The sequence below is a fragment of the Paramacrobiotus metropolitanus genome, unplaced genomic scaffold, assembly GCF_019649055.1.
Source record: "Paramacrobiotus metropolitanus isolate TYO unplaced genomic scaffold, Prichtersi_v1.0 Parri_scaffold0000073, whole genome shotgun sequence".
Classification (NCBI taxonomy): Eukaryota; Metazoa; Tardigrada; class Eutardigrada; order Parachela; family Macrobiotidae; genus Paramacrobiotus; species Paramacrobiotus metropolitanus.
Window position 1 is genome coordinate 533,577 of NW_026570293.1, and position 139,717 is coordinate 673,293.

The 139,717-nt window shown below is 44.9% G+C and overlaps 14 protein-coding genes and 1 long non-coding RNA gene across 17 annotated transcripts in view; 9 read left to right on the top strand and 6 right to left on the bottom strand.

The window, feature by feature from the left end:
• Positions 1-8,662: 8,662 nt before the first annotated feature.
• On the bottom strand, positions 8,663-11,748 carry LOC129595049 (uncharacterized). The gene is made up of 6 exons (XM_055491958.1): positions 11,468-11,748; positions 11,198-11,329; positions 10,694-10,969; positions 9,565-9,888; positions 9,152-9,474; positions 8,663-9,071 (listed from the first exon to the last, which is right to left on the bottom strand). Exons 1-6 carry the CDS (start codon positions 11,712-11,714, stop codon positions 8,973-8,975), a joined length of 1,401 nt encoding a protein of 466 aa, XP_055347933.1. The 5' UTR covers positions 11,715-11,748; the 3' UTR covers positions 8,663-8,972.
• Positions 11,749-12,100: 352 nt separating this feature from the next.
• On the bottom strand, positions 12,101-13,189 carry LOC129595055 (uncharacterized). The gene is made up of 3 exons (XR_008691258.1): positions 13,051-13,189; positions 12,756-12,935; positions 12,101-12,439 (listed from the first exon to the last, which is right to left on the bottom strand). It is a non-coding gene; the product is annotated as an uncharacterized LOC129595055 (long non-coding RNA).
• Positions 13,190-17,905: 4,716 nt separating this feature from the next.
• On the bottom strand, positions 17,906-19,264 carry LOC129595034 (uncharacterized). The gene is made up of 3 exons (XM_055491939.1): positions 19,031-19,264; positions 18,687-18,926; positions 17,906-18,576 (listed from the first exon to the last, which is right to left on the bottom strand). Exons 1-3 carry the CDS (start codon positions 19,251-19,253, stop codon positions 18,482-18,484), a joined length of 558 nt encoding a protein of 185 aa, XP_055347914.1. The 5' UTR covers positions 19,254-19,264; the 3' UTR covers positions 17,906-18,481.
• Positions 19,265-30,863: 11,599 nt separating this feature from the next.
• Positions 30,864-32,058, bottom strand: LOC129595038 (uncharacterized). The gene is made up of 3 exons (XM_055491944.1): positions 31,734-32,058; positions 31,315-31,596; positions 30,864-31,156 (listed from the first exon to the last, which is right to left on the bottom strand). The coding sequence occupies exons 1-3, from the start codon at positions 31,934-31,936 to the stop codon at positions 31,024-31,026; spliced, it is 618 nt and encodes a 205-aa protein (XP_055347919.1). The 5' UTR covers positions 31,937-32,058; the 3' UTR covers positions 30,864-31,023.
• A 4,876-nt stretch (positions 32,059-36,934) lies between these two features.
• On the top strand, positions 36,935-39,438 carry LOC129595037 (uncharacterized). Its single transcript, XM_055491943.1, has 3 exons — positions 36,935-37,052; positions 37,616-38,154; positions 39,337-39,438. The coding sequence occupies exons 2-3, from the start codon at positions 37,785-37,787 to the stop codon at positions 39,396-39,398; spliced, it is 432 nt and encodes a 143-aa protein (XP_055347918.1). The 5' UTR covers positions 36,935-37,052; positions 37,616-37,784; the 3' UTR covers positions 39,399-39,438.
• A 29-nt stretch (positions 39,439-39,467) lies between these two features.
• On the top strand, positions 39,468-45,310 carry LOC129595028 (atrial natriuretic peptide receptor 1-like). The gene is made up of 16 exons (XM_055491932.1): positions 39,468-39,852; positions 39,930-39,973; positions 40,119-40,157; positions 40,237-40,311; positions 40,650-40,787; positions 41,023-41,308; positions 41,356-41,496; positions 41,567-41,663; positions 41,774-41,972; positions 42,772-42,927; positions 42,997-43,565; positions 43,632-43,851; positions 43,927-44,131; positions 44,214-44,262; positions 44,566-44,719; positions 44,835-45,310. Exons 1-16 carry the CDS (start codon positions 39,552-39,554, stop codon positions 44,871-44,873), a joined length of 2,712 nt encoding a protein of 903 aa, XP_055347907.1. The 5' UTR covers positions 39,468-39,551; the 3' UTR covers positions 44,874-45,310.
• Positions 45,311-48,099: 2,789 nt separating this feature from the next.
• On the top strand, positions 48,100-53,998 carry LOC129595029 (atrial natriuretic peptide receptor 1-like). Its single transcript, XM_055491933.1, has 18 exons — positions 48,100-48,487; positions 48,932-48,970; positions 49,033-49,057; positions 49,118-49,431; positions 49,560-49,603; positions 49,920-49,994; positions 50,186-50,323; positions 50,388-50,645; positions 50,987-51,116; positions 51,536-51,614; positions 51,713-51,911; positions 52,005-52,160; positions 52,221-52,792; positions 52,995-53,214; positions 53,280-53,460; positions 53,534-53,582; positions 53,692-53,842; positions 53,900-53,998. Exons 1-18 carry the CDS (start codon positions 48,100-48,102, stop codon positions 53,936-53,938), a joined length of 3,057 nt encoding a protein of 1,018 aa, XP_055347908.1. The 3' UTR covers positions 53,939-53,998.
• Positions 53,999-54,490: 492 nt separating this feature from the next.
• Positions 54,491-56,991, top strand: LOC129595039 (BTB/POZ domain-containing protein 6-B-like). 3 transcript variants are annotated; one of them, XM_055491946.1, is made up of 7 exons: positions 54,491-54,623; positions 54,739-54,917; positions 54,988-55,110; positions 55,224-55,386; positions 55,471-55,658; positions 55,760-55,895; positions 56,384-56,991. In XM_055491946.1, exons 2-7 carry the CDS (start codon positions 54,751-54,753, stop codon positions 56,834-56,836), a joined length of 1,230 nt encoding a protein of 409 aa, XP_055347921.1. In that variant the 5' UTR covers positions 54,491-54,623; positions 54,739-54,750; the 3' UTR covers positions 56,837-56,991. The 3 variants fall into 3 exon arrangements, with proteins under 3 accessions (XP_055347921.1, XP_055347922.1, XP_055347920.1); XM_055491947.1 differs by having other exon boundaries at positions 54,515-54,917; positions 56,384-56,465; positions 56,525-56,651; XM_055491945.1 differs by having other exon boundaries at positions 54,515-54,917.
• Positions 56,992-63,443: 6,452 nt separating this feature from the next.
• LOC129595052 (BTB/POZ domain-containing protein 6-B-like) lies at positions 63,444-66,029 on the top strand. Its single transcript, XM_055491959.1, has 6 exons — positions 63,444-63,786; positions 63,845-63,967; positions 64,133-64,295; positions 64,374-64,561; positions 64,669-64,804; positions 65,454-66,029. Exons 1-6 carry the CDS (start codon positions 63,626-63,628, stop codon positions 65,904-65,906), a joined length of 1,224 nt encoding a protein of 407 aa, XP_055347934.1. The 5' UTR covers positions 63,444-63,625; the 3' UTR covers positions 65,907-66,029.
• A 674-nt stretch (positions 66,030-66,703) lies between these two features.
• LOC129595044 (BTB/POZ domain-containing protein 6-B-like) lies at positions 66,704-69,288 on the top strand. The gene is made up of 8 exons (XM_055491953.1): positions 66,704-67,078; positions 67,150-67,272; positions 67,380-67,542; positions 67,820-68,007; positions 68,077-68,212; positions 68,301-68,678; positions 68,848-68,886; positions 69,029-69,288. The coding sequence occupies exons 1-8, from the start codon at positions 66,918-66,920 to the stop codon at positions 69,107-69,109; spliced, it is 1,269 nt and encodes a 422-aa protein (XP_055347928.1). The 5' UTR covers positions 66,704-66,917; the 3' UTR covers positions 69,110-69,288.
• A 1,539-nt stretch (positions 69,289-70,827) lies between these two features.
• LOC129595041 (BTB/POZ domain-containing protein 2-like) lies at positions 70,828-72,974 on the bottom strand. The gene is made up of 6 exons (XM_055491950.1): positions 72,531-72,974; positions 72,351-72,473; positions 72,113-72,275; positions 71,862-72,049; positions 71,667-71,802; positions 70,828-71,518 (listed from the first exon to the last, which is right to left on the bottom strand). The coding sequence occupies exons 1-6, from the start codon at positions 72,686-72,688 to the stop codon at positions 71,036-71,038; spliced, it is 1,251 nt and encodes a 416-aa protein (XP_055347925.1). The 5' UTR covers positions 72,689-72,974; the 3' UTR covers positions 70,828-71,035.
• A 1,335-nt stretch (positions 72,975-74,309) lies between these two features.
• On the top strand, positions 74,310-75,984 carry LOC129595030 (BTB/POZ domain-containing protein 2-like). Its single transcript, XM_055491935.1, has 6 exons — positions 74,310-74,359; positions 74,415-74,577; positions 74,645-74,848; positions 74,905-75,039; positions 75,107-75,238; positions 75,889-75,984. Exons 1-6 carry the CDS (start codon positions 74,310-74,312, stop codon positions 75,982-75,984), a joined length of 780 nt encoding a protein of 259 aa, XP_055347910.1.
• Positions 75,985-78,760: 2,776 nt separating this feature from the next.
• On the bottom strand, positions 78,761-100,417 carry LOC129595031 (RNA-binding protein 25-like). The gene is made up of 2 exons (XM_055491936.1): positions 99,834-100,417; positions 78,761-80,976 (listed from the first exon to the last, which is right to left on the bottom strand). Exon 2 carries the CDS (start codon positions 80,960-80,962, stop codon positions 78,761-78,763), a length of 2,202 nt encoding a protein of 733 aa, XP_055347911.1. The 5' UTR covers positions 80,963-80,976; positions 99,834-100,417.
• A 1,677-nt stretch (positions 100,418-102,094) lies between these two features.
• Positions 102,095-105,203, top strand: LOC129595032 (uncharacterized). The gene is made up of 3 exons (XM_055491937.1): positions 102,095-102,405; positions 103,964-104,217; positions 104,304-105,203. The coding sequence occupies exons 1-3, from the start codon at positions 102,153-102,155 to the stop codon at positions 105,201-105,203; spliced, it is 1,407 nt and encodes a 468-aa protein (XP_055347912.1). The 5' UTR covers positions 102,095-102,152.
• Positions 105,204-136,569: 31,366 nt separating this feature from the next.
• Positions 136,570-139,717, top strand: part of LOC129594961 (sodium- and chloride-dependent taurine transporter-like) — a 9,695-nt gene continuing 6,547 nt past the window's right edge. Inside the window, exons 1-5 of the mRNA XM_055491828.1 lie at positions 136,570-137,154; positions 137,395-137,445; positions 138,353-138,484; positions 138,965-139,118; positions 139,185-139,337. Coding sequence (XP_055347803.1) covers positions 136,806-137,154; positions 137,395-137,445; positions 138,353-138,484; positions 138,965-139,118; positions 139,185-139,337 — 839 coding nt within the window. The 5' untranslated portion in view covers positions 136,570-136,805. The remainder of the gene's footprint in view (positions 137,155-137,394; positions 137,446-138,352; positions 138,485-138,964; positions 139,119-139,184; positions 139,338-139,717) is intronic.

Here is a 139,717-nt window from a genome sequence, read left to right on the forward strand (position 1 = left end):
GAGGCGGAAACAGGATGCTACAATTGAGAGATACTCGTACTTCCTGAACGGCGCTGCACCCATCGTCTGGTTTGTGCATTTGTGATAATTTTGCAAACACGGACCTGGACGCCCTCTAGCGCCAATCAAGGTCCACATTCAGTCGATACCCTTTGAGCCAGCAAATTAAAGCACCAACAGGTCTACAGTTCCAAGAAGAATATTGTTTTGTAAACTATATCCTGTTTAGATACCGTACATATCACAAGCCAGACATACGGTACGTCTGTGCAGCCGCTGTACTGTACAATTGTAGGTTCCCGGCTGCTTGTGTATTCCCATAGCTGGCATCTGGATGTGCACATGTTACATAAACCATTTTGCCTAAAAAATGTTACAGTTTCTTTATATATGGAACGTTTCGTACCAAAGAAAAAAACTGGACCGTTTTTTTCCTTCTTGTAGTCACTGTAGTCATCTGTAGACAACCTGTAGCCACCCTGTAGAGTGTAGACAACCTGTATACATCCTAAGAAAACCTATAGAAACCAGGTTATCACAGTATGTCTACAGTGGTGTCTACGGGCTGTCTACAGGTGACTACCGGTGTATACAGGCAGAGTATCGAGCTGAACCTAAGAAGGGCTGCCTGTATACAGCGGTAGACATCCATAGACAACCTGTAGACACCGTTGTAGACAAGCTGTATACATCCTAAGAACCAGGTGACTACCGATGGTCCGATAAGTCTACAGGGTGTCTACAGCATGTATACAGATGTCTACTGTGACTACAAGAAGCGAAAAAACGATTCCCTTTTTTTCTTTGGTACGAAACGTGCCACAGGTGGTTTCTTGCACTGCTCGCAGCTAAGCAGATCCATATCATACGGTTCATACCGCTCTGATTTTTATCCACTCGCTACCAACTACCAAGTAGACTTCGTTGTGAAGAATAAATAACAGTTCACCGACAATTTCCATACTCATTGCAATTAGCAGCTGGAGCAGAAAAACGCTGTTCACGCTTCTAAACGCTTCGCTTCTAATTCCTGTAGTTCTTCAGTTATATTCCGGGAACGGTGCTGTCTATATTTCCATTGCTGACATGACCAATGTTGCGCTGTTGCTGTGCTTGGCTGTCCTCTGCTATGCCTGCAGTGTGAAGTGTGAAGAACAGACTACTCAAATTCCTCTGATACAAATACCCTGTTGTAAGTGATGATTGCAATGACATGGCCTACTTCCGGTTGACGATGGTGTTAGAAGATAGATAGGCACTTTAATAGATAGCCAAATGACCACTTCAGTTTTATCGGCACATGCCGTTAATAGAGGTGTTTAATTGTGGATTGTGTAGTGGACTGCGGATATAGAAGATGTGCGGACGGCCGATTCATGGTCTGCGGGGAGGCGGGCCGCTGCGTCTGCCCAAAACCCAAATCGCCGAGCAAAGGCCATGCACGCGAAAAACGAGCGCAGTGAGTACACCCTTTTACAATAGAAGGCAGAAGCTTTAGCACATATTGCGCAACCAGGCATTTCTCTGTGTGAACCGAGTACTGGCTATTTATGCGCAATTAATGCACTCCTGTTGCATGCTGTTCGTTGATGTGATTAATAAATAAACCACGAGCCGTCTGGCATGTTTACAGCACTTTTTATCGCACATAATGAATGAAGTTTATCTCTGCAGCTGGAGAATCTTTATGCAGGCTGACTCTGAAACCCGTGAGTTCAGTTTTCAATATATTTAGTTTTCGATATATAAAGTGTTTTATGTACTAAAGGTTTCCATATTGTCGTGTATAAGCGTTCACACCGATTAGGGTTCCATGAACAATCTTTACTCTTCCACGCCTGTAATGCTCAATCGGTAGGTACTCGTACTCTCAAACTGTAACAGATAAACTATGGTGGAAACGACGAACGAGTCAGGAACACGAATCGGGAATCCCTAACGAAGAGTCCAACTACAATCTCCGGTCGCAGTTTCTACGAGGATCAACAAGAGCTAGGACGATTGTGTCACGAGCAAACCTGTATACTAAGCGATAATCCGGGAACGACTATGCACTTCCGTAGGAACAAGTATTGCTGTCTCTTTATTAATACACTTCGTAGTCCACAACACAAGGAAACCGTAATTAGGAAGTAGTCTCAGAAGTAAATCTCAGACTACTGATGCCCATATTAGAAGTGACAAGAACTTATATAGACTCTGCGTTATGACATCACATACACCGCTAGTAAAAGAGAACAGCAAATCACAGCATTGATTGACTAGATTATCCGTATGTTGCAGGTGGAAGGCGGACAGTCAGCATTCGTACGTACATCCCGGCGTGTGATCCTACTCCCACACGTCACATATATTTCTATATATTTATTCGTTATATATTATAGTGGCTTAGTCATTTGTTATCGCTGATCTTTACAGTGGCCTGTAGGCACAACTTGCGATTGCTATCACAACGTGTGCGATAACGGTACCAGTTGCTGCTACCGACAAAAGAACGACCGCGTCTGTCGACAAAGCGGGAAGTATTTGTGAAAAAATAATGGACGCCGCTTTTCGGAGATCGCCGGCATTTTTTTCAACGTGACTGCTTTTATTTGGTGACGGTCTTAACATAGTTTCACTGGCTGCTGTACCAGTACACTTTGCATTAGCGTTGAAGATGGTCATTGCTTTTGTCGCCGGTTGCTTATATGTAGTGGAACGGTTAAACAAAATATGAAATCGTTACGACTCAAACAAGGCGTGGAATTTTAAGCGTATCCGTATGTTCGGGGCACAATGATTTCGTGACTGGGTTTCCAGAAAACTTCACCATTACCATAAATATTAAAACCTTACCAGACTGCGGCAGTGCCAAGTCTGGTGCATCAAGCAATAAGACGCCGAATTTGAAGAGTCATTGGTCAAAGGTCATTTTCTGTTCTTCACACGATCACGATACCCAGAATTGTCGTCGGAATGCCGATTCCAGACACATATTTCATCTGATTTCGAAGCGCAATAAAAAATGTTGTCCGAAAAAGTGACCTTTTGCTGCATTCGTTGTATAGCTAGCCAGGGGCCCGCGCTGAAGCGCTGAGTCTGAGTCTGACCCCTAAAAGGCTGAGTCTGACTACTGAAAGGATGAGTCTGAGTACTAAAAGGCTGAGTCTGAGTATTAAAGAGCTGAGCTTTCCTAAGACTGCTAATTTAATATCTCAATGAGTTTAAATCTTGACCGGAAATATGCGATATACGTATGGTCCAGCGAATCCCCGTATTACATCCAACGCTAAAACCAAGTAATATAAGGGGATAAACAAGTTTATTCGGCCCGTTTCCCTGTACTGCTGCCGTCACCCATCTGAAGCGTGACATTACGGCAATACATACGGTTGAACCATGCGCGGTACATAAGCACCATGTATAGCCACAACGTAAAACACCAGCCGGCTGAAATCAGAAGTACAAGGGACTGGTTCGGCTAGACTCATTTTCCCCCCTATATAAAAGTGCAAGTTTTTATTTCGTAACAATCCATGCGGTAATCGAATACGGGACGTGCACCGTACATATTTACGAGTATAACTGCAGCAACACGAATGTTGAACAGAAAGAAAGAATTAACCGTAATTCTAGCCGCTATTCAAAATTTCCGGCCAAACTAAAACTAAATTTATTTTGATTACAACTGTTATTACCATGTATAATAAATAAGTAATCCGCGCACGTAATCAGACCTATGCATAATAATACGGTAATATGCATTGACTACACCAGTAAACCTATGCAACAAAGTTCAGTAAGTTGAATAACGCACATGCATTGCAACAGTAGAGTAGCAAAGAATAGAGCATGTTAGCGCTAACTCGAAGTAAAAAGCACCAGTCGCCTTCTCCCTACAATGATAAGTTGAGTTTTAGGTGTTGATGCGCATATCATGCAGGCCCAAAGAATTTACGAGTTGCTAAATACAGCGAAAATTATAGCTTATGAAATAAAGCATAAAACCATACAAAACTAATTGAAGCTGCATTATCAGCCACGAATAATTTTTATAGTAGCATATTCTGCCAAAGTAGTATTAGAATTTTTATAATGCACGATATTAGCATAGCACACCACCGATTCGCTTTCGTAGTTGATCAGCAGGAAGTTAACCGGAAAATTTAAGCGAAGAGCGCAATGAACAGTCTAGGGAAGTCGGCAGTAAATTTCAGAAGTGGCCACAAAATCGTAATGAAGTTATCGTAACGCAGAAATTACCCAGATGCAGTTTAATATGACCATCGGCATTCCAGAATATAAAGTATTCGTATACAAGTCTTATACTATATTATATCTAACATATATATAAGTACAAGAAGCAGCATCGGCTTCGCCTCCGCGTTTCTTGCGATTCACGGCCACTTTATTTGATTTCGATTGAATATTTACTTATTAGTATAGTATCACATCTATATTTCGTGGCACTATAATCGGTACATCGCAATAGCGCAAAAACACGGGTTTTATGTAATAATTACAGATTCTCTCAGATCAGTATTAAATCTCTCCATTGGATCCATGCTTCTCTGAACTCCAACCTGATGCTTCTCAGTAATGTCACCCGCTTACCTTGCGGGCTCCGTACGCGGGACATTACCGGTATCTCGGTCACCCGGTCACCTAATGAGCTCTGTCCACTAGAAAGGAGTGATAGCTCGGTAACTAGATCACCTAGTGGGTTCTGTGCACAGAACAGTCGTGGTAGTTCGGTCACTCGTTCACCTGGCGGACTGTCTGCACTGGACTGTTGTGGTAGCTCGGCAAATCCTTACACTGGACAGTACTGGTAGCTCGGTCACTTGTTCACCTAACGGGTTCCGTACACTGGAAAGCAGCGTTAGCTTGGTCTTAGAAGCTAGCTAGCGTTATATAGCGTTAGCTTAGAAGAAGCAGGTGCGGCTTTGCCTCCGCGTTTCTTGTAATCCAGGGCCCGCTCGGTTACACATTCACGTAGCGTTTTGAGCACTAGATAGTGGTGGTAGCTCGGTCACTCACTATGTCAATTAGCGATTTTGCTCACTGGACAGCAGTGGTAGCTTGGTGCTTCACTCACTCGATTAGCGATTTTGCTCACTAGACGGCAGTAGTAGCTCGGTAACACACGCACTCAATTAGCGATTTCGCTCGCTGGTCAGTGAAGGTATCTCGGCCACTCACTTACCTTAAAACAATAAATGCGGCTCTTTGCTTTTAGCAATTGTTGAGAAGAGTGGTCCTGTCAAAATCAAACAGCCCGATGTTCGTGTGGTTAAGACCAACCATTATATTACAAATGTGCCGACAACGAAACTCGATAGGCTAACTTGTGATTAAGTACTTAATTTTGTGGTAGGTGTTGTACGAAAATAAGCTCAATTTATTCCGTTTAATTTGCGTAATTAATAATTTATGTTGCGTATTGTATCCAGGCAAGATTTTTCAAAGTTTCAAGGTCACCAGAATCGTGCCGGCACGATGCCGCAAACGATCCACCCCAGTTTCAAGGTCACCTTGAACGATCCACCCCAGTTTCAAGGTTACCTTGAAACTGGGGTGGATCGTTTGCGGCATCGTGCCGGCACGATTCTGATCGGACGTATTCAAAAACAAAAGTCATGTGACGCAGTTCTGGACCACGGCCGATTTAACTGTGGTATCAGATTTTTTTAAAAGTTTTTGGTTAGAGAGATCTCCAGACTGTGGGGAGGCCGCGCGTAATATTGATCATTTTCTTAATATATCTAAGTATATACAATGAGAAGAAGCCTGCGCAAATTTAAACTAATTAAAATGATTGAATTTTAAACATTGAAAAAACATCCAAAATCGTTAGTATCATTACGAGCGCGCAGCGTGCCCAAAACGGCCGCTGCGTTTCCTCTGACTACTGCCAGGCTCAAACGTTGTCTCAAAAAGGCCGTAGATCGAGGTTCCCCGGTTACTTCGCGGATCTTCCGGCCGACGAATCGAATCAGCTCCGAATCGAATTGTATTACAAACTGAGTATTCAGTTAATTTAATCTAAGTATATATAAGGGGAATTTACCTGCTGAGGCCAGCACTCCCTGTACTTGCTGCCGTCAGCCGGCTGGAGTTTTACGTTGTGGCTAAACATGGTGCTTATGTACCGCGCCTGATTTAACCGTATGTATTGCCGTAACGTCACACTCCAGGCGGGTGACGGCAGCAAGTACAGGGAGTGCTGGCCTCAGCAGGTAAATTCCCCTTATATATCTAAGTAGTAAATCTACTATCTACTAAATCTACTACGCCTTTCCAAAACCGTTGTTTTGGTGGATTACTGAAGTCAAAACATGTAAATGGCGCCTAAAATTCTTGAGCAGTAACAAATCACATTTAACGATACTCAAGGCAGTTGAGAAATACTTGTATAAATGAGAATTGCGAAAAATCATTGCAGGATAATTGGCAACCACAACACAGCGTTTACCCACCCACAAAGCTGTCTGATATTATATGTAATTTTACAAACGATGTCCGTCAAGCTGGGATTGCCAGTCATGGACTGTTTGCATCAAGTTCTACGTTACTAGCACTGACCTTTTAGTTTCAGAGATGATGTTGTAAACAAATTTTAGTCTAATTTTTGGAACAATTATTCTATCGATTTGGTGAGGCCTACACAACTTGCTGAAATTATTTTCTGCTACCAGGTAATTGTTTCTATGCAGGACGACGACGATTTAACTGGCGGTAGTTACGTAAACACCGATTTATGTATGTATGGTCCACGACGCCCGAACACAATCGTCATCAAGCCTAAACAGTATTCTGTGGGCTGGGTTTTTTTATTGGAAAGTCGAAAAGCTACTGCACGATATTACACGTTATTGCAGTAAGGACATCATTAATTTTAGTTTTCAAGGTACAAAGTCACAACGTACGGTATATACCGCACGTACGCACAAACTGCACTCGCAATTGCATGGCTTTACATGCATATCAGCAGCATATGCACTAATTAATTTGTAGACGACTTTTCTAATAATATTATTAAGAAAAAGACCTTATTTAACCAATCCTTTTAGTAAAGTATTAAGTTAATCGGTGTAATGATTATTAATAACTGTCGCAACGCTCCAGCAGTAATACTGCAACGTACTGATTTGTGTTCAATCTTTAACAATTCGTCCTCTAATAAACAATTCAGCGCCATGTAGTCTAATAAGTGCAGACTGCAGAGGGTCGATTTTCATGTTGCCAAATAAAATCTTGCACTTTTATTTCAATTAGCAATGCCGGCCGACTTCCTTGATGAACTGGCGGGTACTTTCGCCACAACTTCCCATAGTTTCGAGCCACTGGCTGGAAAAAATGCCGATCAGTAAGCTCGGAACAGAGGTTTCGCTTCCGCATTTCCGCGTCTTCAGCAGCCGATCCCGCTGCTTCTGAACAGCCAGCTATATACGAAGTAGCGAATGTGTCACAAACTGTCACATCCCATATCAGAGGGGAGGCCATTTCTCCATGGGAAGAGTGATAAGCCGTCTGGACGCTTCCCGTTCAATGTGCTCAGTCCCGGAGGCTCCAAGATTGTCGGCACCTTTGCTGATCCGAGGCTACGCTGAATCACGCTATTTAAACTTGCATGCCTCCTGAACCTTCCCTGACTTTTTGAGCACGATAAACCATGCAAACCGAAGGTATCGACCATTTCACCGAACCGACATTTGTGCTCTTTACAATTAGTAGCCCCCATCCGCGAAGCAACAGCGTTTCGCAGACCGGCATCGTCAATCAGTGTACCAAGGCTGGCAACCGGCAACGCAAACAGCCAGGCACTGGCATCCTTAGCAGAGACGGCCAACAGACGATCAGAGGTAATAACGTCGGCACTCTCTTTTAAGGCTTCCAGTTTCCCGACAGTCAGCATATCCGACCACAAGCGTTGGTTACTCCGGTCTTCCATCGCAGGTGTAGTCTTTCCTGTACGTTCTTCCCAGCACAACTCAACGTCAGACCGATCGTCGGGGCAATCTTCGGGCACAATAGTGCGTACTAGCCCGTCGGTAGAATAGAGCGAAGAGAGATAGGCCGACGTAGCGATTTCTTCGGCTTTAGGCAAACCCAAGCCACCTGATTTGACCGGCAGGGACGCTTGTACGTACGTGCTATAGAATGCCCCAAAATTTGGCTATAGAATGCCTCAAACAATACAAAAAGTGTTCGCACATGTACCCGACTTTGATAAACCGGCATATTTCTCTTGGCGTGGTTGTACATAACTCTTTACACGATCGTTGGAGTGTTGTCTGTTTGTGGTGTACGAGTACTATTATTCTGAACAAACCGGCCATACCAAGCCCTGTTTCGGAAACGGTTCGTGTTGTGGAATTTGTCGCGAAGTGGCCGGCTACAAGTGTCCCGAAATGTAACTGTTATGAGAGACATCCGTATTTGCAAGACTTTTTGGAGGACTTACGGAAATAAGAAATGTACAATAATGAAGTCGGACAGGACCGGCTTTTTATCGAGGCATTTCCATTTCGGTCTTTCCTGAACTACTTTGTTATCTGACTTGTCAAATTTCTTGGTTTTCTTTATAAGTACATATGGCAGTATACCGTATACTGTAATATTATCTGGTTTTCCATTCGATTGTGGACGATTTTCATAATTAACAGTTCTTGCCATGCTTATTAAAGCGTTTAAAGCGTTTTAAATGTAATGCGTTTTGTAACCTGAATTTATCATGGAATTGCTCTCCGCTTCGGCCGCACAGTCAAAAAGCGAGTGCACTTCCTTGAAATGTATTTCGGTACGTCTGCAGTCTGCACATCCATCATCTTGTTCGTGCACATGTACAACATTATGCAAGCTACTGCGTTGCCGTTTAGCGCGGACCAAGGTCCGCATTCCGTAGGCAACCCTGGGCGCCAGCAAACATTACCGCCTCGATGTTTTCCGGAAAACTGTTGTTATGTAAACCTTATTCCCTGCACAAGTTACTGTGTATCCAAAAGCCAGACATATGGTATGTCTGCGCAGCCGCTGTAGATTGAACCAGATTTCCGGCTGGCTTGTGCATTTTCCTTTGCTGGCATCTGCATTCGCGTATACTAGCCAGTTAGATGAAAAAATGCTCTAGTTTTGCATTGCTCGCTGCTATGCAGATTCATATCACCTGATCTTTATCCCTGATTTCGCTGATATGCAGTGAGATTGCTACTTCAAATCCCTGGCCATTTTCTTCCGGTCTTACTTTCTGTCGGCTAAACTTGTAAGCCGAACTTGGGATCCGTCGAATGCAGTACTCCGCAGTGCTGTCTTCGCACAGCTTTAACGTGGAGATCGGACTATCCAACAGTGTTATCTTCTTGTTTGTCGTCTCATTAATCTTCAAGAATCGAATCCTATCAGTGCTGTAGCCCTCTATGATGCATTTCAAAACAAACGGCTGTCCATTTATGACACTCTCCGAGCCTTCGAACCTGACATCCGGTGTCGCTGTGAAAGAAAGAGCTACGTGTAATTAAAAGCATTTCGAAGACGAACGACAGTAGAGCGCATCTTAAATAAATTGTTCGGTTGAAATACCTTCATATAACACAACTTTATAGATGCTCTTCAGTTGAGAGACCGTATATGCAGGAAGGCTAGAGCCGGTGGTATTTACGCGGCAAGAATATCCACCCAAAACTGCGCCGCTCCTGTTGGCGGCTAGAAGATGTAGCGCGGAGCCGTTTTCTAACGCAGTGACGCTAACGCGGTTGTCTCCTTTCCTGTAGTTTTCTGGTATAATATCAGTAAGATTCGGAAACGCCCAGATTAACGGGAATGGAGGACTGAAGCGCTGTCGGCAGCGCAGTGTGACATCGCCTGTTCCGTTTCCTACCACTGAATCATCGTATAATGATTCCACTAAAAGCAAAAAAATAATTCAATACTGTACCACAGGAAGCTCATACCCATAGAAGTGCGAGAACATTTAAGTGGATAATCCAGACACTTACTACTACTGTTCGGTGTCGCGACCGATCATTTTGGCCACGTTACATTTCGACCGAGACTCACTTCGGCCTACACTCAACTGGGCCAACGCTTATTTCGACAACTAATATTTCGGCCATCTTAAATTATTCTTTTTATTTTTTTAGGTTTCTTAGGTTTTATTTAGTTTCCTTAGGTTTCTTAGGCTTTTGGGTTTTTTTTTCACGTTTATCAGGCTTCCATAGGTTCTCTTTTATATTTTTGTGATTCTTATTGTTTCTTAGGTTTTTTGGTTCTTATTTTTTTGCATTTTCTTATCCCTCACGTGTGACATCCTGGAATGGACCATATTAGGAACTACAGCGCGTTCATCACAGCGAATGTGGAACAGAGAGACGGTAGTGAAACTGTAACGTATGTCAAACGTGCTCAGAAACAGCGCGTGCAGAAGAGAAGAAACAAAGAACAAGAATTCAGGTGCAACGAGAACTGAAACTGATAATTTCATTACTTTTTAACGCATGAGCGAGGTGCGGAACAACCGTCTACGTAACCGTATTTCTGTCGACATATACTGTAGCCAAAGTGACTGGTGACCAAATTGAATGACGGCCGAAATGGAAACGGCCGAAGTGATCTGTAGCCGTTTGGTGAACAGTGTTCTCTGTCCACTGTATACTTTATAATTGGTTCGCCATGTTCTGACCAGCGAGAGCACGTTTTACCAGGCACTTACTGCTAATGACATTCATGTAAATCGTGTCCTTGTTGTTGACCTCATCGACACAACTGTACCCGCCAGCATTATCTCCGATCGGGCGCATGACGAGTTCAAGCCCCTGTGTCTCATTTTGAGTAGAAACAAACTCTAGCCTGGAAAATCGGGGTAGTGGCCCACTCTCGTACTTCCACGTAAGATGTCCAGTACCGCCCATGCATTTCAGTCTAATATTATCCGTAGGCAAAACGAAATTCTGTGGGCCTAGTTCACTCTCTGTTGTGATCTTTGGACCTGAAAAACAGTAAATAACGCAAACTTACCACAACGCTATTGAAGCAGGATTCAGACCGATCAAATTAGAACAACAGATACCGATGCAAATCGTTGCAACAAGTTCGACCTGGAAAGGCTCCAAAAGATGTCAGAAAAATAGTTTTCAACAGAAACACTTTTCCGAGCGCATTCTCAAATCAGCAATAAAGCTCTCGAAAACATGCCTTTACAACGAATCAGGCTAACCTTGTGTTGTTGCCCGTTTTTTGCGCCAGCCATCCTCGGCCGGGGAACGGATGGGCGGGCAGACGCAGCGCTTCAGCATCATGTCGCAGATCTGGATCTGACCATCGGCACATATCCCGTACGAGCAGTACACTGCAATTCGTACACAAATTTAACAATTACCGGTTTTTGCTATACTACCTAGGTAAAGCTGGCCATCCGGCAGTGTCCCTGCTGACTCCACCCCGACCGTAAGCGGATCGCGATCGTGACATCACCATAATGACTTACAGCAACTCGTCTTGAGGTTTTCCTCGCGAAAACACTGAACACTGCCGGCATAACAGAGGATCGCCAAGCGCAACAACAGTGCAATGTTGGCCATGGTAGGAATAGAAAAAGTCCCAAGAATTATACCTACGAGAATATGAGAATTACCGTTATATTGTCTCAGCAGTGGAACTCGTTTTCGCTTTCTACCTATTTCTGTACTTGTAGTTGTAAGTGCATTAAGAACTACAACGGTAGCGCCGAGCATCTAGCTAATCGCATATAAAATATCTCTTATCGCATCACTGTATCAAGGCTACCATAATATTATAAATGTTACACGTACTGTACAATGCGTACAAATGTACCCGTATAGATGATAATAGATCTACCATTTAATAATATGATTTTATAATTCTGATGGTGTTTTATTTCGGCAATTTCGACACAAAGCCTAGCTAATGTGTCCGCTTGTGGAAAGTAATTACAAGGTTACAAAACTTAACCAGTAGAAAATAATCCTGAGCGTTATTAAATTGTTATTGCTTTGGGTAATGTATCCCAAGCATTATTTTTGTAGCGTGCACCATTCAGTTGTACTCTGTAATTGCATGTAGACGTTAAACAAGGCGAAAACAATCTATAATTGATTATAATGGTATCAGTGAAAATTGCGCCCGCGATTTATACGACCAATCGCGAGCGATAACAAAGACAGAAAATAGCCACCGGCATCAAACCAAACACCGTATAACCATCATGAATAATTTTTCAAAAATATTGTCGCTTGCAAGTGCAGCTATATAATTTGCCGCGGAAGAAGATTATTGACGTTGTCAGCGAAAATACGAAGGGTGGCCACGCGCAGTCCACGGGACACTTTAACGAGCCAAGCCAGTTACATGGGATATCCGCCAGGAGGGCAGACACATTCATCGCGCGCATGGTCGCAGCGCATGCGGCCGTTGTTGCACATGACATAGCCACAGTCATCTGAAAAATCAAAAATCCAAAACTAGCGTATTACAGTACGGGTATCATTGCCTTTCGGTGAAGTGACGACCATATTAATTTTATTATTCTGTACATTTTTTTCGAAATTTATAACCGTTGTCATCATAAGGTAAAATAAACAATATTCTGGATAATCCCGTTTTTCTCGAAAGACTATAATAATTCGTTAGTGAGGGCTTTAGAAGAACGTACAGCTAGAACGATTAAAATATGACAAAATTGTCGAAGTATAATATGCGGCGTTGTAAGTTCGGCAGTGAAACGCATAATTCGTTTTAAACTGATTTGCACTTACAGCAACCGCTGCCCCGGGGTTTTCCGGTCACTTCTTCCCCTGACGCTGTTCCCCGATGCGCTCGCTTATCACGTCGACCGCCCTCGGCCGGGGACCGGGCGGGCGGGCAAACACAACGCTCCAGTGTCGTGTCGCATATCTGGTGTTGTCCGTCGCTACATATTCCGAAAGCGCAGTCCACTGCACGTAGACAAAACAGCACCATTAACCCTACTATTTTTGCGCTGACTGCACGCATCACTGCAAAAGCTACCGACGCAGACCAGAAGTTAATAATGTATTAAAATATACTTACAGCACCCCGTCTTGAGCGGTTTTTTTGGGAGCACACTGGACTATGCATGCGGCCAGAAGAATGGAGAAACATATCAGCAGTACAGCCTTAGCCATGGTGGCATTGGATTTTTTCTTAGAAACAGCAATAGAGTTTACAGTGCAGCACGACGCTAAACATTAATACTGATGCACCAATAACGCTTCGCAGTGTTGCAGTCGCTAGAAAAAGTAGGAAATTGTCTAGGACCAAGTTACATAAGCATCCATGGCCAGGCCTGTTTGCTGGCGACTGGATAAGGATCATCAAAATGATCTGGATCTGCGGAGCCATACACAAAACACCCGTACATTTTTGCCAAACCATTATCGGCTACTGCTACTCTGCTAACACGATATGTTTGTTACTTGCTTAACGGAATGCGAATAGTGAACAAATTAAATCCATTTTTAAAATTAAATCCATTTCCGTCGGACCACCAGACCAATAAACCAGGCTGGCTAAACTTTTGATGTTAAATTAAGGTGGACTTTTACTTTGGTGCAGCATAAAGGCGATTTACACTGTATATGCTGTACGTATATGATTTACACTGTATATGCTGTATGTACACGCGCAATACTGCGTAATGCAGCACTTCATTTGTTGGGCTGCAGATTCCTTTGGATGTATTATAAAGCTCTAATCCTTGCTGGGAAGGGAATATGGAATAGTTATAGTGCAGAACGAAAAAAGTGCCAAGCGACCAGTCGGCCGCACCTAAAAATATTTAATATTAAACTCGAAAACCATTGTTGGCGGCTTGGCATTGCTGAACAGCGCCACGGATACGCTGATTCACCTTACCGGCATGACTGGGGCCCTGGCAAGTGGCGATATCATGCATTTGAGTGAAAACGAAAAAGAAACGAATGAATGAAAATTTCAATGAATGAATGAAATGAATGGATGAATGAAAATTCCCATTTTTATGATTTCTTATCCGCTTTAATTTATAATATTGGCATCTTCCGTAACATTAAAACCTACTGCGCTCTTTTTGTTGAAAAATTTTCGGAAGTGTTAGCGAAAATTTTCGGAAGTTCTACATAATTCAGCGGTCCGTGATTAACACGTGGAAATCGGTGGAACATATCGGATGCGGAATAGAACGGATATGGACGAGGGAGACGTTTCTTAATGCCCCACAACAAAGAAGGAACAGAACACAAGTGCATACCACATTCTTAATAGAATTGCACGAATTTAGATATATATCCTGTAAATGAATTTTATGACTGTATTACAATGGATGGGTGTGTACGGAAAAAATATTAAATGTCAATACAGTTGCTGTATTAACATACAATAATCTGTATTAAGTATTGCTACATTAACGAGTTACAGTACAGTACAGTCAATATATTAAAAGTTTTAATTCTGCAATGTGCAACCAATCCACTGCAAAGAAATAAATTATGTATAAGTAAAAATTTATTAGTAAGTACAGAATTGTTGGCATTAGGTGCTTACTTCAACAAGGATCGGTACATATTAAATCAATCATACTGACATTTGACATTAGTACGTAAACAATATGGGAATGAATTACTTAGTTCTGTATTAGGATCTTCAAAACTGTTTTCGTATTATACTACTCGTATATAAAATACTAATCTTATCGTTATTCTGAACCTGGCAAAGGAATAAAACGATAATATTAAACCGAATCATGGATAGGTACTGTGGGACGTAGAAGGTAAGTACTAGTAGAGTACATATATAGTACGAGTAGTATCCCACTGAGTTTTTGCCTTCGGGTTCTTTTCCTGTAATAACTCTGATATTCGACCGAATCCAGTAATATCCTGCACTAATCCTCCACTCTGTACTACGCCTACCTCCGCCATATGTCCCAGCACTTATCCGTGCTTTTCGTTTTTCTGGCTGCCCTGATCCCCCGCTCCCCGCCTACTCCACTGGCCCCGCCCCACCAACTTCCCGTCTTCCCCTGCTCCTGGCCGCCCCCATCCCCCCCACATTGCCGTCTGTCCCTCGCAGTCTCCGCCCGCTCAAACGTCCCCCACCGGTTGTCCGTGGCCCAGACATCCGCTGATCCGCTGTAGTGCCACGGACTGGGTGTGCTGCCCGGATCCGCAGTACGGACAGTATGCCAGCGCCGCCCGCGCCCGCGATGAGCAGTATGCCTGCGCGGTCTCCAGTGGTATGCAGTGGCATAAGAGCCCCGAGGCGGACGAAGCGGCCGGGGATGTGGCGAGGCCGAGAGATGTACCGGCCCTGGCAGTCGCGATGGATGGTCTCGATGAACCGTTGGCGGATCCGGTGGATGCGCCGTTAGTCGCGGAGTCTGTTGTGGCAACGTAAAAGTACTTACGTTAATACAACTGTACAATCTGACAACCCAGTGCCTATGATTTTCAAGTTGAATGTGCTAAGTGCTAACCCATAAAAAATCACGATGAGAAATAAATGAAAATACAGCAAAAGTATAATTTATACAGTACGTACATTAACAGTTAATTATTACCTACATCCGTAACAACCGTGACGGCATAGGCTAATGTTCTAATGTTTGACCCAACGGTAAGGCCGATTTTGACGCGGTCAAGTGCGTCAGAATCGTCGCAACCACGCGGGTAATCTTGCACTATTGCCAACTCGGTGCGTCTCAAGGGAGCCTCAAAAAACAAATTGTTGCCATGGGCCTGCACGTCTCGGCTTCGGACCTAGCTCCAAACACAGCACTATTTAGTAGAGTAGTTAATGCAGTGAAGTAAAGCACGCTAGCCGCCTCGGCACGGACAGAAGCGAACATGAATCGCCGAAATACGAAACCGATTAGCAAACCTCACGCCGCCGAATTAATTACGGATGTAGTCCTCCGTAAACTGGCTACAGTACTTTCATCCGTAACTCCTATACACGATTGACGACGGGCGCAATGATCGGGCGAACCGCTGGGCCGATTTCAACGCGGCCAAGTGCGTTAGAACCGTCGAAACGGCGCGAAGGTTTATACGCAACAGCGGAATCGATTCGCCCCAAAGGGGAAGCAGGAACCCCAAAAAACAAGCTGTTGCCATGGGCCGCCATAGACGAATATAGGCTAATGCGGAGCGACAGAGGCAAACCGCGCCCTTCGGCATCGCTTCGCTTACAATTCTTGAAAAATGCGGAAAATGAGTCCAAATAAAATAAATCATCCTGAGGATTAACGTGATCTGTATTTTTCTTTGGTTTCTTAGGTTTCTTAGATTTTCAGGTTGTTCTTAGGTTTCTTAGGTTGTTCTTAGGTTTCTTAGGCTTCTTAGATTTTTTCTGTTTATTATTCTCAGATTCTTAGGTTTCCCAGGTTTTCCTAGGTTTCTTAGGTTTCTTAAGTTTCTTATATTTTCTCAGATTCTCGTGTTTCTTAATTTTGCTATGTTTTCTGAGGTTTTCTCTGATTTATTATATTTTTAAGTTTGCTTGAGTGGCCGGAATAAACCTGCATCGAAACTAGTGTACGCCACGAAATCTGGTGCGGATGTAAGTTCCGTAAACTGGTTATTAACCACAAGAAAGCCAATAGCTGCAAACACCGGTACACTACCTTCTCATATACATAGTCAAACTGTAAACATTAAGAAACAAAACTGAAACTCTGCTCCAAAATTCAGTGAAACACCCTTCTATTAAACTACGAATTATCTGACCCGTAAAATTTAGAAATTCAACTCAGTTCTCCCATTAATGTTTCAACAACTACTGGTAAGGTTGGAACAGTCTCCATTTTCCAAGACAAACTACCGGCGCTTCAAAGTTTCTGCCAACTGGGCACCGCTGCTCGATTTCTTGGTGTTCCGGCTGTTGCGCGAGTGTATAGCGCAAGCGTGTTATGTGGGTCATGATGCGGCATTGTCGCGTAACTAAAGGTTAGCTGAGACTCGGTGGATGTAACCTTTCTCTACCGCTAACTAGAACGACAAAAAACAACAGCGGCTGACTCGACCCAATGACCTTTAATGCAGATTAGCAGACAACACTCGAATGCTAACAAAATGGCATGCAAAGATAAAGGCAGATATTCCAAGAGAAGTTGTTCCGAGGCTGGATGGAGATGTACTAAATCATTTTACAACTTCATCGCCCACTACTTTTTAGCCAGGCACTTAATACATGTTACGAGAGATAAAACATTGCAGACAACAAAGGAACACTTTTGGTTTACACAATGATTCATTCCTTTCTTCACGCTCAATCATTTGCTTGTTATCGTCAAACCACAACCTTTGACTTACTCACAACAGCAAACTATCCTGCACTCAACCACAACAACCAACCGCATTCAACCGCATCCGCAACTGTATCCATTTTAAGCACGCCCGTTATGATGATAAATATGTATATAATTCATGATGCATGCCGCTCGTGACCCACAGAACACGCTTGCGCTATACACTCGCGCAACAAAAAAAAAATTAACGGCGACGTAAAAAATTAGGAATATCTATAGAAGTATTCAGCCACTTTTCATGCTGGACTGTCACCCTAGCCGGAATTGGCCTACCTGTTCTGAAGCGAATTAAATTAAATTAAATTACGGTACATGTATACTACGCACATGCAGCTGCATCGTGCCACATTAAAGTATTATAAAATGGCTGTGTATAATAATGCAGCAAATAGCCGGGCGTTGTCGCTGATACTACGTACTGGATAATCTACCAAAGAGAACTGCTAGCTAAAGAGTTTATTGGAATAAAAGAAAAAACATGCGAATACTTATAGGAGAAGCAAAGAACTGATGAATCATCCAGAAATCTATCGCTAATTAAAATTGTACGCGAATTTGCATCTAAGGATCCGGTGCAGTCATTGAAAGATGGACCCCGCGTGCGGTTTGTGAGGTTTGAAGTGTACCGGCATGACCGGAAGTGCGCAATTACAGCTGAGTATCTTACCGTGCGGTACAGATTGCTCACTGCCGGCACCTTCCGCCCGTGCCCGGTCCCTTCGCCCCCCTTTATTGATGAATGACATAAACGGTAACAACAAAATCGAGAAACAGCGTATAAAGAGAACAAGCATGATGCCCAGTTGGGCGGGTGGGTAGTAAATTTAAAAGTGCAGTAGTGTTAGTCAGCGAAGGAAAACCGCGAATGCAGCACAAACGGTAACGCATAGAAAGCAAGATGCACACGGCACACTGCCGGTGCCGGGATGAACAGGGAAACAACTACACAGGGATTCAAATCTGCGACAATTTAACATCAGTTAAACTTAACTTGCATTTAAATCGCTCGTACAGGAGGACAGCCAAAGCGAAACAGTAAAGCGCAAAATGATAATGTAATCACGATAATTGCTTATGCGAGCAGTACAGCATGAAACCATGTCTGTCATCCAAATAAAATCATTTGTGTGTTAACCAAATGTCGACAGTCTCCGGCAAGCGGCGTCCGTTATTCCCTTACATACGTCTTCCGCCTGGTTTACAGACGCACGTATTGGTTTGCCGGTCGCAGCGCATGGGGCCGTTGTCGCACATGTTGTAGCCACAGTCGACTGTAAAGATCAGCGATACCATATTGAATTCATTGCATATATGCAGCGCTTTCTGGTGTGCACAAACATTTCCAGTTAGCGGAGATTAACATCGAGAAAACTGTACTCACTGCAGCCACTGAGTCGGTTTCCGCCGCGCCGGCCGGTTTCTTCTGTGGATGCCGCACCGCTGCCACGTGGCGGCTTGCCGGTCTGCTCTTCCGTGGACGCCGCGCCCCGCTGGCGATGCGACCGTTTGTCACGTCGATCGCCCTCGGCCGGTGAGCGGGGTGTCGGGCAGACGCAGCGACCGCGTGCTGTGTCGCAGGCCTGGAATTGGCCGTCGGCACAAATCGTGTGCCCGCAGTCCACTGCAATGCATAGACAGAAAATCAGTCAATATTTCTTGGTTAATTAATTACTGATATTCTACCGTCAAAAGAAAACAAGCCATGACATTCTGACAATTACTTACGGCAGGTGTTTATCAATAATATAGGCTCTTGGGTTGTTTCCTCACTCTGAACACTGCAGACATAGCAGAGAACAGCCAAGCATAAAAACAGAGCAACGTTGGCCATGTTAGCAGTGGAAATCGAGGCAACACCGCTTCCGAAATATAACACGAGACCTACAGAAAATGCTCGTTTGCAATGCAGGCAATCGTGTCTAGCTGTTGTTGTAAGAAAATGATTCATACATGTTCATCTTAGAAAAAGGTGCCTATTTGGTAACGACTGGATAAAAATCAGCGAAGTGATAGAAATCTGCATATGTGCATTCTATGTAGCCAGCAATGCTACAAAAATTATGTACGAGGCTTTTGAATACGGCAGTACTGTGTACTGTGCACTTGGGAAAAGTAAGTAAATGTGCTAACATAATTTATTGAGGAAAATGGCTCGGTACATAGTGTCAAAAATGGGATACATACACTTATACTTCTGCTTTCGCGCACTTCAAATCACTTTTTTGTAACACTTTATGTCATTATAAAGCTTAATTATTTGTAGTGCCATTAGCCAAATATTATTATGATGTGGACTGTGGTGGCAATAGTGTTTTGTTGTGAACTATAGTGGCAATAACGTTCGCCATTAAAACAAAGTATTACAAAAAAGTGCGCGATTTGAAGTGCGCGAAAACGGAAGTTCTAGTGCATGTATCCCATTTTCGACACTATGTACCGGGCCATTTTCCTTAGTATTAATATTATGGCAGCATTCAATGGCGGTGACACTTTACTTCCGCCTGCAACTACGGAACACGGTACTGTGTACATCGTGCTTTTCCTGTGTCAGGACACTTAGGACAGTAAAAATTACCGCAGAGTACGTTTATTTTCCAAATGAAAATGTTCCACGGATTTAGTTATGTACATTTACAAAACTGAAAAAGTTACAGTAGAATTACATGCACATGCATACCAGCGGCAAAGGTAAGCTTACTGGTTTAACAGGCGATAATGTACTCACTTTACTGAAAGAAGCAGCCTGCATGGACCGGCACATACGACGCCGTTAAACCCGTACAAGTACAGTTGGTCCCTGGTCGCAATTGGCGGCAAAGGCTGGCGACAATAAGTTCAATAACGATACAACGATCATACAAGTACCAAGAAATTTTCATCCTAACGTACTCGAAATATAAAAGCACACAAAATGACTCTGCATAAGTTATCAGCTGTAGTCAGAATCGAATGCGTTGATGATTGTTACTGGACTGATAAAAATATGTTGCGATTCCTGATACGATTTGTTCCAGCAACAACAACATGACAGATCCAGGTACACTTAAGTGCTTCTTGTAACCTTTATGATACTCTGAGAAAATAGGTCCGGTTAAGCCGTTTAATACCGCATATTCGATCATTTGCTTTTTTATGTAATTTTCTATTAACAGTAATATGGAGTAACAGGTATGGAGATGAATATTACACAGAACCCTCTGCTCCATCGTTTGATTGTTACCACATACATATTATAATTGTACTTCGATAAGGTTACCAAAATGGTAATACCAAATACCGCGTTATTCATTATCAGTATACTTAATATCTATATTCGTTATACGTATACATACAGTAGTAGGATGATATTACGAGAACTATGTATCCGAAATCCGAATCTTTCGAATTCGGTTAGTATTGATAAATATTTTTACTGCAATAGCATAAGAAATACAGGATGCATAAAACCGGAGCAACCAGCTGATAAATCACCCAAAAAATCCATGGATATTTTTATAGGTTTTCTAAGCAGCCGTTTATACGGGCGGCAACATTAGCATTAAGATACCGGTACCGGCAACGAAAGCGCAAACGCCACATCGATAATCAATATTGATGCTTATGCGATCAGAATAGCGGCAAAATTATGCATGCCCATCACCAAAAATGAAATCAGTCGTGTTAACGGAATGCCGGCAACCTCCGGACAGTGGCGTCCGCTATTCCCTTGCAACCGTTTCCCGCCTTGTAGACAGGCGTTTGTTGTGTTGCCGGTCGAAGCGTAGGAGACCGTTATCGCACACGTTGTGCTTACAGGCGACTGTAAAGAGCAGTGATTAGCGATAACAAATTAATTATAATTATCCGATATATGCAGCGGAAGTCTACACAAAGATTTCCAGTCATTAAAAAACATCGCTGCTTATGTAAGACTTCATGTACTGGAAATCGTCTTGACGATCCACAGTTCAACAACAATAACCAAAATCATGATCAACAAAGCAGTATACAACATGAACACATCCTCCAGTGCGCATAAATCGCTAGCACACGGCTCATAGAGAAATGCTTGTTTGCGCAGTATGCACTAGAATAAAGCATCTAGTGTAGACAATTATACTCACTGCGCTCGCTTTTTACGTTGACCGCCCTCGTTGTGCGATTTCGGCTCCGGACAGACGCAGCGGCCCCCGGCCCCGCAGACCATGAACTGGCCGTCGGCACATCGGCTACGGCCACAGTCCACTACAAGTCACAGTCAACATGACAATTAAGGGTTTGCATCAAATAAAAGTTAACTGCTGATCCGTTAACATCTTCTGACACTTTCGTCAACGGGAAATAGGCATGACAAATACACTTAAAAATCGTCATGACAAGTACACTTACAGCAGGTCGTTATCATTATAGGCTCTTGAGTAGCCTGCTGTTCACACTGCACACTGCAGGCGTAGCAGACAACAGCCAAGCACAGCAACAGTACAAAGTTGGCCATGATAGCAGCGGAAATATGTAACACAGGATCCTTCCGGAAAATAACTCGAATTGCAGTTATACTGGCTTAGAATCGCAAACAACGCTTTTGTGTTTGGGTTGTTAATTCAAATGTGTGAGGAAATTGTCCCGAGCACGTCTTATGTTATACAAGGAAACCTGTTAATTTTGGTCGCGACTGGATAAAAATCTGCGTGGATGTGCCGGAAATGTGTGCCTATACAGCAGACCTGATTGGCCCGTTGGTGGCGGACAACCATCTTAGCTTGGCGGCTTTAGACGGGCTAATGAGTAAATCTCCCAACCATCTCCCCAAATACCGCGCTGCTTCAACTACGGATACGGCCGAACGATACGGATCTTGTTGTCTATAGCGTTTAGTCTGCGTGCTTTATACACGTTTATGTCAGTGATTATTGCATCAGCTACGCATAACAGCAAGGCGACTGTACTGTTCGGAGTTTAATCACACATCGAAACAATGCTATCGTTAAGGTCACAAACCAATGAATCCCCAAAAATCGCAAAAAAAACAAAACAAAACAAACCAACAAACATAAAACAAACCAATGGGGAGACCAAAAGGTCATGGAAGGATCGCGATTCTTAAGCGTGCCGCACATTTTGGATGGCAGGGGCAAAGGCGTTGGCAAACGTGAGGCGCATGTCTACGTCATGATGGATGTAGCGTTCGAAGCAGGTACTGCGCCAGTTCCCTTGAGCCTTCAATACTGCTGCGGGTAAGTGTAAGGCTGTTGCATATGTGGCGGCGCCACGACGAAAGGAATGTGTTGATATCCGCCGAAAGGGTAGGTCTGCTGCCCGTAGTACAATCCGGAGTAATCCATTAAACCTGGAAGAAGATAAGGGTTTTATCCCTGAACGAGTGCGGAAGCTGAACAAAGCGGCCATGGAAGGTGCACTGTTTTCAGCTAACATGTCTCGTATAGCCCTGACGGGACATAATCGATTGACTTGGCGCAACTGTGGTATGGGCACAGATATGCACGCTTTGCGAAATCGATTAGTTTTCAAAACTTTAACAGCGAGTAAGGCGCCGTTGTTAGTAAAGGTAATATTTTTACACAGAAGATGCTTGTTAGAAGGAGATTTAAAAAGATTTGAGCTACGTGCCAAGGAGTAGAAAGCGGTTAAACAAGCCGCCCAAAATGATTTGCGATACTGCCGATGTATTGCTGACAAGCTTGAGTAGATTGCAAGCAAGTGATCAACAGTGATCGGTAGTCTTTTATTAGGTAACTCTTCGCAACTTCGTTGAACACCATTCAACGTTTGCCGTATAGAGGAATGCTTTAAACTGGGTGAATCAAAACCATACATAGTATGGTAGGAGGGTAGTGCATGCACGTAGTTAAGGATAGTGCTAAACTGCTTTGATTTAGACAAAAACGCGATGAATAAACAAATTGTTTCGACAGATGCCGGTCGCGGATTTAACCTGTGATCACGGCAAAAGTTTTCGAAACAGGCCCATTGTGAACGACGGGTCTTAAACGATGAAGGAGCTAAGGCACTCGTCCGTAAACGATTCAATCGTTTTTCCAGTGAGGATGTTCGGATAGCTAAAAACAAAATTATGAGGTAATGGATTTCCGGGGAAATCTGATCGGCGGTACTGTAAGAAACGCTGCTCATGACAGGCACCTTCGGTGATCCGACTTAGAGCATCGGCTTGCACATTTCTCGTACCCGACGCATGAGTAGAACTAAAACGGAAATTATGCCGAATGCTCATGGGAAAAACGGCTTTAAGCCACTTAAGTGCATGCAAGTTTTTTGTTGTACCACGGTTTAAAAAGGCCACAGTCTGAGTATTGTCAGACAAGACGAGGACCTTATAACCGGTAAGGTGCGGTGCAAATATTAAGAGTGGCAGACAAGCAGCTATAAGCTCTAAAAAATTGATATTTTTTACCAATTCTGGGTGTACGAGTGGGCTCGGTAACCAGTTATTGGAGAAACCTACTGGGGGTTGTAGCGGCAACCAAGCGCCGGCAAAGTAAGTGTCGCGCAAAGCGGCCCCGAAACCGGAAAATGACGCATCTGTATACAGCGTTATGACCGGCCATTGGACACCTAATGGACACGGTACCAGTCCATTGAGAACTGTTGAAAATTTATGCCACCAAGAAAGTTCTGCGCAAACAACGTCATCGATTAAGAATTTATCGTGCGGCTGTTTAAGACTGGACATAACGTCGATGAACAACCTTGTAAAAACTCTCGCACTGTAGAATGCTTTCGAGGCGTACGACATGTTGCCGATAAGCTTTTGCAAATCTTTTTTTGATATCGCTTTTGACATTCTATACATGTCCACGTCTTTTAAGAGTTTGGATAACTTATCTGCTGGAATTTCCAGTGTGCACTTAACGGAATCTATGATGATTCCCAGAAACTTAATCCGCTGCGATGGCTCAATCACTTTTTCCCATTTTACACTGAAACCAAGTGAGGTTAGCAGTGAAATGAGACAGTTTTGAGAAGCTAAACAGGCAGCATAAGTTTGAGCAATTATCAGGAAATCATCGAAGTATACTATTATAGTACACCCGCGACGACGCATAAAATCGGCTATAGCACCTGAAATTTTTTGAAAAATATGAGGCGCATTAGCCCAGCCGAAGCATAAAAAATTATCAATGTAGAAATGCTCAGCTTCGTTCGGAAATCGCCAGCGAAAGCCTTGTAATTGGCGGTGCGCTGGGAAAACCGGCACCGAACGGTAGGGTGCACGGATGTCAGTAATTGCAAAATAGCAATTACTATGACTAAGCGATACAGCTTTATCGACGGTATCGAAAGTAAAGCATTCAGCCTCAACATAATTATTTAAAGAGTTGTCGACAGGGCGGCTACAGTCTGTGATTGGACGCAGGCTATTTTCGCCTTTTTTCGGTACAGCTCCAATTGCGTTTGGGTTTGATTAATTGACGAGATATTTTTCCACTATCAAGCAAACTGCTTTGAACAGTTTGTCAAGCATCGGCTTTGCAGCTTCACTCATAGCCGAAGAATAATTTCGACAATCTGCTGATGGGACACTGTCAATATCATTAACTGTCTTAAACCCATGCGCTAAGCCCTTTAATATAAAATCGGTATCGGGCGAATCAATAGCTAGTAATTCCTTCTGCCAGCTGCTAATGTGCTTTGTCAAGGCACAACGAGACTGAAGATCGGAATCTACAGAAAGGCTATTATGAACAGGAGAAAAACAAGTGGAAGATGGAAGACAGTTGCACATGAGTGAGCAATCAGTGCGTATTTTGTCTCCCTCTGGTCGCTGTGGAATTGCAGCTGGCGCCTTGGTGGTCGCCTCCCTAGTGACCACAGATGTTAGCAAAGCCGCACGTGGCGCTGCTGTAACATTTATTTTCCTGCCAGTTATAGCAGCAGGTAAACTTATAGCGGATTGTGCCGGCGCGTTGATTGCCGGCATTCCCACGAAAAAGCGGACGCTTCTTTTGTGTCTTCCGATCAACATCGAGATCACAACGACGCGTTTTCGCATGAAAATATTTATCGTTCAAGGCAGACCGTTCATGTGAATCAGAAAGACTGAGACCATCATGAGTGGCCATTTCAGGAAATTCTTCGTCAAATTTCAAAACTGCCTTATCGCCGTAATCACGCCGACGTATAGCCAGAAATTCTAAATATTGCAAATATTCAGTAAGCGATTGATGGTGTTTGCCAGAAACAGTCCGTGCAAGTTTGACGGCTGTTTTCAAACTGTATACCGTAAACTCGTCGTACGATAAATCCGTTGCAGTGGGTCGGCTGCGTTTGCCGCTATGCAAGGTGACCTTTGGAGGTTGCTTATGTGGTAACGGCAATTTACGAGCGTGAATCGACAGTCTGCACTTACTACGAGAGTGTGTGCGCTTACGCGAACGAGAAGAGCTATCGCTATTAGAGGACTCACCCGAGTTGTAGTTGTTAGAATAGTGGCGGCCGTGGCTCTGGCGTGAACGTTGCTCGGAGTAACCGCGGGAGCGGGCCCTGCCACGGCTGCTGCCGGCGGCCGATGCTTGCTGACCGCTGTTGCTATTGGCGACCGGGACAATGGCTTGCGCGGATCCCGCGTTCTCGGCATTGCTGTTACGGGAGCGCTATGACAACTAAAAAACAGAAAACATAAAGTGCGAACCTTGAAGTAATATCACAAATAATAAATAAAACAATTATTTCATGTACAACATCTAGACATAAACGCACTTCGATCGTGCAGAAAAACCATATTAAAAACAGTGTGTTTCGAAAAAGAAAAACTGCTGACGGTATTCTTTCATACCGATTCTTCCGAGGTACGGTGGAAAATCTTCTTATTTGACTATGTTTTGAAATTAACTGCATAAACACTTGTATTAAATATTAATTTTGGCAATACTAAGAACTGAAAACTGAAAAAGAACTTAAATAGTTATTATAATAAAATAATAGGGCATATGAAGAATGCCTAGAATCAGTGAATCACCATCCTTCCCGTGCTGAGACAAAAACGTTTGTAGGTGATTTTGGATATTTTCCTAACTTTCTCCAAATTCGTTGCTTTCATCATAAAGATACGCACTATGTGACGGCCATTCAGCGCCACAATGGTGGCAAATAAAAATATTTTCCGAATTTTCTTCCAAAGTTTCTTCTCCAATGAAACCGTTATCCTGCGTTTCGCTAACGTGGGAATTAATGTTAAGAATTTCGTTCATTTTTTCTAGTAGATCATCTACCTTCTTTGTCCTTTCATCTGAGTGCTCATTTTGTTTCCGTGCTTCATTAGCAAACGGGAGAGTCAGCAATACTGCTGACCTTTGACTTTCTTGATCCTTTTCTTTCACAGGGTATAATTCTTCAGCTATCTCCAATATATCTTTAGGTGTTTTCTTTCCCATAACACGCAACTGCATAGCAGCTTGTCGATCTCTCATTCCTTTTAAAATAAAATAACCTATTTCTGTTTGCTTCATGTTAGGATCCGCATGTTTGCATAGATCCACGATTGAAAAGTAGTATGTCCGAAAATCTTCTTCGTTTCCTTGTTTTCGAGAGATCAGTGTATCGATAGCCTTTTCCGGCGTTCCGAGTTTTCCAAATGTTTTTTGAAATTCCCTTTCTAAGGTGTTCCAATCAACGCCTGCCGCCAGAGGGCGATTTTTTATCCACTTACGCGCTGTTCCTGCTAACACTTCCGAAAATCGTCTGGCCTTAGTAGCATCATCTCAAGAATATGATTCTGCGCAACGCAAATACGATTCCAACCAGGTTTCTGCATCTTCGTGCGGTGCTGCCGAATATGGTGGTGGCAGTTTGACCTTCGGGCCTTCCGCCATTCTGCTTTCTTGTATATTGTCTCGGTTTTCGTTTACTTCTACTTTGTGTTCCACTATTTCCACGCTGGGTTTCTCTTGTGCTAATTCCACGGTCGACACTTTGATTGCCGTTTGCCTAGACTGACGTTCTATGTTTTGGTCTTCTGTAAAGCAGTACTCCGCCTTTCCTCCTCTACTTTAAGTATCCTCCTCTTCAAATGAGTTGCCGATTTCTAGTTTTGGTTGCTTGTCCAGGGGCTTTTCCTCCTGACTAGTGTTTGGTGAAAGCTGGGGAGTTTTCTGTCTATCAGCAGGTCTTTTCACATCAAGAATATTTTTTCTCCGTAACCAAAATGCTGCCGACTGGTGTTTGATTTGAAATACAACAAGTTTCCAGATTTTACCGAACAGCTGTTCGTTATATATTAAAGTTAAGATTAATAACCAAGAATCGTGTTGCCAATAACTTGCGCGCTTCCAACGTTGAAATATAAAGGTGACTTTGATAATAAAACGGGAATTTTACATGAATTCCTTTTCCTTTTATAAGCGCTTCTATTAGTAACTAATAAAATTTCTGCAGTCAATATACCCGATAAATGTATACGTCTAGGCTGAGTTTAGCAACAGTTCACAAAAATGCTTCGCTAGAATTCCAGCAATCACGTCTTCCGCCTGGATTTTGCGGTCACACTATGCAACTATTCTTTGCGCTGTTTCTGCTTGCGTTGTTAGATACGAGTATGATCGTTAGCTACGAAATACTAGTACTGTACTACAGTAGTTATCCAGTACTGGCTTATTTGTAGCTCACACGTTATCAGTGAGCGGATATGGTTAGGAATGAGTCATGCGAGAAAGAGTCGGTTGTTGACCCACACAAAAGATTCTTACGCACAATTAACGGACAGTATTACTACAGTATACATAGAAATCACACATTATACGTACACGTATCTTCGGCTCATTTGTGCTGATAATAAAGATCTCAAAAAACGCACATTGGCTTGGTGAAAGTAATACCAACTAGTACACAGCTACGAGTATTTCCAAAACGAAAAATAAATAAAAACTTTTAATTAGTGAAAATTCCAATAAATAATGCTGTATTCAACGGTGCGACGGACACATAACTGTAATCAACGGTGCAACGGACACATAACCTCTTCTCACTTACGGGCGCAATAAAAATCTGCACAGCTGTCTGTATATACTGTGGTGTTATTATGGACCAGATAACAACGACAACAGTTCTACCTGTGCTGTGCGCGACTGTCTGTATTGCAAGTTACCTGTGGTCAGCAGGTGCACTAACAAATATCTGTGTCGCTGTGGGCTAAATAATCCTCGGTACCGGAATCAAAATCCAAAATTAAATATGTTCCAAATAATTCAACGCGCGCAATTGTATCAAAATCTCTCCAGGTCACAAATTATTAGCATAATCTCACAATGTGATGCACTTACAAGTCTTCCTTCACGCCATTTGTCGCAGTATAGAGTTCTCCTGTAAGCGCACCTGTGCTACACCTGTACAGGTCGACGATGACCTTTACGTGTTACCTATGTCTCCCTATAACGATTAGGCAACGCACCCGTATGTTAGTGACCTTTATTCAATATAACACTATGCCCACAATAACAATGCTAATGCTAGGTAATCCAGGTGTAGGCTGGTAGTCGAGTGGTAGACTGCTGGTGGACTGCTGTCGGACTACTGTCTGGTACGGTGTGGAGGGGTGCTTTATATATGGTCCTGGTCCGGATGGGCTCGGCTGCCATGGGTGGGGCTGGTGTGGCGACAAGCCAATGACAGAGTGCATGACGGCATGATGATGTAATATGCGGTCAGCGTGATGCCATATGACCGCGCAGGAATGTGCAGGGCATACCTGCACGGGCTTCCGGTGACTAATGGTCATGCGGTGCGACTAGTGACGATGTCGTCACATCGGAAACGGCAAGCGGTGCTCGGTGATTGATGAAGATCTGAATCTCGTTGCGACCGGCAGGAAGCTTGATGAAATCGAGATCTTTCGGATAGGACTTACTTTGATGAAGGCGGAGAAGTTTGTCCAGGTTGGTGAAGCCAGCTTCCTCCAAATCAAGCAGGGTGGCTGGAGCCAGGCCGCATACGGTAATCAGCTCGGCTAATGGTCCGACGGCAGCCATTCCTGCTGGAGGTCCAACAGGATGGTCAATTGGTGCGGTGGCGCCGTTGGCTTCCACAGCGCCTTCCATGCGTGATGGCGGGATTTCGTTGTGGTTATACAAACGTGCCAACAAGACTTTCCTGACGCCGGTATCATCCAGATCAGCATCACGGCATGCCTGCTTGAGCTGTGGAACCTTCAACTTCTTCAGTTCGTTCTTCGAGACCATTATGAAGACCGTTGGCGGTTATTATTAAAAAGGTCACAGAACGTTCTAAAGGCTAACGATGTAAAAGCTAAGTATCTGCTAGTAGCAGGCTAATTTGCTAAGTTGCTAACAAAAATTTTGCTAACTGCGAAGGTAGGAGCAATGATTGTGCACTGTGTGCAGTGAGTTGCTTATATACCTCATCCTGACACTGACCGCTGGCCAATCTCCAAGCGGGCGGGCTTAGGTTGCGCCGCTAGCCAATAATGGACAGATTCCCTTTCCCGGGGAATCTTGTCTCTTTAGCCATTGTCTTGTGTGCCAGTGCATGGGTCTAATAATGCTTACAATTCTGAGCTGTGTTGTATCATATGCCTTCTGTAGCGGAGTTTGGTAATGAGCGTGTGTTGTGTTCGTCCAGGTTTAAATTCCCATGCTGTGTATGCAAAACACAGCAGGTTAATGGGTTACCTGCTACCGAGATGAAACTATTAAACTATTAAACTAAACCTTGATATTGTTATCGAGCCATGGAAATAAAGTGCACCTAGCCACTAAAAGTGTTTGTCCATAATTGTTAGTCTATATATATGTGTGTTACTTCGGGCTGATGCGGATGGAATCGGTTTCGGAAAGCATAAAAATTGCTGGTCGGATTCTGATTTTAAAGCAAATGCTTTTTGCTCAAGTCTACAGAGTACTCGTTAACGCTTTCGAATTAAGCCGACATCTTCCGGTGGCTTTTTTTCACTTGGACTTGCAGCCTTGCACTGTCCACACGTGGTGCAACATAACGCGCGACGCAAAAACGTTTGCCGACCAGAAGTTAAATAACACCCTTTTCTTTGTTGCGTTAAGTTCAGTTCAATGTTTCGATATAAAACTTCACGTCTATAATTGCCTACTGGTTCGACAATAAAGTGTGTTCTATTTACTGGCGATAGCGATAAGGTCAAGGATTTAGATACCAAATAACAGGTCAGTCAACAACCTTAGCACCGCTTGTGCCGCGCAGTCAGCGTATACTGCGCGCCGCAAGGTCATGACAATACCTAAGCCTTTGGGAATCAAAAATTTCCGCGCCAACCGATGCGCGAGTTGCCTGCAAGCGGTTTGTAGTTTCAGCTGAATTTAGAATGTCCCGACAATTCTGTAGTACATCGTACGATGACATGCAGCGCACAAACATTATGGCTATATCGATTATTTTTATGGGAAACATGTTCTGCTGATGGTAGTGGTGGTAAATGATTAACGACTGCAATCAAAAGCTACAGAGTTTACTACTGCAACACTTCCCGGCAAACAATAAAGTGTGAAATGCGTTATAGTCAGTTAGTTATTGCCTTCTCGTTGATCAGTTAATTACGTAGTAATGACAAGAAAATTAGCAAAACGAAAACGCAGTTTAATTATATCAAACGTGGAATTTCTTCCTGTAGAACAAGTTTTATGAGCCTGTTATACGAGTATGAGCAGTTTTACGGACAGTCATGAAGTAAACCACAATATCAAAGGTCTAAACTTGTCCCATGATATGCAGTACTCGTACTACATGGAGCAGTGGGCATCGTGCATCTGCTGATAACCGTCCTGAAGCACCTCCACCGCTTCCCGTCCGCATTTCTCCGTAAGCTGCGGCTTGGCCGCACCATTCACTGTGGTGGTAAAACGGCGCAGATATCTACAAGGACAACACACGCGTTGAAATACACAAAAGGTGGCAGTGGGTTCGAACAAAAACGCACTTGTTGGCGCAGTATGCGCTAAGACAGCGGCTTCTGCTTTTTACGTTTATAATATTGCCGAATAATGGCGATAATGCGACGTGATATCACCTACTGGCAGACATTATGACGGGCGCTAGTGGCATTGTGTGAAGATAACGTCAGATCTCTCTCCACCCCTAACAGCTCCATGAACAAGCCAGAGCGTCCCGCGCAGTGCTCGTGAGCGCGCAACAATCGCAGGGTATTGACAGGCAGCTGACATGTCATGGCCACGACACTGGTCCTCTCCGCAGCGTACCAGAAATCGTATCGTGTGAAACGCTGGAGGAACGCCGGATCGTCCGCACAGCGGACCGGCAGATTAAATAGGCAGTAGGCGGAGTTGTTTGCAGCACTATAACATCGCAACTCTTTTAGTGAGAAGTGTGCTGAGTGCATCAACGAAAAGCAGAGTAATAATGAAGTTATTATTAATAACTTGATCCCTATTAATAAATGATGGCTTAATAACTTGTTAGTTGACTGCTTTACCGGCAATAATCGTGGGCCAACTGCTGAGTGGCAGTGACATCCGCATCCGTTACTGGCCACGATACGGACTGCACTGCGGCGCTATGGTTCGCCATCAGTTCGCGGCATTCTTGCATCAGGTCATCACTGCACGATTCACTCCGTACTGCACCAAACAACAGCGACAATGTTACCAGTTGCAGAAAATGCAGAATGAAGGCCATTTTTGCTAATCTGCTGCGAAAACGATGCCACGAAATTACAGATTTTTCTGCAGCACGGTGCCAGTGTAAATGATGGTGGGGTGCTGTTTCTGCGCCAATGTTTCTAGAGATGCTATCGAAATGCGTATCTCTGCAACGCGCTAGAGGGACTTTGCAATGCACTGCGGTGTAAAACGGACCGGGTGTTGTAAAATGTAGCATTGCACTTTGGAACTTTGGAATGCTCAATGCTTCAAGTTTTCCGGTATCTATCAGCGTGGTCTGCTGCTGACAGCAACCAGGAGGTACGGAGTTCAATCCCCACTATGGTCGAATATTTTGCACAAATCTGTCGTGTAATTAAACATTTGGCTATGGCTATTTTGCCGCAGTATAACAATAGGGGTCTGAATAGCCCTTAGGCTATTTTGCCGCACACTGCGCCGGAATAGCCAGTTGGCTATGGTGGGCGAAATAGCTTGTTGGCTATTTTACCGCACACTGCGTTAAAACAGCTCATTAGCTATTTTGCCGCACTATGGACGGGAACAGGATAATTATAATAAGGGACACTCGATAATAAGGGGCAACTCTACCATTCCCTTAAACTGCCCGCACTAGATATCTGTTCCTTCGACATCAGAGGCTAACAACTAGTGCGGGCAACTTTTTTGGATTCGCTATCTCTTGAAAAAAGTGTAACGAGCGTGCGAGTTACGCTACGAGTTTTGATATTCATGCGAGTAAAAAAGTATTTTGGGTTATACCGCAAGTTACGTTAGCATAGACGAGAAAAGATCCATTGTCGCCTTCGCCTCATGTGCACCTACGATCGAAAGTCCATTCCATTGGACTGGAAAGTAATGTTGGTGATATTTGAAATTTAAAAAATGGTAAGAAATATTTTTTATATATCCGAGATTTTATCAAAATAATTTTGTCCGCCATAACGAACTGACACCAGACAGATATTAGTCATTCATTGCGACATTTGCGTAGTACGCGTCTGTAATCGTCCGACGACCGGCGGTCGTCTCAGAGAGACGACCGCCGGTCATTTTGGACGGTTACACACGTGTGTAGCCATCTGACACTTTAGTCGGACCGCACTGAACAAAACGGGCGGAACACCCTCCGGACACGCATGGACAGCAGGCTGAAGAAGAGCGAGCATCACACACGCCCACTCGGCAGCCCGGCGTCCCGGTAGACACTTGCGGACCAAACCGAGCCGGTGAACGCACAATCCGGAGAACGGGTAGCGGAAACCGCAGTGGATGGATGGTAACCCGGCACGCAGCCAGATCACCCGGCCCGGATGGAGCGGACCAGTTTACACCAACGGTCATTCAGCAGAGTTCGACCGAGAGCTCAGTCGACCGCTTGACGGGCAAGTCTACCATTTTGTCGCCGGTCGATACTGTTCGAGCCGGAATTGTTCCAGTGCCTCTACCGTAGTGCACGGCAGCCCGGAATCGACACCGAAGGCGGACAGAACTCGACCCGAACGAACCGGTATTTCAGACGCCGGAAGGACAGCAGTTCTAGAAACTTAGCGGGCCGCCGAACTAGATCACCGATGGCACAATAAACGGAAGGCAAAGAAGGCAACCTTGGCGGAAAAGGATGCGACCTCTATGAAAGCAGAGAATGCGGACATGGCAGAAGTCACCGACCGACTCCGAAAATGGGCGGACACTTTCGCGACCGAGAGCGTCTACCTTAGGCAGGAGTGCAGCAAAGAACCGAAGCGCGTTAGAGATGCTACATCGACGGCAACAAAAGAAAGGACACGTACAAGGAAAAGCTAAAAAAATCTCTGTTCGTTAACCGAGTACATTGTATGAACCGTCAAAGCTCCGAAAGAGCAGACGAATGTCATTTTGAAATACGTCAACCTACAACAGGAACTGGGAACACCGATACACTTGATGGAGCAGCTTGAGACACGAGTGGCCGGCTCGGAGACGAATATGACGACAGCCCGGTGCCGCGAAGTGCTACTCCGCGGTTGCTTGGTTCGATGGGATTGACCGACACGACACCCCGGACTACTGGTGCGGCGAAACGGACAAACCCAACGAAGCCGGACGGACAGTCAAAACAGTCCGGAACGGAACAGATAGGTAGCTTCAAGATCGAACACCGCAGTCGCACGAACCCATCCTGACCGATGGATCTAACCGGCGGAAAGAACAGCCTGACACGAGAAACCTGATCGACGTGGTGGACAATTGTGGCACATCCGACAGGATGAACTTTCGATACCAGCCCGGCACGGCGCATGCCGGATTTTCGGTGGTTTGCTGCCAAACCCGGTCGGTCGCGTCCATACCGCGATTCTTCTTCCGTCAGTTACTCCGGAGCCGTATTATTGGAGTCTCATCGAGGCCGGGCTTGTCGGGAGCAGGGATCATCCTCGATGTTGGTCGTCGTAGTCGTGGTCGCCGTTGTCCGGCTGTCACTTTCTGACGGGTTTTGCTGACGTCGGTCCTGGGTCCGATGTCTTGTTCGCGCCAACGTGGGCTGCCGCACCGTCCATTCTGGTCGGCAGGGTTAATCCTCCGGTTGTCGTGTGACCGCGGCTGACCATTGTTCTCCGCCAGCAGACAAATGTGCCGGGCGAGGCTGCGCTCCGACTTAGACGGGTTCCTGTCCATGCTGCACTAAGCCCGTATGCAATACGGCCTGCTGATACATTCGGCCGACTAACTGTCCAAATTTCATCCTCCAGTATTGCATCATTGCCGGACAGCTGTCCGGGCGAGAATCGTCGGGACGCGAAACGCGCTGGACGACGGGATGACCAGGCCGATGCCGACCGAGACCAACGACACGACCGGGAAGAGAAACCGAGAGGCCGGCTGTGCCGTTCCGTACCCGGCTGTGCCGTTCCGTTCCCGGCTGTGCCGTTCCGTTCCCGGCTGTGCCGTTCCGTTCCCGGCTGTGCCGTTCCCGATTTATAGGAAGGCCGGTATCGCAGCGCAGCGAGTATCCACCGGCTGTTTTCCCGTACCCCCCAGGTATCCTTTCCAAAATGTGGTGACCGGGCTGACGTAGATTGACGGGTGAATCTGTCCGACGGTTTTACGTGCAGAACGGCCAACTGGATGTAGCTGACATCAGCAAACCGGAAGCAGTCTTTTCCGGCTTCGCCCTCGAGTGATACGAGAACCACTCGACCCTCGAGCGTGAAGAAAGCTTTCACGTCAATGAATGACTGGATAGGTTTAGCGACCGATTTGCAAAATGTAAGCAGGTTAACGTTACACCGGAGATGAACAACCACATCTACCGCTGGGGGCAAGAAAAGCCGGAACAATGCTTCGAAATCATGATGGACTTAAAATCTCGTGGCGGTCTATCAGAACAGCTGGCAGAACAGCACGAAATTGAGCAGCATGAAAATGCCCATCTGGAGCGATCTGCACCGGGCCTGATGGTTGTAGCGCTGTATTTTATGGTTTCACCCGAGCAAAACCCGTATGTTCGTTTACAGAGTGCCTGTAGCTAGCAAGTTCATAAGAATCTGCTAGCTACATGCAATCTGACCAAAACAAACAAAACTACAACAAAGTCACGTGACAAATTACGTGACGCTCTTTCGGAACAGATTACTTACGAGTACCGTAACCGAACAGAAATTACTTTGGGACTTGGACACTAGGATGCCGGAAAATACGGCGGACTTCCAGGAGCATATCCGGCATTTCACCGTGCGGTGTGCGGACTGTGGAAGCCATCGGCCGAATGCGCCAGCGGCCCAAGACTAAAGGCGGGCTATGTGGGCGGGCGGGAGGACTATGTGGGGAAGCGGGCTATGTATTTATATGTGCGTCCGCATAAGGCTTGAGACAGAAAACAGAATTTCCCTGCTTTCGATAACTAAGTTTATCGTGAACAACAATATCAATAATTTCAACCTTTTTCTCTAAAATCAAATCATTACGCTTTCGTCTGCCCATGATGATTGATGGAAAATTCTTTTACGGTATTTGACTCACAAACTGACGAATAACTGAACTCTGAAAAGCGGATGCTTCGTTGTAGTTTTGTTTGTTTTGGTCTGATTGTATGTAGTCAGCAGGTTCTTATGAACCTCCTGGCTACAGGTGAACCTATGGGTTTTGCTCGGGTAAACCAGAAAATACAGCGCTACAACCATCAGGCTCGGTGCAGATCGCTCCAGATAGGGATTTTCGTGCTGCTTGTGTGCTCCAGTTTATTGATTTCTCAATTAAGCTGTTTACAATCGTTAGCCTCTGTGTTGTGCTGCCGATGACAGTACTGAAAGCCAGACTAAAACCGTCGACGCATGGTTTTGAAAATACGTTTAATCTGACTAACGGCTAGGAAAACATAAACATAAGAAAAACTAACAATACTCCCTCGGAAATTGGAATTTAACTCAAGAAATTTAAGAATTACATAAGAAGACCAATGAAAAGTGCATCTTTTGAAAGGCGAAGGGGAATGCCTACCACCGGAAGGCGAAGTCACTCACACATAGCCTCGATTTTGAGTTGGAGTGTCTCGTTACGCTGTAACGCTCTGTAAGTGTCACGACGTGGAGCGTCGTGCTCTTTAATAACTACTCAACTAAATACGTAAACTAACAAATGTAACAAGGAATCAATACAACATTGCAATGGCACATGTTGCCATGCATCACAGTAAGGTTCTTTTTGAAGTCAGTAACGCTGTTTTACAGAAATCCCGGCACTTTAAATACTGTACAGAGCTCATTAAAAGTGCGCGGCGAAACGGGGTGCAATAATGGTGTGGCAAAATAGCCAACTGGCTATTTAGCCGCAAACACTGCGTCAAAATAGCCACTTCGTAAACATTTCACTCATGTACAGTATCTCGCGTGCAAACAGGCGATGGCAATCAGGTTATCGATTTATTCTACAAACCAATTAGTTACGTAATAAACAGACTACCACTTGCGCCGCGCTGTCAGCGTATGACTAATGCACACAAAGTCAGCTGATGGGAATGCCAAAGCCGCCGGGAATTCAAAAGTTCAGCGTCGACCGTATGTCGACTTTGTGCGTCTTGCAGCTTTAACTAAACACAGCACTTCTCAAATCGTTGAAGAACAAGGTCATCATAATCCTCATGACAGGAACAGAAGGTATAATGGTATAATATGGGAGTATAATTTATAATATTAAGTGTTGTTGCGGACTTTCCACTACATTACGCAATCTACCGGAAACCACCGCACACGCCTAAATTTGCACATATCTCCCACATGTTCACCCTCACAACAGCCAAACAGCCGAAATTAGACCGATGATATCAGAAGACGCGCTTGCAGCTAATTGCAACTGCAACAAATAAATGCCGACTCTGGTTATTGTCTTGATACTGTGTTGCTGTATTGTACAGCACAGTCAACACCCGCGCGTTTTCCTTGTTCGTGCCACGCACAGTAATTACACAACACTTCCGGTAGCAAAATAATACGGATATATTGAATGAGTCGCCAATAATAGCATATCAAGCTTTCGTAGCTGGTCCATAGTCATACAGTGTGCAGCGATTAATAGTGAGGCTTTCTGGAGAATCCTCATATACTGAAAGGTATAATTGCTGGTTTCTACATTAAAAGCGTGCGCAGATGGTCGAATCGACAGCGTTAAACGGAAGCGACAATAATATTCACATCCGCTGGATACAATTTGCTGATTATAGCACATAAAGCCCCAAGGTAATCTTAGCGAGTCAGCGACCGGCAGTCAAACGGTTTCCAATGGGATAAGCACACCGCGTATTGCATGCGACAGGCGCCGATTCCAGTGCGAACTCACCGTGCAAAACACAACTGTTTGTTGTCTCACTTTGCCGGAATATCAAGCAGAAAATGTGTCGGTTTCACGCTCGTTGGATTTTTACGGAGGTTCTGCTGCTCCTCATCAGCGGCCACGATCAGACCGATGACCTGGTTCCGGCCGCAACGTTGGAAGTGCGGGTGGTCAGTGTGCAGATGCTGGATCCCAGTGTAGCGTTGGGGCTGGTGTGGATCGGCGCCGCCGTGCATCTGGCAGTGCAGCGCGCCAACGAACAATACGCTCAACGGGGACTGCGCTTTGTGGTGCGCCCCGTCGATGGCATGTACAACCAGACTTGTCTGTCGGCGGCCGCTGAAGGGATTCCGCTTTTCACTAATTACTACTACCGGCACAATCTGGACCAACATACACCGGATACTTGCGATATCTTCTTCACTAACAGTAAGTCAACGCTGAATCTGTTGTGCGGGTAATGATAGACTGATAGTTACTTGTAAGTTTAATAGTTAACCACATGGAATACAGGTTTCGAACAAAATCCGCAGAAAGCAAATCTACCAATCCTGAAAACATGGCAAACGAGATGAGCAGACGTCTAAAAGACAGATCCCCCACATGTTACACAAACTAGGTCACTGGTTAGCGGTCGAAACGCAAAGCGTTGAATTAATAACCCCAGATCACATCGAGCGCAACAAGCAGGAAATCCAACTCCCAACTTCCACGTCCCATTCGCCAGTCCACAGATCTCGGAAGATTCACCAGCCAGGAGATTCGCGAAGATGGTCACAGACAGTGGAATGAAATGAGCGAGAAAGCAATGAAAATGCCAGGGTCCATCAGGGTTCCAGAATCCAGACCCACGGTTCCCAACTTCACCAGACACGAAGGTAGCCCACACGGAACGCCAAAGCACTGCACTAGCTAGGTCACTGGTTAATGGTCGAAACGCAGAGCGTTGAATTGCTAACCCCAGATCACATCGAGCACAGCGCCCAGAAATCCCCCGCAGTCCGCCCCTGTGGCCAGCTAAGTTCTCCCCGCGGCCCAAACTCCAGGCCCCGCAGGCCTCCATACAACAGACAGGGAAACAGTGCGACATCAGATCAACAGTCATGAGTAAAATCAGGAAGGAATAAGTATCAAGGAATGGAGAAATGTGCTGGAAGGCACGAGTAACGATGGGCTCGTGCCTCTTGGCGAACAGTTCCGCGAGATGGTTTGTCCCTGCCAATCTGGTTGGAACCAGAAATGGCAGGGCTTCTAATTTATTCAAAAAGGCTTACCAAAAATTACGTGAATCGCAAAGAAAAACAAGAGCTCTAGACAAATCTGTCTAGAGAAAAAAATCACACTTTAATAGAAATTGACTTGTTGTTTTAAAAATTAAGTTAAAATAAATGAAAGTTAAAATTAAACAGCTGACTCCATGGAATGGAGGCATTGTAAAGTCAGACATTAATATGGCTACGCAGTAGTAAATATATGTAGATGACCTGCATGAACAAATATTATAAGGTCAGTAATGCGCGTAAGAACATTAAGTACCAGGTATTAATTATGAAGTACATTACCTGTTTTATTCGAAATGCCATTGCATTGTGACATTAATTTCCTGTGCAGCGTGTGCAGACTACTTCCAGCAGCTGTGCTTATCCAGCGGTAAGAGGTTCCTATCCTGTTAGCCAACGTTAGCAGTCGGACAATACGTCGTTATACGTTCGTTGTGTTTTTAGCATGGAATGCCTTCTTTTTCAACAAGCAAGTCCAGAATTTGTCGTCCGCATGTACAGACGGTGAATAAAAATCGTTCTGCACTGTTTAGTGGCATCGCTTTGATGTTTTCCAGCCCCCCACGCTCGCTCCCATCGTACTCGTTGAACCTGGCCGGTAGCGAGGCGGGCGTAGCGCGCACCTTGTGGCATATTCTCAATTATTTCGGCTGGTCGCATGTGTCCTTCATCCTGGACACGCGTCCCAACACCATCTTCTACTCCAGCATCCTCAACGCCGCTAAGGCGCTGACTTTTCAAGATGGCCGCGCCAACAGCAACGCCACCATCGCCACCTATCCCGTCCAGAATAACGACAACGCCTCCATTGTAAATGCGTTGTTGCTTGCCCAGCAGAACAGTCGCAGTATGTCATACAAAATTCTTTGTCCACCCTCCGCAATAATTTTAATTGTTGTCGGGATAAAGGATTTGTGGTTGCAGTCTTCGTCCTGTATTCCTCTGCTTCTGTGGCCTACCTGATTATGGTAAGCACTATAAGCCGATTTTAACTGCCAGTTATGTGGCGTATGTGCAGCATTGCCGCTGCAGCGTTGTATACATGTTTGCGAAGGACGCATTTCTAATTAACAACGGTTGAAACTACTATTACCGTACATTGCACTCTTGCAGGATTTGGCCAGCCAACTCGGGATGACAAACGGAGAATATGTACGCATTGATCGCGTAGATTTGTGGTTAACTGACCCCAGTGTATAGCTCGGCTATTTTAATTCTTTGATTCTGACAGGTATTCTGTAATATTCAACCTGTGCAGAACAACTACTATGGAAAAGCCTCCTTTTTCAACAATCCCACACTGTTGGTCGGTTGAGTTATAACTTTATTTAATATGATGCAAAAAGCAGACCTTTAGACCGTAACAATAGTTCATTATTATCGACGTAATTATATTTTCGTGTTATGGAAAACGCTGTGGCTGCGTTAAGAACATTGCTACCAACGGAGGGTTAGATATTATTCTGTTTCTTGTTTTTTCTACGTATGACTTCTTTTCTTTATTAAATAAAAAGCACTGCCACCACGCTTTCGCTTTCGATATATATTTTTTCTTATCCGCGCGGAAATTATCAAGAGTACCCGCCGTGCGCCACCCCGTGTGATAAAACCTAGAAAAGGTCATTTGAGCTCGCGTTGCTGCAGATGATGAACTTGACGTGGAACCTGATCTTCATCACCTTTCACGAATCCGACGACACTGATTACGAGCGACGTCTGAACGGTGAATTGCGGCAGTTGGCCTTTGACCTGTATAACGTCACATATGAGCCAGGATTTCAGGTAAGATGCACCCACAGTTGCGCAGCACTCAGCTCACACACTGACCGCGATTACAACAATCCACCCTGCGAACACTGACGGGGCTGAACTGCAGCAGATCGATTGTACATATGCGCAAAGCTAACGTTTGGACAAGAAACCGTAATTGAGACGCAAAGTTGTCTCAAACGCTTGTAAAATGCGCGGAATAATTATAGTACACTGAATGGAGATTTGATTGCGTGCACCTTTGCAGCCACTAAGCAATTATCCGACGCGTATGGCCTACCGATCCATTGAACTGATCAGCAAAGTACTGGCCGACAATATGAGCAAATACCGGCAAATGTCTGTTGCGCAGCGCGCATCCTTCTGCGCCGGAGACCACCTGGCTTCGCTCTTCTTTAACAACACCTTCAAGCTACCTCATGCCGAGGTCAAAATTGACGCCACCGGGTTGTCCAGCATGGACGTCGACATCTGGATGTTTGATTCGCAGTCAAGGAATATGAGCGTAATTGCCGTCTTGGAGCGTTTTTCTTGTGCACCTAGTTGCGCTGCACACGAGGCAAATGGTGTTTATTTGCAGGTTTTGCGGTGTATCGCTCTGTCAGCGGCATCTTCGAGTTGAAAAAGAACACGTCGACGCTGGACTGGCCAACCGGCAGTCCACCGCTAGATATTCCCTTGTGCGGCTTCTCCGGAATGGAAGGGCCCTGTCGCAACAGCAGTATGTACTTGCCCCTTCTCAACGCTTTGTAGGCAGCTGGAATTGTCTTAACATCGGGAATTTCTGACAGCGCTAACCGGATCCGTTTTGAATGTCGCTCTGCCGGTGGCCATCGGCGTCGCCCTGGTGATCTTGGGTGCCACCTGTGTGGGACTATTTGGTGCCCGGTAAGTTAAATTCGTCATCTTGTTTATGCTGTTCCTACGCGCACTACCTCCAAAATTTAGAGGATAAGCAGGACAATCTAAATCCGATAACCTGACTGTTTGGTAAACAGAAAGAGAGCCCGGGCCAACACTCGATCGCGATACTGGTGGCTGATCAGCGAGAACGAGTTGGATGCAAGTCTGGTTATGGGCATGACCGAGATGACCAATCCGGTTTCATGGAGGAGGAGGACAGTCTGGTTAACGGCGTTCGATGTCCAAGGTCGGCCCAATCTGCCGCTTCTCACACAGCTTATTCCTGATACGACGGTTAGTATCCCGAAAAAGGTGGTCACACGCTTTGGAACGGATTTTTCAGTCTCTTCCAGACAACCGTTTCTGTTCTCACATGCACACGCTTCGTATGAATACAAAATCAGACAATCGTAGTCAGCAAATAATTAATTCAGAGCCTAAAATAGTGGAGTTTTAAAACTACACACTCCCCCCGGCGCCCCCCAAGGGGGGTGAGGGTATGGGTACAGAAATTTTTACTGAGTTTTTTTTGTATGTTAATAAATCATTTGACTATTGATGGTGAAGAAATCTTTTTCGGGCAAAGCGCAAGATGACGAGCCATGTTATTAGGAAAACGCTAGATTTGCAAAGTCATGCTTTTTGTTTTTACAGTTTTATGTGAAAAAAACAATACCAAAGTATGGACAGCTGCTCTAAACTACTCAAAATTACCCTAAATTCAAATTTTACGAATACCAGCCATGTATTTTGAACAGAGGAAGTGAGTTCATTCTTGACGTCTTTAACGTGCGGTGACCTCGATGTTGAAATTTTAGATGGAAACAAACTCCTTTTCGCGCGAAGCTGACGAACGATTTTCTCTTAGAAAGTCAAGAAATTCCATCAAAAATACAAAATATAATTTAAATTTTAATCTTTCAGACCCCTCTAAACTTTTCTCGATGGATTCCCAGTTTTTTAATCTTGCACATTTAGAAGTTTAAAAACGCCCAAAGCACATTTAAAACTACACAAAGTGTGTAATAATACACACTATTTTAGGCTATGATAATTATGTAACTTGAATTGCGTATAAAATGTTGCCTAATAGCATCCCAACGTCAATGCACTCCTGGGCGTGGTTATTCTGCCGCAACGAGCCTTCATTCTTGCGGATTACTGTAAACGCGGCTCCCTTCTAGCACTATTAGAAGCAATGAAACTGGATCAAGACTTTCAATTTGCCATGGCTCGTGACCTCGCCAAAGTATGGCACAGCGGCAAAGTTGACCTTTTAGGAAATCTTTTTTATATACTACATGGGAAATTTTCGCAGGGTCTTAACTACTTGCACAGTACCATCGGCCAACCGCACGGCTGTCTGTGCTCCGGTTGCTGCCTCATTGACGATCGATTCACGCTGCGCATCGGGCAGTTTGGCTTTCCGGCCATTAGCCACGCCCTCTCCAACGGCTCTGACACCCACGCTCCCACGAAAGAACTGTCTATTCCAGCGGACATTTACGCAATGGGACAGATCATTCTTTTGATCGTACACCAGTCGGTCACAAAAATACCTTCACAGCTGCCGCTTAAGGCGGCCGCGTCGGAGATAGACGATCAGAGCGAAGCAGGGGATTACGATGTCCAGCGGCATCTTACACTGTTGGCCTTCCGCTGTCTCCATACAAATACTACACTGCGCCCAACCGCCAAACAGCTGCTGTCCGCCATCGGGCGGCTGCGTGTTCCTGGTCAGCGTTCGGCGGGCAACATTGTCGACAGCATTATTCGCCGCTTTGAGGCGTACACACTGACGCTGGACGAAGCGGTGCGGGTCAAAAGCGAGGAGCTGCAGAATGAGCGGAAGAAGTGCGACGATCTGCTGAGCGAAATGCTTCCCAGGTCGATCTTCTTTGCACTGAATGTACCAAATTTCAGGGCAGAAAGAAAACGGCTGGTTTTCCGTAGATGCGTCGTGGATCAACTGCGCAATCGGCAGACGATGGTGGCGGAGTATTATTCCAGCGTTAGCGTCTTCTTCTCCGACCTCGACGGGTTCCTCGCGTGGGTCAGCCGCGTCCCGCCGGAAGAGGTCATCGGCGCGGTGACCTCAATGTTCAGCGCATTTGACGGGGCGATTCAGCATATGGACGTTTATAAAGTGGAAACTGTTCGAGACAGCTACATGGTTATACGAATGTTCCTTGAACACAGTTACACAAGAACGAGAAGAATGAATACTGACAGCAGATTACCATTGCAGACTGTCAGCGGAATTCCGGATCGTGGCGATAAGCAGCACGTAGCGGAGATCTGCCGAATGGCTGTAAAATTAATGAAAATCTTTGATGAAAACGGGCGTACGACCCACAGCGCCATGATGTCCGTGCCGGGACACGTGGTAACGGGCATTATGCATCCACAGTCCGAGCCGGTTGCATTAAGGCTGCGGTGTGGCATCCATTCAGGTGCGTTCACCCATGCGCAGATTTTGATCCGGAGAGTTGACTCTTTTTCCATGAAACAGAAAAACGCTTGATGCCGTTGCAGGTCCATGTGCCGCCGGAGTAATCGGAATGCGTGTCCCTCGATACTGCCTGTAGGTACAACGTACAACCGCACGTACAACCGCGAAAATCGTGCCTGTTGAAATGGTCCGCGGTCGAAATTAATTATAAATCTAACAAAACAGTGTGCAACAGAAAACGTCCAATGAGCACGAATAAATAGCCTTTGTAGTGTCAATATTGAATTAATAAAAAAGTACGGCGTAAGTAAACGAGAAGAGTTTATTTACCGAAATTAGCGTTAAAAGGAAGTGCTTACCTTTCTCGTGCACTAGCTATTAACGCCATTACCCAATAATCTTAGTATCTGCCTCGATTTGTGGGCGGCATTGCAGGTTCGGCGACACAGTGAACGTAGCAGCCCGAATGAACAGCCACGGCCAGGGCGGTCGCATCCATCTCAGCCAGGCCAGCCGCGATCTCCTGGTCGCCGGCGACCTTGACCGCCTCCGCTTTCGCCTGCAAGAGCGAGGATTGCTCTCCGTTAAGGTCAATGGTTAATTTAATTTATTCAAAAGTTAACTGTGTTGCCCTTCAAAGGTCAGCAGTGTTTGCTCCAAGCGGTCGCCAGATCTGTTAGCAACAAAACCTTTTTCACATACAGGGCAAAGGAGACATGCATACTTTCTGGCTTATGTACTGAACCGTGCCATCATTACTGCCAGGAGTTGGAGGATGGCCAAGAGCTAGTGCAGGATAATTTGCACCGAGTACGAAGCGCCAGCTGCTGAAACCGAACACCTTCATCAAAAGCACGTTGTATTTTCTGATTGTAATGGGATGAAACGCGTTTTGTGGGAACGGCATTTCGGTTTACTTCGGATAGATATTCTATCATATTTCATATTGCTGAGCGATAATAGCATACTGTTTCCCCCAACTAAATTCGGTTTTACCTAGCTGTGTAAAGTTAGCCTTTCCAGTTTGCACGTTTTAGTTTCAACGTTTTAAATTAATTTTAAAACTGCAGTTAACGAAGAAGGCTATGTGGCTTTTTGTTTTACCAATCGTTGCCACTCGTGGTACTGGGCGACGCTACGTTTTCTGCCTCGCCAGTCTTTCTCGTTCTCGTGCGATTTATTTTGACTTCGCTGTTTACACAACGCAGTCTATATGACTGCGAGACATATAGATATAGATATGTATTATATCTGTGCTCTTTGGCAACATGTAATTATACTTAAAGGTTAACCTTCTGCATAGTTCGTTAGCTGAGATTTCCTTTCAACAGCGGCATGAAAAAGCAGGCGAAGGAAATTTGCCGCTGTAGCTTTGGGCGCTTTACAGCAGCCTGATAGGCCCATGACCAGGTCGAATTTCGCGCAGAACTCGATACCCTGAAATTATCTGTGATTACATCAGCGTATCCACGTTCTAGGCATCGCTGTTTGGGGCCGATACGCGGTGCAACAGCAGAGCTTCTCGGATCGATATAGGATTTCAGTAGAAACCGTCAAAGGCTTTCCCAAGAGACACTTCAGGCACGCTTAACCGCATCCGTCAGTCAGTATACAGATAGATAATACGCTGCTTGGTCTGATGACGCGCGTTAATAGTTTTTACCGGCGGATTTAATAAATTAATAAATTACGCAAATGACATTTTCCGCTGTGTAAATGCCTAGCACGCAGGTAGTCTGTCTACATCCCGGCTACACCGTCATCGCAAAACAAGAGCCTGGTAAACACAGCTAATCACGGCAGGTGCACAAGTTGCTGGATTACACCGCCTCAGGCCAGGCAGCAGAGAGTGCAACCATGATTAGAAAATGAATTACTTTGCACTTGTATGGCATCGATGTCCAGACGCCGCTAGAACAGAAATGCATACACGCATGATGTGTTTTCTCGCTTGTCTAAATACGTCTACGCAATAATTATTATTATTATGGACTACCACTAATATGGCACTCATCACATTAAGGAGAAGCGAAATATTATCATGTACTAGTATTATCACAGCGGTGTACAGATATCTCGTGTGAAGGATATTCTGCGTTTTATACTACGGTGATAAAGCCACCAGTAACCACTGTACCATGCTGGAAAGGGAAGATGCTCATGATCCGGAAGTATGCCGTTATATATCGAACTCTTAAGGTTTGCAACAAAAGCTGATAGCTGCGATTTTGGAAGCTCATTAAAGTAAGTATATTCTAGATTTAGTACAATTACTGTGCTTAATGACACCGCATGAGAAAATACTAACTTATTATATCGTAATTAATATAAATGATGTTACCCGTGGTCTTTTATTTTGCATAAAGTACGGTGTACAATTGTACGTACTGTACGCCAGATTGTACTGTACTGCTTTGTACTAAACAAAAAAAATCGTATTTTTCTATACAAAATTGAATTGCACAGTACAACGTACATAGTACAATGCGCAACGTAAAATTTCACAAGGAATTTTTATATACGTTCCTGCAGTAAGTACTGCTGATCGAACGTCATCTGTTTTATGAACCGATGGTGGACGATTATTATTATAGAAATGAGTCACAGTGAATTACTATCGCTTTGAGTAAAGTCGCTAAAGTGCCCTGGGAGTTTAATTTAATCAAGTTTTGCAAAAATTTGTCCTTGGTCGCCCATTGTATCATGTATGTATCTCGTGCGGGAATGCCCAGAATGCCATTGCACAAACGTTTCACAGGCGATTAAACCTGCTTTGTGCATAAGACCAGTTGCGCACCAAAGCGAGCGATTAAAAGCCCTGCCAATGTCTGACTAGCGCGGAGTAAACGGCGATTGGGATGCATAAGGACGCTCACTTAATCACACATGCTATAACTCCAACGATCTGGCGTTTACTCAATTTCGTTGCCCATTGTATTGGCGGTTGATCTAATTTGCTTTGAGTAATTCAGTGCCGACGTGCTCGGTTTTCTTAGGGCAGGAAGGCCTGAAAACCTATTGGTCAGGTCATAATTTAGGCGAGAGAAACTCCTGAGAATCTGTGCGGTGCGCGCATCCCATTGGCTGATATAATAATTACATGATGTAAGTAGTCTGAACTCGTGCACCCCTTGAGTACATTCGTGCTATCCCATAAGTCGTGCAGTAACCAGAAGGGCGCTTGGATGGGATGATTCAAGGGTAATTTCCGGTGAATGGCACCACACACTGCGCACACCAATCGATCCACACTCGCACCAAAAAGCCGTATACTAAAAGTGAGACAGCGACATGACTTATTGTCCTTGGCGTGCGTAAGTCACTCGGTAAAAAGCAGGCCAACACCATGGGTCGCCCGCCACCCGTCGCGAGCTACGTCCTTTTGAACCGGCAGCCCGTTGACTCGTTAGTACTGACCACATGCTGCACTATTATTGGCGTTACGCTGTAAACCCGCGTTATTTTACGACACTCGCATTATTTCGCCGTCGGCGGTGCCATGGTTTGGGACTTGAGGACAAGGAGCAAGCGCGCTTCCCATGGTTAATTAGCCCACATAATAGGCGCAATGGCCACTTTTTTCTGGCCTTGGACCGCCTGCCCAGGGTCAAGAAGAATTGGAGAAAACATGTACCGGAAGTGAGGATCCCACATGCTATACTGAAAATAACACGAGCAGGGCGAAACAAGAGTAACTGTGCGCCTGACTCTGTCATCGTGACTACTGAAGAAAGCCAGCAAATTTCAACTATTCGCGATTTAATGTTTTCTTTCAGCTCTAAGAGCGGTTTCACTTCCCCTTTCGCGAGCGGAAATTTCTGATATACATATTTTATTTGCGTAACAGGTGAGCTATGCTTAATCATCCATGACGGAATTCCTTCCATATCACTGCACGTGGCGCAAATTTACGAGCAGTGTATGCCCGATAAAACTTGCAACAACCTTTCGTCTGCATCGGTAACCGAAATGAGCCGCCACAGCGCTTCCTTGTTTAGCCTATGTATTCTGCTTTATCTTTGGCCCATTCACGGCCAAGAATTGCACAACATCACCCCCGTCGCTCCCCCGACCAATGCATCGCTGGAGGTGCGGATTATTAGTGCGCAGATGCTGGAGCCCAGTATGTCGTTGGGGCTGGTGTTTATCGGTGCTGCCATGCATTTGGCCGTGCGACGCGCCAACGAGAAATATGCTCAAAGGGGACTGCGCTTTGTGGTGCGCCCCGTGGAGGGTATGTACAGCCAGTCCTGCCTGACGGCCGGCACCTACGGGGTTCCCAACGTCACGGATTACTACTACATGCACCATCTGGACCAGCACACGCCGGGAGTGTGCAACATATACTTCACACATTGTAAGCCCACGCGCAAAGTATACTTTGATGTGTTTCCCATTAGAAAAGCTTTCCCAGTGCGATTTTGCTAAGAAACACCGAACTGCATCTGACAGTTCTTCCATTGGGTTGTTACTTGAACAAAAACAGCTCACACGAATTGATTTTTTGCTACGTTTCGAGCATTTTTTACTACAGATAGAACAACACCTTGCCGAATTGTAGTAATTTCGTTCAGCTTTATCTGCAGTGGACTTTCTCGGCAGCTATCTATGCATAATATGCACTTACAAGCAACAACTTTTTGGTAATGGTGTGCACTGGTGCTGAAAAATTTGTGTAGCGCAAGCTTCTTATATTGAATTCGTGCAGTCACTAATCGCGTTTCCAATGCCGTAAAGCTCGAAGTATCGGTGGTCTGACACATGTAGAAATTGTTACTTTCGGACACATTTTGCTTTGCAGCTTGTACAGACTACTTCCAAATGCTATGTTTATCCAGCGGTAAGTATTCATGGCACACGATCAAAGTAAACTGAATATAACATTATTGCTGTTTTTCCCAGAATGGAATGCCTTCTTTTTCAACAAGTAAGTGACTTTCTCCTTTCGAGCGGCTGTTCACAATTCTACCATGTGACATATTTGTAGTGGCATCGCGACACTGCTGTCCTTTCCGCCGCGGTCCTTACCGGCGTACTCCATTAACCTAGCCGGCACTGAAATGAGTGTGGCGCGCACCCTATGGCGTATCATGGGAAACTTTAACTGGTCGCACGTGGCCTTCATCTTGGATACAAAATCACCCTCCATTTTCTACTCCACCATTCTAAACGCAGCCAAACGGCCTCCGCTGCGTGATGGGCACGTGGACCCATACGTCAGTATCACCACGTATCCCGTCCAGGCCAGTGACAACGCCTCCATTGTCACCGGTTTGCTGCGGGCCAAGGAGAGCAGCCGCGGTACGTTCACGCTGGGTACAATCTAGTACAATACGAACAATTTCAGCTCATTTCATTGACTGATTTCAACAACCTGTAGTTTCTTCGCAGTGATACTTACGCGTGACCGCATTGCTTTCTCATTGCAGTTTTCGTCCTTTTTGCAACAGCTTCCGTATCCTATCTGATAACGGTACGGTCATACACATATTACTGTTTACGGTACTTGTCTAAGAAGGTCGTGTAGCCTTCGATCATTTTAATTAAAGTTTGACACTGACAAACCAACATAAGGGGCTTAAAACTATGCGGCGTTGTGCTGCATTACTGCGCGTCTGCTTTAAAATGAGTATCTTTGATAGGAAGTTGCCAGCCGAGTAGGATTGACCAATGGGGAATACGTAAGCAGACGCTCATTATTTACCTTAAATTTTGATCCCTAAAATCATGGCTACTGTTAACATTGACAAAAAAAAACTAATAATCCACGGGCATTCCGGATCTTGCAGGTTTTTCTCAGTATCCAGCCTGTCCAAAATAGCTACTACGGCAAAGCGTCGCTCTTCAACAACCCTACGCCCTTGGTCAGTACCCCATTTACCTTTACCGATCGCATTATCGTGCTGGGAAATGCCTGCATCTGTTCAAAATTTAGGCAAAATCGGCACAATTATATTATACAACGTAAATTCTCGCAAACATTTACGCAGTCTGTAATATCATTCGTATTAGAAGGAACTATCAAAACGTCACAATAAAAATGCACATTCTGCAGATGTTGAACCTAACGCGAAACTTTATCTACATGACCTTTCATGAATCCGGCGGCACAGATTACAAACGGCAGATGAACAGCGATTTGCGGCAGCTGACGTATGACCTCTACAACGTCACCTACGAACCAGGATTCCAGGCAAGATGTGCGATGTCAGCTGTGCCCAGCGAACAATAAACTGGATAATACTGCCTCTTTTTAGCCATTGAGCAACCATCCGACTGGCAAGGCTTACACGTCCATTGAGCTGATTAGTCAAGTGCTGGCCGACAATATGGAAGATTACCAGAAAGGGACTACAGCACAGCGCGCTGCCTTCTGCACCGGCGACCACCTCGCTTCGCTCTTCTTCAATCAAACCTTCAAACTGCCGCAGGAGGAAGTGTCCATCGATGCTAGTGGCTTTTCCACCATGGATGTCGACATCTGGATGTTCGATTCGCAGACCAGGAATATGAGCGTAATTACCGTTCTCGTTTATGAACGCTTTTTATATACGTCGAGACTTTTCGCATTCTGGACATTTTTACAATACGGATTCACTTACGGGACAGCAGAAATATCGGTATTCTCCGCGTTTTTCTGCATGACAAAAATTTTCCAAATTGCTTAGGTGATAATCTGTTTTTATACAAGCTTGTACACGGGATTATTGAAAAATTTTCAAGTTTTCTAACGTGAAACAACACAGAGAATACCGTATCTATGGTGTCCGGTACGTGAGTTCATATTATGAAAGTATCTGGGATGCGAAAAACGGCGAAGTTTGCAAAGGTATACAATCACGTCAGATTATTGCAGGTAATTGCCGTGTATCGTGCCGTCAGTGGTAACTTCGAATGGCAGAACACTTCAGAGATAGATTGGCGGCCTCCACTGGATGTCCCCCTGTGCGGTTTCTCTGGAACGGAAGGACCTTGTCGACCCCAAGGTAAAACGGGGCAACGAAATTTTCATTACGCTTATTGATTTGATTAATTTAAAAAAAGTATCAAACGTAACTTGTGACGTAAGTACAAACTGAGTACTAAGGAGGACATTTATAAGAAAAACATCTCTTCGATGCTATTCTGCTCGGGATTGTACCCAAGACACATATCGCTTAGTAATGTTACCAATGTTCGACCGCAAATTAGTTAAATATGACCGATGCAGTCACTGGCACCAAAATTCATCATAACTTTTCTGCTTTTGCTCGGACACGTGAATCGTCTGTAGCACTGTGTCGTGCATTATGCAAGTCGACGCCATTTGGCCATAAAAGTTATCATGCACAGACAGCACAGTGCACTCGTTGCCAGTCACTTGCCACTGTCATTTCATAACGACACTGGCACTCTTTCTTTACAGGGGTCGTTTTTGCAAACATCGTTGCGCCGGTAGTAGTGGTGCTACTTATCGTATTTTGTGCAGCACTCTTTGGAGTCCGGTTAGTTTAACCGTTGGTAACCGTCGCGCTGCTTCCTTGCAGCCGGCTCTTTGTCTGCTGATTGTAATTTGTAAGAAAGGCAGTTCGTGCTTTAACAGGAGAAGACTGGGGCGCAACATCAGATCCGGCTATTGGTGGCTGCTCAGCGAAGAAGACTTGGATGCCGGTGTGGTGATGGGCGCGACTGAAGTAGTCAATCCCGTGTCATGGAGAAGCACAACAGTATGGATGACCACGATGGACGTCCAAGGAAGACCCAATCTGTCGCTGTTGAGGAAGCTCGTGCCCGATGCAACGGTTAGCACTTAGTGCATGGAAACGGCTAGAACGGCAAAGCCGTCTATTTTCTGTATAGTGCATACCAAAATGACAATGTGCCTGTTTTTACAGCATCCTAATGTCAACGCGCTGCTGGGTGTGGTCATTTTGCCGCATCGGGCTTTTATTCTCTCTGACTACTGCAAACGCGGGTCACTGCCGATGATCCTGGAAGTGATGAAGCTAGACCAGGACTTCCAGTTGTCAATGGCACGGGATCTAGCCAAGGTACGACCCAAGTCAAAAGTGACCTTTGGTCATCAGTAAAATAATGGCTACAATTTGCAGGGTCTGAACTACCTGCACAACAGCATCGGTCGACCGCATGGGCATTTACGTTCCGCCTGCTGCCTCATCGACGACCGCTTCACACTCCGCATCGGCCAGTTCGGGTTTGCTGCTATTAGCCACGCCTTATTCAAAGGCGTGGGTTTTTCTGCTCCCAAAAAAGCACAAGGCTTACCGGCTGACATGTACGCTGCTGGCCAGATCCTCTTGCTCATCGTTCATCAGCACACCACTAAGACCACCTCCCGACTGGCGGTCAAAGCAGCGTCGATTGAAGTGGAAGCCGCGGAAACGGATGCAGCCGGATACGACGCAGAAAGCCGTTTGGTACTGCTGGCTAACAGATGTCTCTACAGCAACGCCGCATTGCGACCAACCGCCAAACAGCTGTTAACCGGCATCGGGCGGTTGCGCGTTGCTGGTCAGTCGGCGTCGCGCAGTATAGTTGAGCGTATAATTCGCCGCTTCGAGGCTTATACGCAGGTTTTGGATGAAGCGGTGCGAATAAAGACCGTAGAACTACAGATGGAACGGAAGCGGTGTGATGATCTCCTTAGGGAACTGCTTCCCAGGTAGGCCACCATCGTAAAGCAGCGTTAAATTTGATTGTCAGCAAGCATTTTTCTTGAATTCCTGGGTTTCTTTGGTTTCTTAGGTTTCTTTTAATTTTTTAGGTGTCCTTGGTTTCTTGGGTTTTTCTGGTTACTTGGGTTTGTAAGTTTTTCAGACGTCTTTGATTTTAAAGTTCTCATCTTTCTTGACCTTTTTCCGCAGATCCGTGGTGGAGCAGCTCCGAAACCGGGAAGTAATGGTGGCAGAGTATTATCCCTGCGTCAGCGTCTTTTTCTCGGACCTCGATGGCTTCGTCACGTGGGCGAGCAGCGTGCTACCCGAAATGGTCATCGGCACGGTGACAACATTATTTTGCGCCTTTGACGGGGCTATCCAGGAGATGAACGTGTACAAAGTGGAGACGATCCGCGACAGCTACATGGTCAGCTTGCGCGTTGATCCCTTCGTTCACGTAAGATAGTATTTTTCAAAGCCGTTGCGTTGTAGACAGTTAGCGGCATCCCACCTCGGGGCGATCACCACCATGCTTCAGAGATCTGCCGGATGGCCGTTAAACTGATGAAAGTGTTCGAAGATATTGAAGCATCATCGAAGATGGATGGTCATTCAAGGGAAGAAAGAACTGCGGAGCCGGTTTCACTGCGACTGCGATGTGGTATCCACTCGGGTACGTTTACCAATTTATCCAACTGTACGAATTACAGCTGAAGTGATTTTCCATTGCGCTAACTATGATGCAGGTCCTTGTTGCGCCGGAGTAATCGGCATGCGCGTTCCGCGTTACTGTCTGTAAGTACAGTTTCGTTCTAAATCGGAACAGAATTGTCGGAGCAATGGAAAATCCTAGTGACCCTGGGTGCGGTTTTTCGAAGCCGATGACGTGCCTTAATTTTGGCAGGTTCGGCGACACAGTGAACGTCGCGGCCCGCATGAACAGTCACGGTGAGGGCGGCCGCATCCACCTCAGCCAAGCTACCCACGATCTGCTGGTTGGCAGTGACGCTGGACTCCGCTTCCGGCTGCAGGAAAGAGGAATGTTGTCCGTTAAGGTACGCACTCGGTTTTACTCAACAAGCCGCTTCTGCCAACATCGCGCTTACTTGCAGGGCAAAGGGGACATGCGCACATTCTGGCTCTCATCCTAACTCTCCTTACAGTCATCGGCACCGGAAACGATTTTCGGAAAACCCCTGAAATCAGTTACCATCCCGTTTCCCCATTGTGAATTGTGCTGCAGCCATGTTCTTATGCGCAGAAATAAAAACACGTTGATGAAATTTTGTTATGACGATTTTGTAGCCATCTAGCGCATTGCATGTAGCGCATTGTCTCCAGCTGGAGACGGTAGGACAATAAATTTTAGCTTGCAGTGGGTGTTGGTATTGCACGCAGTTACTCCTACATGAACACACCAGACAACAAAGGTGAGCTTGGAACTTAAATTCCTTTGGGAAACTATGCCGAACATGGCCGGGAACGACCCCGAAGACCACACAGATAGAGGACAAAACAAATTTTACACTGGCAGTTCAAATGACACAGATTAGCATTACAGGTTGCCGTATTTGTAATCTTCATTTCGGTCATCATGAATTCAACGTTAGAACTGTTCTAACGCAGCGCTGTTGCCTGTCTCCTATCTTTGTGCTGACGGTTACGTTACTGTCTTACTCGTCCACTCAGTGTTCGTCAGATGTCGTTCATCCTCCAGACCTCCACCTATCGATTTAATTTTGATTTTCTACCAAACCTTCTGCTATTAGTCTCTTACTATTAATCTGCTATCTACAAAACTATTTCTGTTCACCTGCTTGGGTAGCTCTGCCCGGCGTAAGTGGAGTTGTTGGAGTAGAAATCGCTAAGCGAGTGCTGCACACTGCTCCCCTGTTGCGAGCCACCAAACAGACTGAACCGTTCAAGCTGCTCTTGTTTTTGTGGATTTTAGACTCATTTTACCATGCCTAACCATAAGAACCCTCCAACAACCGCGGCTGCGGACTGGCGACGCAGCTCTCCTGGGATCAGCAACTTATTGCAACATGTTTTGGCCACGGGACAGATGGCTGATGTGCAGTTTGCCGTCGGGCGCGATCACGGCGACGTGAAGATCATTCGGGCTCACAAGTAAGGTTCCTGTAGACTTTAGCTCCTCTCGACTAATAAAAATGCATTGGCTCATAGCAACTGACTATAGGTTCATCCTCTGCCTGAATAGCGACGTGTTTGACGCCATGTTCAATGGAGGACTGCCTGAAACACGCGGGAAACCTATCGACATCATGGAGATTCTCCCAGATGCCTTCTCCATCATGCTTGAGTACTTCTTATTGTTTTGACTAGTGTTCCGCATTTGTGTCGTTGTGTGTAATCAGGACTTCGCAATAAACAAACCACGAGTGTCAGAAAAACGTTGAGAAACTTTTTTTGCAGGTACATGTACACTGGTTCCGTGAAGAGAACTCTGGCATTGGAGAACGTCTTCCACGTTATTTACTGCGCGGACAAGTACAATTTGCCGATACTCATGGATGTGTGCCTGCAGTTCGTTCGCAGCCTGTTGAAAGTCGACACTTGCTTGGCGTACTTGGAAATTGTGAGTTTCATGACAATTTTGACGTTTTCAACGTGGATCGGTCTTATCTCGTGGCGATGATTTTGATGTGTATTGTTTTGGCAGGTTAAACCGTTCGCACACGACAGCGTGCCTGCTTTCATGGAGAAGTGCCTGGAAATAGTGGACGCGTCAACGGAAACGGTTTTGCAGTCGGAGCAGTTCCTGCCGATCAGTCAAAACACACTGGAGATGGTGGTACAGCGGGATACTTTATCAGCGGATGAGTACTGTATCTACACGGCCGTGGAAAAGTATGACGATTTTCGTGACAGATCTATTGGTGTAGCGGATCCAACGGCCACGGCATAACGTCGAAAGTTGTGTGTATCTCAGGCGTTGGCTGTACTTGCAGATGGGCGGTGGAGGCATGTCGCCGGAATAACCTGAGGCCGTCAGGCAGTAACCGGCGCGAGATGCTGGGTTCGGTTGTGTTTCTGGTCCGTTTTCCGTTGCTCACCGATTCGCAACTGGTCAATGGCCCTGCCAAGGTAAACCACCGCCAGAACGGCGCTCACATTCGAAGCCTTTGGTATTTTAAATTTAATATGTAGTCCAACTATTTAAATTATTAGATTTTAATTAAAAATGAATTTAATTTAAAATAAATTACAATCCAACCCGGTACATGGTAACAAATTCGTGTACATGCACGAAACCTTTCACTTTCGCGCACTCCCAAACCCTTTTTTCTTTTGTTTTTTGACATTTTGTAGCCAGATAATTTGTTTACACAGGCGAGAAAACCGTTTGTGCGCGCAACATCCGGTTCGGGAGTTATGGCTGTTAGAAAATTCCCAAAAAAATAAATGCATTCAGGTGTACCAAAAGTCTCATTATGGACCGATCTCCTTCAAATTTCGCACGTAAATGCACATAACCACGAAGAACGTTTTTACACCGATCCACTGTTCTAGCATGTTTTTTAAATTTTAAAATGAATTTAAATTCCAGCCGTAACGCATGTTTGCTTTTTCAGAGTGAACTGCTCCTGGAAAGTGAACTACTGGCGATCTATCGATACAAGCATGCCATGACCAAACCACCGCTGGCCTTTTCGGGTGAGCCCCGAACGGGTTACGTAGTGACTTTCCGGATGAAAGAGCGTGTGTTTGTTCAGCCCGAGGATGAAAACTGGCTGGCGGGCGAGGTTAGCGGCACTGAAGGACATGGCGTTACTGCCCAGCTGGTGGGTAGAACGGTGACCATCGATGAGCCGAAACAGATTGTACGGGCGTTTGATATCCTGAAAAAGGGCCAACCGATTCTGGCTTTCCGGCGTGGCTGGGAGAAAGCCAAGTATTATTCAGCAGCGGCGGAACGCGATTCCCACATTGTTCGCATCGGAGACGAACAGATTACGGTGGGCTTTATTTATATCCGGATTAGTCGCGATGACATGGCGGCTTGGAAAGCAACCCATGGCGGGTGACCTAACGAGCAGGCCTGCGAGCTGTGCTGACAACTGCGACGGGCAAAATTGCACGTTTGTAGGAAGACTATTTTGTTAAAGGGGTCTTAGTGGTTTATCGCGATGACCTTTCGAATCCTTTTATTTGCTGCATAATGTGGACGATTTCAGTTCTATAAAGATGAAAGAATGTAACTGATTGTTAGAATTCTTATGTTTGTATTACATGCCTCGGGGTGAACGTGTGCAAGGGCTCCTGTGCCTATGAAATTCATAGACAGAAGTATGGTTTTGTTTGTTGAATGAGCTTAATGTCTACAACAATCAGGGATGTCCTGCACGAGATCATAGACTAACGTGGGAGAAAAGGCTATCGCATCAGTGAAGCTTGACATATAAAACATCGCAAATGTAGAACCTAAGAAACCTAAACGGTAACGATCAACACGAAGTTGAAGGAAACGCCGCTCCATTTTAAATCCGCCCATTTAACCGTATCCAGGCAAGAGTCAAAACTGTAAATGCGGTTATATGATTCCTGGAGCAGTCTGATTTCATTCCATTTTTCCATGGGAAAGCTGTCACTCTGTCGGGCCGCTTTCCATCGCCTCTGTCTAAGCGAGGAAAGCGGCGCTTAAGAAACCTAAGAAACCTAAACGGTAACGATCAACACGAAGTTGAAGGAAACGCCGCTCCATTTTAAATCCGCCCATTTAACCGTATCCAGGCAAGAGTCAAAACTGTAAATGCGGTTATATGATTCCTGGAGCAGTCTGATTTCATTCCATTTTTCCATGGGAAAGCTGTCACTCTGTCGGGCCGCTTTCCATCGCCTCTGTCTCGAGCCCACCGGCTCGAGTGACGAAGGTACTTTTTCCGAACTCAGCGCCCGCTAAGTTGCTAACGGTGTGGACACTATACCTTCCTTTCACCATAATTCTACAGTACACACTACACAGTGTAACAGTGTATAACAGTTTATAATAACAGTGTATAATTTTACAGTATAACAGTGCATACAGTTATTAAACACAGTATTTAATACAGCGCAGCTGCGGCGGTACGTATTTCACACAACTCACGTGCTGGTTCTGCACGCAGTATTGTACTCTAGGAGAAATGCACACGATACTTAAGTACGAGTACTGATAGCAAGTATGTATAGCGTATCTGGGTATACTACAGTTAAATTTACCGCTGATTCGTTAACAGATGTGACGAGAGATAGGTCCGCAGGTGACTTCGGCGTGCGGTTTGTGGAGTTTGAAGTGTGCCGGCATGGCCGGAGGTGCCCGATTGCAGCTGAGGGTCTTACCTGTGGGTACAGGTCGCTCACTGCCGGCACCCTCCGCCGGTGCCCGGTTTCTTCGCCCCCAAACAAACCCTTTCTCCGTACAGGTTCGGTCCCGCGAGCGTGCTGGGCCGGATATACTGCTCAACGCAGTTGCTTTTCCATCTACCGGCGCGCTTGATTTGCTCCTTTGGCAGCGACTGCGCAGCGGCTTCTGTCGCCGCTCCGATGCGAAAACTGTGTGTGCTGAATCGGGCGCAGTCCGGTTGGTCGTGTAGCAGCGACTTTAGGATGCGGTCCACCGCAGCGCGCGTCAAATTTTGGCCGTCCTGGAATCGGAGGAACGGAGCATGGCTGTCCGCTTGCTTGGCCCTTTGCTGGTGAAAGGCCTTGACGGCTCGTAGAGGGCAAACCGACCGGTTAGTGGCGGTGAGCGTAATTGATGCTCCGTCGCTGCCTTGGTCGGTTTTTGTCCGTTTCAGGGAAATAACGACGGATCCTTCACCGATATGCACATCGCGCAGTAGGAGAGTGGAGGTCGCGTCGTACGTGTGCTTGGTTTTGGAGACGACTTCGCTGATGCGGAGGAAGCCAAAGAATGCCATGCAGAAGGCACACCACAGCATGACAGCTTCTTCGCTATCTCGGTGGATCGCCAGGCGAGTTTTCAGTGTCCGCATAAGGTTCAACGTGATCGGCAGTCGCTGGTCAGGTTTTGGTCCGTTCAGTCTCTTATAGCCGCTCACCGCGCGCACCACCAGGTCGTCGACGGTAGGGTTAAGCAGACCAGCCTCTCTATGGCTATTGTTGATGGCTGCTAGGTGATCTTTCATCGTTCGGAAGGCAGCATTCTCTTCAAACAGCTGTGCCACAGAGGCCGCAACTGTAGATGGTGCTGCTGGCAGTGCTTCCCAGCCGTTCAGTTGGCAGAACCTGTGGAAGCGGGTCAGCGTGGTCCCGAATGTTGTTCGCGAGGAACAGGAGATGTGGGCATGCAAGAGGCGGCGCAGCGTGGTGTTGACCGGTATGTGTCCTGCAGGCTCGGAAAGATGTCCGGGAACGGAGTTGGTTGTTCGCAGGCCCCGGGCGCCCATGACCGGAAACGCGCCATTTGAAAACGAGACAGTGCGTCAGCAATACCGTTGTCGACGCCTCGCACGTGTTTCAACGTCAGGGTAAGGTTGCTGTCAGCTGCCGCCCCCGTCATTCGCCGCATAAGATCGAGTACGCCTGGGCTGCTGGAGCGCAAGTGTGCCCATGCCTCCACAGCGCCGGCGTTGTCGGTGTGGAACACAACCTTTTTCCGTCGCAGTCTATGCCCCCAAACAATAACGGCGAGAAGGATCGGGACCATTTCCAGATATTCGATGGAAGGCTTCATCCGTAATAGCCAGTCCGGCCAGCATGCTTGGAACCATTCGCCGCTGTAGTATTCGCCCATTTCTAGTGTGGCGGACGCGTCCGTGTATAGATGCAGTACGTCGGAGGTCGTCCAGTCTGGATCCAGGAATGATGCCGAGCCGTTCCATTTGGGTAGAAATTTCCTCCACCATTCAAGGTCCAGGTGGAAATCCGTATCAAGGGGAATCCGAGTCTGCCCATGAAATTTGCTCAGGAGAGCAATCATTCGCCGGGTAAATAGTCGGCTGGACGGTACACATTTCGAGGCAAAAGTAAGCATTCCTATCAGACTCTGTAGGTCTGCCAGAGTACATGTTGCTCTTCCTTGCCAGTTTGTGAGGGCATCCAGGATGTCTTGCATTTTGCCTTCCGGGAGGCTGAGCGTCTGTGCCACCGCATCAATCTCGATCCCGAGGAATATGAGCCGAGTTGCGGGTTCTTCGGTTTTGTCCGTTGCCAACGGTACCCTAAGCTCGCTGCATACTTCGCGCATCGACTTCATTAAGGACTGACACTCTCTGCTTCCGGGACTGCCGACGAACAGGAAGTCATCCACGTAATGAAGTAGGGAGCGGATGTTTGCTCTTTGCTCCACGCACCAATGAATTGCGGCGGAGAAAAACTCGAATATGTATGGGGAGGAGCGGCAGCCGAACGGTAATACTACATCAAAGTAGTACTTACCGTTAACAGAATAGCCCAGGAGGTTCCAGTCAGCCCGTCGGACGGGGATGAGCCGGAAGGCGGACTTGATGTCCATTTTGCCCATAATCGCGCCAGTGCCTGCTACTGTGGCCAGCCGAACGGCATCGTCCACGGAGCAGTACTGCAGGGGAAGTTCACTGCCGTCAATATGGTCGTTGACACTTCGGCCTGCCGGCTGGGACAGATCCATGATGGTGCGGATGCCGCCGTCTTTTTTAGGCCGGCACCCGAGGGCGTTTACCACAAAGTTCGGGAGAGAAGGCAAGTCAAAGGGGCCTACGGAGTGGCCCAAGGCGACTTCTTTCTGGACGCTGATGACCAGAGCGTCGCGGTGAATGCGGGCTGAGTGGGAGTTCTTCGTGCGCCGAGGGATCTGGGGGCCTCGGTACTTGATGTCGGCGCCAAAACGAAGCGTTTCGGCCACGGAACGTCGGAGGAAGGCGTCTGGGTGTGTGGCGAGCAGTCTCTCAAAGGCCTCAGCACGCAACGGCGTCTGAGCCTTTGCAGGCACTGTCGCATGGTCAACGGCTTCCGTATTTGCACTGTGGTGACTTATGGTCCTTCTCGTGACAGCGCTCGCAGATGTAGAGGCGACCGGCACCGCAAGGCTCCGAGAAACTAGACCGGTTGTAGTTGCGGCAGACTTCGCCCCCCGCTGCTGGGGCGGGCCGAAAGGGCTGCTGATATCCCACCTGGCCTTTGCGCGGGTACGGGCACTGTGCGATGAAATGGCCTAGTTGTCCGCAGTTGCGGCATTTATCCGACGGGGCGGCAGTTTTCTTCGTTCCCGGCACCGCTGCACTTTCGCTTGTGGTTTCCTCCGGCGCCGCATTCTGGATGTAATCCGTGTAGGTGTCGTCGTGCTGGCGGGCCCACATGTCATACTCGAAGGGATGGATGGTCATAAGCGACCTGAACTGCCGGTCGTACTCCATCCAGTGGGCTGTGGGGACTCCCCGTTCGACATACGCCGCGATCAGGTGCAGGTATCTGCACAATGCAGTGGCCACCTGCGGGGTTTCCGTAATCCGATATGCCATAAACACGGAGAATGACTCGCTCCAGGACGAAAAAGAGTCGACCACTGCTCGTGTTTCATTCGGCTTCAGGACCACGCTGCCCTTTGACATCAGCAGCTTCGAGCCTCCGTGTTTCGGCTTTTCTACGCGGTTCTTTCGCAGAAGATCGTCGAAGTCCACGTAGCGCGATGGGTCTAGCAGGCGCCGTCGAACGGGACTATGGACCGAAACTAGGTGTTTCGCTCCATCGTAGGGCTGACCTCGCGACGTTGATGCTCCGTAATGGTCTCCCAGCCCGTGAACGCGTTTCGGGTGAGGGCCTAGGCGTTCGTGGACGGGGCGGCGACCCGGGGAGCGGCTACGAGAGGAAGACGAGTCTGTATGACTGTGACTCTTACCTTCTTTTCGATAACGTCGTCCGCGTCTGTGGCTCGCATCCCTTCGATGGACATTCCTTTCTCCGCTTGGCAGGCATTCAACTTGCAGCCCGGAGGCGACAGTCGCCGGTGAGATTGCTCGCGGTTCTCCGGGTCCCTTCGGTGCCAGCGGTGTAACGATGTCAATGAGATGCTGAATTTGTTGCTGCTGTTGATTCTGGCGTTCCATCATTTTCTTCCAGTCAGGTTGAAGCTGATCGACGACTACTACTTCGGAGCGGACTGCGGGAGATGCTGATCGGCGACGCTTACGACTGGGTCGTGGTTTTGGCTGCTGCGTGCTGCTGCCAGCTTCTTGGCCCGAACGAGTTCTTCTTGAATTGGGTTTACGGCCGCGCGTGGCACCTTTCTTCGCCCCAGCCATAGTAAAAGAAAACTCAAAAGTTTTATCAGTCGAAACGAGAACGAGAACTAGCGAGAACGAGAACACCTAATCGAAACGAGAACCAGCGAAAAACAGGATGCCGTTGAAAATGAAAATGCAAAGTGCAGAAAGCGACATCGAACGCAGTTGCGCTCGGCACACTGCGGTGCCGGTGAGTACAGGGAGTGGTACAGGGAACACGACCTCAGCGGTAATTTAATTTCCGCTAATTCTTAACTAACATATATATGCGGTGTTGGTTGTTTCAGCGATTGAAATCGAAGAGACCTCGAGCGATGAATCAGACAAGCTTGGTCAAATGTTTAGCTGAGCGAAACATTGACCGCAGTACATTGGCCAGATGTTGCTGACTCGTTGGGACGGGTGGCTACCGATCACTTCGGCCGTTTTCATTTCGGCCGCGCTCATTTCGGCCAATGTTTTCGGCCGCCATTCACTTCGGCCGCAGTTCACTTCGGCCGTCATTCAATTCGGCCGCAGTTCACTTCGGCCACAGTACATTTCGGCAGAAATACGGTTTACCAAAACTTTTAATCTCCAACGTGAAACTAGCTAAGTTCTCGTTATACGCGAAATTTTGATGTTTCCAGCTTCATTTTGCACGCAAAATTTTTTTGAGCAGTTTTTAAAGTGTTACTGTCACGGTGTCGCCATCATGTCTCCCTTTCCCGGTTGTACAGATTAACACCTCGTCGACCGTCATAATGCCGAATGCCGATGGTGCGAAGTCATGAAGTCTACTTTCATGGGAGAGTCTTGAAAACCTAACCGTACCTAAGCATAAATACGAAAACATAAGAAAATCAAATAAAACCTAAGAAATAACAAATCTAAGATTACCTGAGAAAACCTAAGAAACCTAAGAAAAATAAGGAACTTAAAAAAACCTACGAATCCTAAGAAACATAAGAATAACCTGAGAAACCTAAGAATACATAAGAAAACATAAGAAAAGCAAAGAAAACCTAAGAAACCTAAGAAACCATAACAAATCTAAGAAAACCTGAGAAACTAACAAGCCAAAACAAATCTAAGAAAACCTAAGAAACCATATTAAACCTAAAAACCCTAAGAAAATGTAAGAAAATCTAAGAAAAACCTACAAAACGTAGAACCCAAGAAAAGCTATGATGGCCGAAACGTCCATCTGCCGAAATGAGCGTTGGCCGAATTGAGTGTTGGCCGAAGTGAGCCACGGCCGAAATGAACGCCGACCGAAGTGAACCTGTGCGGCCGAAGTGATCGGACGCGGGGACGGCTATAAGTATTTTTTTTCCTCCGCGTTTTGACACAGCGCTAAACTTGTCAGTTGTCACAGCCTTGTGCTGACTATTTTGTTACCGACACATGATCGTCAGGTTTGTTTGTTTGTTTATCCTCCTTCATGTATAAGTTTGGTTACCGTAATACAAAGATAATTTCTCTTCAGCTTCTTTTATAGCTCTGTCCGACGTAAACAGAGTAAGAATAATTTGCAGAACGGGAGCTGAAAACCGCTCCCCTGTTGCGAACCAACAAGCAAACTATTGTTCCAGTAGACTCTCTTGTTGCAATTTTTTTGTGGATTTGACCATGCCCAAGAACGGTTCAACAACCGCGGCTGCCGACTGGCGGCGCAGCGTTCCTGGGATCAGCAATCTGTTGCACCATGCTTTGGAGACGGGACAGATGGCTGATGTGGAGTTCTCCGTCGGACGCGAGTACGGCGACGTGGTAATCTTTCCGGCTCACAAGTGAGGTTCCTCTAGGCTCCAGCTCCACCTCGAATAACGGCCATGCATTCGACTTTAGGTTCATCCTCAGCCTGAACAGCGACGTTTTTAACGCCATGTTCAATGGAGGGCTGCCCGAAACACGTGGGAAGTCTATCGACATCACGGAGGTTCTGCCGGATGCGTTTTCGATTATGCTCGTGTACTTGCTGTTGTGCTGTTTTGTCCATTCATATGAACGTTGTCCTGTTGTGTTGTTTTGTCCGCTTGTTACTGGTGTCCTCGTGTCTAAATTTGCCATCATGGCTTCCCACGACCACGAAACATGGCGCGAGTTCAAGAAAACAGTGATGATCTTTTTTTGCAGGTATATGTACACTGGTTCCGTGGAGGATAGTTTGCGAGTGGAGAACGTCTTCCACGTTATCTACTGCGCGGACAAGTATAATTTGCCGTTACTTATGGATTTGTGCCTGCAGTTTGTCCTCATCCAGCTGGAACCCGACACCTGCTTGGCGTACTTGGAAATTGTGAGGTTTACGGCAGTCTTCCAACGCTGAACAGTTTCAGCGCGTAGCGATGATCTTGATGCACACTGTTTTTGGCAGATTAAACCTTATCCACACGACAGCGTGCCTGCATTCATGGAGAAGTGCTTGGAGATAGCGGATGCGTTAACGGAAACGGTTTTGCGATCGGAGCAGTTTCTGCTGATTAGTCAAAATACACTGGAGATGGTGGTGCAGCGGGAAACCCTATCGGCGGATGAGAACAGCATCTATACGGCCGTGGAGAAGTATGTCGATACGAGCGACAGGTCTTTGAGTGTGGCGATCCGACGGGAACGGAAAAACGTCACAACTTGTATGTAACTCACTCATGTCGGTTCCACTGTATTTGCAGATGGGCGGTGGAAGCATGCCGCCGGAATAACCTGAGACCGTCCGGCAATAATCGGCGTCAGATGCTGGGCTCAGTTTTGTTCCTGGTCCGCTTCCCACTGCTCACCGATGCTCAGCTGGTCAACGGGCCTGCGAAGGTCAGTGCATGCCGAGGATGGCGAAACTATGTTCTCGCATTACGAAACTGCAGCACTTTCGCGTTTATGCATTCTGGACACAATACGGACTTGCGTACCGGACACCAGAGGCAGAATATTCTTGCACTGCCGGCCGTTGTGGTATACTCATGACTCCTATGTTGCGGTGTAACCATCGTTAAAAGAGTATGGAACATTCTCTGCGTTGTTCCACATGGGAAAACTTGATTTTTTAATTTCGTTAATCTCGTGTATATGCTTGTACAAAAACATTAATTATCACGTTTTCTCATGTGCCGCAGCACGGAGAATATCGGGGCTCTGGTGTTCGGTACGCGAATCCATTTTGTGAAAATGTCAGAAATGCGAAAAACTTCCGATTAGCCAAACTTCATTTGCAGAAGACCTGTATATTTTGCTGCTATAAAAATTGTTGCTAAATTTCAAAACTTGATGCCAGTTTTTGGTTTTGGTTTAATGAAATAAAAGGTACTCGTACCCATGCTAGGAAGTTAAGAAATGAAACCAGCTAAACATGCCGGTTTTACAGCCAGAGGCTTGACCACAAAGCTGCCGGCAAAATGCTATGATGTAATATTTTTCGCGAGTTTCTTCCTCAAAGTTCAATCTATGCACCTGTTGTTTTAAGAGTGAACTGCTTTCGGAAAGCGAACTACTGGCGCTCTATAAATACAAACATGCCATAGTGAAACCGCCGCTCGCCTTTCCGACCGAGCCCCGTACAGGTTGCGGGTGGACTTTGCAGTGCCATGAACGTGTTTTTGTTCAGCCTGAGGATGCAAACTGGCTGGCGGGTGAAGTTAGCGGCATCGAAGACGACGGTGTTACGGTCCAGCTGGTGGGAAGATCGGTGACCATAAACGAGCGAGATCAGATTGTGCGGGCGTCGGATATCCTGAAAAAGGGCCAAGCGATTCTTGCTTTTGATGGTGTCTGGAAGACAGCCAAGTATTACTCTATAGCGGCTGAACGCGATTCCCACGTTGTTCGAATCGGAGACCAAAAGGTTGCGGTGGGCTTCGTTTATATCCGGATTAGCCGCGATGAAATGGCTGCCCGGAAAGCAGCCCATGTCGGATAACATAACGATCTGGCCTACGTAGCTGTGCGGAAAACCGTTATGGGGAATACTGCACGTTTGTTGGAAGACTTCCGTTAAACGAGTTTTAGTGGTTCATCGCGATGAGCTTTTGAATCTTTTTACTTTCCGTATGATATACAAGATTTCAGTTCTATAAAGTTGATTGAATAACTGAATGGTTAAATACTTATGTTTGCATTATATACCACGGCTGTGCAAGGGTTCGTGTGCCTATGAAATATGGTTTATGAAAGAAAGGAGAGCTACGCTCAACAAAAAGGTTTTTTTCGGGTTCGGGTACGCTTTGGTGCATGTACTTCCGATATCGTTATATTATGTATTTCAAAAAAGCTCTTGATTTTAATCTTGTTCACAAAATTAACGAGATGCAAATCTGCGAATACTAAAAGCATCAGCTGAAAACTGCAACCATTTTTGAAACTTTCGAAACTGGTGTGATCCTCCATAGTTTTGTTGAAGAAGATTGGTAAGAAACTGTATCAGAACGAGCGAAAGTCGCTACACTTTTTTTTTGGTTGATCTGGAAGTAGTGCGAGCCGCGAGGTGATGCTGTGGGAGTGTTTTCTTAGGCACAGTCCCGTCTCATGCTAACTGGGAAGAGAATTAATAAAGAGAACTATGTAGATTGCTAGAGCAGTTGTTGCAGTTTCAGTAAGATACTGCAGTCTGCAACCCCCGTCAAGCGGCGATTTGCTTTGTCTGTCTTCACTCAAGCAAGCCCACTCGGCACAGGCCTAGACTCAGTCTCAGTCTCAGACCTAGAGTCAGCAATTTGAATCATTCGGACGTTAAAAAGAACTCATAACATTTTTCCTGTTGGCGACAGCTCATATTTAGCTGCGAAGTCCTCTTATTTTTCGAGATATTGACGGATCGTCCGTGTTTAGTGTTCACCTGTTGGGTACAACAGTGATTGCACGATATTTAGACTTTAGTGTTCGTTCCGTTGACTCTTGTTCTGGAGAACGGCTGTTACTGTGTCATTCAATCATGTCTCACATTCTTCCAGTATCTCCAGCTGTCGATTGGCGACGGACAGCCCGGGGCGTCAACAATCTGCTGAAACATGTTTTAGCCACTGGATACATGGCGGATGTGCAGTTCGCAGTCGGACGCGAACACGGCACAATCAAGATCTTTCAGGCACACAAGTAAGGCTTCCTGCAGGTGCCAGGTTCTAGTTCCACCACAAATATCTGAATTGGATGGCCTGTTGCTTTAGGTTCATCCTCAGCTTGAACAGCGACGTGTTTGACGCCATGTTCAATGGAGACTTTGCTGAAAGCCGTGAGAAGCCAGTTGAAGTCATTGAGATTTTGCCAGAAGCATTCTCTGTCATGCTTGGGTAAGCACTAAGCAGTCTGCCTGCCGTAATCCGCGGACTCAGCATTTCGCGGATAACATGCCACGGGTAGCAGAAAAATATAGATATTACGAACTTCCCCATTGCAGATACATGTATACTGGTTCCGCGCAGGATAGTTTGCGGATGGAGAACGTTTTTCAGACTATTTACTGCGCGGACAAGTACAATCTGCCTCTTCTTATGGACGAATGTCTGCAGTTCGTCGGCCGCCAGCTCACACAGGACAACTGTCTGGCGTCTCTGGAAAATGTTAGTTCATAACTTCGTAACTCTGCTTGGACGGTTGGAGCTGTATCTTGTAGTATGGCGTAGACTTGAAACAATGCTATGTTAAGACTGTATTGCCACATTTCTCCTATAATATCGTAACGGTATCCCCTGCCATCTTTTTTTATGTATACCGTAAAAATCGCGATCCTTCTTACGCAGACAACAGTGAACTTCAGTTACCATTCTGACTTTGCTTTGCTTAGTTTTGGTTTATTGGTTTCGCGATGTGACTGTTTATTTTATCTGGCCCGAACAGGTTAAGCATTTCGGACACGACACCATTGCTGCATTCATCGAAAGATGCTTGGAGTTTGTCGACATTTATACCGAAGCTGTCTTGCAGTCGGAGCAGTTCTGCGCGATTAGTCAAGAAACACTGAAGATGATTTTGGAACGGAATAAACTGTCGGCGGATGAGAACAGCATCTACACGGCCGTGGAAAAGTACTGCCGGTCTTACCTGCGATACTTCTTGATCTAGTGGAAAACTGTATTTGCGCGCTCTGGTTGCAGATGGGCTATCGAAGCATGCCACCAGAATAGCTTGATACCGTCCACCTGCAACCGGCGACAGATGCTCGGTGCAGCCTTATTTTGTGTCCGCTTCCCACTCCTCGCTGATTCTCAGCTGGTTAACGGACCTGCTAAGGTTGGTAAAGCGCCATTTCCCAGCCTTTGAGATTTGAGAAAGTTGTCTGCATTTTTCGAAATTTATTACCGCGTGTCGTCGTTTTCAGAGTCAGCTGCTTCTGGAAAGTGAGCTACTAGCGATCTATAAATACAAGCATGCCGTAGTGAAACCCCCGCTTCCCTTTTCGACTGAGCCGCGGACAGGATGCCAATTTCCTGGTTTTCGGTGCAATGAGCAGGTGTTTGTTAAACGTGAAAATCGGAGCTGGATTATTGGTGAAATTGGAACTGGTACGACAGTAAAAGTGCGCGGTGGATCCATGACCATTAACTCGCCAGATCAGCTCGTGCGAGCGGCTGATATCCTGAAAAATGGCAAAGAGATTTTGGTTGTTTATAATGGTTGGTGGAACCATGCCAAGTATGTCTCGGGAGCGGCTGAAGGCGGTCGGCACGTCGTTCGCGTCGGAGACCGCAACATTGAGGTGGGCTTCGGTGATATCCAGATTTAACATATGGCTGTCTGGAAAACCGTCATGGCTGAAAGTGGGTAGGACCTGCTGCAAGCGCGTTCATCAGGAGAATTCTAACTGATTGAGTTGTAGTTGTAGAGCGAACTTGTTATGTCGGCAATCTTTGTTTGATTTATTTTAGCGAGCGTACGTATGCTGTGTTTTACCGTATCCTACACAGGTATGCAGATTTGTCTCCCTTTTGTTGCATACGAGAACTTTTGTAACATACGTAACTGAAGGAAGATTTAGCGTGAATGCATCTCGTACTACAGAATATGGTTTCTGATGGAAAACGGTTTCACTCGTTTTGACTATTATAGTGTTATTGCAACAATCTCCGAAACGAATCCAAGCCAGAGCGAAACAGAAAATCGGAGAAAGCACACTGGCCATGCGGTTAAAGAACGTTTTTGAGCGGATTCAAAAAGTTAATTCACAGATACTCAGTGTTAGCGGTGTTAGCTTTTTCAAGTTCGCTCTGAAAACTATTGATCTGTCTAAATAATCTCTTCTGTAATTTTTCGCTGCATTTTTTACCGACCAGACATTGAAGTCCTGTTAAACGGGTTGTCTGCTCCTGATACATGAATGAATGAATGAATGAATGAATCTTGCGTTATATGAAAGAAAATTAAAACACTGCTGAACACTCGGTGTCATACGGGTTCCGCTGTGCTTGACAGCGTTATTTTTGTCGATACAGTTGTAGTTGTAAAAGAGCATTAGTAACAGACATACTACACAATACTGTCCAGCAAATCCACTGCAGTACTACAATACTGCAGTGGATTTGCGGGGGGGTAAACCGGGGTAAACTGTTTACCCCGGTTTTTACGATGCACAGGCCACATGGTTTAAGTTAGTGTGTCGTCCGTTGCTTATCTCACCAGGGAAAATAGGGAGGCTCCCCCTTCAGAAAAAGCTGAGTTTTTGCAGAAAGGTATACCTACGTAGTGTTATTAAAAAAATAATTTCAGCTGCTGTAATCAAGATGGACGTGGCCAAGCGCAAATTAAAGAGTGACCACTACCACATGCTATTACAATACCAGCGCAGTATTTAGCCTTTGCCAACGCGGAATGATCAACTTTTACAATTTGACATTTTCTGATTTTTGTGTTTGCTAATTAGAAAAAGAAAATTTGTGCAAAAACACAGATAATAATAATGATATAATTTAAATAATAACAAAGAATGTGTGAATGATCTACGGGCCAGTCAATGCATGGTTTACTCTAATGTTTGCATTGCAATTGTCACTATTTACCGAAGCTCACAGTTTAGCCCAAGAAAGTCTGCGACAGAAAACGTTTTCCTTCAAAAATGTTTTTGCAGCCTAAATCTACTGCCGTAACAAGCATGCTCGTATTGTCTCGACAGGCCAGCAGCTGCATACTCAGTGTGCGACTTTAATTCTCAATCCAAGCATATTTTTTACTGCCGCTGCTAATTCGATAGTAAGCGGCATACCGCCTTGGTGCGACTACAATTATGCTGCAGAGGTGTGCCGGATAGGAGTCAACTGATAAAGGTGCTCAACGATACTGAACCGCTTTGAAAGAGGATGGTAAATCGCGATAGCTTGAAACTGCGGAGATGGTTCCTATGCGGTATCGGCTAAAACCTTTCTACGCTTGCACGATCTAACAGCCAAAGTCATGCCATTTCGCTCGTTGTGCTGCAGGTGCAGGAGTCATCGTTGTTACCCCTTAAAAAAACCTGTCAGCACTTGATTACGTGATGATTATTGTTTCTATATCAACCTTACATGGAATTAATAATAAACTATCACAGTATCAAGCTCTCTACCGTGATACTTGCGAAACAGCACAACGATTACCACCAACTCATCTGGTGGCCGATACGCAAATCCGTTTGTGAAAGTATCCGGAATGCGAAAATGTCGTGGTATACGTACTGACGTACACCAGAAATAATAACAAAATAATAATGGGAAGTTTATTGTGCTTGCACAAAGCGATCTCACTTTCTACCGGGTAGGCTTCAGATAGCAGACTGCAAAATGTGTTACAACAACAATGTCAAGTGTAAAAATACGAATAAACAGTGTCACGCTAATATTTTTTATATACGAAAGTTATACTGATGTTATGCAAAGCGAGCATCATTAGCACAGTAAAAGGCAAAGGAATAGGCAGACACTTTTAGCACGGTTGCGATAAATACATGCTGTTATGGAAAAGAGATGCAATCGCGCTAATTTAAGGCTACAGGAAAAACAATCAAAAGCCTGACTAAGTTCAGGCAGGCAGTTTGAACACTGGTGCACCCAAAGAGCGGTGTTTGTGCTCTCAGCCAGCAGGCATCTACTGGGCAATGGACGCTTTCCAAGCCGCCATCTGGTCGCGACTAATACGCAGGCGTGTAAACGAGGGCGCTGTTGTGATATACTTGTTACGGGTCCGATAGGTAACAAGATGCTGACTTTCTACAAAACCCTTGTACGAAACTTCCCTGTCGAAGCAGATAATCTTCTGGCCCTCCTTCAGAATATCGGCAGCACAGACGATCTTGCTCAGCGCATACTGTTGCACAGTGGCTCCACCATCATCCGACACCAGAGCGTCCGTATCATCCAGCATCATCCCGACGAAAGTCATGGGGTACCAGTAATTATCACGCTCATCAACGTCCACGAATACCTCAGCCTGTTCCTCCAATTCCTCCACGTTTCTCAAGGGCAGCGTGCGGGGTTTTCGGGGTTCCGTTGGAAATGAAATTTGTGGCTTACTGTCGGAATGCTTGTACTGGTAGATATCCCGCACTTCGGCATCCAGAAGCAAGCCACTCTGTAAAGAAATCAAAGTATTTCTCCTTTCCTGTTCGACACACTAGCACCTGGTTGCGCATGAAAGGATATTCTGTGACGGAAAAGAAATATTTGCATAAAAGCGACCATTATTCGTGAAAACATTACATTTTTCAGCCACAACGTACTTTTATGGGTCCATTGGCGAGTTGCGCATCGGTCATCAGCGGGAAACGGACGAGGAACAGCGCCGGTCCCAGCACCCCGCGACGGTTGGCCGGCGAAGGCTCCAAATGGTCCCGCACACAAGCGTCCACCGACCACCTATAATCGCACCAAAAAAGCTTATTTTGCAGCTTCTGACGGAAGCAAGAACAACCTACTTCTCCAGAGCCCTGTAGATGCTATTTTCCTCGGCGGACAACGTACTGCGCTGTAGGATCGTTATCAACGTATCTTGTCCGATATCACTGAACTGGTCCGACTGCAGAACATCCTTGCACTTGGCGTCGACCACTGCCAAGCACTTCTCCACGAAACCAGCCAAACAATCCAGCATCGAGTGTTTAGCCTGCTCAAAACAAGTGAACATTCGATATTTAAAAATTTTTCACCGATTGCGGAACTATCCCACCTTTTTCCAGAACACGAGGCAATTGTCGATGTTCAAGTGGCTGTTGATGAACTGCTGGCACAGTTCCATCAGCAACGGAAGATTGTACTTGTCAGCACAGTACATGGTCTCGAAGACGTTGTCCGCTGTTAGTTCTCCGCCCAGCGTACGCGTGTACAAAAATCTGAAAAAGTGATTTCTATAGTATTTTTACCTATTGTTTCGTTCCCCATGAAGCTGTTCACAAGTCTACACTCACGTGAGCATATTGGCGAAGGCCTCTGGCAGGATCTCCGGGATATCAATCGCACGGTCGCCACTTTCGGCCAAACCTCCGTTAAACATGGTGTGGAAGACATCACTGCCGAGGGACAACACAAACCTAAAGTGCAAAATCCTTTAGGATTTTCAGCCCACGTTGAGTGTCGCGAGGACTAACTTGTGAACCGAGAAAATCTTGGCTGGGCCATGCTGACGTCCAACGGCGAACCGCACATCGCTCATCTCCCCACTGGCTAAAATATATTTCAGCTGATCGACCATCCCAGGCAGGATGCTCCGCCATTCAGACGGTGATGCGCACGAACTTCCTGACATGATGAAATGGGCGCAAAGATATTTAGATCCAGTCGAAGTTTGGCGCGATTTGCTCTTAGTTCTCACTAAACAGAGGTTGCAGTCTGCGTGGAGATGATCAAATTAGCCCAATAACTGACAACAGGATAAGTACCCGAAAATTCGTAGTTAACGATTTTTCGGAAACAGTAGGATTTGCGGGATGATCTCACAGTCGTAAGAATATTACCACCGTTTTTGTGTCATTACCTAACTTATCAAGTATAAGTATTCCACCCAAAAACATGAAAAACTGTGGAAACATCAAAAATGCAGAAAATGTACAGTACGATTCATGGTGGACTCGTACTGAGTACTACTGACTCATGGTGGACTAGTCGCAAGTTGCTTTTCATGGCGCTGCCTCACCAGGCGGCTGCTGCTCTTCCGTCGAAAATATGATTGGCTTATTTGGCGGTGTTTGTGTAGCTGATGTGCGAGTAAATGGAAAATGGCGCGTAAATGGAAAAGTAAATGGAAAAAATATTATGAACAACAAATTCTCGTTTTTCTGCAAGGCGATACCTGTTGGTATTGTGCATTGTGCAAGCAGGCGCTCCACAATAAGCCTGAAATACGTATATTTCTTGTACTAGCGGTGGTTGCGAACCAGGAGCGCGAGCGCCAGTACCATTGGGAAATGGTATTGGGATTGTGGAATTGGAAAAGCGTGACGTACACTCTTCGTGGCGTCAGACAGATTTTATGCTCTTGACGAAGACTTTAATTTGCAGCACCTCGCAGGCTCGCGCTTCGCGCTCGGTGCAAATAAATGTAAGAGCGATTAAAACAGATTAAGACCCAGAAAAAACTCACAAGGTACGAATACAAAATTGTTTACTGTACGTACGCCAGTCAATGGGAGCGGAATCTTTGCAGCCATTTACTCTCCGTCTTCATTGCCCACAATTCGGCAGCCAATCATTTAACCGGCATTCCAAGATAGAGCTGCGGTGAATTAAATTAAACGGGCTTCCGGTAGCGTACTTTACATGCATCTTCCGGCAGCGTACTGTATAGTGCGCTGTACTGTGATGTACTGCATTTGTACGTCTTTCTCATTCCGCGTACCGACTTTAAGTGTGCGGATAGCACTGGCATTTAGTGTCAGCCAATCATAGCCATTGGCCACCCTTTCGCTTCGTTTTCCATTGGCCACCATTCTTTTCGCTTGAAAGCTTTAAACCCGCGGACAATACCGTACGGGCCGTACGGCACTAGCCGTACGGTACGGCTAGTGCATCCACAGATCAAAGTGTCGTGTTTTACGCTTTCCGAATTCCGACGTTAGCCTCCGTCGTCGGACTCAATCGGGTTTTTGTGACATAAACCTTTCTCCTGCTTGTCTGTACATTTCTCGGTGGTTCAATCTAGCGAAAGACGTAAGTGTAGTTTGTGGCGTACAGAGCGGGAGCTGAATGTGCATAATTATTTCTGTTTTGCAAACCGTTGAGCACTGCAGACACTATAAGGTATAATACTATTGGTTAGCGCATTCGATCATGTCTCAAACTGTCGCTACATCTGCGACTGCGACCACCGACTGGCGCGCACAGTGCCGGGGATCAACAATCTGCTGAAACATGCGCTGACCACGGGACAGATGGCCGATGTGGAGTTCGCGGTTGGATTTCTATTCTTAGACGCTGCGCAGTAATTCAGCCATACTCGCTACAAAAACATCTATCTGCCTTGATTTTTATTGCAGATACATGTATACCGGCTCCACACAGGATAGTTTGCGGGTGGGGAACGTTTGGCAAACGATTTACTGCGCGGATAAGTACAATTTGCCGATGCTCATGGATATGTGCCTGCAGTTCATTCGCAGCCAGCTGAAAGACGACAACTGCTTGGCGTACTTGGAAAACGTCAGTTTCACAACATTAGCAGTAAATAGTGACGATTATTGATGACTATCGTTGTGGTCGGCAACAGGTGAAGCTTTTCGCGCACGGCTGCGTTGCCGCTTTCGTGGAGAAGTGCTTGGAGACGGTTGACGCGTCAACTACGGCTATCCTGCAGTCAAAGCAGTTCTTGGCAATTCGTCAAGATACGCTGGTGATGCTGCTGCAGCGTAACAGTTTGTCGGCAGAAGAGAACACCATCTACACGGCCGTGGAGAAGTACACCGGTTTTACTGTCAGTTCACTAAGTACTAATTCAGCCGAAAGCTGTGTGCTCGTTGTGTTATCAAGTGGTCTGCGGAGGCATGCCGCAAGAATAATCTGGAGCCATCGGACGATAACCGTCGTCAAATGCTGGGCGCCGCCTTGTTTCTTGTCCGTTTTCCTTTGCTGACTGATTCTGAACTGGTCAACGGTCCTGCTAAGGTTCGTACGTTTAAAGCCTCTGTCAATCTCTTTTGAGATTTTCTGCAGTGTTCATTTCATGTTCCAGAGTGGACTGCTATTGGACAGTGAGCTACTGGCGATTTACAAGTACAAAAACGCCGTAACCAAACCACCGCTGGTTTTTCCCGCTGATTATCGGACGGGCTGTGGATTTGCTGGTTTCCGGTTCAAGGAGCGGGTATTTGTCGAATCCTGTAATGATGACTGGGTAGCCGGAGAGATTGAGTGTAGACACGAAGGTGGTGTTCTTGTCAACATTCGTCGAGGAACGACTTTTATAAGCGCGCCCGATAAGATCGTCCGGGCGTCGAATATCCTGAAAAAAGACCAGCCAGTCCTTTGGTGGTGGAGAAATCAATGGAACAATGGTAAGTATTGCTCATAGTATGAACTTCATAGCATTGTAGAGATCGAATTAAAATCACCCGAAGCGATGATACCAGCATCAAAGCCCTCTCCGAAATAACGATTCCACTCGAAACCGTGATGGAGACCAGTAGCGCTGGGTGACTAAGTGCCAAACACGGTAAATATGCAGTGCTAAATACAATCTCGATGGCAACTGTAAAATACATCGGCTGGTGCGTTTTGGGAGACCATATCTGTTGATACTCGTTGCCACATCAGCGAATGGATCATTCATCTACATCGAACACGCGATAGTCCTAGCTGTACAATCGAAACCGAGAAAAACCAGACCAAAACGCAAATTTTATGGCAGTAAATAAAAACGGGGTACGTGCAACTGTGCAAACATCGAAGATCTTGAGTATCGGATCTCATAATTAATAAAGAATTAAATGCGTCAGTGCGGAAAATCCATTGCAGTCCGCATCGCTCAGCCATCGCTTTCTTGAGTTCCACCATTCGTTATTGTCGCGCAACATGTGGATCATTTCCATCTGGCCATCTGGGCGCGACTAATCATAAGGCCATTGAACGGATAACACTTAAAAACGGGTTGTCTAACTTCATAATCCTAAACAGGATAGGTTCCACCAGAGCACAGACAGACCACATGCTCGGCATTTGTGCGACGGCTATAGAAAACTTCCCGATTACGATAGATCTCAGAAACCAAAACTTTTTGACCTTTTGTCAGGATTTCCGAGGCCCGAACAATTTTCTCGGCCTTACAACAATCCGTCGTTTTCCCGCCATCCAGCGTAACATAAAATCCACCGTTACCATGATCATATTTCCCCATAACTTCTGCCGGCCACCAATACTCGCTGCGAGGCTCAATGTCAACGAAGACTTCTTCCTTGAACGTGAATTTAACACCACCGTTGGTGACGCACAGCACCGCGCCCTCTCGGGGTTCCGCCGGAAAGGGAAGCTGGCATGCGTCGTTGCAGTGCTTGAAGCGATAAATGTCCCGCAGCTCGGCATCCAAAAGTAAACCACTCTAATGCTAGATCCAACTGTGATCCAGATACGGAGACCTAAACGGAATAGATCCCGTGGAAGTGAGCAATGCGATCTGGATTGCGAACTACGCGAAATCACGAAACGTCGCACCGCTAATTGCTGACTTTTAATAAATTGAAAATTCCGACAACCGAAAATCAATAATGATCGGCGCAGCTGGATCGTAAAGCGTGGAGCCCATTCAACAGTGTGTAACACTGTGCAGCACGTGCTATGCCGCGCCCACTAACACAACTCAAGCCAATCAGAAGGGACACAACACAGACACGTAATCCTAAGGCGTAGCGCCACAGGCGTAGCGCCACTGACGTGAACGCTAGTGATCCCGGTCTCACATGCCTCTGGGGGGATGCCGAGCTCCTGTGAGGCTGGACACACTCCCGAATCCACGAGAAGACGACGGTCGCCGGTGTCTGTGTGTGCTCAAAAACATCAAATTCTCTTAATCCATTTTATCACATCAATTACATAAAGGCACAATTTCATTTAATACGATGTGAATAAAGAGATCCAATTATAAAAATACTATCAAATCATTAGGAACAGATCAACAATAACAGATCAACAAAAGTATTAATCAAATTGTAGACTAGGATCCTCCATTTCTGACTCGCAAAGGTCACAGGTCCTGTCCACCGTTTTCTGCACTTTGGCCCATTCCGCTCTGTTGAGCAAGTCCGCGCATCCGTAGTGCGACTTTTCATCACAATCCGCTTGAGAATCAGGTGCGTATCAAGTACGACTTAGGAATACTGCTTCAATCTTTGGAATATGGTGCGTATCATTCGTACGACTTCAAAATGAGATCCAATAAAGGTCATGGAGGGACGTCAATGAAGACAAGCGTAGTTCGCTTCCTCCCTAATAAAGGTCATCCTTTGTTGAGATGATCCGTTGAGATGTGCGACTCGTTTTGGGTTAATGATCCCAAAGGTCATGCGACTTGAATTCCGATACGGTGACTCTGTTGGGCAATTGATGATCCCAAAGGTCATCCCACTCGTCAAAACTTCTGTTAAAGGTCATGGAGGAACTTAGCCGATTTTCTGCGGCTTCAAGCACTTCCTTGCTTGCCTCCCTGGTAAAATTTGCAGTTTGACCTTTCCGTCGCACATCCAACTTCAATATGCCTCGAGCGGCCAGAGTGCCGGCAAGTTTACCGTAGCATCTCTGATGGGGCCGGCTAATTACCGGATTGAGTTTACCCCATGAAATTTCCACCTTAAATCTTTGATGACTCTTGTTCGCCGCTTGTGGCTTACGTTAGTACGAGAAATCCGGCTTGATTACCGTAGTTTTTCTCGTTTTAATTATAACACTGAATCGCTTGAAAAGAGTGCCGGCATAGTTTACCGTAACAACTCTAATGAGGCCGGCTAATTGCCGCATTAAGTTAACCTCATCAATATTCCACCTGTTGTCTTTCTCTTTTTCGCCGCTTGTGGCCCCGTTTCGTGTTCAAGAGATCCGGCTTGATTACCGTCGTCTCTCTTGTGCATTTATAACACTGAGTCGCTTAGAGAGGAGGGCCGGCTAACTGCCGTAGCAACTCCCTTGGGGCCGGCTTTATAGACCGAATCAATTTCAACCCCAATAGATATTCCACATGATTTCTTTTAGGCAATTCTGTGCTATAAACGCTGCAAACAACAAATACACAATTACAGTTAATGTTAACATGTCACGTGTCACGCCCTTTATACAACACCATTTTCATTTTTGTGACGTACCGACAATTGCCGTAGACGTCCTTTTAATAGTGTGATCCTAACGATCAGCACTATTCCATTTCATTTGAATCGCCCTCGCCATCTCTCGGCGGGCGTTTCTTAGCGCTTTCCGGTTGGTTTCGATCGGAAGTTCGGTCAACTGGTTCCGTCGAGTCAACTTCCATGACCTTTGTCGGGTCAACTCCGCGCTGGCCACGACCTTTGCCTTGGCGACTTCGCTTAACCGCCTCAAGTCGATGGCGTGCGTCATTTTCTTCGAGTCGCAGTCTTCGGTTATCAGGGTCTTCCGCCAATCGACGCTGCACGTCGGCGAGATTATCCCGCAGCTGTTGGTTTCGGATACCGCGTCGTCCCATCTGGTTAGGCGCACGGTCTGGACGACGGTCACTTTTCTTCACTAAGAATTCATCAATGTAAGTTTCGATTCCGTCCACCGGTTCGACGTAGTCGCTTCCCAGAGAATCTTTAATCTTATTAATCCTTTCTTCTACTTGGGATGCGTGGCGCTGTGTCAAGTTGCCCTTTGTGTCCGTGTCTTATCATTTCTTCAGCGCCTTCCGAGCCGTATGCGCTATGCTGATATGTTCCATCGGTTGTCCCAACTTGGCGACATGAGCTCGGAAGAACGGTGGAATGTCGTCCTTCATGGTATTAGACACTAATTGATTCTGTGTCTTGTAATGTGCCAGTCTCGCAGCAAAGACCTTTTGCCCCATCCTTTTTGCGGCATAGTCCTTAGGATCCACCTGTAGTCCTATCGATGCCCTTGCTGCAAGCAACTTGAAGGCTGGATTCACATGTCGTAAAACAAACTGAGCCACGTATTCTTGGCGTTCGGGATAGTCTCTGTAATAGAACTGTGTCATCCCGATTGGGTCAGTTGTGTCCAGCGGTACATCCAATAAACTTAAATCCACCAAACTGTGTAGCCCATTCCGTCGGATAGGGAGATAACAGTCCCGTACTGAATCGCGGTGGATGAATAATCGACGAAAAGTTCCTTGTTCCACTCCCTGTTTAATCTCTCTCGCATAACCTGAGTCGAGTAGGAATTGGCTCAACTGTCTCAGAATTGTGAGGATCTTGTTAGCTTCGACCGAATCCGATTCAATACCAAAGTATCGGCAAATTTCGACCATTTGCTCATCGATATCAGTCGTGTTGTATTCCATATCAATACTTTCAGGACGTCGGTTGTCAAATCTGGAGTTCTGTCGCTGATCAGCCTGGCGATGATTATCCGGTTCTCGTTGACCTTCCAGTTCACGTTGTTCTCCTGACTCAGGCTGCGACGGTTCGTTACTCGCCGGTTGTTCCGGTTGGAGGTCACTATCCAGAATTACATTTCGTCGATACGTCACGTTCTCTTGAGACGTTTCCGCAATCGAGCTGGTTCCTTCCATCGCATCGTCTTCTTGTACGACACTCACAATTGGATCCACGACGTGAACCATTGACTCTACCCGCTGATACTTTGGAGGTGAATCTTCCCGTTCAGTGCTTGATGACCTTTTACTTGCGCCCGAGTCAAAGGTCGCATAAAATGCGGCTCTCTGTTGCCATCTCTTATCCTGTGGGTCAGGCGTTCGATTTCGCGTATGTTCACGTCTTTTATCCCATGACCTTTCGGGTGTTGACATCCTGACATTGCGGTTCCGGAATGCAACTCCCATCGGCACCTGATGCCCTTGTTTTTCAGGCTCTGCACGGAACGTCTCCGCACGCCGTTTTTGAATACTCATTTCCGTAACTTCGTCTCCATGGCGCACCCATCCTCTTCCGCCACGGTAATCTCTATCATGAGAACGTTCGCGTGACCTTTCGTTGCGGTAGTCACGTGTCCTCTCACGAGAGTGTTCGCGTGACCTTTCCCTCTGTCGTTCAGAAGTTCGCTCATATTCTCGTGAATGTCCGCGTGACCTTTCTCTATGCGGGGGCGAACGTGGTCGTATAAAACCTTCGTCCCGTTTAAAATTCCTGAATGCCTGCAGCACATCGCTTTCGGTTCGGCGAGATTTACGTAGGTCATCCATACGTCTTTCGACTTCCTTCTTTATGTAGGGTGCCGGCGCGAACCCGTCTTGAAGTCGTTTCTTCTCCCGCAACAGCATTTTGAATACCTCGTCTGACATGGCAGCTGGATCTTTCGTTATCGTTTCAATTTGTATGATAAGTGATTGTCGTACAAGTTGCATTTCGTCTTCGTTAAGGCTGGCCATGCCCGTAGGTGCAACTAAACTCGATGTGCTGGGCAGCCCCTCTCGTGCAGCCTGTTCACTTGCTCTCTTATTTTCCGCATTAATTTTCGCGCGGATTTCGTCTTCCATTTGCTGAGCTCGCATCTTCGCTTGGTCTTCTTCAAATTTCTTCCGATACGCGTCTGTCTGTGGACACTTCAACGGCTCCAAGGTGTCATCCCAACCAGGTTCGTTGTTCCGGATCGCTTCCCGGTAGCGATCCTCGAGTAGCATTCGCTCTTCCACTGGGATGCTGCCGTAATTTCTTGCGCTTATGAGATTTCGAAAAACGTCCAAGTTCCCACGTTTCGCTTCCATGATCCCGACAAGGGTGACGGCATGCGGGTCTTCCAGCTTGTGAATACAAGTGTAGCAAGGGAATTTTTTATCAACCTTTTTGTTGTTCCGCAAACAGTCCGGACATTTCGGATTATAGCCCGTAAACTGATCGATGTCTGCCGCCGTTCCCGTACGTTTAGGAGTGGCTTGACCTTTCTGTGCCATTTTTCCGCTTCAATCTGTAATTATAAAACAATCCGTCATATTAACTTCTCCACGTTAATCCCTTCCATTTCCTATCCATATCAAGGCTTTTCTATCATTTTTACGCCTATTCCGTTACTGAGCTGAGACTTTCCTAGCTCCTGCTGCCTTTTCTATCGCTGTAACGTGGTGACCTTTCTCACGTTATCAGCACTTTCTGACTACTGTGACCTTTTCTATTAGTTCTAGTACTGCTTTCAGTTGACCTTTCGTAACACTTTTCGCTTTCGTTTTAAACTGTTTTATGCTTTTTCTGTAATATGCAGGGTTCATTACTCGCTGCATACTACACTCGATTAGTTCACTCGGATTCTTTCGTCGATGGTTTATACGGCTTGAAATCGATTCGGCCATCTGGCTGAATATGAAGCACTTCGTCCGAGATCAAGGCTTCAACGGCATTCTTAATCCACTCCTTATCGCTTTCAATATTCAACTCTCCCAATTCATAATTGACGGCCATGAAGTTCGAAAGGTCATTCCATGACGCTCCATTTGTACCGCCGATGGCGTCCAAAGCCACGTCTGTGATGGCTATCTTCCAGGCCTCCAATTCCATTTTCAATCTGGGCGTTCGTTCCTGACCCTGCTTCGGAAGGTAGTAAACGACTTTGTTATCCTTATTGTATTTACATCCCAGCTTTCCTTCTTTATATGCTCGTTTCAGAGCTCGTTCAGTCATGTTGAGTGACGACCTTCCGTTTGAATTTATTGCCACTTGTCTCTTCAGATCTGTACCAAGCATCTCTTTTTCTCGGATGATCTGGAGCGCGTTCTGGACTTCGTTCCATGTACGATTATTCACGTCCAATGCCGGCCCTAACATGTAATCTGTAGCCTCCTTAGCCGGTGTACCGCTACTTTTCTGGGAGGATGTCGAGTCCGTTGGGTCAGCCGTCGCTGTCTCGTCGATCCTCAGCTTTGCCAGTGATCCTGATGATGACCCCGCCGATTTTGGTTCGGCTGTCTTCTTCTCCTCCTGTGGCAAAGTCTCTTGACCTTTTAAATCGCCGACCGACTTCGATCGTTCCTTCTCAAAGACGTCCTTTAATGGTATGAACAGTGATTTGTGAAACACCTGGCGCGCCGAATCCGCTTCAGCTTCTGCCGCTGCCTTATCCATCGGGAGCATGACCTTTTCTTTCTCCCGTTTATCTGACGTCTCATGACCTTTCGGTTGATCTTCTGCGGTAGTTCCAGATGTTTCTTGACCTTTCGACTGTTCACCTTTTTCTGTCGCAGGTCTAGAAGGAGCCGTTGTTGTAGTATCGTCATCACTTCCCGATTCCGAGTCCATTGGGCCTTTTGTCTTCGATGAAACTGTGACCTTTTCCATATCCTGACTGTCGGACATATTACAGTGGATCTGTCTTTCCGGTGGTATTAGACCGACTCTCGTGTATCGGATCGGGTGTCCTTTATGTGCGTTTGTCGTGGCAAGGACGTTCTGTTTAATCAACTTTGGCAATACGCGCTCGGTTGCCGTGTCGATCTCCTTTATCATTCCATTTCCGTCGTTCCAAACTGCGTTGATATATTGGCTAATCCGATGGCTTGTTGATCCTAACGGGCTTGTCATCCCTGCGATTGCCCTTTCTACTCGCATTGGGACCGCTTCATTCGGAGTTGTCAGCGCTTTATCCGAACTGGCTGGTCTGAACAACTTGGCCTCGTACGAGAAACCCGGGTGCCTCTGTATAAGTTTTCCTGCGTTCCGCGCGAATTCCAATACGACGTCGAATTTTTGTTTGGTGAAGCTACGATGTTGTTTCTTCAAATACGTCTTCAGGCCTGCTTTAAATTTGGATGTCACCGATGCTGTTCTTATTCGTGTGAAATTCTTTTCAGCTCCGTTATAGGCCCTGATTACTTCATCGACCGTGTCCAAATTATCATCATCGGGACCATCAAATTCTTCGTCTGAGGTGAAGTCCAGTTCACTCTCTCCATCTGGTTCAGTGTAATTAACCGTCGCTAATGCATCGATTTTCGTGACTGTCTTGCCCTTCCCTTTGGTCTTAACGGGTTCGCTCTTTGCTTTTTTCCCTTTTTCCAGAGCTTCCGCTAGGCTTCTTGGTTCAGTGGTTCTTGATCGTGTCGTTTTCGAGTCCGTATGTGACCTTGCACTGACCGTCGAAGTGCTTGGAAGGCTCACTTCCGATGCCTCCGATTCACGCGACGTCTCCCGTTTCGCTTTTTCACGAATCTGTTTGTCCTTGCGCTCCTTTGGCGTGGATGCGGAAATGACAATGGGGACAGCTTGTTTCACCGCTATGACCTTTCCTTTGAGTTTTGATGGCTCTGCTGTAGCCGATTGAATAACTTTCTTTGACTTCGTAGGTGTCGATGACCTTTCTTCAACTTCGCCAACTGACTCGTCCAATATCTCGACATCATGCGACGCTGGTTCATCTCTTTTCTTCTTCCCGGTGCTTGTGCTATCGCTTTCGTCACCGCTCTTCTTCTTCTTATCTTCTTCCTCCCGTCGTTTCTTGAGAAAATCGCCTTTCTTAACCTTGTCACGGTTCATGGCCTCTTCCAATCTGGGCGCTTTTCTCGGTTTGACTTTTGAGGGTTTGACTTTTAAGGGCTTTTTATGTTTGTCGGCCGTTTCTTCGTCTGAGCCTTCTTCCTCAGGTGGGTCCTCGTCTTCCGACTCTGGTTCGTCGTCACCAGGTGGATTACAATAGTCACAGTTTGGTTCATCACACTGAAGGTGCTCATGACTTCCTTGGGCAATCTCGAGTACTCTTTGTAGCGAGCGTCTGGCCCCTCCTGTTTCAGTTACGTTTGCCGACGTGCCCTGCGCCTCTTCCGTCTCTCCGGCTCCGCCTTCTTGTGCCGGGGGATGAATTTCCAAGTGTCTTGTCTCTTTCGGAGATCCCTGTGAGGCGACCTCCCACAAAGGGTTCTTCTTAGCGTCGTAAAATACCGTTTTGTACGACCCGTCTTCCATTCGTCTTGTCAGTCGGAAATGTGCTCCATCGATCTCCGCTCGATGCCGCATCATGCTGATGAGTGTGCTCGCTTGAACCACGGCATCTTTTCGGTCGCTTTCAGGTATCAGATCCCATAGCTGGTCAATAGCTGCCTGATTCGCGTTTCGGGCGCTCTCTTCTGATACATCCCATGGGGCATATGGGACCGGGTCTCCTGTTATTGGGTCAACTATCACCGCAGTTATGGTTTCCGTAGCTTCTCCATTGTCAGCGAAAAGTCTGAGGGTGACCTTTCTGCTTGTCGCCTCTGTATATCTCAGGACCGACTCATAATCATCTGACGATCGTTTCTTCGGATCTGGATCCGCCGTCGGTTTTGAGCGAGTTCTCTCTTTGATCAACAGTTTGCCGTCCGTTGTGTATGTATATGCCAAGTGGTCATCATCTGTGCCCACTTTGATACGGATCCATGCATCTTCTTCGGTTGCAACTTTAGATACCACGTGCTTCATCATCTGAACGATAACTCTTGGGTTATGACGTTCTTCTGGAGGAATAAACTGTAGCGCCTCATTGACTATCGTTTTTGACTCTTTCCCAATGGCATCCTTGACTGACCTATCCGCGAGGGGATTATACGAGTCGATCTCTTTGTTCGTTTTCTTATCGACTATTCGTGCAGTGACCTTTCGTTCTTTATGATCTTCCCCAGTGTATTTGGCCGTGAAACTTCTACACTTCGGGAATCGAATCTGACCTTCTGTTCCTTTCGGCGTGGGTGGTACACTCTTTCTACCCACTGGAATCGGGGCCTGTGGCTTTGCCGGCTCAGCTGGTGTTGCTTTGCTTTCTGTGGGCTTCTTTGTTCGCTGCCCTTTCTTATCAGTTTCTTTTGGGCTTGTCGTCGGTGATCTCACTCTTTTCCACTCTTCGTGGTGCCACTGGATGGTTCTGTGACCGAACTAGTACGTCCACGTCCTGATCCTGCAACCGAGCTGGCCCGTGACCTTTCTGCTCGTTCCGTTAATACGGCATCAATCTTCTGCTTTGTGGCCAAAAGGTCCTCGTCCGTCATTTCATCAACCGGGGCATCTTTTTCAGCTCTGGGTTTAGATGGTCCCGCGACGCTGGTAGGATGCATCTGTCTTGTTTCCGGGAACACTTTAAGATACCTAAGGATCTTTTCGACGATCGAAGGCCATGGCCTACCATTTAGCGACGGGTGGTATTGCCACATCGACGCAACTTTTATCGCGTATTCCTGCGCTCTTTTTCAATCAGTTTTGTCTTTTCCTTCAGGGCGATATGACATGGTTTAATAACGGCTTCCAGGCTGATCAACTTTCCGTACCATGCGTGTTCGTCTTCAACTCGCATGTGAACTCGAATTCTATAAAGTTCGCGGCATTTTCGATTAAATTCTCGGATAGCTTCAAATCGTTTTCCGTCAGTTTGTCCTCCTTATTCGGAATCATATTTAAGCTTGCGTCGTCCCTCTCAAATCCAAAGGAAGCTTCGGTGCGTATGCGTGTATTGAAGGTTCACCTGGAGGCGTAAGCCGTAAACCATCTGGTCCAGTCTCGTCCAAGTTTGGACCCAGTGACGGTAGAATGCCTCTCGGTCGCCTTCCTCCTCTGTGTGGCGAATTACGATGAGGGCGCTGCGCTCCAAGTTGCTGCGGTGTTCTCATGCGAGGCGCTCCGATATCCGACAGTGACAAGCCTCCCGTCTCCGGAAAAGGCGGTAATATCGGAGATGACCTTTGTGATCGTGGTGGGTTCCGCTGAATCCACCATGTCCCATAAATCGACTCGGTGTGGAGTCTGTTGCGGTGGCGGCATCAACATTCTTGCCGGTCCCATCATTACTTGTGGTGGTCCCATCGGTGGGGTATACGATCCTGGATACGGTTGATAAGGGGCGCCCGTTGTTTGTCCCGAATACTGGGTTCCGGCTGGTGAGCCGTGGTGCACCCAGTTAACCGTGTCCTGATAATTCGTCTGCTGTCCTGGGTCGTGGTACACGTAATATCCCTGGCCGCCATAGTAACCTCCTTGGGTTGTTCCAGGTTCATTCTGAGCCGTTCCCACTGACGACGTCGATCCTTCACCATATGACGTGTCATAGCCGTATTCACCTTCCATTCTTATAGGTGTTGATGCTTTTAGTGGGTTTCCAATACTTTCCGAGTCTGAATTATCCGAGTTTGTCGTTCCAATCTGTCCATTAACTGTGCTTACCTTCTATAAAACGAAACAATAAAGGTTAACTTTTTGCACAGTGGTGACCTTTTCTTTTTGCCTTCCAACTCCTATTTTTAATTTATTGTGACCCCTTATTTATGTCTATGTGGTTATTTGTTCTCTCGTCCTTTAGTTATCCGATCAAGAAGTTCTTTCTCGGCTGCATCCTCAGGTTCGCCTTTTGGGTCAATAAGTCCGTAGGGGTCGGTTTCTTTTTCTTCTGTTTGGCTTTCCGCTCGTTAATTGCTTTCGCTATATCACGGCCCAATTGTTCAGCTTTTGATTTGACCGCTTCTATCTCCTCTTCTCTCTTTTTATGAGGTCATTCTCATTACCGGTAACAGTGCGTGGTTCGAAAAAATTCGGGTCACGCTCTGACATCTCAGCGTCCGTACGCTGTTTCGAAAAGTCATCTTTATCTTCGGTAGCAGTGCGTGGTTCGAAAAGGATTGTTGCAAGTCCTTTTGGAGGTACGCTCTGGTACTTTAAAGCTCGTTTCGGTATCTTTTTCCAGTGACCTTTCTGCCAAATTACCAGCCTCCGCGTTCAACTTGATTGTGACTGCAGTTTCAAAGTCTTATCCTCTTTCCTTTTCCTTCCTCGCTTCTTTTTTGGTTTATCTCCGTTTAACCCATTCGTTGACCTTCTCCCATTTCAGGTAGCGGAGTGGTTCGAAAATGGCTTCTGTTGTGACTGAGTCATTTTCAGACTCCGCTCTGATTCGTCTTCTTTTCGTTAGCTTTCTCCGTTTCAGGTAGCAGAGGTGGTTCGAAAAGATTTTCAAATCTTTTTGTTAGCTCTGTTCCTTTTCTCATCGGGTAATGGCGGATGCCATGGTTTCAACCGGTCAATCGAAACCACTTTTAAGTCTGCTTCCTTCTTCGGATTCTGCTCGATGACCTCCGCTTCGTTTGTTCGCGGGAAGCTAAGAATTTTCCACACTTTATCGTATTTCGACTAAAGTCCGATTGGTTTTCTTTTTTCCTTGTTTCGTATCTTTTGGTAATCGTATCAATACGAAATCTCCCACTTTGAAATTCGGCTCCGATTTCTTCTTATTATAAATTTCCGCATTTTTCTCATATGCGTCTTTGATGTTACATCTCGCCACTTCTTCGGCAAGGTCAAGTTCTTTTCATGGTCTCCACCCATTCGTCTGAGTTCCGTAATCATCGGGTATATTCGTTTTTGTGTAACCACATCTTCCGGCATTGTCATTTCTCTGCCGTGTAGCATATAGTATGCTGAATATCCCGTTGTGGCGTGCACGACTCTGTTCATCGCCGAAATAACATATGGGAGATACTTGTTAAACTTTCTTTACTTCAGCTGTAAAGTGTCGTCCGCGATCCGTATGCAGGATGTGCGGTGCTCCGTGTACCAATATCACGTGCTTCACGAACACTTTAGCGAATTCTTTAGCCGTTGCCGTTTTCATTGGTACCGCATCACATATTTCGTCAGTTGGTCGATAAATACCGCTATGTACTTGTATCCACGTTTCTTCGTCGGTAACAAAGGTCCTTTCAAGTCAGCATATACTCGGAAGAACGGATGTCCACTTTAATCTCTTGCAATTTTCAGGTGGACATTTCCTCGGTGTTTTACGGAACTGACATCCTTGACAGGCAGTATGTAATTCTTCACGTCTGTACTCATCCTGTCCCAGTAATATCGGAGTCTTATTGCTGACAATGTTTTCTCAAATCCCAGATGTCCTGCTGCTTTCTCGTCGTGCAATGCGTGGATTATTGCTCTTCGCATTGACAACGGTACAACATATGACCTTTCAAGTTTTCCATTTTATCCTTTACTCGGTATAATATACCATTCCATAACTGGTAATGCACTTCAAATTTCGATCTTGTTTCCGCGTCTGGTAGGTGTTCCAATTCGTCTATGATCATTGCCAGATGGGGATCTTTCAACTGTTTATTCCGCAATTGCAAGTTTGAGTCATCAACCTCTTCTTCGTCACCTTGCAGGTTGACAATGCGAACTGTCGCTGTACTGAGTTCATTCCGTCCTTGATGACCTTGCATCGTGGTAACGGTTTATACCGCTTTTCGCCTGTTTGGGAATCTCAACAGTTTGATTGGGCATTCGTTCAACGCTTGTGCCACTTTGTCCGTTTCCCAAAGATCTCTATTCGCTCTATCATCAAGTCCGTGACCTTTCCATTCTGCATTTGAGATTCCGCGTCAAGTCCGGTGACCTTTAAGTCACTAACGGCGGGCAACCAACTTCTCACTCGGTTCACACCTTCGTTTTCAGCCGACTCGTTCGCCGTAGCTGAAGTGACCTTTAATCGTTCTCCCTCTGTTCCACCATCTGCAGGAACAGCTGTCCAACAATTGCCGGTTCCTTCGTATCAAACTCCTTCTTGTAATCCTCGAAATTCGGAATCTCGTCAAATTCTTCTTCGTGACACGTCGGACCTTCAATTGGCGCTCTTGATAACGCGTCCGCGTTGTCACAATATTTCCCGGTTTGTATTCGATTTTAAATTGGTGACCTTGTAATGCCATTGCCCATCTTGTCAGGCGTGGGTTCATTCCGACTTTATTCGTCTCTGACCTTAACAAATTGGTCAGCGCCTGATGATCCGTCCTTACGGTGAATTCAGCATAATCAATGTACGGCTTGATTTTCTGACAGCAAACGACTGCCAGACATTCCCATTCTGTTACACCGTAATTCTTCTCCGCTCCATGTAGGACACGACTGGCGTACGCGATCGGATGTCCATCTTGTGACAGTACGGCTCCGATTCCTTCTTTGCTCGCGTCGCATTCAATAACGGTCGGTTTCGCGGGTCAAACTTTGCCAGTACTGGACCTTCACACAACAACTTCTTCAAACTATTGAACTCTTCTTCATGTACTGCAGTCCAGTCCTTTTCACGTGTTTATCTTGTCTCAGCAACTCATACAAGTGGCAAGTCTTCTGTGCATATCCATTATGAACTTGCGATAATAATTCGCCAGTCAAGGAATGACCTTAACTGCCTTTCTGTTTGAGGCCGTTTGAACTCTGAGACCGCGGTGACCTTTTCCGGGTCCATACGAATTCCGTCTTCGCTGAGTATATGACCCAAATCCCATCTTGTCTCATCTCCAAATTCGCATTTCGTTGGCTTAATCGTGAATCCGCTTCAACCAGACTCATTAAAACATTTCGCAGATTCTGCATGAAAATTTCCCAAGTTTTTCCGGCGAAGATACGTCGTCGATATACGAAAACGCAACCCTTTCTTTTCGCTTTCGAGAGAACTTTATCCATACACAATTGAAATGTTGCTGGTCCGTTGCATACGCAAATGGCATTCTTTTAAATCGGTACATTCCATCTTGTGTTACAAAGGTCGTCTTGTTGATTGACGCTGGATCCATTGGGATCTGCCAGAATCCACTTTGTAAATCCATTTTTCCGTAATATTTGTTGCCTGCGCACGCGTCAGGCAACTCATCCGTTGGTAACGGGTAATTATTCTTTCTCGTTAACTTGTTAAGCATGATGTAATTGACGCAAAATCTTGTTCCCATTGTTCCGTCGCCATTTTTCTTTACTGCCAATACGACTGGAAACTCCACTCGGCGTCTGACGGTTCAATTACATCTTGTGCCAACATCTCTTCGATATGCTTCGTTATAAACTCGCGGCCTGTCCAACTCGTTCTGGCCGGGTTACATTTACTGGTTTCGCATCTCCCGTATCAATTACGTGGGTGACCCTTTCACATCTCCATACGGTTTCTTTGATGTGGGTAAGACTTTCCAGAATTCCCAAAACGCGTTGTACACGTCGTTTTTCTGCTCTTAGGTAAGGTCAGGTCCCAATTTCAGGTTTTCGATTATCTTTTAAGTTCAGCTTTCGTTGTCTCATCCACCTCAGGGTCCTGAGTACGTTCTTACTGTCCTGCGTTGACCTTTACATTCTCCATATGTTCGTACGGGTCAACGTAGCCGAGAAGCTGATTTTCTTCACGATTCGGTATTTGCTACTATGATTTGCGATAACGATTTCAAAGTATTTTCCCCTGTGGTCCGTCACTCCTGCCAACGGTTGCACTTCAGTTTCCACTTGTGGGACCGGTGTAAACATCAACTTGTTTTGAGCCGGTGCATATTTTCCCATCTTGACCTTTACGCGTGTGCAGTTTGACGGTTTCAACTTGATTCGTTGGTGCTGTAGACTTTGATCACGTCTTTCGACATTCTAGCTTTTCCACTTTCAATCTTCTGACTTTAATATCCTTTTCTTTTTTCTTCATCTCCTTCGTCATCTTCATCCAAGTCCATTAAATCCTCTTGCTTCGAAAGGTCACTTACACCTGAATCTTCCGAAGTTGTTGAGTTATCACTTGAACTCGTCCACTGAATCGAATTACTGCTCTCATATTCTTGTGCAGTAAGCTTTGTCAGCCTTTTCAAGTGGGCGCTCATCAACTCCTTCATCTTCCGATGAAAGGTCACTTTCGTTTTCCGCGAATCGCTAAGTTTTTCGCTTTAGATTTTTGAGCAGAGGTTTGTCCCTTCTTTTGCCTTTCGCCCGTTTCGTGCGGCGACTCTTGGTGACTCCTTGCTCCGAATTCTCGTTGGTGACCTTTCTGATTGATCGGAGTTTGACCTTTCTTCGTCCGATTTTGACTTTTCCAGTTCATTTATTTCTTCGCGGCTCGTTAATGGCTTTTCGGTCAACTCGACCGGCGGACATTCCTCACCGTTATCGAGTGACCTTTCCCGTTTTTTGCCTCAGTTACTGGGTTTTGTTGTTCGTTCGATATCCTTTCAACTTCCTCTTTGAACCTTTTCCACATTTCACCTCTATCCGTTAACATCTTGCAATATCGAAAGCCGACTTTGAACTTTCTTCTGTTTCATTCGATTGTCCTTCGGCTATCTCTTTAACTGGTTCCTCTTTCTCTGCTTCTTTGACAGTCCCTTTATTGGCTTCATCCTGTTGAACTGTTTCGTAACCTTTAGGTCGTTTAGGACCAACGAAAATGCAGTTTGCCATCAGTTCTTCGGTGACCCATTCATCATTCGGAATCGTTTTACATGCATGTATCACCACCTCGTTCTGGGTAGTCCACTCCATCTGGATCTGGTGCAAGGTCACCTTTTCTTTTGCATTAATCGGTAACCTTCTTTCCGGGTTACCTGTAGTTCTCGCATTTCTTTTACGTCAAATTTGGGGATTTCTTCCTCGATTTCTTCCAGTATTCTCGAATGCTTTTCGTTTCCCTCTTTTAACGCGTTGTAGTACACTTCAAGTGATTCGTAGACAGGTGTACCAAGTCCTGCCGGGAAGATGATCGTTCTCCCTTCACCTTTATACATGTGGTTCACACGGAAGTCCCAGAAAAGGTCAACTCTCGCTTCTTCCCACATTTCTCCTTCCTCGGTCATTTCTTCTATCTCTCGTTCAAATCTCCTTTCTGTTGCTACCGGATCGAGAGGATCTTGGATTCCTTTCTCGACACGTTGCAACCAATGGTTTACCATCTGCCTCTTCCAATTATAAACTTTCACATGACAACCACGTTCGATATCTATTCCATGATACCGTTCGATGTGTGGTTTCCACATTTCGTTTGTCCGCATGATGCTTTTCGCTTTCTTTTGGGCATGACCTTTAAGGTCTGCTAATGCGGCATTACATCTTGGCCATTCTGAAGGGTCATCTTGAGAGGCATTTTCACAACATTCGCGCATTCCCATTGTGGTTGCACTCTGCACGGATCCTCAAAGTAACCGTGGTGACAACTCCCGGCTCGTTCTTCTGGAGTTAATGTCCTTTGACTCGCTTCAGGTTTAACCTGTTCCTGTACTGTGGTATCTTCCTCACATTCGATTGGAGTCACGCTTTTATCCTCAGAGGATATTTCAATGACCTCTGGTTCTTTTTTCTGTTCGGTGACCTTCATTGTTCAGTGCCTGTCGCGGATTTCGCTTGTGAACATCTGCTCCTCTTCAGCTATTCGTTTCCAAAACTCGTAACCTTTCACTCTTTTGTCCTTCCCGACTTTTAGCTGTCTTTATTTCCAGTGCCTCTGGTACTGGGATAGGCTTGCCCACTCCATGTCTGGCACAAGGATTGTTTCGCTGCAACTGCCGCTTCTTTCTGTGTGTAATTATCTCTTCAATCGTTGGTGACCTTTCGGTAGCAGGTCGTGGTTCGAAAAGGGTTCCTTTGAGAGTCACGTTCTGTTACTTCCTCTTGGCTATCTGATAGCCTTTCATTTTGGGTAGCAGATCGTGGTTCAGGTTCGAAATACGCTCTGGTTCAAGTTCTCAGCTGGTGACCTCGTCTTCCAAGTCTCTGGTAGCTGGTAACTTTTCGACTTCTTTTCTGTCTCTTGTTCCTCATCTGCTCATCTTCTGTGGATATGATCTTCTTCTGATTCCTTTCCTTTCGTTGACTTTTTGCATTTCGCTTTCCTTTTCTGGTGCTCTGGTACTGGGATTATCATTAATCTCGTTCTGCTGCACTCTCGTCATTCCCGGTGCCTCTGGTACTGGGATGACCTTCTCTTCCTTTTGTGTCAGCATTGTCCGATTTAATGTCTTTTCGATCTCCTGCTGAATCATTTGCAACTGCTCAAATGGTGACAATTCTTTTCGCGTCATCTTTTCTTTTCGTTTCCCGGTGCCTCTGGTACTGGGATTAGCGTTTATTAAGTTTGAGCATTTCCTGTTTTACAAGTTCGGTGACCTTTCCGACTTGAACTTTGGCGACTGGTTTGGGTCATCTTCTTTTTCTTCTTCCCTTCGTTATCCATCAGTACGAATTTCTTCTCCAGAAGTCGAATCCCAATAACACCTGTACGTCGTCACACTTCGGTCGGACGTAGAATGAATGTTCGCTTGTCTTTTTCTTAAGGTCACTGGTGCTACACAGTAATGCGTCACCAGGAATCCTGACGTTCCGCTAATTCCATTTATTTTCACCAATCTGTCTGGTGGTAATGGGACATATGGAGTCCATTCTTCTCGCAAAACGGTTTGCTGATCAGCGACGTCTCAGCGCCGGTGTCCAACATTGCGTTGACCTTTATGTCTCCCACTTTCACTTCGTGTGTGTATGCTTCAATTCTCTTGGCAAGTTTTCCATTTTGAATCTTCAAGTGTGAATCTTACATTTCACAGGAATGATACTGGTCCCGGATCCATATCGGGAAGCACTTGTCCTTTGCTGGAGTGCTATGACCTTTCAGTATCTCGCTCAACTTATCAATCCTGTGTGGGACGTTAGTTCGAACATCGTAATATTTTCGCGGCTTTTCTTTTCGATTGCTTCTCTGTAGCCATTTTACCACTGGTGACCTTTTCACATTCTGCACTTGCTCATTTGCTTTTGTGCTGTGCATGACCTTTAGTCACTTCATTTATCGTCTGATGGATCAGTTCCTCTTTACGGTTTTCATTTCGTTTATCTCATCTTCTCAATGACTTCACTTGTTATTTGGTCAGCTTGTTTCAGTTCATCTTCTTCGCTATCTTTCATCTCATCTGGTGACCTTTCATATGTAACCATGTCATATCCTTTTCGGTCATCCATTCGATCACCTTCGCGGACACTTCATTGTTCGTTTTCGTTTGATCAATTTGCGAAGACATCCCGTCTGTTCGGGCTGGTGACTTGTCATTGGCATCCTTTGCAGTGCTTCCGATAAGTCCCGTGACCTTTCAACTGCGCTACTCTGTTGCATTTGCGCCATCTCATTTGACCTTCCTTTCGGTTCATTTTGCGCTAAGTCCTGTGACCTTTCGTTGCGCTTCATGACAAATCCGCCGTTTGTCAGCTTTTGTATAGGGACTTTTCTCCATAATTCGGCGGTTTATCCTGTGGCGGAGCATTACGTGAATGATTCCAGTCAGCGCATGTCTTCTTATATTCCTCTGCGTTGAATGCTGGGACTGGGTTCGGTGACCCTGCGCTGGTTTCCCGGTAACCAACTCTTCCAGTCGCTTTCTTTCACATTGCGTTCGCAACTGTTGCATGTCCCAGTAATCCTCTTGTGACATTCGCGCTTTCTGTTTCGCTTTTGGCGTTACGGGTATCCACATCCCGTGATTGCCATTCGGTCTGTAGGCCACTTTTTGCCACTTCTCCTTCTGTTGCAGCGTTACGTCCACAAGTGAGTCGTCGGGTTCTGTGCCATTTCCTTATTCTTTTGCTGCGCTGTTCGCAGTGTCAAGTCTGTTTCTTGACCTTTTAACGACGCTGTCGCCGTGACCTTTTGCATTCGCACTCGCTCCTGACCTTCTTGGGCTTTTCCAACAGAAGGTGACCTTTCATCTTTACTAATAACGTTGATATTCTGCTTAATCCATTCTTGCCTTATTCAGCTTCTCTTCTTCGTCTTCTGAACAATTCCAAAACTTTGGCTTTGCCCCCGTAACAATCGCAACGGCTCCTTCGCCTTATCGTTTTCTGCCAAAATTTCGGAATTTCGCGTGTTGCTCATTTCCTCTTGCGCAGTATCGTTCTGCGGTGGTGAATTTTGGTCTTCGATTTGCCATTTATCTGTTTCGAAACCATTCGTGGTGCATTTCCACTTCTTCTGCGGTATCGGTTTGCGGTTTCTTTGGTTTAACAGCGCTTGTCGAATCTTGGCATTACGTAATGCACGACGTTCAGCTAACACTTTCTCGCTGCAATACGGTGACCTTTCATTTTGCTGCACTTTTGCAGTGTCGCGCTACCGTCACGACAATTTCCACTCGCAGTACCATTCTGCGGTGACCTTTGGTCCCGTTGCACGTTTCCACTCGCAGTACCATTCTGCGGTGACCTTTTGCCTGTGACGGTATCCCATAACCGTTCCATTTCCTTTTGTGATGACGGCATCCATATAGCCGTTTCTCTTTGCTGTGGCGGCATCCATCTAGCCGTTTCTTGTGGTTGCGGCATCCATATAGCCGGTCCACTTTGCTGCTGACGGCATCCATATAGCCGTTGCAGTGGTCACATTCACTGCAGTACCATTCTGCAGTGGTGACCTTTATCCGGTGGTTTAGGGTCGGGTCGATCAGTAGGCTCACCGGTGCCTACTGATCTTGCCCGTTTCCTGAACCGGCGCTCCACCTTGTTGCGCGCCCTGCACATGTCCTTGTTGTTGTCCGATATCATTGCCGGGTTAGGATTCTGTCCGCCACCGTTATTATATTGGCCACCACCCTGTTGGTAGTTTCCCCGCCCGCCATTTTCCGGCCTCCTCTGGTTTCCGCGGCCAAAGCCTCTGTTCCTTCCTCTGAAGCCGCCGCGGCCAAACCACCACGGCATAGCCACCGTTCTGCCACCGCCATTTCCATTTCCGTAGTTTCCGTTTCCATTCCTTGTTGGTTTGGAAGTTTGCTTTGTGCTGGTACCCATTGGGTGATGAGGTCATATCCGTTTGCGACCGCTGGCCAGCCACCTATAGCTCGGAGGCGTTGCCACTCGTTAAAGGCAAAACAGATTCGGGTTCTGTTCTGGTGGTGTATTGGCGAACTTGCACCCTGTGTCTGATGGTTGCCGTACATACAGTACTGGCACATCTGCACGTTGTTCGCCACCCATCCATCAATCATCTGAAACTTGAATCCAGTTCGTGACCCTGTTGCTGTTGATTCCTCTGAAGTTTCCTTGACCTTGACCTTGTCCCTGATTCTGGAAGTTTCCTTGACCTCCGTTCCAGTTTCCATTTCCGTACCCATTTCCGCCAGTTTCCGTACCCCTCCTTGTTGTGGTAACACATTCATAGGGACCATATTCTGAGGTGCGGTGGGCTACATTCTGGGAGCCACATTCTGGGCTACTGGCCTCACCTGGGCCGCTGCCTGTATCGCCGCCACCATTGCGTATGTTAACGGTTGTCCCGTCACTGTCGATAAAGGTCACTTCTTTGGTGACCTCTGGTGCCGGGGCCTCCTGCGGTACTCGACCGGCTGCTGGACTGGTGCAGCTGCCATCCTCTGTTGCGGTACATTTTCGACTTGACCTTGGCGGATGGTCACGTATTCCTGATTACGTTGACCTTTAGGCGCTTTATATTTGTCTTCTCCCCGCCGACCAGTGACGGAAGAAATCTTTGATTTCGGTTGGAGTCCTGCACTGTTGCGTGCGCAGTGCCTTATAAAGGTCATTGTCCTCTACATCCTTCGATCAGGAAACCCGACTGCCTTTTCAGTGATGATCCTTTTCGCCTTGTATTTCATAATCGCTTGATAAAACTGATCAAGAGATTCTTTTCCAAGTCAAATTTTCTTGCCATGGCTTCTCGTAATCCAAGAACTTCTTCATCACGATCTCCATATTCATCTTTAAACTTGGCCATCCATTCTGTTATTGTATATTCTGTTTCCTCTGGAGTGCGATCTCTCTCTTCGAACCAGGTTTTCGCTGGTCCTTTCTGCCGCTGGCTATCTCAATTAATATCTGGTCGTCGGTGAGGTGATACGTTCGTTGGGTATCTCTAACCAGTTGTGTCCAGCCATTCACTGCGTCGCGACTTCCATCAAAGGTCACTAGGTTTGTCTTGCGCCCCATCGATTGAGTGCGTTCACTAATCTCTGTGTCGCATCATTGTCTTCTGCCGTACTGGAGTCACTATCGTCATCGTCCTTATTTCGCTTCGCTTTTCCGTAGCGGGACTTTTGGGCGTTCTTGCCGGCTAGACGGTCTATCCTGTTTCCTTTCATCAATGAAGATTTTCGTTTCAATATGTGGATGAAATTGGGTGGGATCACCACGATTCGAATGGGAATAAGTTTCCGATGGTGGCTCCTTGTCATCTTTGACCTTTTCCCCGTCCTTTTCGTTTTGACACTTCCTCTGCCAGTACCGGTTCGTAGCGGCATATCAAAGTGAAGCTTTGCCCGTGCCCGTTTCGTGCGCCTTGCTAACTGGGCGGGGCGATTCCTACTGTTGAAGTCCTGACTCCATATTGCAGAAGCTGTTCATCTTTGTGCTTATTAGACATAACAAGCGCCTTATTCTCATCCTCAAGGCGACGGACTTTCAACTGGACTTCCTCTTTCTCCGTTTCAAGTTCTGATTCTCCTCCTTGACCTTTAACATATGTTGGTGGAGTTGAAAGTCTTCTCCTGAATGACCTTTTCAGTGTCATTCTCCACCTTTTAATGTGTTCCGCCAACTGGGTCACATCCTTTCCAGCTTCGTGTATTCCTCGACTGCTGCTTTCAGTTGGTTTTTCGTCTGGGTGACCTCATCTTCTCTTGTCATCACCGTTTGGGTCATATCAATCAGCTCCGTGTTGACCTTGATTATCTCCTGCGTCTTCTGGTGGACTGATTGTTGCCACTCCTTATCTTTCAATTCAAGTACCGTGACCTTTTCATCCAGGAGGTGTGCCTCGTGTTCCCACCTCATGCCTTGCTCGGCAATTGTCTTAGCAGTCTTTTTCAACTCGGTATTCTCTTCGGTGACCTTTTGAACATCTTCTTTCAACGACTTGTTCTCTTCCATCACCTGCTTAATTTCGTTCTTCAACTGCACACCTTCAGTGGCTGTAAGCTCCCTCAGGTCCTTAGCCACTTTGACAGCGTCGTCGGCTCTCCTCTGATGATCCTGTGATTCTTTTTGAAGGGTTCCGATGTTCTCGTCCCGTAACTTCAATTCGTTTCTCAGCTTAAACACCTCATTGGTGTTTGTCAACAATCGTTGAGTAGCGTCGACGAGTTTGGCCGCGTATTCATCTCGCTTGGCTTCCGCTTCGGTGACCTTAAGTTTCAGTGAGTCACATTCATCCTTCAATTCGGCTAAGTGCCGTGACCTTTCCGCTGATTCTTCTGGCATGCTCTCATTAAGGTCACTAACTGCAAGATGACCTTCCATTTCTCTGTCATCTGCCATTTTCAAATATTCATCAGCCAATTCCTTCTGTCTTTCATATTTCACCTTCCAACCGTCTGCGGCACTTTGAAGGTCACCCTGTTGCTGCTCCAGATCGAACAGGCGTGCTTCAAGTGTCGTCAGTCTTTCCCGATATTCCTGTTTTCGCTTATCCGCTTGACGTTCATTGACTTCAAGTTCATTTTCCAATTCACTGACACGTCTCCTCAAAGTTGACGTGGGACTGTTCGGTGACTGTGGTCGTACACTGATGACCTTTCCAGTTTTTGTCCGTTCAATGAGGTGCTCCGGTATGTCCTTGAATGGTGTCTTACCTTCAGCACGGTCAGCTTCCTTCATGGCAGTTTGAAAAGACATATTCATCGTTGCTTCATCATCCGTGAAGTAGGACTCGTTCGATTCGTCTGAGACCATTGGAGTTGCCCAAAGGTCATCACCTGCGGTCTTATCGTCCAATGAAAGGTCATCCAGTCCCAGTTCAGCCAAATTCTCTTCGGTGACCTTTATGTTTCCATCTTCCACTTGGGCCAGGTTTACATTTTTATCCTGCTCGTTTGTTCCGCTGGTGGTAGCATCCAGCTGTGATGCTGCCACTGCTTCCGCTCTTCTTTCTGTGGATTTTTCCTCCCCAGTGACCTTTGTCTGGTTCATCGGTTCACTTCCCGAGCGCCTTCTGATAAGTGCTATCAGAGCCTCGTGAATCCTTCTTCTCGAATGCCTTGGGCGCTCGAGTGTTCCGCTCATGTCCAACTGGGCGTGAGTACGGGTACAGATCCTTTTGTACGGATTTGGTGCGCTTTGCTGTGAGCTGCGGGAGCTTTGCTTCCTGACTGCTGTTAGATGTCGGTTCCTCTTGTTCTTTGTCCATGTTGATCGGATAACTTGGACGCTCCTGCCAATTGTTCTCACACACACGTTATTGTATGGTTTATTCAAGTATCCTAAAGATCACTTTGTACTTTGAAATTTTTCAAAGTCTTTGTTAAAGGTCACTTTTCGGTTGAAAAATTTCGACCAAGTCCCGTTTAAAGGTCACTTTTTCGGTAAAAAGTTCGAGAGGTTTGCCCTAAAAGGTCACTTTCGGACAAAACTTCGAAACCGTTTTTACAGTTTGAAACACGTTAGCAAATGAAATCCTACAGCTGCTGATATCGCTGTATCACTATTCACTTCAATTTCACTTCGATAAAGGTCACCTTTCGTCAGTTTCAGATCACAAAGGTCACTTAAATAAGTCAATTAGGACAATTCCAACTTTTTAGTAAAGGTCACTTTTCAGGTCAAAAGTCCTGTTCTGGTCTCAAAGGTCACTTTCCGACTCAGTTCAACTCAAAAGGTTGCTTTCTGACTCAATTTCTGTTAAAGGTCGCTTTCCGCTCAATTCAAGTTAAAGGTCACTTTTAAGCTCAATTCGTCACTTTGTCTCAACCTCAAAAGGTCACTTCTCAACTCAATTCAAGTCTAAATTTCAGTTATCTCATCTTAGATCAAATTTCCCATTACGACTCGAGTTCAACGGAAAATCCCCATTCGGGTTGTTTACTTCGTTCTGATTGGTCCGCTAGCTCAAAAATATTCAGTTCAAATGTCGATCAATCACAGCTCAGATAACTGACCAATCCCGTTTCACCATTTAAATTTTATATGAGCCTGACGTCACGGTCAACGGCCAGACATGCGTGCCGCGTGCAAAGCTCCGCCTACATCTACGCTCAGCTCAAAACGGACCAATAGAAATTGACAATTTTACCGTCTAACCAATCCCGTAATTAATAACGGTTTTTCTACCTGTTAACCGTCCGTTCCACGGGAAAGTGATCCAGATGATCCAATTCTTCTCCACCGTCCGTTCCCGCGCTGCCGCTTTTCCGTAGCGGTTGTGCCGCCCGCTTTTCAAATGCTACTGTGCCGGCTGACTGCCGTAGCAACAGTAGTGGTGCTCTACTCCAGTTTGGGAGGAGTCTGATCTGTCTTTTCCCGTGCGCCCCTTTTAGCGCTTCGCCGCTTGTGGCCCACGGCTTAGGATTCGCTGAATCCTTGCCGAGTATCAGCGACACCAGTGTAGGTCTTCGCTGAAGACTCTACACCGAGGAACGCTGACGACTGAACTCTTGCACTCTTGCACAGCAGTGGAACAGCACAGGTCTTCGCTGAAGACACTGTACCGAAAACCAAAGCTGGAAAATCCACGTCAGATGAGGCCGTTCACCGCTTGTGGTGTGCGCTTTGCTTTTCGAAGGACCTGTGCTTTACTGGTCGGAAATCGCATCAAATAACAGGCCAACTTTGCCTGACACAAATCAAATCAAATCAGAGAACCGCTGTCGGCTCTGCTACCATCTAATGCTAGATCCAACTGTGATCCAGATACGGAGACCTAAACGGAATAGATCCCGTGGAAGCGAGCGATACGATATGGATCGCGAGCTATGCGGAAACACAAACGTCGCACCGTAAATCGCTGACTTTTTAATATTGAAAAGTCTGGAGAACAGAAAATCAATAATGATCGGCGCAGCTCGATCGTAACACGTGGAGCCAATTCCACACTGTGTAACACTGTGCAGCACGTGCTATGCCGCGCCCACTAACACAACTCAAGCCAATCAGAAGAGACACAACACAGACACGTAATCCTAAGGCGTAGCGCCACAGGCGTAGCGCCACTGACGTGAACGCTAGTGATCCCGGTCTCACAATGTGATGCATTTAACACATCTGCGTTTCGGGTGATCCGTATTATGCAAGGATGCCCGGGCTTGCTACACTTTTGTTTACACAGTGAAACAGCCTACCCTAGTAAGGCGCCATCCATAAATTACGTCACGCAAGTAGGGGGAGGGGGGAGGTCCTGAAAGCGTTACTGTTTGTTACAAGGGGGAGGGGGGCTTTAAAAATTTGTTACGATTATGACGTCAACATGCTATATCGATGGAGGGGTTCTAATTTTGTTACGTAACGCTCAGGGAGGATCTCGGTTTGTTAGCATTCGCGGCCACAGGGGGAGGGGTATCAAAATGTCCACTCGCGTGACGTAATTTATGGAGGCCGCCTAAGCCATTGCGAAAAGTGGCCAGGCCCGGTATATCCGCGTAAGGGGGCATCCATAAATTACGTACGCAGAAAACCACGGTTTTTTCAATTCCTCCTCCCCCTTCGTAGCGGTCCGTCACGTTTGCTTGACCCTCCCCCTGGTCCGCTCCAATCGTAACATGGAGCTGCCACCACCTCCCCCCCCTGGGTTGCCGGGGCCGTCACAGCTTGTCACGTTTTTTGGACCCGTCCCTCCCTGGTTCGCTGCGTACGTAATTTATGGATCCCCCCTAAGCGGAGAGTACACTGTACAGTGCAGCAGCACACGTACGTACAAGAGAGAGGCAGTACAGCACGAGTGTACGCCAAGTACGGTGGGCCCTCACGCGCAGGCTGGTGCGCCTCGCAGTATTATGGAATTCGAGCTTCGTTCATTAAAACAGTTTTTATCTGCAGACATGAATTTTTATTTTTTTTCTTTTTTTGCACTGAGGTTTGACTTGTCAGTCGCAAAATTTATTCCATGCAATTTGCGCGGAGTCTGCTAGTAGCTTACTAAAGCTGGAGGCAGCTACGTTACCATCGGTTAAGATAGGCTGTCTAATGGTAGACAGACATTCTTACAGATTTGTCAAGTATATCGGCCGGAAAAATGGGCGCAATCAGGATGGCTACACCCGTCTTATTCGTTTATTTTTAAAGGAGGATTATGCCAAATTTTTAGCGGACCAGTTGATTATAGCAGATGGTTCAGGTCAATGCGCTTTTAAGACCGGATCGGTTAGGCATCCGTCATTTCGCTTGCGGATCTCCAGTTGAGGCGGCGAAATGTTACGGTTGTGAAAACTCCAGGTTACACCATTTTACGGATGTGAAAAGTATTTGCTGCAAAGTGTTTGCGGTTAATAATGTCCCTGTTGCGAATTGTTACGTCATAACACACTTCGTCGTGGGATTTTTGGCTGTGGAATTTTGTATATGTGAACTGCAAGCCTTTTCATCTGAAACTCAGTGTAATTTAGTGGAAAAAACTTCGACATGATAACTTGACCCAATCGGAATCGGAACTTCGACATGGCTGACAACTTGACCCAATCGGAATCGACTATTGCTAAAGAAACGCTAAGTTGCACAGTCATCGAAGTTCTTGGAGAAAATGGAGCACTTGAGTGTGGCATAGTAAAAGCTACTTCCGCAAGCGAAGTGCTGGTAGACTTCCGATGTGCAGCCAGACCGGCCAAATGGATACCTTATAACAGAGCCCTGTTATCTCGAGTGAACCTTTACGATTCCCAGAAGACAGTTGCCCCGATCTTTGGAGATCACGGTAAGTGTTTAGCTGTTAGGTAGGTGGCTGCTGTTGTCTGCAACTGAGGATGCGTTCGATAACCCTTATCCGAAACCGAAATGATAGCAGTATGAACTGGAAATTAACTGAGGTATTTATACCACTCCATGGAAAACCTTTCACAATCTTTTTTCGGTTCAGAACTTTGTGCACCACTTCACTCCGTACATCACCTTTAGCGCGCACTACCATAGTGCGGGCTACGCGACAGGTCGTCGCGGAACATTTGGTTTTCCAGACATTCCGTCTAAGGCCAACTCGTTTTTATGGCAGACAGTCATATGACTGTTCGTTGCCATAAACCAGCCGAAAATTTTTCGCCTTTCCAAAATTGTCCTGCGACCAAATTTTACACAACAAAACGGCTGCGAAACGAGTTGCCCCTAAAACAAATTAGCCGCTGCTACGAAAAACATGTGGCGAAATGTCCCACGACGGTTAGTCCCGCGACCACGTGGGCTGTCACGCTACCGGCTAACGGTTCACTGCCAGGCACACAACCATTTTTTCGTCACAGCTGAATAATTTCGTCTGATTAATTTTCAACTGTTTTGTCTAGAGAAATTCATCTTATTTCAACAGAAAGATAGTCGTATCACGTCAACTGCTAACCGTAAAAGTCAATAATTTGCAATTGCAGAGGAAATTGGGATCGCATCAATCTCTGTCGTCTGAGTAACTGTACAGTCTGTACCGTTCGTTTATTAGGCTATGTATGAGTGGCTTTCGCCTTCTAGCCGAAAGCATTCACTTTCGCCTTCTCCTTTTACGTTTTACGCCTTCTCATTCGCCTTACTAATTTTAGGCCTTCGCCTTCTGACTTTGTTCAGTGTGAATTTATAAGATATCGCAAAACGGAATAGGAAAACAAAAATTAAGCGTTATTCTTTTTTATTAATAGAAACTTTTATAAACTACCAAAATCAATAAAACGTTTCTGAAACCTTAAAACGGGATCGCTTGCAATGATGCCACTTGTAATCGTGTGTAAATGTTTTTCATCCCAGCTCGCAGTACTTAGAATCGAATGGCATTTGTTTAACGTAAGGACTTGCAACTGTTTCACAATACATAATCGAATAATTTCGTTTGAATTAATTTCAGCTGTTTTGTAGAGAATTCATCTTCTTTCACCTTTTGTCTAGAGCAATAGAAAAACAGGCGTATCAAGTCAACTGCTAACCGTAAAAGTCTATATTCGCGAGTGCAAAAGAAATTGTGATCGCATCAGTCTCTGTCGTCTGCGTAACTGTACCGTTGTATTGCAAGTAACTCCCATCCCAGTGATACTGAGCGGACATATTCAAAATCGATAATTAATTGAGCCTCAAAAACTAATGTAATCGTTAATTTTAAAACTGGTCAGGGAGCGGCGGGGTTTAGTTGAGGAAACTTCTGACTGATAAAGTACGGTAATACGGCATCACTCGCAGTCCAAAAAACCTTTCTTCAGGGCGCACATGTAACGATAAATTACTTGCAAATTGCTGAGAAATACGTAAGTATTTTTTAGCTTTATTAAGCAGACCAATTTCAGAGATCGAAGATCCAGTGGAGGTACTGATTCAGCGCAGTCCGTCAGAGCCGTGGACTTGGCAGCCCGCCACCGTGGTTATTTATGACTGGTTTACTGGACAGTACGGGTTTGTCACCATTTATTTGCCTGACGGAGAGGTTAAAGCCATCGTTCCACAAAATTGGATTAGATGCCCGAGCAAAACAGGTTCACTCAACAGCGGTCTACTGGGATTCCCTGATCTTTGTTACACGCAAGAAATGACTCAGTTTTATGTAAGAAATTCTGGGTACATACTGTGCAGGTGTACTCTTATTACTGAGTTATTAGGTGGATTTGATCAGCCGCTTTGCTATTGCAGAGCATAACCTTGCTCCAACCTCGGCCGGCCGACTCAAAAGGCGCTATTGTCACAAATGGAAAAAAACGGCAAGGCGAAAATACATTCCCAGCTGCGGAAAAGCGTCCAAAGCCAGACGTAGACGGCAAAGTGGTATCACCGGTGCTTACTGCTCTTTCGCTTCCTTCCGATCCTGATTCTCCAGGAACAAGCGCGTTCTTGAAACAGTCGCCAGCTGAAATCCTTAATGAGATATTCCAGTGCCTGCCCACCCTTGATCAGTGCCGACTGCGGGTGGTGTGTGCCGGGTGGAATGACATTTTAGCAACGGCCACTGTCAAATGCCTGTTGCACATCCGCTATGACTCTTATTTTGCTTTCCAAAATACACGGTCACGTAATGTGTACCTGGCTGTAGCCTGTGCACATCGTCACTGGAGTAACTACGCGGTGGCCATTGTCGGTGTGCCACAAAAGGAGGCTTGGCGTACGGTCCCTTCTCTCCATTACTGGCCCTTGTGTGACGGGCATTTTCTGCGAAAGATCATGGAAGGAGCAGCAGAGAAATTTCCGAGAAATCTTGTTGTGAAGGACGTTCATGTCGGGCACTGGGCGGACGCGGGAGAGGACTACATAGCCATTCTTCACAGACTATTTGACTCGCTGGCGGCGGTGTGTGACACGCTGACCGTGAAGAATTTCATGTTCCGGGTGTTTTCGGAGGTGGATGGCTCCGCAGTTATTATTATCCGCATCCCGTTCGGACGTATGCGAAACGGTCGGCGTCTTACTGTCGCCCAGTGGTGGGACATGATCGAGCAAGGTTGTCCGCTGCTCGATGACCAACAAAGGGATGCTGTGTCTACTGCGATCAAGGGACGTAAACAGGACTCTATGCTTCGCGGCCGGCTTAATAGGTAAATACCGTAATTATCGAATTTGAACCTCCCCCCATAATAAGGCCCCCTCCGTAATAGCCCCCCCCCACAAACCGTTTGAAAAATAGCGTCTCCCCCCGAATTTACCGCCCAGGGGGCGTTATTAAATGTTAAGCGCAACAAAATGATAGATATACCGCAAACTGCTTTATAATAGTTGTTGTGATTTAATAAATAGACAATCAACGGTTACATAAATAATGTGGTGCGATCACTGCGATGCTTCACGTAAGGTTGTGGGATTCCAAATACCGGTATCTACTGCGTTCAGTATCAATAGAACAGGATGCGCAGTTGCTCGAAAAATAACGGCCCCCTCAGAAAAATGTTGTTTGAAAAATAGTACCACCCCCCGAAATAACGCCCCCTCCCCGCAATAAGCCCCCCTCTTCCAAGACGTTTGAACTATTTGCACCCCAGGGGTGTAAATGCGATAATTACGGTATGCCTATCTAGGAAGTGTACCGGTTCTGCCTGGCACTAAACACCAATGTACCTGTGCTGGAGAAACTCAGTCAAGATTTACGAATTTATTTCTTGATTAAGAAGTGCTTTCGCTTCGGTCGAAGAATGATAGGAAAAACCGAAAGAACTGCCGAAGCGTGTTGGCCAGAAAAGTTGTTGCCGTGCTCTGATGAATTCTAGAACGCTTGAATGAACTGATTGGAAACAGATAATGTTTTCTAGATTGCCTTTGTACGCCAAGCTAAAGACCCACGAGAAACTTCTACTTATTTAAAACCGTTTCCAGCAGGAAACGATGTGCTCAAGCTCGTGGAAGTGAAGCGGATGTCACGAATGGCGCAGTATCTAATGTATTGCGCGATACCCATCAAGATTTTCGAGATCAAAGTGATCTGGCCCAGGTCTTAGTTATTCCTTACCAGGACGCTAGCGGAATTTGGAAATGACGACAAATGACGGCTGACCTTTAGCGAATGAAATGAAATTGTTTGAGTTTTCGTTGTGGAACTGGTTGACTTTTCATATACTGGATAACAGTTATTTTTTTCCTTGTTAGTTTTGAACGGGTTTTTGGGGACTGGCAGTGTGCGGGCCCTGTAATCAGCATTCAGTTTTCACACGTAACTATGTAATCAGGTAAATACGGACCTGTACGGTTTCTGCTGTCTTATTCGTAGCCGGGTATAGCATTTCTAGCTGTTCTTTTATTAGTACTTTTATGTACGTATCTGTACATAGGCCAGCATCGAAATTAAAAGAAGACTGTCTCAGCTAGCATAACAGAGCGGAGTGAAAATTCTTTAATTCACAGAACTTGAAAACTATCATAGACTGACAGTACTCCCAGGAGAATGTGTTATGTTTATCTTAATTTCGTTATTTTATTTTTTTATTTATACTTCATTTATTTTATTCCGCATTACGCCTGTTAATGTCAATTCTATCTGTTGGATTTTCTTGAGAAAATCGAGCATGTAGAATTCACATAACATTTTTCCTCATTTTTTCACTTTTTTAGTTCAAATTTTTCTAAAAATTACCGATTTTTTCCTTTCTGGTTTTCGTCACAAAAACACCTGTCTGAAAGGGATCCTGCGCGCCCCCCATGTAGCCAAAATAGAGCGAATGCTATATTTAGAAATGTATAAAATTAAATTTTATCTACTAACGACGGAAGGTTTCTAGGTTTCTTTTAATGCTTTTTGTAGTTCGTGTAAGAAAATTAGCGCTACGACCGCTACATAGTTTAGCTGAGCCCTCAAATTTTTTTTCTGTTTTGATTCGGATGTTTTGCTTTGCAGCTAACCTGGTGAATCCACCTAGCGCCGCCCAATGCTGCATATTTACTGCACGCCAACAGAAAATAATTTTCTTCATCACTCTAGTCACCACAAATGTCCTTATTTTTCGGCCCAGAACACATGACACTTCCGGTGTGATTTTGGCAAAACAGAATAGAAAAAGTAGACATTTTATTGCTGTATATGACACAACTAAAACATAATATGTAATACTCTGTAGCTGTCATCCAGAAACGAGGAGAAATAAAAGAAGAAGCCGGCTCCAAACCGTTGGCAAGAAGCAGTAAGATGTCGCATCGAAAACGTTACAAGCGCGTATTTATCAAAAGCTCAGAATTACACATATGCACCGCATTTCACTACCTTACCTTTCCATTTAAAAATCTGCTTATATGCTGCGTTTGTAAAATTCACGAGCCGCTCAACGGCGAATCGTGATCCGTCGCCGGGCACGGCGACGCATGTGCCGATCGTCATCAAGGCCTTGAATTTCTGCGCGAAAATAAAACAAACACACGCATTGCCGGCAGTATTAAAACAAATATTATTTTGTTTTTTGAATTTAATAAGCAGTTAAAAAGATGCATAGACTATATACGGTAATATTCGACCGAAGCGTAGCGAAGGTCCTCTATGGGAAACGTGATGTCCGTTCGTCGGTCACCGCCATCTGATCTAAAAAGGAGGGGGACCGTAGCCTCATGCACTCATGAATCGGTGTTCGATCGTGCGCACTAACAGTCGTTAAATGCGGGTAACATTGCTGATTGTGAGCTCGATTATGATGCAGTTACAGTAATTCGTGTGCTCTCATTGTAACCCACAACACAAGCAAACCGAACCGTCGACATGGCAATTGTCAATTCAGTACAGTACGTAAACTTTATGAAAAAGATCCCTGAAATGCTTTTTCGTTGACAATTTACAATTGTAATTGTATAATTGTTTCTGTACAATAATGGCCGAAATAACGTTTTACTTTTCTGTGACTAACTGTAAAGGAAAAGTGTTGAAATGCATGGTTTACGAAATGAATGATTCCCGAAATGAATGGTTTCCGAAATGAATGGTTTCCGAAATGATAGGGTGCCGTTTTAGAATGTTCTGTACCGTGAGGCATTTATTACATAGTGTTTCCACAAAGCTTTGTGACTTGTCTAATTGTTAAAATAGCATCATTATCATTAGCCTTAAATTCTGCAAAAAATTTACTTACTCTCTCTTTAATGACTGTTTCCTACCTAGGTAAACACAAAAACAGATGTCTACGACAGCTTCGGATGTAATAAAATTATAGCAGTGTGGCTTTCCAATCTAGGTAGAATAAGCGGTTTAAGGCCACTAAATTAATATTGGTATTCAATAAATTTTATGGTTTCCGTTCTGAACAGAATTTCGGATGTCGAAAATTGACATCCTTTTGCTTGCCCAGTGCGGAAATTATCAAGAAGACCAAATTTGCCTCAGGAGGATACTTCGTTAAATATGACTGTAGAAGAGAGCATGTTTATGCTACGTAACAACGATTCTACAGTTACAGTTCCTTGGCGCTCAGTGCACGTACTATAAATCTTCGGCAGTATGGAGCCCGCTTAGTTGATTACAATAAATCAAAGAATTTTTTTAATTGCTCTACATATTGCTTCGTTTTGTAAAATAATAATATTATGTTAAAATAGGTAAATAGTAGGTTGATTGTGTTAGTCATTATATTCACGTAATCACTTACAATACGTGCTAATTAGAACATCGGAGACTGCGATACATAAAGGTTTTTTATGTCATCACTAATAAAAATTAATAGGCTGTTAAAGATCTTTACGGTTATGTATACTTATATGTATTATGTTATTGATAAAAATCGCAGTACTGTATATGCACCTTTTGTCCTTATCGGTGTATCTATCTACCGGAGAAACAAATTTGTATGCAGACAGTATTGATGCATGGCGCCATGGCAACACAGTCATAAAATCCTGAAAGACAACTCCGCGCAATGCCTAATGCTTAAGTACTTTCTGATGCGGGCGCAACAAGAAATTTGCAAGCAAAGTGTAAAACATATTAATGCGGTATCTATGGGAGATGTTCCTAAGTTTAATCGAAAATTTTAATTGCTTTTTAATCCAGAATTCTATCTCCAACATGGGATGGATATTGGACTTTTGTCCTGCGGAGGGAGTGTGGAGTTTCGTATCTTTTTCTGAACATTGACGTCGTGTAACCCGTCCGTGTTAGGCAAGTAAGTCAACTTTGCATTAACAGCCAGTTAAAGTAAAATCATTATTTGGAAAGAAAATCAATTTTATCTAGTAATACAAACATTACTGGACGCGATGACACCTTGCGAGTTGCAACTAACCAATAAACTTTCAGCAAGCAATAACCTTTAACTTTCAGCAAGCTTTCAGCTTTTAACCTTCAGCAACCTTTCAAAAAGCAATAACCTTCAGCAAGCAATTTAACCAATAACCTTTAGCACAACTAACCAATAACCTTTCAGCAAGTTAAACAGCTAATGCAGATGCAACTGCGTACTTAATTTAATAACTGCTGTGCTTTAACTTATCGAAACGTTTTACAGTTTAATGTTTGAAGTACAAGCGGCAGCTGACCAGGGAGACGGTCGTAAAGCAAAAAATTACAACTTCCTGTCTGGGCAGTGCGAGTTTAGCTTTGTCACAAATACAATGTAATTGCCCGTTTAGAGTACAAGCAACAAATATTAACTGGTCAGAAAAGGCAACCCGGACGCGTTTTCTTCCAGTTCTCTTAGATGGGACACTTAAGAGTCACCCGAAGCTGGATTGCTTCCTGTAGCGTCTTCTGCGAGAGCGATGCTGATTCGTGGTTCAACGCTTCTCGTATTTGTTACCTTTTCGTTATCGATTATATGCGGCAGTCAGGGTTTTCGTCGGAACTCCTCTTTCTTTTTGTTTCGAAGTTAGCTTAGAATTATTCACTCATATCGCTGAGCGTTGTCAGCGGCCGAGCTGTCATTCGTTCTGCTTCTGCTCATGGGCGTTTACTTCCGTGGGTTTAACTACCGGCGCATGTACTTAGGGTGGCAATGATTTGAAGTGTATACAGCTTGTAACTATTAAGAAAACGAAAACCATATTGTGGGGACAAAGCCGAATCCTTTGCGCCCGAAAATTTGGGGCTCGAAGCCAACTCCTATGCGCCCCGTAAGTCGGGGCGCATACCAATTATAATTTATCTATGCATTGAGCATAGCCAATTATCTACGAGGTTCTAAGAATTTTGAAAATTCTCAGCCGCGCTACAGCATGTATCTGCAAGTGTAATTAACACGAAAGATGCAAAGGCATCAGTAAAAGTAAGACACAACAGTCTTATACATTTAACGGTTCCCTGACACTTCGGCGGTTCGTCCGCCTGACTACTTGGCTACCGCATGTACTGTAGCGATAATTACTTGGTTATTGCACTCAGTTACTTCAACCAGATTTTACAACAAAATTTCCGAACTAATTGCAAAATTAGAGTAATTGACTGCATCCATCTGCCCATAGCTAGATGCAAGTTTTTTGTGCCGTTTGGTGACCTCCAAGAACTTTCTTTTATGCTTCGGCTCGGCACCAGCCATGCGTGCAACGACTTCCGTTTTTTGATGAACAATTTCCCGGCACAGCAGGTTAAAGAGCTGATATATACCGGGGTGGTCCTCATTAACAGCATAGCGAAAGTGCGATGCCATGTTTCCAGCCAATTAGTTGTACGGTGAATATTGTTGTTTGTCCAAGTAAATTCCAAAATTCGACCGGATACAGCGGCTGCCTCACAATACAATACATTTCGGCCAGTATACTAACGTTCATAAGTATTCAAACTAGGATTCACAAAAAAAATCGAAGGTTTCCTGTACAGTTTTTCAACTGCCGTAGTTTCGAAAAACCTTTCAGCCATTCTGCATTTTGTGCAACTGGAACTAGAATGTTCGGATTCTGATTGTGTCCGGAAACTGCGATTCCGACAAAGTCGCCTTTCTTCTTAAGTTCTTCCCAGGTGCTTATATGAGTAGATATTTCGTTAACTAACTTATGAAATTTTTGTTACTTATCAGGAAAAATGTCAATCACTGTAAGCCTATGACAATACCTTACTTTTGTGACTATTTTGTCGCCTAGAACTCAAAAAGTCAAAGTCAAGACAATTTCCTTGATCGCCCGAGCGGCCGAATTTCGATCAGCCAGGCGTATACCTCTTCGGATTTTTAGTCATGTAGAACTAATAGTACGGTGTTTGAGTGCAGAACACTGCGGTTCTGAATTCTGCAAACGAAGCCGAGGAGGTCTCCTGAACATAATACTAATTATTACAACTTGGAATTTATCGTGCCACAACAAATTTTGTCCGTAGGACATAAAACTAGCTTGGTGCTGGCAAGCTCGTCGGAAATCGAGATTACAAAATGCAGAGAATACAATATTAAGTACAGTGTTTTATCGTAATTTCTTGTGCATATTATGCGTAATTTTGTATGCTTTTGCATAGTTCTTCTTAAAAAGCGTGTGCTTGCACATTTACTTATAGAATGTGGCGAATTAAAATTTGGCCACGGGCGTACGTATAAAGGCACTGCCGTAAGTTAGAACTATTCAATTCAACTGGTGTTACCAACCGGCGACGGTTGTTGTGTGAGTGGACCAACAGATAAACGAATGTATCAAAATAATGAAAACTGCTGTGATCCACTCATCCGAAACATGTTCTTAAATCTACGATTTCATACAGATGCGGTTAATAAGAATTTGCGATTAATTTGCTCGCCACACTTTTGGCATTCACTGATTGTACACGATGTACTTAGTTTTCTACCGGCGCATGCCCATCGGCGGTTCAGCTCGTTGTGGACCGCGAACGCTTAAAATGGCAGCCGAGACAGAAGCAGGCGATTTGTGAAGCAGCTAAGTAGTTTGGAGTCAAGTTCTGACCAGTCGACCACCTACAACGCATAGAAATGACTTCTATTTTGAGCCTAATCGGTTGTACTGCGTACCGTACGTACGTACTTGGAATGTTTGTATAATTTTACAGTAATAAGTACCATCATTACTAAGTCTCTATAGTTAGTAAATTCAGTAATAAGTAATTCCTGTTTCCGCCACGGTATATGTCGATACACGTACTAGCAGGTACAAGTACCTATAAGAAATAAACTAGCACTACGACGTCTACGAGTAGTAGTACTGAAAGAACTGCTGCACTAAAACTTCATGCGATGTTATGTAGTAGAACTGCATAACATCGCATATTCCCTCGGCAACATACAGTACGTTAATGAACGTTTTTGGCCCGAAGGAAAGTGCAACGCATAAATTAATTAATTACTATTATTATGAGCAGTTCATAATAACTGATAATTATATTAATTTGAAACAACAGATCCAGCACATAGACTCAGGCGTACTTGGTATTTCTGCAGAAATTCAGAAATGTCAAGATATCGTAAAAGAATTCTCAGCCCAGCTACTTATCTGCCAGTCGTGTTCCCAAATTCGTATACATTAGATAAAAGCTTTTCGGTAGTGTGTGCCACCTTTACTTTCCTGAAAAACCCTGGCTACAAGCAGTAAAGACATGCCGAGCACTTGTTGGTGCAAAAAAACGTGATCGCAGTGTGTGAGAGGATTGTTGATCATCTTTCCCTGGCGCTCAGTTCTGCGTAAATCGTAGCTATACAGTAGTTGCTCACCTTTGAATTTTTAGGACAGAAGGCGCTCTTGATGTTCGCCAGATTTCCGAAAAATTCGGTCATGTCTGTCGCAACGTGATTCGCTGTAATACAAATCTTTTCGATCCATTAAGAATTTGCAGTTTCGAACAACCAACTAAGGTAATACGGTGGTTAATGAATTCTTTCCTTGTAGTATTCCGTAATACTCGCATGTGCCTAACTACGAAATGAACGAGCGCTACTCACATTGGGGTCAGCCAGGAAAACCGGCGTGTGCGATACTGCCAGAAAGTATCGACGAAGCCATCACGGTCTTTCCTTGGCTGTTCGTGTATTATAAAGCCAACGGTATGCATCAGTTCGTGCTGGATCGTACCATGCCCCACGCCACCGTCTTGCGGTAAAACATGTAGCGCCACGACAGTCCAGTACATGCATCGCGTGCCCGCTGAAAAGTTCCTTTGTATCACTGTAACCAACCGATACAAGCGTTTTCTTTTTTTTGACGGGTGGGCGAGAGTTTTCGCAATCTGTTGTTGTGTCGTTAATATGTATCAAGATGATAGCGTACGTACCACGGCAATTTTGATTAATGAATCCATGCTATCGTTTTCGAACCAAACAATTTTTTGCTCCATTTTTATTGCGTTCTACATTTGCATCTTCAGTTGTAAGCAATTATCAGATGAACAGTTTGTCATGGAAGTTAGCGCTCAGTCATATCTTCCTAAACTTAAATATTTTTGAAGAAGAGTGTCCGGTTTCTTAGTCAGGTCATTTCTAGGCTGAAGGCTGAGTGTCAGTAAAGCATTATTCCGGTGTTGGTCTCCTTGGTGATTTGAATAAGGCCTGTAAGGGTGCCATAATTATGTTTCTGTTGCTTTCGACGTTTATTTAGCGGTGCTGCGAGCACCCTTTCCAACTGCTATGTTGGTCGCCTTTTACTATTTTTCCCGTATCTGCTGCCACTACTGTGCAGTTGTGATCATTGACCATGGTTTTCGTTTGAGGTTTATGGCCGTGTGATCTGGGAGAAGGCCTCAGTGCGTCGGTTTCGATTGTGCCTACAAACCAGTGGCGCCCTTCGTCGTCCCGGGCGTAGTTGGCGCTTTGAATCTGGTTGCCCAAAAACACGTCAAAGGTAAAGGCAAACGAGTATTTCAGGCAGTCATTTTCCCAGGCGAGTGTCCGTAGACCGGGACGCACTCGATTTTCATCGGTGCCGGCCGTACCGCTTGACCGGCGCGATGCATTGATTTTGTTGGCTATAATTGTGGCACCCGACTCACGATCAGTTGCTCCACAGTTTTCTCCTCCGTTTCAGACAACCGCCTTTCTGGCAAATGTTATGCGATCGTCTCCGTGAATCCATGGTCATGGTCTTCCGAAGCCGGCAGGTGAATGACGTACATGATATAAGCTACATCCTGCCATGCCACAAGCTTTAGGCTGTCCACCGGCTGGTTTTTGTGACTTGTCGTAATGCTTTCGTTGTGGGAATTGACTTCCGCCGGCGTGGACAGTAAGCGCCAACCCTCTTACAAACTAGCTTTACTGAGCTGTATGGGAATGTGTCATGCAGCGGATGCGTCTTTAACGTTTTGGCATTACCGCCAGGATTTATAAAAACGTAATGTCCCCGTACGTCTCTATTGCTTGACCGCTCTCAACTCTGTCAGCCATTTCTACCCCCGGGTTTGATTTTCGTCCAGTTTGTTGTCGCGAAATGGTTTCAGTTCAGCACATATTCGATAAAAATACGATGGCAGTTCCGATACACTACACGCAGAGTGATTTTCTGCCGTGGTGACCTGAACAGAAGTTACCATTCCGTTTCCCTTACGAGCAAAATACACCACATCCAATGTTGGCTGAATTCGCGATTCCGGAATTAACCAGTATTCTTTTGCGTCGTCGGTTTCTCTGTCCTCAGATGTAGACATATTCCTCCTATTCCTCCTATTCTCTTGTAAAAAGGTACAGCGGCAGCAACGCAACCACGCTTCCAGTCTCTTTGAACACGCTTTCCTTGAATTCGTTTTCGTTTATTTTGAACCTTTTTTCTTCACTCCGGTTTCACTATCTCTCTAGCTCTTTTTTTAGCCATAGCAAAAACAAACCCTTTGAAGTAATCTTCAAAAGCTTGATTTTTTTATTAACATAATAACCTATGTCTTCTCCTTGTTTTTTACCCGTCTTCGGCTGTCACTTTCTGGATCACTTTTGATTTTCAAAAGCGCTCACGAAATCCGTCGTGAACGTTAACTTTTTCTTTTTTCTTTTCTCGCCGCACTCCAGTGAGTTCATACAACCTACTTTGGTTGTCTATGTCAGTGCCAGTATCACCCCTAAAAAAACTTAAAACGTCGAATTCAATTTCACGCAGTCCTTTGTGAAACAAGTTGCGTGCGAAGTATTCCGCAGCGTCCCACTTTACATCAAATAAGCGTTTCGGCATATTCAACTAATTCCAGTGCCAACTCATCTTTGTTCCAAATTTCGCCGCACCTATAAGTGCAGCTGAAAAACAATTACGACAAGTACATACAGTAATTACGGTACCTGTCGTGATTTTTTTGAAACATCTGTCGCCAGACTGCAGAAATTTCTTACCCTGCAGGGCTTTAGCAGATTCTTTTCGTTCCCATGAACAATGTTCCCAATTCGCACACACGACCCACGTCCTTATCCCATTTAACCTCTATGGAGGAAATGAATATCAGTCTGCGATTTTTGAGGCGGACGTTATCTTTTGAGTCGTCATCGACTTCCTGGTCTTCAGCTTTTCTCCAGCTTTTGAATTTCTTCCAGAACGGTTCGTAGGTTTCTGCGGCAGTCTTTTTTCTCAATGGTAACCGTCAATAAAAGCAACGCGCGGTTGGTCGTCATAAATGTTACTGATTATTTTAACAGAATGTCACTTCTTCAAGTACCTGTATTTTATTAAGTGGTGAACTGTGACAAACCCAAGGTAACAATCTCGTTGTGATTCTTACTTAAAAAGTCACTATAATATTATTAATTTTATCTGTAACGGCAAGTAACGTGCTTATCAACATGCTGTATTCATCAGCACCTCGAGACATTAATAACAAGCTGTCAGTTCTCGAAGGTCCTCCTTGAAACCGAAGCATGCTAGCAACATAGACGAAAGATATATATCCTGACTTCTAGTACTGTTATACAGTAGTTAAGTACAAATCCATCTGTCTTCGACAACCAACCATCGGCCTATTCAGCGCCGAGCATCGTGGGCAGCGTACTAATGATGCCGTTGAATATGATTTTGTTTACAGTTGTGCCGGGATTCTCGCCTCGCAGGTCTCTGCTTGAGTAACTTGTATGAGTAGGTCTCTAAATGTCCAGGTCGCTTTTTCTGAACCAGTCTTTTCGAATCATAAATGTATTTTGCAGATTTTTTGCTTATTAAAAGGGAGAGGTCTTGTACTTATTACGGGAAGGCTAGCCGCGCAAAGACGAAAATGCGCATTCGGTTTGCGTAGAAAGGGCCGACTTTTTCTGTCGTATATCCGGCAGAAGTATTCGTACTTAGCTTCTTGTTACTTATCAATATTTATTGAGCTAAAGGCTGTATTACAACAATGTAAAATAGCGTTGGTGCTGAAGATTGTACGAATATACTGTGCCAACGCAAGTTGTGAACGTGTGTTTTGGTTTCCGTGTTTGGCAACATTTGGATGTCATTAACTGATATCCGTTTGCCTGCCGATTGCGGAAACTGAACAGCTTTTATTGTATCGAACAACCCAGTGCTGGATACCATACCAGTAAATACTAACAGAAAAGCGCGGCGTGCACATGAATACTAACTTTGCTACCCTGTAATAAAGCGGTGTCATATCAAAGATTTATACCGTAGTTTGCACTGAGCAGTATCATTCTGGTAGTTGCCACTTGCCAGTAAGTATTGCCTTGTACCGGTAAATCTAACATCGCTAACTACCTAAATAAATTGCATAAGTACTTGTGTTATGTATTGCACATTGTAGATTCACGGTTTGTAGTACGAGAATAATATATTACAAGAAACTGCCTCGGCTTCGCCTCCGCGTTTCTTGTGGTCCATGGGCATTTTATTTGAATTTGAATAAATATTTATTAGAAATTTAGAATAACATCTATATTTCGTCGAAACATGATCGGTACATGCAATAGGGCAAACACGAATTTTAATTATATGAAAATAAAAGTTCATGATTCTCTCAACCTTGAAAGCATTCCCTTTGGCTGTACATGCAGATAAGTTTTACGATATCCACTACCCGAAAAAGAAAGCCGAAATATAGCCGAAAGTTTACGGTATCATCATATTGCACTTTCTTCTAGAAAAACCTATCAAAGCGGAATAAATAAATTTACTGAGTTTTGCCAGTTGTATCGCCTATCTCCGTTGAACGTTACAGAGGACGTAATTGTACGGTATATAGCATACCTTTTTAACCGTGGTATTTCTTATTCGTCAGTCAAAGTTTATTTATCCGCGCAAGAGGTGTGAAATTCGAAACACTGGATTACTAGTTCGGTGGCTCGTCACTTTACTGGCTCTTTTCACTGGAAAGTGGTGGGTGCCCGTAGTGTACGTCCAATGACTCCGGTCAGTAGTGGTACCTCGGCTACTTGCTTACCTAACCGGTTCTGTTCCCCGGACAGTAGTGGTAGTTCGATCGGTTGCTCACCTAACGGACTCTGTGCACTCGACAGTAGTGGTAGCTCGGTCACTCGTATCACCAAACGGGCTTTCTGCGGCGGACAGCAGTGGTAGTTCGGTCACTCATATACACTGTACAATAATGACAGCTTGGTCACCCGCTCACCTACCGGGCTTTTTGCGCCGGACAGTAATGACGGCTCGGTCAACCGCTCACATAGCAATCCGTAGTGGTAGTTCGGTCACTCACTGGCTTAGCGGGCTATTGTAACTAGAATATAGTGGTATTTCGGTCACTCGCTGAACTAACGGGTTTGTGCACTGAACAGCTGCGGTAGTTCGGTCTATCACTGATTTAAATTTAACAGACAATCACAGTATTGATCGTGTAGCGAGCGATAGCTGCTCGGCCGGCACTTGTTTAGAAATTGTCCTCGATGTAGTCGTTAGATATGTAGTCGTTCTTGTCGTAATAACGGTCTGCTAATTAAACTCATTCTGATATTCTAATTAGTAGGAAATACTTTCATTTTTTAACTCTATCTTACCAGGGCTCGGTCACCACCTCCCCCCTCAGAAAAATCTCATTTTTTGTTTGAAGACACAATAGGTATGGGGAACACTTAAAAAAATTCTTTCATCGGCAATGGTCCAGTGGGCGTGGCTAACCACGATTTACTGGTTGACATTATTACATGTATAGCCATTGCCGTATTGCTGCACGTAATTATGGTGTTACAGATTACACTGATAAATTCATTTTGCGAGTTCTGTGTTATCTATTACCACTGTAGTTTTACTTCTTGATTTGATTCTGCTTCCTAATTAATTGTTTTGGAAAATTAAAATTGTTAGAGAACTCGGCAGTGGCGACTGCACTGAAACCCGAACAGAGCGTGTGCTGCATTTTAGAGCTGGATACGTGGCGAGATTCTTTAAAAATGCCACTTTTTCAAAACAGTGAATTAGGAAGCAAAATCAAATCAAGGAGTAAAACTAAAGTGGTAATGAATAATACAGAACTGGCAAAATAAATTTATCAGTGTATTGAGTTTAATGGGTAACACCATATGCGCCGCAATACGGCAGCACGGCAACACATGCAATAATGTCGACCGTGAAATTCGGGTTTGGCCACGCCCACTGAACAATGCCGATGAGTATTTTAGTGTTCCTATACCTGTGTCAAACAAAAACGAGATTTTCTGAGAAGAGGTGGAAGCCCTGAATGAACATTTAGCAACACTGTCTGTTTAAAATTCCACGACGATAATTTTTATTATAATAATTTAGTTACATACATTTGGTGAAGGTAGTCAAAACTCTTCCGCTTCGGCGTTCGAACCGGGAGAGGTTTTGAACGAAATGAATACTATCTGGCCGGGTTTTCGACTACGGGCTTTCAGAATATAATATTGGTTTTGGTCAGTCTTTTCTGGTTTGCCGGCTCTGGTGTATCCCATTCGTGGCAATATAGATCTGAATCTGGATATTTTATTGAAGGCTCTCAGTAAGTACACATATTATGGAACTGTCCATACTCTTTACAACGCATTTGCTCAATTGAGTTTATTCCTGTGTTAGGTTAATTAAGTACTAACATCGCTAACTACCTAAATAAATTGCATAAGACTTACTTGTGTTATGTATTGCACATTGTAGATTCACGGTTTGTAGTACGAGAATATATTTTATTGAAGGCTCTCAGTAAGTACACATATTATGGAACTGTCCATACTCTTTACAGCGCATTTGCTCAATTGAGTTTATTCCTGTGTTAGGTTAATTAAGTACTCTACATACTTACCTCGTACAACTGCTAAAAAATTTTTAGCTTTAGCAGGATGTACTTCTTTTAGTTTTATTTACTGCATAATAATCGTTTAATGACTATTATGCAGTAAACTAAAATACGAACATCCTGCTAAAGGCAACGCAGGCTAAAGGTCACTTTAGCAGTTACTGTACGTAACTGCTAAAATGATCGCTTGCCTGAGTACCTATACATGTTTCATGGCAACAGGCACACCAAAAACTTTTCGTACGTGTCTCGCAAGTGCAGACTTCACAATTAAGTACTGCAATTTCCGGACGCACTGACGGTTTACATAATTACATTACTGTACTCACGCACACTTCCTGCATACATTCCAAAATTAAACTCAGAATCTCATAAACCAGATTTTTGTTTCAATTTGCGACGGGTGCTACCTTAGTCAGACATTCCGCTGCTTTTCTCCAAAGATTTCCGTGTTAGGTAAGTCTCTGTTATGTATTAGGTAAGTTTCCATTTCCATTCCATTTCCATGTAAATCGTCTTTGCATTTGAGCCTCAGGAGTAATTAGCTGTAACTGACTGCGCCATTGTGTCTTGCGAGCACGATTTAATAATATTATGTTGCAACAGAGGATGCAAGTGAACATTTGTATTAGTTGAAGAAGCTACTGTGGCAGCTAAATTCACTTTAATAACCAGTGAACTCAACAGTCTACGATCTGTACGATGTGAAGTTTTTTGCCTTCAAATCCGCAGTGGTGCTCGTCGCTCGAAACCGTGCCTCTACCAAAAATCAAACGATACAGCAGCGTACAGAGAAGCACAGAATTTCTCTGTATGTACGAGCATGTACTCGTACGACTCCGAGTCATCCCTGCTTTTGCGATAAAATAATTTAATACTGCGATCGCAAAATGTCCAGAAAGTATCCGCTGCGCTTCTCCACGGCTTCTTAAGACTTTTGCACCGTATGACTCCCGCTTACAAACGGATTTTTGTAATCGTGACAACTAACTTCCGCATTTTGTGCTTACCCGTATCTTACGTGCAATATTTTGCCACTTGCCTAGAGCTGGCCTGTTGTGTTGTACTTGCAGCGCGCTTTTGTCGCGGGCTAGACACCGTGCGACGCAATTAGTGTTTATAGAGTTTCGTAATGTTTTTGATATACCGAACTACCTATATTATTTGTGGCAGATTTTTGGACACTTTTTTCCAGATATTTTTACAAACAGTAAAATTGAAATTTATGTACAGCATACAAGCCGGACAGCAATGAATATTATTAGCTTACGACCAGTACGAGGCAAGTGTCCCTTAAATTAATAGACGCGTTTTGCCTTACCATAAATTGACAACCTAGACCGCAATGTGCGAACCTGGCAGCCACCATGGGCTGGCATCGCGTAATACAAACGGTTGACTGCATTGCTGCCATTGACTTAACGTTAAAGTAAGTTGGCATTTACATTCGCAAAAATCTCAACCGAACCTGCGAACTCACGTTCAAAATAATGGAGAAAAAATTTGGGAATTTTTTGGTACCTAGCAAGTAAGTTTTCATGGCAAGCAAACAAAGTTATGAACATTTGTAGTTTCTCGTAGACACAGCATAAGATTCGTGCGAGGAGCCGTTGAAGAGGGTCCTATGCTATGTCTACGAGAACCCATAAACATAACTTTCTCTACGAACACTTACTTACTAGGTACAAAAATTCCAGATTTTCTCCATCATTTGAAATGTTAGGTTGTAGTTGGGATTAAAGTTTAGATGAGCAAATGCCGATTCAGTTTAACGTCGAAGTCAATGGGAGCAATGCATCACCATTTGATTACATGCTGCCAACCATGGTGGCTGCTGAACATTACATTTAAATTGTCAATTTAAAGTAACAACAAATCTATTAATGGACACTTCGTAATAAATTCATTTTCGTCCATCCCAGCGGCCATGTTGTTCCATATGAGAGCAGCTTCAGCTGCGTCCGGGTAGCAGAGTGCTATTTTTCCTGAACCAGTTAATCCGGTGAATCTTCCTCCGTCTTTGCGTGGGCAAAGATAACTAAAAGCGCCAATCACCCTGTCGTATATCATCCACCCGACAGTTTTGATGTCATCGATATCGGGGTCGTAAATGTCTAAAGGCACACCGATCCCATGACCCATCTGTTCCGGCATCGACTGTTTTCAGTTTCACCGGGTCGGGCTGTCTTTGAGTGGCCATGCTCTGCTGTAATATACGATCAGTCTTAAAGGGCCGAGCAGTTACGTCGGTTCGGGTATCCAGCTATCTCTTTCCCTGGTTGCCTGCTTGTTATTGAACGTTTTCCCACGCATCCCAGACTGAAGTCCCCGGTCGACTTTTTGTGTGTACTTTCTTTGTGAGTTGTGAAACAGTTGGTACGAAATCAACAATCTGGAAGGTCAGCCAACTTGTCCGTCGCTTCTGTCTAACCTTTCCCAAGCGATTCAATGATGTTTCCGAAATCTGGTGACTTCTTCATCGAATCTGCTCAGTGGTAGTTCGGTTAGCTTTGATATCGCTTCTTTGCATGATTTTCTAGCTACATCATATCGTTGACGTTGATTGAGTGGGGCGATACCACTCACCCGATCGCGCTGACTGATTGTCAACGAACCAAAACTTGACATGCAAATTCTACGTTCTATGTGAACGTCATATATATTATATATATACACTCGTAGCGTATTATAGCGTACCTATCTGACGCCCCCCCCCCTCTCCCACATGAAGTCACCACTGGAGATCTCTTCTTGTTTCCGAAAACGCTGAAGATGGGGCGGATGGGCTGGTGGACCGTACAGAGGATGGATTCACGTCCTGTGATGTATTGGTGGAACTTCCGACATCCAGATACCAAGGCCAAGGCCTCCTCAATTTGGTCATAGTTTTTCTCCGCCGCTGGCAGGGTCTTTGAGGCTTGTGCGAATGACCATGTCGCGGAGTGCCTTGATACGATCTTGGGAGATGTGGCGACCTCGGTGATGCACCACACACCACACACCTCAAGTGTTTCACAGAATGTTGCAGGAAGAATCACTTACTGCGTTTCAACGTGAACTCATGCCCTTCCAGACGTTGCAGGACATTCTTCTGGTTCGGAGGTGCTTTTCGTCCGTTGCTGAGTGACAGTGATGTCGCCTAGGTAAATCGCAATCCCCTCGCATCCCTGGAGGACTCTGCTGGAACACTCTGGGGCCATAGGCGACACCGAGGGAGACGGTTAAACTAGAACAACGCTTATTGGTGGTTATTATTACCACGTTCTTGTTCTCGTCACCCAGTTCCAACGGCGCATAAGCTTGCGTCAGGTTCAGCGTACTGAACTTCCACCCGCCATTTAGTTTCGTAGGCATCTCACCCGGCGTCGTCAGCGAATATTGCTGGCCGTCGAAAGCATCGCTGAGTCCTACTTCAGCACAGGTTCGGATGTCACCAGCCTATTTCTGTGTCGTCACCACGGGTGCTGTCGAGTCGGCCCGTCCCACTAGTGTCAGGATTTCACTCCCTACCAGGCGAACCAGGTCACGCTTTACAGCTTCGCCGACGGCGAATGGGGCCGGTCTGGCTTTCCGAAATACCGGTGTGGCGCCGGACTTAACGTGTAGGTGAGCCTTGTAGTGCTTACAATGGCCGAGTTCCTCCCGGAATACGTGTTCTTTAGGAGTTATACCACCTCCAGGGAACCGAAAATAGCGGATAACGTGGTCGACTGCAGATCCCGCAGGCTCAACTGTTTAAATTCAGAGCTTGGATCCGGTCACTGCCTAGCTCGTTTTCTCCTGTGGTCCCAACCAAGAGCGGTAGTGCTTTACGGGGCCGCGCATGGTTAACATCCACAGTCGTTTGACCGATGACCTTTAGCGTGTAACCGTAAAACTCTGTAGCGTGCTGATGTAAGGGGATAGCTTGGGCGATCCGATTAACCTCAAGTATCGGAGGTGATAATGGTCACCCTGGAGCCAATATCCAGTACGTGCGATACCGGGATGCACCAGTTTGACTGGGACGTGAATGGACCATCCACCCATTGCGTCCACGGACAGGGCATTGAATTCCTCCACTACCAGGAATGTCCAGAGTCGCAAGCCTTCGCAGTGTATCCTTGTTTGCCACAGCTCTTGCAGTCACGATCTATGGCTGAGAACTGTGACCGCTCATGCTGCGTCGACCTACATCCGTCACAGGCATTGCTCGCCGTAGCAGGTTTCCGGTCAGGACGGCTGTTGAGGTTCTGCCGTACTGCGCGCCCACAGCCGCTATTGCATCCTATGCTAGCACCGCCACCAACGCTACCCGTGGCTCATACTCTTCACAGATTGTCAGAGCCTCCACCACGGTCGTGTCCGTTTGAGACTGGAGATACTTACGCGTTCCATTACTCATGACTGCACTGAAAAGTGTCGCGGACATGTTCAAACGCGTGTTCTAGCTTCTCGACGATCTCCGCAATAATAAAATTATCCGGGCTTGCAAACAAGCACGTTGAAAACAACATTTACCCTGTTTCGATCCAAAGAGGGTCCAGTAGCAAACTGGACTTCCGCATTGGTGATCTTGCGCAGCTTCAAATAGTTCCGATACTGAAATTGTTAACTTCGCCGGCTCGAACTGTATTAGCCCCGGTCCAGGCTTCTCGCAGGAGGACCAACTGAGCGTCGAGGAAGACGATGCAGAAAGTGGGGAAGTCAGCGTCATTGTGGTAAAATAGGACTATGGCCGCGCGAGGTCGTATGCCTTCACACCAGTTTGTCACGACGTGGGTAACAAAAGTAATATATTTATTAGTAAAGCCGATCGTCGCTAACTGATGGTCAGCAAACCAGAATAATGACATGCAACTTCTACGTTGCTATGTTAGCCTATGTGAAAGGTCATTTATATAGCGTATATATCTGAACATTGCTTGCACTATGTTCAAGGAAGCTGTAGCAGTAAACATTTTAGTTTGGAAAACGTGGATGAAATAAATGCAGGCCACTGAATTAGTTTTCAGACAAGACACAGTAGTACACTAGTACCGAATGTATGGCTTTAGTGCTTGAATTTACGCATATTTATTAAGCTAGGCATTAAGCATTTCATTTAAAAAACATAAGCTCGCATGCCATTTAACAAATTTACCGAATGAAAGGGAATGTTCTGTGACCAACTCGAGCTTGAGCATAGGCGCAGGTTTTCCAGTTTTTTGTCGTTTGGCATGGTAACTGCGGACCGGTAATGACGCTGTCATTTTCGCAATTTGCAGTTCATATTTCGGATTGTCAGGGGCGATTAGACCAATATCTAATGCCCAGTATTTGATGGTCACTGCAGGCGAACTTTCAGATATATAGAAATATGTCTTTTCTATAGCCAAATTGAAGCTCACCATTTTCCCGTCTGGTACGTTTTGGGCAGCGCGTTAATGCTTCACTTTTCGAATTTCTGTCACCCAAGCACGTTGAGAAGCAGCTTTCTTAAAATTTTGGTTTCGAGCAGACGGCCTTCCACAGTTTCGCACTACCAGGAACTAAACATGGGCCATTTGAAGTCCTTAATAAGTTTTTCCATCCAACTGACTGACATCCACAAATTCACAACACGACCAGCAACATTGTAACCAAAACATAAATAGGTCTAACATAAATAATTGAAACTGCACATGGACACGAGAAGCTGCTGGGCTTTAGTGTCCAGGCTGTTAATCAGTTACGGACGGTGCTTATGTATCCCGACCCGTATGGAGATCCGTTAGAGCAACATGCAGTAGTTGTCAAATAAGAACTCCCACGCTTTGTAATCCATCGTTTCCGGATTAAACTTCGTTATTCGATCCGTTGAAGTCGCCATTGTCACGCTTAAACTAACGCTTACTTCCCTCTTTCCACTTAAAGTTCAACGAATACTGCACACTTCACGCCAACCACAGAACTTTTAGAGGTAAAGTCCTACTTGAGGAACGATACAAGGAGGCAATGAGAACTTTTCTAAGTCTAAAGACGATGCTGTTAACTGGCAAGCATGCGACAGCCATGTGAAAACCCGGCCCACGGAACGGGGCTTCTCGGCAACCGGCGTTCGGCCGGAATGCCGGGAAAGCAGTCAAAGTGGATATTAGCGACCGTTCGGCGGCTTTTGGCAGCTTTGTCGGAGTGCCGGTTTGCAGTGAATTACGTTAAAGAATATGCATTTAAGAAGAGATTATACCGATTTCGCCCTCTTTTCACTATTCAGGAAAGTATTATTCATAATTTAAGCAGTTGTGCTTCGACGTTATTGTATTGCGTTTGAGGAGTTGTATATCGGCGCAGTTTGATATTCTTACAAGCAGGAGTGCTTATTATTAAAGAATCCGATATAACCAAATAATAAAGAAGGTGCTCGTTAGGCAGATTACAATAGTCAGTAATAAGTTCAATTTTTTGGTGAATTTTTGGACTAAAGTAAAGCATTAGACTAAATTCGACATCGGCTGCATATCGGTCGTTTCCAAAGAACTATTCGTTTGGGTGATGTTAGGATTTATGATTTGAAGCCGCGCATTTTCGGTGAGATAGTCTTTCTTGGAAATGAGGAATCATGTTTGAGAAAATGGCGCATTGGCAGTTGGCTGACTGATCTGTAGCGTCCAACGCCATCCATTCTCCGTTCACAATATTTCCTTTTCCGGCATCTTTGGGCCTTTGATGCTGGAAATCGTCACATCGATGACAATAATAAAATTCTTCGATCGCCTGAGATTTGCCGCTACCTGGTTTCGCAACAATTAAGGCATTAACTGCAGAACAGTGAACGTTTCCATGTTCAACTAGTACTTTCTCACCGCATAAGGTTGCTACAGCTCCCAGAATCGATATAAAAATGGCATTTTCCTTAGATCGCCTGGTCGCTGCGTAATAAGTGATGGATTCCAGCAAACTTACTTCGATATAATCACCAACATTATGCATGAAATTTTTCGTAGCAAGCTCGGCGTATACGGTCAGCTGTTGCGCGAGATACTGTAACTGCCTACCCCTTATTTCGCATAGGAAGTGTGGTACTGTACAATTCGCTATTGAGAAAGGTCTTCTAAAGCGCACAATAAACTGCCATAACCACGAAAATGAGTAACTACTGTATCTATTGTTAATCGCTCTGGCCGTCTATTTCGCTGGTCATACAGCTATACATAGAACAGGTGCACGACTATCCATCAAACCTGGGACTATTTTGACCACAGTAATGTGCCTATAGACACACTATATATCTCACTTATTTGTGGTCAATGAAAACTCTAAAACAGATAACAACTGCGTTTGAAGTGGGTACAAGCGAACAAACGTGTTCGTCATGGCTGTCCATTATGAGGGACATTTGTTACATGATGATCAAGGAAGAGTTAAGCTTATCTCGAATAGCCGGACCAAGATTAACTGTCGAAATCTACGAAAGTTATTTATTTATGTAAACGAAAATATGACCGCGGAGGATTTTTGGTGAATTTCACTAGGACCATTGGTGGGATTTGTCGCGAAAACAGAGAAGCATTTGTCTTCGCGATATAGTTGCTGTTCGCGATCGTATCTGAGCAACTAGTACAGAGTACTTAGCAAAAGTAGGGGGGGGTTGTTCCACAAGTAGCCCTTTAAGAACTTTTAGAACTTTTTCGTGTCAGTGGATAATTGCCACAATATATTTCTACAAAATGCCCTGAATGCCGATATTTTATTCCCGGGATGCTTACAGCATATTCTGTTCAATACAGGGCAGATTTTCCTCTTGCTCGTTTCCCCAAAAGGGCACACAGAAACATTTCCGGCCAAAACGGTAGCGATAAAGGCGAGTAATGACAAAAATATCCCTACAACCTTTGTGCGCATCAGAACTGCAGCCTGCACAGTATTTAATATTCTCGTACATTTCACAATCGAGGAAATCACGAACATCGTCCGTGGCACTGTCCGTGGTTTCTACTAACTGCCGTTTAGCTGCAGCCTGGCTGCGTCATCCAAGTACGGCACAGCGCCGGTTGCCTTGCTTCGAAAGAAAGCCGCCGGTTCATTGTTTTCGTTTTTTTTTTGCAGCCGTCACTGAATTCAACAGCCCGATATGGTTTCCGGTCATCGGCCATGGACAGACAAAGTACTTAGCTCATCTTCTATTGATAGGCTACTCGTAGGCGATTTCTTGTTAAATACCTTATGTGATGATGACACAGAGTACAACTCCGAGACAAAATAAATATTTAAAACCAGCCACCACTTATTATAAGCCGTACAAGATCTTTGTTGACAAGGAGAGCTTCTATAACAAAAGCAGATGTGCACTTTTATTCGCAGAGACGAGCAGATTGCGATCGCTCACAAAAATGCAAATACTCTTTTCATTTACATAATGTGTATTTTACGTACATCTAGTAAAATGAGTGCAGCAACGATTTAATTCCAGTTCCATTCCGATATTACAGAACTTATTGTTTCCGTTTTGAGCAGCATTAGGATGCCGTAAATGACAATCCTTTTGCCTGCCCATTGCGGAAATATAAGGCTGACCAAGTTTACCAGTCTAAGCTTTCATTACTCAAAGTTGTGAGAAAACAGCGTAATATATGTAGCGAAAATTCGAAATGAAGCGAATTCTTTGGCATTCAGCGCCCCAAAAAATATTTCTTGCAAAGGAAACCAACTTCGTTATGAGTAAATAACATAACTGTCAATGACTGTTATGATGATGTATAACCTGTTTGGTAAATGACAACGCGAAAGGTGGTTACTGGCGAAGGAAGCGCGATTAGTTTCGCAGTGTTGGATAATATTTTAAAAAATTATTTTTTAATGACCTTTCCAAAATAAAGGTAATACTATCCAGTACATAAGTGCCGAGCGCGGATGCGCGAGGCTACCTTGTACTAATTTAATTATTACTGGTGTGGCAGATGCAGGTAATCTGATAAAAAACGTTGCAGGGTAATGTATTTTACCTGTTATAACTCTTATTCTTTATTACTTTGTTATGTTTCGATATCTTGCGCCTTGTGTTGGATTTGACCAATGAAGTTTTCCAAATTTTGAACAAGAAACACCTACGAATTCGTCATACCGTTAAACCCAGGCTTGTTAATTTTGTACGAGTAGAAAAATAATTGAGAACTGGATTCTACACAGATACACTGCACAGATGTAAACTTACAAGAACGCATTCACATATTAAAGGCATGCAATTAAATTTTAATAAATTTGGTTCTAAAAATTGAGAAAGTTTTTACGGTAGAATGTTCAGTAAGAATGTAGAATGTACAGTAAAATGTATGTAGAATGTAAGTACAGTTACAGACTTACAGTAGAGTAGATATGGAGCACTCACTGGTTACTGTTAGCACGCTCAATCGCAGCAAACTTATATGCGCCGCATTTATTTTCAAGACATGCCACTGGCAGCAGGCGAGGAACATCTTAGAAAACGTCGCCGATAAGAGTACAACGCTGTCGCGACGATGAAGGTAGATGAAAATGCTGGTGGTTTGTTAATTCAACAGGTTCTATGGGTACACCGCTTACGCCCAACAATAGAAATGCAAAAGCAAGATTAAAAAAATTTATAATTTTAATTTTTTTACATTAATAATTATTAAATAAAAATAGTGATAATAGTAGTGTTCAAAACTGAATCTGATATTTCAGTTTTTCAGAAACAAGTTAGGAGTGCAGTATCGCTCATTCCTGAAGTAGTATGTACCGTTAGCCTGTAAGGCGTAGTACAGTGGCAGAACTGTGGCAAAATAATGTCATCCAGCTTTTAATTGCGCTTGGCAGTTTTTCAACTATCATAATTCAACAAAGACGTGAACAAGAGCAACGGCTTATTTTTTCGCTTCATGTTACAAACCAAGTTACAGTTAAGAACTGCTGAAGGCTTTAAATTAAAGTTTCTTCCTTTAAAATTTATTTGTAGGGGTACGTACATACATACTAAGGCAGCTACGGAGTACTTAGAGTGCGAGGATGAGCTGTGTATTCGTGATCACGGTTCACCTAAAATACCAGGTAATAATAATTCGGTTGTTTTTGCTGGGAAGGCTAACGGTCAGTATGTCAATATTGAGAAATTGACACCCGTTAACTCTCAGTTCCCAACATCTACACAGGTCAAAAGGGAAGCTGCCATGAAGATGCTACATAACAAACCGGCTTTACAAAAACCTTGTTGCTGCAATACTCGCATACCCTCCAACGAGCGAATGCGAAAAATGCCACATTTTTGTACACGCTAATAAACTAACATTAATTGCAAATGCGTGCAGTGTACCGTATGCTATGAAACGAAATCTAACTACGTACGGTACTTATTTTATCTACCCTAGTAAAGTAAAAATGGCCCACAAGAGCGCCATGGCAACAGAAAAGTAAACTTATCGGGGCGCTCCCAAAAGGCACATCTGCGGAATGCCCACATTATTTTCTTGCGAACTGTGCGACATTGGCTACTTCAGTTAATACTGCAATTACTTATCTATGTTCTAAAATGATCGCTAAAAATCAGGTTACTTCAGATGGGCATTCCAGATGTGGTGGGTGTTTCTTTTCGGAGTCAGTTTGCTTCCTCATTGATATACCCTTACTGTTCTACACGAATTCCACGATCGACAACTACAGGTAAGTCCGGTTTACTATACATTCGGTGGATTATCCTTTCGGCATAAAGGTAATCTAATTCGACAAATCTAAAAGATTTGTTTACTTGTCACAAATTAATCTGCGGCTTGGGCGCGCTGTGCTGTCGCAGGAAAATCTTTAATGGATCCAGTGGTGATCCGGCTAAACTTTTCTTCGCACACCCTTGAGCAATCGGCAGGCAAGCGGCTGGGCGCAACCGGCATTTGGCAGGACAGTGGACGGCAGTGTCTTGGCACCTGACAAAACTATCAAATACTCTGAATTTGCTCATCGGTTCGGTAACGGAACGTAATCGCTGTCTTCTGAAATACGATCCTCTTCCTCGGGAAGGGGCACTTCATCCTGCAGCGGCAGGTCTTCGTTTTCTGCACACCCTGATTCAACCTCATGGTTTCCATAAAAACCGCCTTGCACGCTCTACAACGTTTAAATACTTACATCACGTTTTATAACACTTAAATGTTCCTTTTCGACAAAATGACTGTTATTTATTTCCCGTGAACCGCATCGTGCTCAGCCAAAGAACTGGTTTTCTGCAAAAACCCCGCCTAAATAGTCATCTTAGTTATCTTAGTTTTCTTAGTTGTCTGCAGTTTATTTCAAACCATCATTTAAACACGTGTTAGAGAAACAGTTACAAAAACAACAGCTCGTTTTCTTAGTTATCTTAGTTATCTTACTTAGCATCGGAGAAGGTTGGCGCAGTATACACTAACCAGCATTTCATTCTCGCGTATCCCGTGTGGTGGTCGGGAAATCGAGTGCAGCCTTGCTCGAATCGCGCCTGCACACCACCGTTGGCTAAGGACAACCCTTTTTCGCGCACTGCAGTGCACTGATGCTGTTACTGGTGACGGCTTGCTGATAGGGAACTTTAGCTGTAGCAGAATCTCCGAACGCTTTTGCATTATGGCGAACAAAGAAGTTCGTAAACACGACTTTTTGAACGCTGGTTATCAAAGCTATGCATTTGAGATGTTCGTATGGATTTGAACATCTGACCTTTAAAAACAAGCATTGTTAGAAATGCTTAATATTACCCGTAAAATATGACTACCCTATATTATAGTATTACTCTATTTATAGGTAGTAAATTAGTAATACAGTATTATACTACTTGACGTGCTACACTACATGATGATAAAATTGATCGTGGCCAAGACCACTGCCCTGCCAACTGCCCATTGTGAGCCCTTGCCCATTTTTTGTGTATAAACTACACACAACTGCGCTGTCTTTCGTGACCTTTAAATACCGTACAGTAGGGAGTTATGATCTTGACTTATTTGCCACTTGACCTATTGGCTTGACACCCCTTGAACGCGGATTCTTAAAAGGCCTTTCGCAAAACCAAAAATTAAACGCATTTTGTTTTAATTGAATTTGTGGTGCTATTTTTATTTCATAAACGCGTATACATTACAGATTGAAAAGACAGATACATTACAGATTTGTGGTCGACATGTCTACGTATTTTCGAAAGTGCCTTTACTTGGCTAGAAAGAGAAATTGCTTTGGATTTCCTTTTCTGGAGTGGTCTCTGGCTCCCTCTTCGAAACCGCTTAATTACAGCATTAACAGCAATCTGGGTCAGTGAACAAATATGCGAAGCCGGCACTGACTGGTTTTACCTGATTGCCTACTGGCTTGTTCTGCCAATGGAGCCGCATCAACGAGTGCAAGTACTTTAAATTACCCATCCTGCTCTAATATATAAACCCGTTTTTTCGGTTCCGTGTTTGGCAGCATTTCGCATATCAAAAACTAATATGGGTTTGCTTGCCGAGTGCGGAAATTACAAAAATTTGGTTGTGATAAACAGCCAGCACCTCCCCAACTAAAACACAGACCTCTCCGGACATGTGGCTGGGATGCTGACATTACTGTATCAAAAGCAGTGTGATATTTGCTGCCTGAATTTGTTTTCGTAAATAATAATTGCTGAACGTACGAGATGGGACAAAAGAACGAAATCAGATCTACGTTGGCCTCGTACTGGTCAAAATTATTGCCCGTTGTGTGGTGGTGTAACAATATGAGGAGGTACAAATATTAACAAGATCTGCTTCGAACCGAGAGTAAAACTAAATACTTATAAGCGGCATAATTCGTACATGAGCATTATAAATTTCGGTGTGCACAAAATGACCGAATGCCAAGGAAATCGTAATAAAATACCAGAAATGTGTATATCAAACGATGCACATTACATTTTGGCTTACACATAAAAGCAGAAAACTTTATCTTCCATATTCGTCAGTGTTCACTGCAGAAAATGCTGTAGCGACTGTGATGCTCTTATTTTTCGCTTACAATAGTGTGTTCGGACTGGTGAATGTATCACAATCAGTGTTTGTACTCGTACGTTCGAAAAATATTAAAACTAATTATTCTTTCAAAAATTTTTAACCATGAAAACATATCTGGTCAAAATTATGCAATGCAAAATTATGCAATAAGAACTTACATACGTAATATTATATCTGTCTAATAAGCACTGGTCAACAGGGTTTACCAGAAGCAAATCGATATATACTCTGGCTATGTGATCAGTCCTATTTTGTAACAAAATAGCCGCTTGCGGCTGGGGAAAATTCTAGCTGGATTGGAATTCTTTATAAGCAATGGGTTTTTTTAAAAAAACTTATGTAAGCATATAAACGGGCGGTTTTTTCTGATTGAGCTTGTATACTAAGAATTTATCATAGCAATAACCATGTACTTGTACTATGATAAATATTACAATTATTCTTTAAATATATTTTATTGACAGATCACAGTCATACAAGTGGAGAAGCTGTCACCCTGCCACCAAAAATCCACAACAAAGTTTGAGCACAGAAAGCCACATGAGCGCAGAAAATGAATTTTTAAATAAACTTAAATAAAAATGAATTTAAAAAAATAATTTCAAATCTATTTTATTTCATGATTGACGGGATACAAGTGGGAGGAGCCGTCTCTTGTCACCGAAATTCCATCACAGAAAACAGAGCGAAAAAAAACAAATTTACAAATCAATTATTTAATTTGCATATGCAACTTTAATACAATCGTAGTAACGTACAAACAACAAACAAATAGATAAACAAACAAATACAGGGGTGCCGCGCCAAGTTCGGACAGTTGCGAAAAATTTATTTACAAAAATCACCGTACGCAATTGTATTTGCGCCTTTGCATTTTCCAGTACAACTTTTAATTGCGAACCCAAAAATATCAAAATTGAGCATGTTCGCTATGATAAAAAGGGGCGGGGCGAGTGTTTAGGGGAAGGGGTAGTGGTCGTTTTTCTGGCGCTTATAACGGCGCCTCTGAAAAATGTAGCAAACGACATTTCGGGGTGAGCAATTCTGAAAATTGTTAAGCGACCCAAAAGGTGTCCGTCGGGGGCCAGCAGATGGAACTCACGCCATCAGTGCCCGCGGCGAACTCGAAACAAGACTCATCTGCCATAGACTTGTATGTTAAAAAGCACATTCAAAGAAATGCGGTTGCCAAGAGCACTGTTAGCATCAGACAAGATGTTAGTGATTAAAAGAGAAGGAAGAAGGTTCCACTAGGTGACCATGCTATCGTTTAAAACTTTTCAGCCTCCTCCAATTTTTAAATACTTGTCGAATGAAGTCGATTATTTCTTAGTAAGCAGTGCGATTTTTGCACCAAAAATTAAATTCGAAATTTGGCTGCCGTTCCTGAGCCTCATCTTTTTGCATGGAAACAAAATTACTGAAGGTGCTACAGACCAAGCACTATCACGCAAAGGTTTTTTAAAAAAATTAGATTTCACTGGTAGGAGTAGAGGAATTTTTTTAACTGTCCGAACTTGGCCCGGCACCCCTGTAGATAAACTAATTTGAATTGGTGTATTTAAAAAATCGTGAATTTATAAATTATTAATTGCAAATTGTTTTTAGTTTTTGTTTTAAATGACCAATTTGACTAAACGTAATTCCATTAAAAACGAAAACTGTCGCCCCGAGCCTTGGACTTTTTTCATGACAGTGTAATTCCATAAAAAAATCAAGCTTTCAGCACTAAAAGTAAATTCAGGGAAGAGACTCCAGGCAAAAGTCAAACAGTTTTCCTTGCTTTTTGATTTTGTAAATAGCCCTTAGTCTTCCTTTCCAGATACGACCTTCCCCAATTTGTTGATTTTATATGTCCTGCTGTTGGTGGAGTCAGAAAATCTGGTTTCGAAGCCGGATTGCTCCGTAACCGTATAGTTACCGCAAGCTTCAGGATTACATGGTACGTGACCGGGACTGGGAGTGGCTGCATGTAGTAGCGAACTGGTTTTGAAAAATAATTCCGGAGGTTTTCCATAGAAGAGCAGCGGCATTCTTTATCATCTAAGCAAAGAGGATTCCATTGCAAATCAAGGCCTGCCCTCAAACCTGACACTGAAAGACTGTCTAGGAAACGTTGGTCCACGTCCATCAAGTTATTTCCATTAAGGTAAACCAGCAATATGCTCCGCATGACGAAAAAACGACTTGTGTAAAGTTCAGAAATATTATTGTGGTATAGCCCAATCATCTGCGAAAACATAAAATAATACCAGTGAACATTAACACTCGTATTAGTGAATGACCAGTGGTAAATTATTGAGATACTCAGTAGTGTTTCTGCTGGCCAGTACGAAACGTTTTGTGCTACGGGAAGTTGTTTACTGCAATAATTATTTTTATTTTTACTGCAATTTTTATTTTTATTCTTTTTGGCTTTTTCAGTAGTACTTACCAACACGTTGAGCGTCGAAAAAGGATTCGTAAGTGACGAGACTTTTGATACATCAGCTTGTGTCAAACGTGTGCGCACAAACCGATTTTAGAACGGTTTATAATTAGTCTCTGAGTACAAAAAGCAGAAAAACTAAAACATTTTTGAAAGCTGTGAAAATTATTATCCTCTACGTAGATACTGGAAAATTTCAGATGAACAGATCATCAAAATTAATAAGATACCGTGGTTTATCAGTAACTGTAACACATGTTTAAGCTGCTTTTCGATTTACAAATTCTAAACATCTGAAATGTGGTGCTTATCGGTTGACAGACTCAACCCGGTCAACCGGTTCCAACAAGTCAACGGAGGCCAAAGAGAAGCGAAATCAACGGATCCTGACCACTGACACAGCCTCATCACCTGACGACAGCATTGAGGATGCCCTTATTTAAAGTTTTCGCCTTTCAACCGGTGATCCAGTTGGTGTAGCGCGGACACTTTGATTTTTATGCTGACGTTGCTTTGTTCATCTGCCTGTAAGTTAGTGTTGGATAGGCTTACGAATGTTACATGCTGTGTTTCATGTCATTCTCTACTAATTTCCATTCCAACGGATGGAAATTAGATCTACTAATAAATCAGTACTGCAGTAACCATAAGCCATGCAAAACAATAATTACCATTACCCATTATTCAGTAATATTTTGTGTTCTGTCAGACATGTGCATCATGTTCTTGCATTAGTTCGCCAGGTCCCCTGGTCCGCCCTTGTCGACAGTCTCGTCTCGCTGGTAACGGTACCACCGTACCAGCGATTCCTACATGTTTTTACGATCAACTGTGAAAATGGTGGAAAAAACCGGTTGATGGTCTCCTGTGTACTTGTATATTGTTATTTGTTTTGTTAAGGGAAGTGGTCCGGTACATGGCAGCAAATTAACGCAAATTAACGTGCATGCATGAAAACTTTTATTTTCGCGCTCTCAAATTAGAACAATTTTTACATGGACTTATGGCTATGTGTAGCCAAGCGATTTCTGCACAGTGACATGATGCGCATTGGCATGAAAACCGTTTTTGGGCGCGACATTCCGTTGGTTGTAATGGCTTTAATAAAGCTCAGAAAAATTAAGTGTACAATATGCAGGCTGTACTTAGAGGTGCCGAAAGTGTTATTATGGACCGATCTCATTTATTTACAAAAAACGCACATTGGCGTCAAAATTGTTTTACACCAAACTAGGTTTCTACCACGTTCTGAAACTGCAAAATAAATTTGAAGTACATAGTTTAAAACTGTTTTATAATCTGGAAAACGGTAGAAACCTGGTTCATATAGTAGAAACGATTGATAAAGACTAATTAGGTGACTGTGTTACAGTGAAGTACTGTTTCCAGACCGAAATTTGAAAAAGATCGGCTGAAAATGAAACTTTGAGTACACCCTGGAGCGTTTAAATTTGGGGAATTTTGGTTTGCCCAAAACTCCTCAATCGGATGTTGCACACAAAAACGCTTTTCACGCTTAAGTATACAAATCGTTAGGCCACACATTACGGAGTGCCATAAAACAATGCAAAAAAGTGATTAGGAGTGTGTGAAAGCGAAATTTTTCGTGCATGTGCACCAGTTAATTACCATGTACTGAGTCACTTCCTTCAAGTAACATCTGCCGTAACGTTTGTGATGCTACGGTTTCTAAAATCCGCGTGCTGCGTAAACGGAAGTCAGGTATCAAAACGGTCACCTGCAGGAGTACATTCATGCACTCTGCCGCTTTAACCACAACGCCTCGCGCGGAGGGTGGCACACAGATGTTGACGCATTTATTACGCACTACACTCTGTATGCTGCAAGCTGATTCGCCATCAGACACCGCAGTTGTACGCGTACGTACAGCAGAGAGGAGCAGCGGAAGGAAAGTCTGGCATATGGCAGCGTATAGGAGCAACATTTACATGTATACACTTATACACGCAGCGGCCACATATATATCGACAGATAATCATCGGCCAATTTGTTTGATCATCCTTGCCCGGCGCTGTCCGATTCATTTAACCGCGGAATAATCACTTTTCCCACTTTGACGATCGCTTTCTCTGGTTTCCTCTATCACGCGGTAAATTCAACCGCGCCGGGAGTTTATTCAGAACGCGGGCGGCTTATCAAGCCTTTCTTATTCAAATTTTTGGTTTTATTTAATAATAATTAAAGTATCGGCCAAATTTATTAATAATATAGGGATTAAATTAATTTGCCGCGATTCATCTGGTCAGTATGGAAGGATGACGCAAGAGGACAGCGGGGTCCGGTTGATGACCTTTACTGGTGAGATGGGCGAGGAGATGTACCGGGAATCGGTGGTATTGCCGGTTAAGTGGCCGGTAGATCGCGATAAGGAGAGAGAGCGGCTGAACGGTCAGCATGCGTTGGTCAATAACGGAGGTACGTTGACCGATGCGGAAGAGGAGGAGACTCGGCCCAAGGAAGTGTTCACCACGCTGGGTGTGTTGGATCCGGCGTTGACCGATAAGGACAAGCGGCAAACGGCCAAAGAGCTGGCGGGTGATTACGAGCGGGAATCGTGGCCGGGGAAATGGGATTTCCTGATGGCCTGCTTGGGTTATGCCGTCGGTAAGTTCATAATATCGTTCCCGCCTCAATTTCGCCGTCAGAATAAAAATTCATTATTAACAAATTTATTGATGTTCATCTCCTCATTGAAGCAAAGAATAATTCACACGTAAACAAACAATTGTAAAATAAAAAACAGTGACGGTTAGTACAGCTACTACAGCAACAGCAAGAGATGAAGATTGTTTCGGTTAGGAAATAATATTCCTACATTCAGTAAACGTCCCGTCTGCACTGCAGGTTTCGGAAATGTGTGGAGATTTCCTTCGCTGGCATACAAAAACGGTGGAGGTAAGAAGTGACATGGTTTATAAATCACTGGTTGTTTTTTTCCGTTTAAGCGGGTGCGCTGCTGCGTATTGTACCAGTTACTCAGCAGTCGGCATAGTTTTCGCGTTAAGCCTGGCCGGTAACTGCTGAACGCGTGCGCCGAGTGGTCATTCCTACCATATCAGATTATCAAGAAGACATCTAAAAACTTAAACAGTAGCCCTAAAAGGTTTTGTAATTTCAGCGTTTAAATTTTAATTGCGAAGCCGTGTGCCTGTGTTTATAATTTTGGTAACTTTGATGGTTATCTCCTATTTGCGATAAAAAAATTTATTTAAATATTGTTAGTTTTTATTTTAATTTGTTTTTTGACAGGCGATGGATGCATTATAAATAGCGCTTTATTTACAAACATAAAACCTTTTTATTGAGATGTGGGAATGGTTCTTCGGTTATGTGGCATGCTTTTCGTGAATTTATTGCTGTGATCCTCCTTGTTGGCGCTAATTGACATACTTCAACTTGCGCGCTGGGGAACAACAGCGTTTCCGGGTAGGGTCACCACGGCATCCCGCAGTGTATTGAACACCCATAAGGCAGGTGTGCGCTGGATATCTTCGTAACAATTTTGTGGTGGGCTTTCGCTCAATTCAGGCATTGAGTTTTTGCTGACATGTTAATTCCGGCTACCATATACGTATTCACCTACGGCGTTGCCAGTCGGATACCCTCTAGTTCCACCTAAAAATTTTAATAATCTTTTTTTGCATACCGTATATTTTATTCAATACGGACTATACAGTCAGTAGCGTAAGACTGGCTAACAGTAACGACAAAGGATGCTATCACAGCAGGGCCTAATAGCCAATTACGCATGCGTTTCCCGACAGCCATAAATCACAGCCTGATCAGAAGGATTGTTGTGCAGGAGCCTTCCTCATCCCCTTCTTTCTCTGCTCCTTCCTGGCCGGCATCCCTGTGTTCTTCCTGGAAGTCGCGATGGGCCAGTTTATGAGCGAAGGCACTATCACCGTGTGGAAACTCATTCCCATGTTTAAAGGTGCGGAGTGGTCGTGTAAACGGCATTGTATTTAATTTCTGACATGTTATACACGATCCGGTCACATCCAAGATATGTAGCACGTACATTAAGATAGCCGGAACAGCGTTTCGTATCTTCTCCCTCTTGTTAGTTATCTATTTGTCAGTCTAATATGCAAATAACAACAACATGAAATTCTACTACCTAGATATAAATACTGTTATTACGAGCGAGGAATACTGGAATAATATGCACTACATAGTACATAGTAAATCATACTACGGTAATTTGTCGCTGCGTAATTTTATCCATTTCCGAAGCAGCGGTAATCGATGACCTCCAAACACATATTATACGTGGAAGGTAATATCTTTAGTACGAGTACCGTACTAGTAGTAATCTTCGCAGGCGTTTATTATTTACACTATTTTATATTTTAGGTGTTGTGCATATTTCATTTTCATCGCATATTTCATTTGCTTCGCATATTTTCTTTAGGCTTCGGTTACGGGACGGTGGTAATCGTGACCCTCCTAAATATATATTACATCATTATTCTTGCCTGGGTGTTTTTTTACCTATTCGCCACCATTTTTTCCTTCGGCTCCGTGCTACCGTGGAGTACGTGCGGAAATTGGTGGAATTCTCCAAAGTAAACTGAAGTCGTCAGCACATAGCTAGCTAGCACTGATAGCTGCAGAAAAACTCATTTTTATAGTTGCGTTACCGGGAGGAACGAGACCGTGGATAACGTTACCGAATGGACTAATTCCACCATGACACCGGCATTGGCCACCCTGACGACACCGGCTTGGCTGGATAATTCCACGGTCGGAGCGGCTAAGATCGATGCTGCGGCAGAATTTTGGCGGTAAGTTGTTACACCGTACGTAATGATACGGGACCACTAACTACCCGTATTTTAAAAATGGACTGAAATACAGCCCTTTCTGGAAATAAAAATACCGCCTGACCCCGAATAAAAATGCAACACTCAATTAAAGCTGCTTCGCATAAAATTAACATTTTCAGTACCGAAAGACTTTGGTGATCGTTAAACAATGTTAGAATTTTTTGGAAAGCGCTAAACTGCGAAAGAATAAATAAAATAAACTGCTGTATTTGGAATTTATTACTCGATTTTAAGGTAAAAAAAGGAAGTAATTTTTAAAATAAAATTGTACGAAATATCCTGTTGAAATTTTAAAAATTTATTTTAAGAAAAAAGTTATTTTATTGTTGTCTTGTGTT

Bases quoted from the DNA above. Each gene is read 5' to 3' on its own strand.
- LOC129595049 (XM_055491958.1), bottom strand. From the start codon at position 11,714: ATGCTCGGCGCTACCGTTGTAGTTCTTAATGCACTTACAACTACAAGT. The intron at 9,889-10,693 runs GTAAGTGCCTGG...TTTTGCTTTTAG, and splicing joins TTACATGAATGTCATTAGCA to TGGAATCATTATACGATGAT. The intron at 9,475-9,564 runs GTATTTCAACCG...TTTCTTTCACAG, and splicing joins TAAAGTTGTGTTATATGAAG to CGACACCGGATGTCAGGTTC.
- LOC129595034 (XM_055491939.1), bottom strand. From the start codon at position 19,253: ATGAATCATTTTCTTACAACAACAGCTAGACACGATTGCCTGCATTGC. The intron at 18,927-19,030 runs GTAAGTAATTGT...TATGCATTGCAG, and splicing joins ATTATTGATAAACACCTGCC to TGGACTGCGGGCACACGATT. The intron at 18,577-18,686 runs GTGAGTACAGTT...TGATCTTTACAG, and splicing joins AAACCGACTCAGTGGCTGCA to TCGACTGTGGCTACAACATG.
- LOC129595038 (XM_055491944.1), bottom strand. From the start codon at position 31,936: ATGGCCTTCATTCTGCATTTTCTGCAACTGGTAACATTGTCGCTGTTG. The intron at 31,597-31,733 runs GTAAAGCAGTCA...GCGATGTTATAG, and splicing joins TTGGCCCACGATTATTGCCG to TGCTGCAAACAACTCCGCCT. The intron at 31,157-31,314 runs GTAGGTGATATC...TTGTCCTTGTAG, and splicing joins GCCCGTCATAATGTCTGCCA to ATATCTGCGCCGTTTTACCA.
- LOC129595037 (XM_055491943.1), top strand. From the start codon at position 37,785: ATGTGTCGGTTTCACGCTCGTTGGATTTTTACGGAGGTTCTGCTGCTC. The intron at 38,155-39,336 runs GTAAGTCAACGC...TTTCCTGTGCAG, and splicing joins CGATATCTTCTTCACTAACA to CGTGTGCAGACTACTTCCAG.
- LOC129595028 (XM_055491932.1), top strand. From the start codon at position 39,552: ATGTTTTCCAGCCCCCCACGCTCGCTCCCATCGTACTCGTTGAACCTG. The intron at 43,566-43,631 runs GTCGATCTTCTT...GGTTTTCCGTAG, and splicing joins CTGAGCGAAATGCTTCCCAG to ATGCGTCGTGGATCAACTGC. The intron at 44,263-44,565 runs GTAGGTACAACG...GCGGCATTGCAG, and splicing joins CGTGTCCCTCGATACTGCCT to GTTCGGCGACACAGTGAACG.
- LOC129595029 (XM_055491933.1), top strand. From the start codon at position 48,100: ATGAGCCGCCACAGCGCTTCCTTGTTTAGCCTATGTATTCTGCTTTAT. The intron at 51,117-51,535 runs GTAAAACGGGGC...CTTTCTTTACAG, and splicing joins AGGACCTTGTCGACCCCAAG to GGGTCGTTTTTGCAAACATC. The intron at 52,161-52,220 runs GTACGACCCAAG...TACAATTTGCAG, and splicing joins TGGCACGGGATCTAGCCAAG to GGTCTGAACTACCTGCACAA.
- LOC129595039 (XM_055491946.1), top strand. From the start codon at position 54,751: ATGCCTAACCATAAGAACCCTCCAACAACCGCGGCTGCGGACTGGCGA. The intron at 55,111-55,223 runs GTACTTCTTATT...CTTTTTTTGCAG, and splicing joins GCCTTCTCCATCATGCTTGA to GTACATGTACACTGGTTCCG. The intron at 55,387-55,470 runs GTGAGTTTCATG...TTGTTTTGGCAG, and splicing joins GCTTGGCGTACTTGGAAATT to GTTAAACCGTTCGCACACGA.
- LOC129595052 (XM_055491959.1), top strand. From the start codon at position 63,626: ATGCCCAAGAACGGTTCAACAACCGCGGCTGCCGACTGGCGGCGCAGC. The intron at 63,968-64,132 runs GTACTTGCTGTT...CTTTTTTTGCAG, and splicing joins GCGTTTTCGATTATGCTCGT to GTATATGTACACTGGTTCCG. The intron at 64,562-64,668 runs GTATGTCGATAC...CTGTATTTGCAG, and splicing joins ATCTATACGGCCGTGGAGAA to ATGGGCGGTGGAAGCATGCC.
- LOC129595044 (XM_055491953.1), top strand. From the start codon at position 66,918: ATGTCTCACATTCTTCCAGTATCTCCAGCTGTCGATTGGCGACGGACA. The intron at 67,079-67,149 runs GTAAGGCTTCCT...CTGTTGCTTTAG, and splicing joins AAGATCTTTCAGGCACACAA to GTTCATCCTCAGCTTGAACA. The intron at 67,543-67,819 runs GTTAGTTCATAA...TGGCCCGAACAG, and splicing joins GTCTGGCGTCTCTGGAAAAT to GTTAAGCATTTCGGACACGA.
- LOC129595041 (XM_055491950.1), bottom strand. From the start codon at position 72,688: ATGTCAGGAAGTTCGTGCGCATCACCGTCTGAATGGCGGAGCATCCTG. The intron at 72,474-72,530 runs GTTAGTCCTCGC...TTTGCACTTTAG, and splicing joins AAGATTTTCTCGGTTCACAA to GTTTGTGTTGTCCCTCGGCA. The intron at 72,276-72,350 runs GTGAGTGTAGAC...TCACTTTTTCAG, and splicing joins GCCTTCGCCAATATGCTCAC to ATTTTTGTACACGCGTACGC.
- LOC129595030 (XM_055491935.1), top strand. From the start codon at position 74,310: ATGGCCGATGTGGAGTTCGCGGTTGGATTTCTATTCTTAGACGCTGCG. The intron at 74,578-74,644 runs GTCAGTTTCACA...GGTCGGCAACAG, and splicing joins GCTTGGCGTACTTGGAAAAC to GTGAAGCTTTTCGCGCACGG. The intron at 75,239-75,888 runs GTATTTGTCGAA...AATCCATTGCAG, and splicing joins GTTTCCGGTTCAAGGAGCGG to TCCGCATCGCTCAGCCATCG.
- LOC129595031 (XM_055491936.1), bottom strand. From the start codon at position 80,962: ATGGCACAGAAAGGTCAAGCCACTCCTAAACGTACGGGAACGGCGGCA.
- LOC129595032 (XM_055491937.1), top strand. From the start codon at position 102,153: ATGGCTGACAACTTGACCCAATCGGAATCGACTATTGCTAAAGAAACG. The intron at 102,406-103,963 runs GTAAGTGTTTAG...GACCAATTTCAG, and splicing joins CCCGATCTTTGGAGATCACG to AGATCGAAGATCCAGTGGAG. The intron at 104,218-104,303 runs GTAAGAAATTCT...TTGCTATTGCAG, and splicing joins AAGAAATGACTCAGTTTTAT to AGCATAACCTTGCTCCAACC.